Consider the following 126525-nt stretch of genomic DNA (forward strand, 5'->3'; position numbering starts at 1 on the left):
TGCCGGCTTTTATTTTGGCGGGGCCGGAAGTGGCCCGTGTCCCTGTGTTAAAGATGTCTGCTCCGGCGGCGGCGCCGAGCTCTGCTCCCGCTCTGGGTCCGAACTTCGCGGTGATCTGCTCGTTCCTCGAGCGGTACGGAGCCCTGCTGGACCTGCCGGAGCTCACCTTCCCGCAGCTGGAGCGGGATCTGCGGGACTCGTGCTCAGGTGGGCCGGACGGAGCCGTTAGCATGTAGCGGCTAGCGCTAGCCAGTTGTGTGTTATTGTGTCTTTTTTAACCTTTACGTTTCGTTAAATTTCACTCCGCCGCGTCCCGCAGCTGCGGGCCGCGGCGGGGACCCTCGCCCCGCACGTTGCGCTCCTCGCTCGGACGCGGAGCCGCGGATTTATCGAGCTTTTCTGCCACTTTTGTAGCTTTTGATTGGGTTATTTTCCCAGCAGCCTTTATCTAAACCCGCACAGTCCCGCACATTGTGCGGGGCTGAGAGCGTCTGCGGGGCGCGGGAGGTGCGGGGAGTCCCCGCTACGCACCGTGCACGGCGGGGATCAGTCCGTGGATGTGTCGGTGCGTTAAACGGACGCGCAAATGTGCACTTTATTCCCAGTTAAAACATTTTGTCATGTTGTGTTTCGAGCTGTCAATCACGCCGCATTTGCACCACTTCCGGTGGAGCCTTTCGAAATAAATGAAACGACTGTGCTTCAGAAATGTTGAGTCCCGGCTCTTCAGCCTGGGTTTGGAACCAGAACACCGTTTCCTCGCGTCTCCAAAACGTTCCCCCCCGTTTCCTTCAGCTCGGCTTCACGCGGGCGGGTTCCCGCGTGTCTCTGGGCTCGAGGACAGAGTCACGGCAGGCGTCGTCGCGTGTTTCCGGTGTTTGCAGTGGACTTGACAGGTTTCCACGCAGATTTGCGCATGCGCCGCCTCGACCCGATTGGTCCTGATGGACTTTTAATTCCGCCTCATGTGTTCAGGAGCAGCGCCACAACACCGCGCTCTGTAGTCCCGCTCCCGTGTGTGTGTGTGTGTGTGTGTGTGTGTGTGTGTGTGTGTGTGTGTGTGTGTGTGTGTGTGTGTGTGTGTGTGTGTGTGTGTGTGTGTGTGTGGCGTCTCCTTCACTAACGTCCTGAAAGCCGCTCCGCTGCAGTGTTCACAGCGACCAGGCTCTCCGTTCCTGATGCTGGGAGGGCCCGGTTCTCCTGTGTCTGGGTTCCTGGGTTCCTGGGCTCTGGGGTTCCTGGCCTCTGGGGTTCCTGGGTTCTGGGGTTCTGTCCCTCACGTGTCTCCTGTCTCCTGTCTCCAGTCCCGAAGCTGCTGGTGGATCTCCACGTCAAGCTGCTGAGGAAGATCGGCAAGTCGGTGTCTGCGGACCGATGGGAGAAGTACCTGGTCAAGGTAGCGTCCGGTCCGGTCCGGTTCTCACTTCCTGTCCGGGTTCTCGATGTGACGTTCCGCTTCCTGCTGGTCCTCTCAGGTGTGTCAGGAGCTCAGCTCCACCTGGGCCTGGGAGCTGGAGGAGAAGGGCTACCAGCAGATGACCCTGGAGAGCAAGACGGGGATCCTGAAGGTGAGAACACGGCAGAACCAGAACCAGAACCAGACAGAATGCTCTCACCGCAGGAGGCCGGCCTCCGGACGAGCTTTGGGTCCTCATGGTCCACTTAGAGCAGAACCCTGGAGTCCAGGACGACTCGGTCAGTACAGAGAAGGCTGAGAGGCTCTGGCAGCTCCAACACCAGGTTCGGTCCAGACCGGCCAGGGCCGGACCAGACCGGCCAGGGCCAGACCGGCCAGGGCCGGACCAGACCGGCCAGGGCCGGTCCAGACCAGTCCAGCCCGGCCAGGGCCAGACCAGACCGGCCAGGGCTGGTCCAGACCAGTCCAGCCCGGCCAGGGCCAGACCAGACCGGCCAGGGCCGGTCCAGACCGGTCCAGCCCGGCCAGGGCCAGACTAGGATGTCGAGATGAAGCGGTTTTCCGATTCCCCTGGTTCTGAAGCTCCAGGTGGGTGAACCGTAAGAACGGAGAAGCTGCGGTGTGCTGCTGGAACGGCCGAAGCGAGGTTCCAGCAGGAGGCCCCTGCGGCCGGGTGTGTGGAGATCAGGTACAGCGTTGACACGCTGGTCTAACACTGACTGGACTGGACTGGACTGGACTGGACTGGACTCTGTTCTCTGGTGGTCATGTAGTGAAACTATTAAAACTTTATCCCATTAAAACTGCTAAAAAGCTATTTGATGTTTAGTTTCTTGTGTTGCAGAAGTGTATTTAAAGGTGCATTAAGGAGTTTGCACTTTATATGCGAAACAGCGCCCCCTGCAGGCCTTGGGCGTAATGCAGCTTAGTGAAAAACTCGTCCCTGTGTCTCGCGTGCACGTTAGAGGGGGACTCCGTCTTCGCTCGTTTAGAAGCGCTCCAGTAAGATGTAAGTGTCTTCTCCCTGGTGGAGTCTGTGTGGAGCTGCAGTGCTAGAAGCCAGTCTGTTCTGACTTTCTGGAAGATCCTGCTCAGTTGTTGCTCACTAAGCATCTGGTGGAGTAATGGTGGATAAAATGAAACCTAACCAGCCGGAGCGTGCATTACGTCATTCCTTTCAAATTCTCCCCAAAAAACTCTGGAGCCGGACCGGCACTGTGACTTTCAAGTGACAGTTTAGCCTGTTAGAGGTTCTGGTAATGAATATGTCAGGGCACATTGGACACATCATTAAAAATGTGTAACATATTTATGGTGGAAAATAAGTATTTTTAAGGTTGTAAAACTCCTTAATGCACCTTTAAATTGTCCTTTTCTTTTAGGGTTTTACATGTTTAAATACATTTTATACGTTTTATATGTTTAACATTGGGGAAAAAAATGATCAAACTTGCAAATTAGTCTAGAAAAATCAATATAAAAAATCGTGATAAAATCGTGATCGTGATATTCATTTTAAAAAATTGTGATATGACATTTTTGCCATATCGCCCACCCCTAACCCAGACCTGGTCCAGACCAGTCCAGTCCAGACCGAGACTGTCATTTCCGTGGACCATCAGTCAGAAAGTGGGGATGCTGCTGGAAGGCTGGGTCTCTCTCAGACGTGAGGGCCTCTGCAGCTTCCTCCTCTTGATGTTCTGTTGTCTGTTGGATGGTTCTCGCTGTCCGTCCTGACCTGAAGCTCTGAGCGTCCTCTGTAGACCGACTGTCTCCGCCTCGTCCGCAGTACCTGTGCGAGTGTCAGTTTGACGACAACGTGAAGTTCAAGACGGCCATCAACGACGAGGACCCCGATAAGATGCGCGTGCAGCCCATCGGCCGGGACAAGGACGGCCTGATGTACTGGTTCCAGCTGGACCAGGACAACAACGTGCGCATGTACGTGGAGGAGCAGGACGACCTGGACGGATCCTCCTGGAAGTGCATCGTCAGGTAGGAGGCGCGAGCACCGCGTGGAAACAGGAAGTCTGCAGCTTTATTCTGAAGGCCTTTGTTTGGACCCCTCAGAGACAGAAACGAGCTGGCCGAGGTGGTGGCTCTGCTGAAGACCCAGATCGACCCGGAGCTGCTGAAGAGGGAGCTGGAGAAGAAAGCTCAGCAGGAGGAAGACAAGGACGGCGCCGAAGGTGGGCAGGCTTACTGCCTCCAGTTATTTATCGATGCTTCTGCCTTGAAATAGATGAAAAGCTACTTGACACCGTTTTATTGAGAAACGGCTCAATAAGCTACATATGAATTTATTAATGGAGGATAAAATACATTCAGCTCCTTCTGACTAGAGATGGTGAGAAGTTTTGTTTGGTTTTATCGCTCTCTGAAAAAAGTTTAATCAAGTTTTCAAACAAGTTAGAGGAGGAGGAAGATGCTCTATAATCTGATGTTGGAGGAGGAAGATGCTCTATAATCGGATGTTAGAGGAGGAAGATGCTCTATAATCGGATGTTAGAGGAGGAAGATGCTCTATAATCGGATGTTAGTGGAGGAAGATGCTCTATAATCGGATGTTAGAGGAGGAAGATGCTCTATAATCGGATGTTAGAGGAGGAAGATGCTCTATAATCTGATGCTAGAGGAGGAAGATGCTCTATAATCTGATGCTAGAGGAGGAAGATGCTCTATAATCTGATGCTAGAGGAGGAAGATGCTCTATAGTCTGATGCTAGAGGAGGAAGATGCTCTATAATTGGATGTTAGAGGAGGAAGATGCTCTATAATCGGATGTTAGAGGAGGAAGATGCTCTATAATTGGATGTTAGTGGAGGAAGATGCTCTATAATCGGATGTTAGAGGAGGAAGATGCTCTATAATCTGATGCTAGAGGAGGAAGATGCTCTATAATCTGATGCTAGAGGAGGAAGATGCTCTATAGTCTGATGCTAGAGGAGGAAGATGCTCTATAATCTGATGCTAGAGGAGGAAGATGCTCTATAATCGGATGTTGGAGGAGGAAGATGCTCTGTAGTCTGATGCTAGAGGAGGAAGATGCTCTATAATCTGACGCTAGAGGAGGAAGATGCTCTATAGTCTGATGCTAGAGGAGGAAGATGCTCTATAATCTGATGCTAGAGGAGGAAGATGCTCTATAATCGGATGTTAGAGGAGGAAGATGCTCTATAATCGGATGTTAGTGGAGGAAGATGCTTTATAATCTGATGTTAGAGGAGGAAGATGCTCTATAATCTGATGCTAGAGGAGGAAGATGCTCTATAATCGGATGTTAGTGGAGGAAGATGCTCTATAATCTGTTAGTGGAGGAAGATGCTCTATAATCTGATGTTAGTGGAGGAAGATGCTTTATAATCTGATGTTAGTGGAGGAAGATGCTTTATAATCTGATGTTAGTGGAGGAAGATGCTCTATAATCTGATGTTAGAGGAGGAAGATGCTCTGTAATCTGATGTTAGAGGAGGAAGGTGCTCTATAATCTGGATGTTGGTGGAGGAAGATGCTCTATAAATTGGTTGTTAGTGGAGGAAGATGCTCTATAGTCTGATGTCAGAGGAGGAAGATGCTCTATAATCTGGATGTTACTGGAATAAGATGCTCTATAATCTGGATGTTAGAGGAGGAAGATGCTCTATAATCTGGACGTTGGAGGTGGAAGATGCTCTATAATCTGGATGTTCGAGGAGGAAGATGCTCTATAATCTGATGTTAGAGGAGGAAGATGCTCTATAATCTGATGCTAGAGGAGGAAGATGCTCTATAATCTGGATGTTAGAGGAGGAAGATGCTCTATAATCTGGATGTTAGAGGAGGAAGATGCTCTATAAATTGGTTGTTAGTGGAGGAAGATGCTCTATAGTCTGATGTCAGAGGAGGAAGATGCTCTATAATCTGGATGTTACTGGAATAAGATGCTCTATAATCTGGATATTAGTGGAGGAAGATGCTCTATAATCTGGATGTTGGAGGTGGAAGATGCTCTATAATCTGGATGTTAGAGGAGGAAGATGCTCTATAATCTGGATGTTAGTGGAGGAAGATGCTCTATAATCTGGATGTTGGAGGTGGAAGATGCTCTATAATCTGGATGTTAGAGGAGGAAGATGCTCTATAATCTGATGTTAGAGGAGGAAGATGCTCTATAATCTGGATGTTTGAGGAGGAAGATGCTCTATAATCTGGATGTTAGAGGAGGAAGATGCTCTATAATCTGGATGTTAGAGGAGGAAGATGCTCTCTAATCTGGATGTTAGAGGAGGAAGATGCTCTCTAATCTGGATGTTGGTGGAGGAAGATGCTCTCTAATCTGGATGTTACTGGAATAAGATGCTCTCTAATCTGGATGGTATTGCATTGTTCTGGCTTCTCTTGACTGCAGATTCCTGCTTGGACTCATGAGATTTGTTATGGTGATCAGTGTGTTCATCTGTGGATCTTTGAACCTTGGTGAAATTATCGACTGGGGTTGAAAAAACCTTTTGAAGCAGACTAAAACACGTCAATACCTATAAATGTTTCTCTCTAAAAATCCAAACCTGGGTGTTCAGCAGGAAGCAGGTCCAGTTTAGCTGGTCTGGGTTCTGAACTGGGGATTGTGCTGAAAGCAGGAGTTCAATCAGCTGGTATTCTGCTCTTTATTTCCGCCGCAGGTGAAGCTAAAAAGACAGACGAAACCTCCGATGATGACAGCAAAGACTCCAGCAAGGCCGTCTGTCCAGTCTCACCAAAGACAGAGGACAAAGACAAAACGACAGCGAGTGACGGCCTGAAGACAGAAACGGAGACCTCTGAGGACAAATCTTCAACAGTAAACGGAGCCGTCGACAGCAAACCTGAGGCTGAAAGCATCGGCGCTAAAGCCCAGAGCATCAAAGAAGAACCCATGGAGGTGTCGGACTGTAAGACGAGTACCAGCGAAACAACCAAATCCTCCCTGTCACCATGTTTATCAGTGAAGACAGAAAAAGAGGCGGAGGAGGTGAAGAAGACAGAGGAGTTCCAGCCAAGCATGAAGAACGACCAGCAGGCCAAAATCCCCCTGAAGAAGAGAGGGATGAAGTTCACTGAGGACTTTGACAGAAACAGTGCCATCATCACACAAAACCCTTCAGCATGTGGCCTCAAGGAGGCGCCCAAAGCTCCGGAGCAGAACAGGGGCAGGAACGATCACATCAACGGAGACGTCCAGGCCACGTCGGACAAAGAGACGCTGAAAGACAGAGAGCACTCAATCCAGCCGGAAAAATGTAAAGACGTGGCTTCAGGCAAGGACAGAAAGGACCAAGTCTGCACAGAGACGAAGGAAACGCCCGGCCTGGAGGAGAAAGGGACGATAAAAGACAGAACACAGGCAGCCCAGTCTCATCAAGATGGCAGAGAAAAGGAGGGTGTGGCCAAGGACGAGGGCAAGGTGGCTGAGGTCAGGAAGGACGAGGGCAAGGCTGCCGGGGGCAGGAAGGACGAGGGCAGGAAGGACGAGGGCAGGAAGGACGAGGGCAAGGCTGCCGGGGGCAGGAAGGACGAGGGCAGGAAGGACGAGGGCAGGAAGGACGAGGGCAAGGCTGCCGGGGGCAGGAAGGACGAGGGCAGGAAGGACGAGGGCAGGAAGGACGAGGTCAGGAAGGACGAGGGCAAGGCTGCCGGGGGCAGGAAGGACGAGGTCAGGAAGGACGAGGGCAAGGCTGCCGGGGGCAGGAAGGACGAGGGCAGGAAGGACGAGGTCAGGAAGGACGAGGGCAAGGTGGCTGAGGGCAGGAAGGACGAGGTCAGGAAGGACGAGGGCAAGGCTGCCGGGGGCAGGAAGGACGAGGGCAAGGTGGCTGAGGGCAGGAAGGACGAGGGCAAGGCTGCCGGGGGCAGGAAGGACGAGGGCAGGAAGGACGAGGGCAAGGCTGCCGGGGGCAGGAAGGACGAGGGCAGGAAGGACGAGGTCAGGAAGGACGAGGGCAAGGCTGCCGGGGGCAGGAAGGACGAGGGCAAGGCTGCCGGGGGCAGGAAGGACGAGGGCAAGGCTGCCGGGGGCAAGGCGGCTGAGGTCAGGAGGGACGAGGGCAGAAAGGACGAGGGCAAGGCGGCTGAGGTCAGGAGGGACGAGGGCAGAAAGGACGAGGGCAAGGCGGCTGAGGTCAGGAGGGACGAGGGCAGAAAGGACGAGGGCAAGGCGGCTGAGGTCAGGAAGGACGAGGGCAGGAAGGACGAGGTCAGGAAGGACGAGGGCAAGGCGGCCGAGGGCAAGGCGGCTGAGGTCAGGAGGGACGAGGGCAGAAAGGACGAGGGCAAGGCGGCTGAGGTCAGGAGGGACGAGGGCAGAAAGGACGAGGGCAAGGCGGCTGAGGTCAGGAGGGACGAGGGCAGAAAGGACGAGGGCAAGGCGGCTGAGGTCAGGAAGGACGAGGGCAGGAAGGACAAGGTCAGGAAGGACGAGGGCAAGGCGGCCGAGGGCAGGAAGGACGAGGGCAAGGCTGCCGGGGGCAGGAAGGACGAGGTCAGGAAGGACGAGGGCAAGGCGGCCGAGGGCAGGAAGGACGAGGGCAAGGCAGCTGAGGGCAGGAAGGACGAGGTCAGGAAGGACGAGGGCAAGGCGGCTGAGGGCAGGAAGGACGAGGTCAGGAAGGACGAGGGCAAGGCGGCCGAGGGCAGGAAGGACGAGGGCAGGAAGGACGAGGGCAGGAAGGACGAGGTCAGGAAGGACGAGGGCAAGGCAGCTGAGGGCAGGAAGGACGAGGGCAAGGCGGCTGAGGGCAGGAAGGACGAGGTCAGGAAGGACGAGGGCAGGAAGGACGAGGGCAAGGCGGCTGAGGTCAGGAAGGACGAGGTCAGGAAGGACGAGGGCAGGAAGGACGAGGGCAAGGCGGCTGAGGGCAGGAAGGACGAGGTCAGGAAGGACGAGGGCAGGAAGGACGAGGGCAAGGCGGCTGAGGTCAGGAAGGACGAGGTCAGGAAGGACGAGGGCAGGAAGGACGAGGGCAGGAAGGACGAGGGCAAGGCGGCTGAGGTCAGGAAGGACAAGGTCTGCCCAGACCAGAAGAAAAGCCCAGACATGGGCATGAAAAGTTCAGACCCGAAGGCGAAAGTTCTGGCCATGGTGGAAAAAACTCCCACAGAGCAGCCCGGAAGAGAAAGAATGAAGATGGAAGCACACAAGTCTCCTCCACCAGCAGACGCAATGCCGCCACCTGAAGACATCAACAGTGTGGTGGAGACATCCTTAAATCATGAAGAGAAGAAAGAGTCCAAACCAGCAGCTGCAGAGCACCGTGATGGGACCTCCATAAAAGACAGAACAGCAACGTCCATCGAGTTCCAGACACTAAACGTAAACCGCCAACGCAAATCGAAAGATTCAGGAGAATCAGAGGAAACCCATGAAGACTCCCATATGGACACATCAGTGTCCAGTCAGACTCCAGAAGCAGAGACGTCAGAGAGCATCACAGACAAACCCACTAAACTGAGCCACCAGAAACACAAAGAGACGTCCCAGACTACGGCAGGGAAATCAGAGAAACCTGTAGTTTCAGAACAGTCAGGAGGATCTGCGGAGAAACTACCTGCAGGAGAAGATCCTCCGCAGAAATCCGTCCTCTGTCTAAACCCTGTGTCACAATCCGACGCTAAGGAAGCAGAAGAACCGTCGGTCAGTGAGGGGTCCCAGGAAAAAGAGGACGCCAAGGGAAGCACAGAACCTCCTGGTAAAGAGCTGGACCAATCCCAGGCAAGTAAGCCTGCAAAGATGGACATCCAGGACGCAGATGGAAGGACAGCTGTGGACTGTGGTGACAGCCCAGCTCTGCATGCTGGCAAGAAGAGAGACTCTACGTCCGAGCCGATGGAAGTAACGGAACTGGACGATAAATTCAACCGAACAGAGAACGACGGGTTGAAGTCTGTCCTTCAGATGAAGACCGGAGAGGTGTCTTCAGGGAGAGATGAAGCATCCAGTCCTGTGAAGAAGACAAATATCTCTGAAGAAAGCAAAAACACAGCTGAAAACCCAGAGACTGGCGACGAGAAAGTGTCCACTGACGAGAAGAGACAAATCAAAGATACTAAGAATGTCCCTGGCAAGGAGAGCAAAAAAGACAGAGAGGAGGACAAGAAAACCTTGTCCAAACCGCAAGACCCCCAATCCTCCAGCGAACCCGAGAAACACCCGAGCAAAGAAACAGACCCTCCCGCTGACGGAGGCGAGAAGACGGCGTCTCCGGTGAACCGGGACCTGGCCAACGGCGTGGAGGCTCTGATGGACATCCAGCTGGCTGACATTCGCCGGAAAAACAAATCTCTGGCGCACCGCCGGAAAGCCGAGCTGCAGCGAGAGGAGCGGCAGGGAGACTCGGAGTCGGACACCAACACGGGGATGTCCCTCCGGAGGTCGCCCAGGATCTCCAGGCCCACGCCCAAAGCCGTGGAGATCCAGGACAAGAAGGTGGAGAAGTCTGCCGCGACGCCGCCCAAGAGCAAGGACAAGGACGAGGAAGGGGACGATGACGAGGAAGAGGAGGATGAGGAGGAGGCGAAGGCCGTCCAGAAGAAGCCCAGAGAGAAGAAGGCGGTCCAGGAGGGACAACCCAAACCCAAGGTGAGACCGAACACGAGCTCGGGACGCCTGCAGTCCGGATCCGGCTGACGCTGCCCTCCCTCCGCTTTTCAGGGGAGGAAGAGGCGGAAGCTGCGCTGGTCCAACACCAGGACCCGCCGCAGGAAAAAAGACTCCGAGGACGAAGACGACAACAGCGACGAGGAGTCCAGCGAGGACGAGGAGAGCGAGGAGGAGGACGACGACAGCGACGAAGACTACAAGGTGGAGCGGTCCCGGAAGAGGCGCGGCAGGAACCGCGAGAGGCGGAGCTCCGACTCGTCCACGTCCAGCGACGACGACCTGCCGCCCAACGACGACCCCTGCAAGCACTGCGGCCTTCCAAACCACCCCGAGCTGGTGAGCACAGCTCCCCCTGCTGGTCACACCACAGAACTACAACCACCAGACAGAAGAGAGTGGATAGAACATGTTTGTTGGTTAGAAAAGTTTACAATTCCCTCCTTGAGGCCTCGTTTACTGTGACCTCAGGTGGAAATTGGAGCTTGGTGGTGTACTCAGTGGGGCTGAACGACATTTCTGGCAGATCTTGCAGTTTTGATTCACTTCCTGCATTGTGCTGAGTTTGTACCGTTGTCGTGGAGACGGCGTTGCTGGTTTACTTGTGGGTTTACTGTGAGAGTGGCTGTTCAACCGGTTCCTCTGCGTCTGTTTCTGCAGATCTTGCTGTGCGACTCCTGCGACAGCGGCTACCACACGGCGTGCCTGCGGCCCCCCCTCATGATCATCCCGTACGGGGAGTGGTTCTGCCCCCCCTGTCAGCACGTACGTACCCTGCGGTCGTTGGAGGGCGGGAGGACGGAGCGGCCGCCTCACCCCTCTCTCCCCCCCTGCAGAAGCAGCTCTGCGACAAGCTGGAGGAGCAGCTGCTGAACCTGGACACCGCTCTGAAGAAGAAGGAGCGGGCAGAGAGACGGTGAGGCGGCGTCCAGTCGGCCGGTGGCTGGGGGGCGGGGCTGGTGCCAGCGTCGGCTGGGGCGCGGGGCTGGTGGCAGCGTCGGCTGGTGGCAGCGTCGGCTGGGGGGCGGGGCTGGTGGCAGCGGCGGCTGGGGCGCGGGGCTGGTGGCAGCGTCGGTTGGTGGCAGCGTCGGCTGGGGGGCGGGGCTGGTGGCAGCGTCGGCTGGGGGGCGGGGCTGGTGGCAGCGTCGGCTGGGGGGCGGGGCTGGTGGCAGCGTCGGCTGGGGCGCGGGGCTGGTGGCAGCGTCGGCTGGGGCGCGGGGCTGGTGGCAGCGTCGGCTGGTGGCAGCGTCGGCTGGGGCGCGGGGCTGGTGGCAGCGTCGGCTGGGGCGCGGGGCTGGTGGCAGCGTCGGCTGGTGGCAGCGTCGGCTGGGGGGCGGGGCTGGTGGCAGCGTCGGCTGGTGGCAGCGTTGGCTGGGGGGCGGGGCTGGTGGCAGCGTCGGGGCTGGTGGCAGCGTCGGCTGGGGCGCGGGGCTGGTGGCAGCGTCGGCTGGTGGCAGCGTCGGCTGGGGCGCGGGGCTGGTGGCAGCGTCGGCTGGTGGCAGCGTCGGCTGGGGCGCGGGGCTGGTGGCAGCGTCGGCTGGGGCGCGGGGCTGGTGCCAGCGTCGGCTGGTGGCAGCGTCGGCTGGGGCGCGGGGCTGGTGGCAGCGTCGGGGCTGGTGGCAGCGTCGGCTGGGGCGCGGGGCTGGTGGCAGCGTCGGGGCTGGTGGCAGCGTCGGCTGGGGCGCGGGGCTGGTGCCAGCGTCGGCTGGTGGCAGCGTCGGCTGGGGGGCGGGGCTGGTGGCAGCGTCGGGGCTGGTGGCAGCGTCGGCTGGGGCGCGGGGCTGGTGGCAGCGTCGGCTGGTGGCAGCGTCGGCTGGGGGCGGGGCTGGTGGCAGCGTCGGCTGGGGCGCGGGGCTGGTGGGAAAACAAAGAGCTGCAACGCTGATTGGCGCCGAGTCGCACTCTTTATTCCAGACCCACACCAGCTCCAAATTCCAAAGGTGGATGTGGAGTGGGCGGGGCTGGCTCACGAGGCTAGGTTTTTTCCACTTCAGGGTACAAAATAAAAGTCATGTAAACACAGATCCAGCGTGGAACAGAGGTTTCTCTAAAGTGAAGTGGGGTGCAGACAGTATGGAGCAGCCTGGATTCACCGAGAGGTTTGAGGTTAACTTCAGGCTCGAAATTCAAAAATAAGAGCAGGCGTTTGAGGGTGGAGCGTTAGATATTTTGTTGATGTGAATTCTGGGATAGATTCCACTGATAGGAACATCCTCCTGACTAGTGTACCACATTTCTCCTTCCAAACTCCCCCCAAACAGCTGATCCCAGGTCAGCTGACCTGATAACGGGTCACATGCTGTGCCTTTATTTTGGAATAAATCAACCAAGCCGTGGACTCCTGAAGACCGGTCTGACACTTCACTGTGGTGCAGCTGATCCTGAACGGGTTGACGAAACCAGTCTCTGAATGCTCAAGTGATTATCCCTGGTCAGTCCACCAGGGGGCAGTGCAGAGCTTTGAGATTCTGGAGCAGGAGAGGCTGCAGGCGGGGCTGCCATCTGGTTTTCCTCTGGTGGTTTGAAGCGACCTGCCTGGGTCAGACTGAGGTGTCGGCAGAAGGAGCTGCTCCATATTCTGCTGGCAGCAAGTTCAAAGGTCAGGAGGAGACGGCTGGAACCACCTTCAGCAGATGCAGACGGATCAGCGCTCGGCAGGTCTCCGTGGAGGGAGAAACTTTAGAATCACTGTCTCTACCGGTCTGTACAGCTGTAAAGTCAGAAATCAGAGGCGTCCGCTGCTTTAAAGGAGACCTGACAGCAGCAGAAGCCCAGGCTTTGTGTCTTTGTGTCTTTGTGTCGTGATCTCGATGTGCCTCATCAGTAAAAGCGAAATGTTGGAGGAAGACGTGTTGAAGACCTGAATTCAATTTGACATGACCTCAGGTTTCCTTCATGCCGTCTGCAGGCGTCACTCAGAGCCGGTCTGGAGCCGGTCTGGAGCCGGTCTGGAGCCGGTCTGGAGCCGGTCTGGAGCCCCTCAGGAGCCCCTCAGGTCGTCTGGAGGTTTTTCTCCTGTACGGTCTGGTTGAAGTCCTGAGAAGCTCCAGCGGGATCAGTCTGGATGTTTAGGCTGTGCTCAGTCGTAGATGTTCTGGCATGTGGGTGAAGCTGGCGGTGATGCTCCACTCACCCCTGGTGGCTCGGACCGGTACTGCAGGACGGGCTGACGTCCCTGAAGTCAGAATGTTCCGGTCTGAAGGTCTCTGTGTCTCCTGTCCTGCAGGAAAGAGCGTCTGATCTACGTGGGAATCAGCCTGGAGAACATCATCACGCCGTCTGTAAGTGACGCCGCGTCCCGGTCCCGGTCCTGAATGAAGACGGCCGCTCGCCGGCGGGTCAGTGAACGCCTCTCTCCTCCTCACAGGTGGAGGTGGAGGAGGAGAAGCCCGAGGTCCTCATCAAGGAGAAGAAGGAGGCCAAGAGGAGCAAGAGCTGGGGCCGAAGGTCCACCAGGGCCAAGAAGACCATCAGCTACAGGTCAGAGGCTCCGCCCACCCTGCGCCTGCGCCCCCTGCTGAGAGCGGCGCAGCCTCACACCCGTCTTCTGCCTCCAGGTTCGACGAGTTCGACGAGGCCATCGAGGAGGCCATCGAGGAGGACATCAAAGAAGCAGAGGGAGGAGGTGAGACGGCGCCGCAGAACCCGCCAGAACATGAGGGACGCCGCATGACTCAGTCCCAGCTTCAGTCTGTCCACGTTCTAAAACTTCTACCTCTTCATGCATTTAGCAGGGGTGAGACGACCTGTGGGTTCAGGATCAGGAGACGAGACACGATTTCCACTTGACTTTAGAAAAACTAGAGTGACATAATAGGAAAAAGGCTTCTTTTAATTTTACAGTGTCGGAGCGATGCGGGTGCGTTTTGAAATCGTCCGTTACCGTCCACGGCCTCAGGACAGTCTTCAGCATGAATTCTTTAAACAAATAAAATGAAGTATTTCTTTTCAAGTGCAAGCACTGAATGCAGAACCTGAACCGGAGTCCTGCTCCTGTTAGCCGCTCTTCACTGCTGTTTTCAGACATTCACAAGGAAACCACTTCATTTCAGACACCATGCTGACCACTTTATCAGAGATTTTAGCAACACACACAAACACACACCTTAAAATGCTCCATCCACGGGGCTCGACGCAGTATTTTCATGCACTTCCTGGGGACGATGCTCAAGGTAAAGCACAATGCAAAATTTGTCATAAAAATGTATCTTTGAAATCTGGGTCAACAAACACCTTCGCGTATATGAAAACTCAGGCCCTGACAGGAACGGAGTCCGAGGTCAGGAAGGCGACGTCTGTCTGTCTAATGGAGATCATGAGACGTTCACGGACGAGCCAGTCTGCACGGCTCCTTCAGAGAGCCAGAAATCCCGGCTCACGCTAGCTAATGTAGTTCAAGGAATTGTTAGTCTGAGCTTTTCTGCTGGTGTCTTTTTGGCTAAAATGAACCTTATTCTTACATTTATCTTTATTATTATTAGTCTTGTGTTATATTGACTTAAGCATCTGTTATTATCTTTGTTAACATCTTTTACCTCATTTTTTTACTCTTCTTGCCGCTCTTCATATTTCTTACTCTCATGAGTATTACTTCTCCATAGTTTTGATATTTTGTGAATTTAAGCTGCAGAATCAATGTGACACATCAGAAAAAATGACTCTCTGTGGCACCGTTCATCAGTTTTACAACTTCAGGTCTTAAACAATTTAAAAACATCAGTTTTCACATAATGTGTCACACAGAAGAATAGCTGGAATTGCTAAAAATAGCAAAAAATTAAAACAAAGGAAAAAACAAGGAATGTTCCATCCTTCCATCCATCCGTCTTCCACCGCTTATCCAGGACCGGGTCGCAGCAGTCTCAGCAGAGATGCCCAGACTTCCTGTCCCCAGACTCTTCCTCCAGCTCCTCTGGGAGGATCCTGAGGCGTTCCCAGGCCAGCTGAGAGACATAGTCTCTCCAGAGTGTCCTGGTCTTCCCCGGGGTCTCCTCCCTGTGGGACATGTCCAGAACTCCTCCGCAGGGAGGTGCCAGGAGGCATCCTGAAGAGGAGCTGAGCCTCCTCAGCTGGTTCCTCTCGATGTGGAGGAGTAGCGGCTCTACTCCGAGCTCCTCCCCCTGGTGACTGAGCTCCTCCCCCTGTCTCTAAGGGAGTCCAGCCCCCCTACGGAGGAAACTCATTTTGGCCGCTTGTATCCAGGATCTTGTCCTTTCGGTCATGACCATAGATGAGGGTGGGAACGTAAACTGACCGGTAAATCCAGAGCTTCTCCTTTCAGCTCAGCTCCCTCTTCACCATAATGGAACGAAACGACTGATCACTGCAGCCGCTGCACCGATCCGCCTGTCGATCTCTCCTCCATCCGCCCCCCCACTGTGAACAAAACCCCAGGATACTTAAACTCCTCCACCTGGACCAGAGTCCCTCCACCGACCTGGAGGGGGCAGACCACCTTGTTCCGGTTGAGGACCATGGCCTCGGATTTGGAGGTGCTGATCCTCATTCCTGTCGCTTCACACTCGGCTGCCAACCGCCCCAGTGCATGATGGTCCGGGTTCGATGAAGTCAACAGGACAACATCATCTGCAAAAAGCAGAGATTAAATCCTGTGGTACCCGAACCGGACCCCCTCTGGCCCCTGGTCCCTGAACCAGACCCCGTCTGGCCCTTGGCTGCACCTAGAAATTCTGTCCATAAAGATTATAAACAGAACCGGTGACAGTTCAGCCCTGCCGGAGTCCAACATGCACCGGGAACAGGTCTGACTTACTGCCGGCAATGCGGACCAGACTCCTACTCCGGTCATACAGAGACCGGACGGCCCTTAACAAGGGGCCCCGGACTCGGTATTCCCGGAGCACCCCCCCACAAAACACCACTAGGGACGCTGTCGAACGCCTTCTCCAAGTCCACAAAACACATGTGGACTGGTTGGGCGAGCTCCCACGAGCCCTTGGGCCCCTATGGAGAGTCTAGAGCTGGTCCAGTGTTCCACGATCAGGACGAAAACCGCATTGTTCCTCCTAAATCCTCCTCCTCCCCAGACCCTGGCATAGACTTTCCCAGGGAGGCTGAGGAGTGTAATCCCCCTATAGTTGGAGCACATCCTCCGGCCCCCCTTTTTAAACAGGGGGACCACCACCCCGGTCTGCCAGTCCAGAGGCACCGTCCCCGACAGCCACGCGATGTTGCAGAGACGTGTCAACCAAGACAGTCCCTGCACATCCAGAGACTTAAGGTACTCAGGGTGAATCTCGTCCACCCCCGGTGCCTTGCCACCGAGGAGCTTACCAACCACCTCAGTGACTTCGGCTTGGGTGATGGACGAGTCCACTTCTGAGACCTCAGCCTCTGCTTCCTCCAGGGAAGACGTGGTGACGGGATTGAGGAGGTCCTGGAAGTCTTCCTTCCACCGTCCAACAATATCCCCAGTTGAGGACAGCAGCTCCTCCTCCACTGTAAACAGTGTTCGTGAAGACCTGCTTTCCCCTCCTGAGGCGCCGGACGGTTTGCCAGAATTTCTTCGAGGCCGACCGATCGTCCTCCTCCATGGCCTCCTGAACTCCTCCAGACCCGAGTTTTTGCCTCCACAACCACTCGGGCTGCAGTTCGCTTGGCCTGCCGGTACCTGTCAGCTGCTTCTGGAGTCCCATGAGCCACCAGGGCTCGATAGGACTCCTTCTTCAGCTGGACGGCAGCCCTTACTTCCGGTCTCCACCACCGGGTTCGGGGGTTCAACAACAGTTGAAATCCCTGCTGACAGAGGGTTCCACCAGACGTTCCCAGCAGACCCTCACAACACGTTTGGGTCTGCCAAGTCTGTCCGGTTTCCTCCTCCGCCAGCGAATCCAACTCACCACCAGGTGGAGATTGGTCGACAACTCTGCTCCTCTCTTCACCTGAGTGTCCAAAACACGAGGTCAGAGGTCAGATGACTCAACAACAAAGTCGATCATCGACCTCCGACCTAGGGTGTCCTGGTGCCAAGTGCACTTATGGACACCCCTGTGCTCGAACATGGTGTTTGTTCTGGACAAACTGTGACTAGCACAGAAGTCCAATAACAGAACACCACTCGGTTCAGATCAGAGAGGCCGTGCGATCCAATCACCCCCTTCCAGGTCTCACTTTCGCTGCCCACGTGAGCATTGAAGTCCCCCAGTAGAGCCATGGAGTCCCCCAGTAGAACCATGGAGTCCCCAGTTGGAGCACTGTCCAGCACCCCTCCCAGGGACTCCAAGAAGGCCGGGTACTCTGCACTGCTGTTTGGCCCATAAGCCGAGACCACAGTGAGGCACCTATCCCCGACCCGAAGGACCAGGGACACGACCTTCTGGTTCACTGGGGTGAACGACAACACCTGGCGCTGAGCTGGGGGGCTGTAAGCAAACACACACCAGCCCGCCGCCTCTCACCGCGGCAACGCCAGAGCAGTGGAGAGTTCCAGAGGAGGGTTCCAGAGCCGGTGGGGTGCGCACGTGTATTGTTGTTGTTATTGGTGTGTGTGTGTGTGTGTGTGTTGGAATCTAGTCGTGGGCCTGCCTGGACGGGTCGTCGAGCCGTATTCAGCCCGCGGGCTGCCAGTTGATGATCGCTGTAGTATTAGCATTAGCATGTTAGCGCTTTTGATCGGCACTGTTTTACGGCAAAATGAACACATGGCTTCCTCCACGTCACAGGGCTCCCTTAGCTGGGCTGAAAACTGAAATGCATCCACAGCGGTGCCCTGGTACCAGGACCTCCTCACCCTCCATGTTATTAGCCTAGCCTCGCTAACCATCCAGCCGAGACGAGAGGGAAACGGCAGGGTGAGGCTGCGATGCTGCATGCGCCTGCTGCAGCTGGCGCTCCACCATGACGTCAGATTCTGAGTTCTATGCAACTTTGTGGATAAAATAAATAATTCACGGTAATCACGAATATGTAAAAAATTCGCGATTAACGATTATTGTAACTAGAAAAAAATTGCAGTTCCTGAAGAAACTGCAAGTGTGAATGCTGAGCTGAAAATGCTAAACTGTAATGCAGAAGAAGCTCAATGAGCAAAGTTGAAAATACTACAAAAAGTTTAAAAAGTTTGAAAAAGGTTGAAAACACTGCAAAAACTTGAAAAAGTTTAAAAAAAACTTTGAAAACACTGCAAAAAGTTGGAAAGGGTTGAAAAAGTTTGAAAACACTGCAAAAACTTGAAAAAGTTAGAAAAAGTTTGAAAACACTGCAAAAACTTGAAAAACTTGAAAAAAAACTTTGAAAACACTGCAAAAAGTTGGAAAGGGTTGAAAAAGGTTGAAAACACTGCAAAAAGTTCAAAAAGTTAGAAAAAGGTTAAACACTGCAAAAAGTTGAGAAAGTTTGAAAAAGGTTGAAAACACTCCAAAAAGTTGAAAAAGTTTAAAAAAAACTTTGAAAACACTGCAAAAAGTTGAAAAAGGTTGAAAATAAACTTTGAAAACACTGCAAAAAGCTGAAAAAGGTTGAAAATACTACAAAAAGTTGAAAAAGTTAGAAACAGTTAGAAAACACTGAAGAAAGTTGAAAAAGTTTGAAAAAGGTTGAAAACACTGCAAAAACTTGAAAAAAGTTGATAGAGGTAGAAGGAGCAGTAGAGTCAGAGTCAGAGTAACAGAGGATCAATAGAGCTCCAGTCTTAATGGAAAAATCCAGACTAATCAAGCAGCAGCAGCACAACAGGTGTGTCTGTTGCTATGGAGACCAGCTGCACAGCAGCCATGACAGTGAATCAGCACTTTTTAATGCAGTGCGCATGGTTGAGAAAATATCATGTCTCGAGAACCCAGAGGTGAAATTGAAAAAGATTTCCACACAGTCAGATTCAGAAGCCTTTCATGAATGTAATGGTGCAGGAATCATGTCTGTAGGATCATCCATTCAGCCACACCGATTGTGCGAACACGAGTGAAGTTTTGGATTCAGGCGTCTCGAAAATGCATTGGAGCAGATGAGAGAAAATTCTGCACTCTCCTCAAACAAATGCCTCTGGAGAGAGAACCGTTTCAGATAGAGACAAAGTGACTCAATTTTACGGGTCACAAAAAAAATTCCTACGTTTTGAGGGGTTATTGTGCAGATTGAGCCAGAAATGTGGCCGTACGGACCAGAAAAGAATTTTTTTTTTGGTTAAAATTCAGAGCCTCCCGCACTCTAACTGCCACTCTCCCACTCTAGCTTTTCCAATACACACCCATTGTAAACTCCAAAAGCGACTGAAATTCTCTCCGTGCTTGAAGGCTCACAGTTTGAATTTGGTAAAAGATCTTGAGATGATGTTACATATCTGAATAGAGGACAAAAATGCCTAAAAGGACAAAAATGTTTTAAAAGTAAAATGACTTGTCTACGTGAAAGTATGACAAAGTTATAATGGTTCAAAGTTGAAGGAGTTGAAAGGTCAGTTGAAGGGTTTTCCCATTGACTTCAATGTTAAAAATAATTTTAAAAAGTTGAAATATTTCAAAAAGTTGAACAAAGTTGAAAAAGTTTAAAAAGGTTGAAGAAAGAGTTTAAAAAGTTGAATATTTTAAAAGTTGAATGGTTAAAATCGGTTAAGATTTGAGGAAGTTATAAGGTTTCAAAGTTTGACAAAATCTCCATCCGTTAACATGGGGCAAAAAGTTGCACAAAAGTTGAAATATTTCAAAAATTTTAAAAGATATTAAAAAGCTAGAACATAGCACCCATGTCCTTAAAAAGCTGCACAATTTGATATATGAATGGTTCAAATCGGACAAAATTTGTAGGAGGAGAAGCGTGCCAAAAAACGGCGGAAGAAGTCAGAGGAGGAATGTAATTGTGTGAATGCCTCAGCATTCACACAATGAATGCCTCAGCATTCACACAATAATTGTGACAGTCCTACTCGGTGGGTGGTGGGTCCACTGGAGGGCTGGCCCACACAGCCCCTTCGGACTGAGCCTGGCCGGGCCCCGTGGGCAAAGACCGGCTCACCAGGCGCTCGCTTGTGAGACCCAACCCCAGGCCTGGCTCCAGGGCGGGCCCCAGCTCCGCCATACCGGGCCACGTCACGGACCTGTATTGTAACCTTATCATAGGGGCTTTATGCCCCTGGCAGGGTCTCCCATGGCAAACAGGTCCTGGGTGATGGGCCAGACTAAGGCCAGGTCAACAGCCCCTCACAAGGAAAATTAAATATTACAATTGAAACTACAAAAAGCTGAAAATGTTTGCAGATTTTGATAAAACTGCTGAAAAATCTAATAAAATCCATATAAATTCAGGGTTTCCCTCAGTGCTTTATAGGCCTGGCGGGCCGCCAGGCTTTACTTGCCTTTACTTGCTTATTATTAACTGTAAGCAATCTAATCATTTTTCTTTAGTTTTTCATTCAAAAGTAGACGAGGTCAGACAGTCCAGCAGAGACCTCTTCAGCCTCTGAGTCCCTGTTTTTACACCTTGATCATGTTTGCACTTTTTTATTTTTGTTAATTTATTTTACCTTTAAATGTGAACAGCAATGCCTTGTTTCAAGATTCATTAGGATTTAACTTAATTGAAAACAATTGATATTTATTTTAATTGTATTTTTGTTTGTTAAAACTTTATTTAAGATTATGCCTTTTTGTAAGACTCTGCATTTAAGTAATGTTAATAAATCCTTACAATAACACAAAACTTTTTTTTTTTTTTTTTTTAACATAAACATGGTGGGCTTCTCCAGCAGTCCAACCACCAGGCTTAGCAAGTTTTCTGGGGGGAACCCTGAAATTGTGGCTGTGGTGCTTGGTGAATGCAGCCTCGGTTTTTAGTGGATACACACGTTTGTTAAAGGGTTTTTGTTTCCGTTTCAGTTGTTTTACCAATGTGGTGGAAGATGAAGAGAACGGATCTTTTGCCCATAAAGCTGGCTCATCTCTGAGCTCCGCTCATGTGGAAATTGCACATTTCCCTTTTTTAAATGGAAGTCTCTTTGAACTTTGGAGTCTTGCTGCTGTGTTTCTGGTCTGTTATCTCTATTTCCTCCTGCTCTGCTCTGGGTGGAAACGTTGACACTGCACGAGGGCAGCCAATCAGCTGCCATCCAGCTCAGGACAGACATCCGCCCATCAGTTTCACACCACATCATTGACTGTGTTTTGGCGAGGATGGGTCGGTGTTTTGTTGTCGATGTTTTGGCGAGGATGGGTCGGTGTTTTGATGTCGATGTTTTGGCGAGGATGGGTCGGTGTTTTGTTGTCGGTGCTTCGGTGAGGCTGTTCCGGTTGAAGGTGTGTCCAGTCAGCTCGGTGGACCGGCTGTTCTTCCAGTCTTGGGTCCAGCTGCTGTGAGTTGTCGGTTGTGGTTTCAGGAGCCGGTCGGGGTAAAGACATGGCCAACATCACGGGCCACAGAGGAAAGGACATGTCCACCATCCTGCAGGCGGAGGAAGGCAAAGAGAACGGCCGGCCGCCGCGGCCCAGCGCCGCCCAGCGCCGGAAGAAGAGGCGGCGGCTCAACGACCTGGACAGCGACAGCACGGTGGACGAGGAGGAGAGCGAGGACGAGTTCCGGCTCAGCGACAGGTCAGACCACCGGCCTCGCTGGCAGAGGGAGAGCCGGGGAAGCCACGGCTGAACACTGTGTGTGTGTGTGCGTGTGTGTGTGTGTGTGTATTTGTGCGTGTAGCTCCGAGGAAGAGTTTGTGGCCTCGGACAACGCCACGGAACCTGAGTCGGAGCAGGAGGACAGCGACGGCGGCAGCAGCGGGAAGCGACGGCGGTCGTCCCACTCCAGGAGGGCGGTGAAGTGCAGGAGGAGCTCCAGGAAGAGGAGGAGGCCCCGAGGATACTCCGACGACGAGGAGGACGAGACGGACGAGGACGACGACGACGAGGAAATCGGTAGGACGCACCGAAGAGCCGCCTGTTGGTTCACATGGGTCCAGAACGGAGAGGGATTGGTTCTGGTCAGGATCTGAGGCGGTAGTGACCCCCAGCTGGCTGCAGGTTACCACTACTCCATTTATAGTGTATACACACACACACACACACACACACACACACACACACACACACACACACACACACACACACACACAGTGAGACACACTTTCTGCTCCTGCTTTCTCTAGACCAGTGTTTTTTATTCCCTGCCAGTCATTTGTAATCGCTGGCTCTGTGTGGTGTGTGTGGTGTGTGTGTGTGTGTGTGTGTGTGTGTGTGTGTGTGTGTGTGTGTGTGTGTGTGTGTGTGTGTGTGTGTGTGTGTGTGTGTGTGTGTGTGTGTGTGTGTGTGTGTGTGTGTGTGTGTGTGTGCGCTGCAGTGACTGAAGGCTCCAGTGAGTTCAGCGACAGCGACCTGGATATGAGCCGCCGGCGGTCTCGGCGCAGCCATAAGAAGCAGGTGAACTACTGCGAGACCTCCGAGTCCGAGGGATCCCAGGCCGGGACCAACCGGGCCAGGATGAAGCCTGGGAGACTGCCGGACAGCTCGGAGAGCGACGGTAACACACACACACACACACACACACACACACACACACACACAGCTCGTTTCTGAATCCTTTTCTACTTTTCAGTTTAGAACGGTTGTGAATTTACACTCTCCGGCCACTTTATTAGGCACACCTGTCCAGCTGCTCGTTAACACAAATTTGAAATCGGCCAATCACAGGGCAGCAGCTGGGTGCATTCAGGCACATGGACCTGGTGAAGACGTTCTGCTGCAGTTCAAACCGAGCATCAGAACGGGGAGAACGGAGATCTGGGTGACTCTGAAGGTGGCAGGGTTGTTGGTCTGAGTGTTCCGGAAGCTGCTGATCTGCTGGGATTCTCTGGGGTTTACAGAGAACGGTCCGGAACAGAGAACACATCCAGTGAGCGGAAACGCCTTGTTGATGCCAGAGGTCAGAGGTCAGAGGAGAAAGTCCAGACTGGTTCCAGCTGGTAGAAAGGCAACAGGAACTCAAAGAACCACTCGTTACAACCGAGGTCTGCAGAGAGCATCTCTGAACGCAGAACCCATGGAGCCTGGAGGCAGACGGGCTCCAGCAGCAGAACCCCACACCGGGTTCCACTCCTGTCAGCTGAGACCAGGAACCTGAGGCTCTCCCAGACTGGACTGATGAGTCTGGATTCTGCTGGACTTTGGGAGGGTCGGGTCAGAATGTGGCGTCATGGATCCATCCAGCCTGGTGTCAGTGATTCAGGCTGGTGCTGGTGGTGCTGGGGGGTAATGGTGTGGGGGGTATTTTCCTGGCACTCTTTGGGCCCCATAGGCTGCTTTCAGACCTGCAGCATGTGGTCCGCTTGAAGCGGACTAGAGTCCCCAACTCCTGCAGGGTCGGTTCGTATGCGCTGGTGTGAAAGCGGACCAGTTAGTTTTGGTCCGGGACAAAGAACCGTACCGAGACCTCCTCCAGGAGGCGGTCCCGGTGCGGTCCCGGTGCGGTCCCGGTGCGGTCCCGGTGCGGTCTCGGCGCGGTCTCGGCGCGGTCCCGGCGCGGTCCCGGCGCGGTCCCGGCGCGGTCCCGGCGCGGTCCCGGCGCGGTCCCGGCGCGGTCCCGGTGCGGTCCCGGTGCGGTCTCGGTGCGGTCTCGGTGCGGTCCCGGTGCGGTCCGCTGCTGGTGTGAACGCTGACCGGCCTCGGTCCTGTCCACTCTGTTGTGGAGAAGGCTTTTTGGTCGGCGGAGGCTTCCGTAGCAAGCCGCACGGCGCATCACGTCACACATGCTGGCCAATCAGGGTTCAGTTCCGTCTCCCAAAACACACTACTGTGTGAACAGCGCCACCAAGGGGCAGGAGGGTCACAGTGGAGAGTTCATCTGCAAAAACAAGTGGTGTGAATGAACCGAACTCGTTGACAGCTGCAACGTTTATGAATAATTTATGTCCGAACCGAACCACTCTAGGACTAGTAGGTGTGAAAGCAGCCTGAGTACCAACCGAGCATGACTGCAACGCCACAGCCTGCCTGAGTCTTGTTGCGGACCATGTCCGTCCCTTTATGACCACAGTGGACCGTCTTCTGACGGCTGCTTCCAGTAGGAGAACGCGCCATGAATCATGTCAGACTGGGTTCTGGAACAGGACCATGAGTCCACTGGACTCTAACGGCCTCCAGTCACCAGATCTCCATCCAGTGGACCTCTGGGACGTGGTGGAGCGGGAGATCGGCATCGTGGATCTGCAGCGGCTGCATGATGCTGTCCTGTCCATGTGGACCAAACCCTCTGAGGAACGTTCCAGCACCTTGAGTCTAGACCACCAAGGATTAAGACAGTTCTGAAGGCAAAAGGGGTCCAACCCGGTACTAGCAAGGAGTGCCTAATAAAGGGGTCAGTGTGTGTATGTGGTAGAATCGGTAAGTCTCCATTTCCTGTCATGTGGGACGTGTTGAGCCCAGGTCTGGCCTCGTTCCGGATGCTCTTCAGTGAATCTGGCGTCTTCTTCCTCATCGGTGACCTGAGCCTCTTCTTCTTCTCCTCCAGCGAGTTTCTCCAAAGAGTCTTCAGAGGAGCGGCGGGAGCGGCGGCCCCAGAGGAGGGCCGACTCCTCGGAGGACGAGTCCCGGCAGCGCCGCAGACGCCTGGCGCTCAAACGGCGGCGAGCGTCTGAAGACGACGACTCGGACGACTCCTCGGACGATTCTTCGGAGGAAGACCGGCCCGTCCGCAAGAGGGTGAACCGCATCGACTCGGACGACGAGGAGGAGGAGGAGGAGCCCACGCCCCAGGAGGAGGAGAAACCCAAGGAGAGGGAGGAGTCAAAGGGAACCGCGCCGTCGGAGCCGCCGCCCATCAAGAGCCTGGAGGGCCTCGCCGGGCGGCCCGCGCCGGCCCCGCCTCTCGACCCGCCCAAGAACACGAGCGCCGCGGCGCCCAACGGGCTGGTGGGGACGGACGTGGCGGCGCCGGACGAGGACGAGGACGACCTGTTAGGAGTCACAGACCTGGTGGACTACGTCTGCAATAACGAGGACCTGTAGAAACGCTGGACTTTCTTTTTTGTGGTATTGTATTTTTATATTGCTTAACTTTATTATTCCCATCCTCCATCCTCGTCCCCCCCCCACCCCCTGTCCCCTCCTCCACCTCCCCGGTTCTGTCCTCACTGGTCCTGGTCACGCTCTCTGGCCATAAGAACTGGACTCTGTTGCCAGTCTGCACGCCGTTCCGTTAGCCCCCCTCTGACCGGGTCATCATCGGACCGCCCAGCTTCACTGCCAGACCCCCACCCCTCCCTCCCCTCCCACCACATCGTTCAGGTGTAAGTGTGAAGAAGCTTGAGACCATCATTCCAAGTCCAATCCGCCGCTGGAATTGTCTCGATGTTTTGACAGGGAGAACAGCGTGACCCTGTTAGGCGGCCCGTTGGCGCCGGGAGACCGATTGGTGCCAGGCGGGTGGCCGTTGGCGCCGGGGGGGCGGCCCGTTGGCGCCGCGTCAGCATGAATGATGAACTTCAACAACATTATGAACCGACGTGGCGAAGCGCTGCTGCAGTACCACGGTCTGCCACCAGGTGGTGCAGTGAGTGGCTTTAGATTGTTAATCCTAATGTAAATCTTCTCAGTGCTGCCCCCAGAGCTCTGAAGTGGTACTGCATCCAGCCGACACCCAGCCACTCTTCACTCTACATTTCGGCGTCTTGTCAGCAGAACGTTTGGTCTTCATTCCTGCTCCAGATGGAGAATCTGCTTTCGTTTCCTGTGGCTCGTCCACCGACACGGCGCCACGCGTCTGAAGCCTGGTTCAGCTTCACGCTGGAGGGTTTCTGCTGTGAATCTGACCCAGGCTGCGGCTTCGCTCCGTCGGTGATCAGTCATCATGAGCTCTAACCTTCACCTCTAAAGAAACCTCTAAAGCTCCTTGTTTCCCCATTTTAACCCGTCTGTGACACAAGAGCTTTAAATCTGAATTTAACAAGCTTCTGGCTGCACTTTAGTCTTTACTCCTCCTTTCTCCGTTTCTGGTCGATATCAGACGTTTGATAAGCTAACTCTTAACTGCTCACATTCTCGTGTTTCATCTGCGATTGATCTTCAAGTGATCAACTCTTCTCTACAACACACATTCTTAATGTCTGAAATCATGGAAATCTCAATGTTGGCACAAACATCCTAAAGTGTGACTCGGAAAAAATTTATCAGCTAAAACAACAATTTAAAAATTTAAAGAGAGAAGCTGGTTAAAAGTTATTCCTTTGTAAAAGGTCTCAGCTGCAATCATGGAAGAAGTTTGAGTGAAGAAGCAAAAGAACGACGACTTTCACATCAGAACAGTCGAGACATCAAGTTTCCCCAAAACCTCCAATATCGTGTGTGTGTGTGTGTGTGTGTGTGTGTGTGTGTGTGTGTGTGTGTGTGTGTGTGTGTGTGTGTGTGTGTGTGTGTGTGTGTGTGTGTGTGTGTGTGTGTGTGTGTGTGTGTGTGTGTGTGTGTGTGTGTGTGTGTGTGTGTGTGTGTGTGTGTGTGTGTGTGTGTGTGTGTGTGTGTGTGTGTGTGTGTGTGTGTGTGTGTGTGTGTTGCACAGCCTCACCTTCATGTTTTAGCTGTTGAAGGACAGATCTATATCTGAGCTCGGAGCAAACCAATGACTTCACTGACCTCTGACCTCTGCTGGAACCAGTCTGTGTGTATATATATGTGTAGTTTTTTGCTGTAATATATTTAGAGGCATTTTTAAAGAAGCAAAAAAAAAAAAAAAAATTCTGGGGAGAAAAATCTATGGGGCAATTCTTTGGGATTGCATGAGTTTGTAAAGGTTTTCTTTTTGTAGGGACAAAGTGGCTCAACGGGTGGCTTCCTCCTCGTCCCCAGAAGCGGGTCGAATCAAGGTGGACGAGACGGAGTGTGTGTGTGTTTGTAAAATATTCAGTAAAGGACTGTTGGCATGGTCTCCAGAGGTGTAGCTCCACACACTGAGGAGGAGGAGGGGGGGGGGCGATGAAGAGGCAGCCGGTGCCAATGACTGAAGTGTTAAGTTTCCTCTTTACCTCATGACGATGACCTGGGAGGAAGAGCGCCCGCCGCCGTGTACAGATCCTGTTAGCCTGGCCGTTGGTGTTTCGTCTGCTCCTTCCGTTTTTGTTAACTTTACTGTTGTTTCTTATTGATCTGATCTTGTACATTTGTCATAATAAAATGGGTTTGAAGCCTCACCGTCTCCACTCACTTCTCTTCTCTGAATTAATGGGTTATTAATGGGTTATTAATGGGTTCTGTGGTCTGAGACGTACGGGGGTCTTCACCCTTCATTGACCAGAGCCATTTCCCTGACTCCCCACCAAGTGGAGTTGGTCTGGAGCTGCAGAGCACATTTAACTTCAAAACCAGGCCAGTGCAGCTCTGAGGTGTTCATGTGTCACAAAAAGTAGATGTTATGATGAAGTTTGAGAATTTGGAAGCACTGAATGTTGCCTTCAGGCACTTTGAGGCTTCCTGCTGATGGAGCCCACTGTGGCTGTTAGCCTGTTAGCCACATTGTGGCTGTTAGCCTGTTAGTCACATGGTGGCTGTTAGCCTGTTAATCACATGGTGACTGTTAGCCACATGGTGGCTGTTAGCCTGTTAGCCACATGGTGGCTGTTAGCCTGTTAGTCACATGGTGGCTGTTAGCCTGTTAATCACATGGTGGCTGTTAGCCACATGGTGGCTGTTAGCCTGTTAATCACATGGTGGCTGTTAGCCACATGGTGGCTGTTAGCCTGTTAATCACATGGTGACTGTTAGCCACATTGTGGCTGTTAGCCTGTTAGTCACATGGTGGCTGTTAGCCTGTTAATCACATGGTGGCTGTTAGCCACATGGTGGCTGTTAGCCTGTTAATCACATGGTGACTGTTAGCCACATGGTGGCTGTTAGCCTGTTAGCCACATGGTGACTGTTAGCTACATGGTGGCTGTTAGCCTGTTAGCCACATGGTGGCTGTTAGCCTGTTAGCCACATGGTGGCTGTTAGCCTGTTAGCCACATGGTGGCTGTTAGCCTGTTAGCCACATGGTGGCTGTTAGCCTGTTAGCCACATGGTGGCTGTTAGCTTGGACACTGCCGGTGGAGGTGCTGCTAATGCGTTCTCTTTCCGCCTTTTTGGTACCTAGTTTGGCTGGTTAGCGACACGGCTAGTGTTAGCTTTGACCGCTGTCAGCGGAGGCACCACTTGTGCATTTTTCTCCCAGCTTAATAGATTTATATGTTTATCCACATTCTTTTAATGATAAACCGAATCCCTTTTTTGTTCCAGTAATCCATTCCCGCCTCGAGTCCCTGGACCTCATTCTTCTGTCGAGTTATTGCAATTATGGTTAATAAACCTGCCAAGTGATCACTGACTTCATTGATGGAAGACCATTTCTGCTTCATCTCCAGTCTCATTGGTGCAGATAATGGTGATGGAAGTGGCGCAGTTGAGTGTAATTCTGGTTGTTCTGGTGGTTTCTGGAAATGAAGTCAACCTGTACATTGTAGTCAGGAGTTTATCTGTCGCTTTACGCTGATATGGATTTAATATATCAATGCTGGAATCCACACACATGAAAACAACTTATTTCAAACAGCTGAATTTTTATAATTGCTCTCCATTCAAAACTGGAAAATATCAATATTGGTTAATGTTTTTTTGAAAAGGAAAAAAAAAAAATTTTTATTTGTATTTATTTCCTTATCTTATCACAGATATATTTTTATTGTGGCACCCGTGAGGCCCCATTAAAAGCATTCATTTCAAGTTTTTAAAAAAGATTTGACCTTAGAGCCACGCCCCCTCTGTGATGTAAGAGCACAGCCCCGCCCCCGTTTGGCCCTCCACGTGCAGCTGTAGTTGATGACAGTCCCAGTCTGTGTTGGCCCTCCAAGGATAAAGACTCAGCAAAGGTCAAACTCTTTGAACTTTGTGTTCAGTGCGGCTAAAGTGAGTTAAAACTTAAATTAAACCCACTTTTATGTTTGGAAGAAGTCTGGGGAAACATGCCTCGAAAACCCGCTAAACCTTGACAATCACCTTCGAAAGCAACAGAGCAAAACTCCACCGCTCTGACCAATGACCATGATGCTAATGATAACCCGAAGAGGCTAATGCTAGCGGGCCGTCAAATGCAGAGATAATGAATGCAATTCGCTCGCTGAAACAAGACCTCGACCATCAGTCAACCGAAATGCTGGAGGCTGTTAACAGCATCTGTTATCCCACTGGAGGAGAAGTGGAGAAACGGAGGAGAGAATATCACAAATGGAGGACGAAGTCACCGCTCTACAACAGAGAGTTAAACAACTGGAAGGAACAGCAGAGTTTTTGCTTAACAAAGTTCAAGAACAAGAAGACAGAGCAAGGCGCTCTAATCTGAGAGCGCTCGGTCTCCCCGAGGAAACTGAAGGCACCGACGTGTCCTTTTCTGGAAAACTGTCTCCCGAAGCTACTGGGCGACTCTGACGCCGCCCCGGGGGTCGAGCGGGTCGGTCAAGCTAACACGAGCCGGTCTGCAGCGCCCAGACCGACTGTTATCAGACGTCTGAATTCTAAAGACCGTGAAGACGGGGGATGTGCGCTATAACAACCAACAGATCAGCTTTTCCCGGACCTGTCCAGTGAAACCCGACAGCGACAGCGTCTGTTCGATGGAGTGAAAGCAAGATTCCGCGAACATCCGCTCTACCCAGCTCACCTGGTGATCAGCCATGACAGCAGGCGCCTCGTCTTCAGATCGAGGAGGATTTCCTCCGCAGCATTGAATCCACCGACAGGCTTCTCCATGAGAGTACTCCAGCTGCGAGAACCGATGAGGATAGTTTACACCCTGCAGGAATTCCTCTGTCCTCATCACTGCACTGAGTAGCGGAGAAACCAGGTACCTTCTGAACATACCTCCTTACATATAATGGAAGAACTGTGTTTCGGACATAGCTCTGGTTTTTTTCCCCTCTCCATTTATAATAGAGAGGCATCTAATTCGAACTTCCTCCCTGCAGAGAATGGATATACAAATAATTTTTTTGAAATGGTAAAAAAAAACAAAAAAAAAACATGTTTAAGCTTGAGAGATATCTTGAGAGATATACACCCTTCAAACCTTCTCAAACGGTTGTAAGTCATAAATACTGTGTCAACAGGTTAAAAGTTAGTCAATAAGAGTGGTCGGCTTTAATTGTTCTTTTTCCTTCCACTGGATTGACTTATTTAATTTTAAATTCACCTTTAATCTTCTTGCCAGTGAGCCTCATGAAGCTGTACCAGCTCCCCAGGTGAGGACGCCGGTGCTTCTCATTCTGTGGATCAAACCATGAGCATAACCAGAGTCATTTACTCTTTTTGTAATTTACATGTAATTTACATGTATTTCGTTTCTTTCGGGGAAGTGCACGAGGGTTTTGTGGGAGGGAATAAGATCCTGGTATGATCTCTGTCATTGCTAGTAATCCAATTACTGATTACTCATCAAAAAGGTAATGTAGTTACTTTACTGATTACTTCAATATCAAAGTAACTAAGTTACTTTAAAAGTAACTGAGGTACTTTTTACCAAATTCCTCCCTCTGCTGCCTCAACATAAGAATGACAGCTGGTTGTTTCAATAATACTTTATTGAAAGTGCAGCAACCTGAAACATGAACATGTTTTGTTGTTTCTGTTTCACTTTACGGTACAGAAACTGGTGTGTAACACGCTCCACCTGCAGGCTGGTCTGACACCATGAAACTGGAACTGTTTCAGAAAATCAGCTTTATGAGCGAGGCCGAGCGCAGGAACTGTAAACAGAGCCGTGCACGCCCGGAGAAGAGCCGCAGGCGTTTCCTCTGGAGAAGCCGTCCAGCAGGCAGGACGGTCTGGCGCATGCGAGTTTTTCAAAAAGCGAGTTACAGACGTTTGGCTTCGTCTTTTTGAGAAAATCCTGTATGACACCTTTAATAGATGTGACCCGGCGTTCTGTCCTCCCCTGGAAAACGTGACATGCGACGTCACCCCAGATGCCAGAGAAACATTTTCTCTTAGAAATCCACATGTTGTAATGACTCTTGAGTCAACAGTCAGTTGAATGTGCTGTTGCACCACTGTTCCTGAAGGCGGCGCTCTAAGATTAGACAGGTGGCTGAAGCCAGCCTGTTGTGTTGTGTTCAGGACTGTTGGAGAGAGCTGAGAGGAGCGTTTTGGCGTGGGTTACGGCCAGCAGCAGCCCTGTGTTGTTGATGGTCTGCATGGCCTCAGTAAAATAAAAATCTGTTTGGAACGACCCGGAGACGTCTGGGGCTTCGTGGATCGCAGAACGTTACAATATATTATGAAGCAATAACAAAATAGTAACACACTTTAATCTAGAAACTAACTTTAATCAGATTACCCAAGTCTAATGGTGATGACCGCGCTCCCCGACGGGGAGTGTCCTTCTTATCACCGATCAGCGTTGGCCTTCGTCCTGTCCCTCACTGGATTTTCGTGGAGTCTTCGGTCTCTCACACACCTTGAGCTCACACTCTTGTGTTCTTCTAAGACCTTCCCGTTGTTCTCCACATGATTTACAGCCACACCAGTCCTGGGCGGGCATTAGGGGGCCGGCCCGCCCACGGAGTCGGGTGTGCCCGCCCTGGACTGACAGCAAAGATTTCTGTTTTATTTGGGTTTTGTTTTTTCTGTCGGAGTAGCCATCTTCACTCAATCCCATCTATCTCAACATGTCACTCAATCATACCAATCCAACCGAACGAAGGCAACGCCCGAGCCAATTACAGGTAGTGGGGGGCGGGTCACTGAGTCAAAGTCATTGCAGAGTCAGATATTCATTGTCAGCACGGCTCATGCAAAACATGGATATTCGCAATTTTTTCCGGAGGTCAGGGGAAAGTAATGGCGAGCAGAAGGAAGCAGCACTGTGCAGCTCCTCAACCGCGGCTGCCGAAGTCAACACGCGCAATGATGTCGACGACATCCATGCTACCAGGATAGCTAGCTACAACAGCCAAGGAGGAGCGGCGCCTGTGGCAAGCCGTTTTAACATTTCATGCCCAGACTGGATATTCGTGAAAGATATCTGTATTTCAGTTCTTCCTAGTCAAAAAGAACGATAGAGGTATCAACAACTCTATTTCTCCTATCCGTAATTATCATTTCAGATATCCACAAATACATTCTTCCTAGGAGAAATGACGTCACTTTTGCCATTCATGTGTATGGGTTACGTCATTTCGCCTATCCATAACCCAGTTGTAGATATCCGCAATATGAGTTACGGATATCTGCAACTGAATTACAGATAGTCAAAATTCCAATTCGAGATATCTCCAACCCCTCCTCAGTTACAGATATCTACATGTTCTACTTCATAAGTGCTTAGCCCGCCAACGGGCTTCGCTAGCGGCACTCTCCTTGGCGCAGCCAATCAACTGAGACAACAAAAGCTCGACGCACCAATCCCCCGCCGCCCGATGGCGCAGCTCCACGCCCCCTGAGGGTATACCCCGAGCTGGAGGCAGCCATTCTCCCTTCTTCTTCCTCAGCATCACTTGAGACGTTAAGAAGCCACAAGTTTCTTCGGATCAAGACGGATGGACCGGCCGTGACCAGTCGCCATCGGGCGTGGGGCCTATCACCCTGCTCATCCAGCAAGATCTTCACGAGCGCTGCTTTGTCTGCCTCGGCTGACGGCATCACTGCCAGCGGCCTTCCTGCCTGCCAGCCTCGCTCTGCCGCTCGAGGTAACCCAGCGGCGAGCGGCCTTTATGGGCGCCGGCTCCCGCGCATGCGGCGGCGGCTCGCCTCCCCTCTTCCCGCGCTTGAATGACTGAACATACCAAGCTGGAGGGGCTCTCTCCCTCCCTTCTCTCGCTACGTGATAAAGCAGAGAACGGCGAGCGGAGCGCGCGCGAAGCAGCCCGGACGCACGGCGCTCTCGCCTGCTCCCTCCACGCGCTCGCCGCGCTGCTGCCGTGCGGGACGCAGCGGCGAGCTTGACCGCTGCCTCTCCCGCCGAGCGCGAGGCGCAAACGGAGCGCCGTCGAGGTCCTGCACGGCGCCTCGCAACGCTCCGAACTACTTTCCGCCGGCGTCCGCCTGTGTTAAGCACAGCGAGGCGTCAGAGCGGCGGAGCCACGCCGGCCGGGTCCCGCTGATGAGCGCCCCGCCCCGGTAGCATCGCCGCAGTCGGCGGCCCGAGAAACTTCGGGATCACGCCACCTCCACCGGGTTTGTCCCCAGCAAAGCGCTGGTTTGCAGCCCCGAAGCGGCCGCCCGCGCTCTTTCATGGGACGCCCCCTTCAGCCCTTTCGCCGGGGGTCCCCCGTCTCCCGAGGCCAGGAGGACGGGTGGACTGTCCCCTCAGGCCGTGGTACAGCTGCTCACGCTCCGCTTCGGACGTGGCGTGCTATGCTGGGGACCGCTTTCTCCCCGGCTGTCCAGATCACTGAGAAGCGGCTGTGCCCTGCAGTTCGCCTGTCGCCCGCCTCTCTTCAATGGGATTCTTCGTACGCTGCGGCCGTTCTCGAAGCAGGAGTGTCCTCGCTCCTCCGCCGGGGCGCGGTTACGGAGCTGGGCGCGGAGGAGGCGCATTCGGGCTTTTATTCTCCCTACTTCTTGGTTCCAAGAAGAGCGGAGTCATGAGACCCGCTCTGGACCAGCGGGTCCTGGACGCTCACATAACCACCAGGAGGTTCCACATGTTGTCGGTCAGACACCTCCTGGAGAGCTCCTGGGGTTCTTGGTGAACCGGGACAAGAGCGCGCTCACCCCAGCTCAGCACATGGCTTACAAATGCGCCTCACAGAGAAACCTCGGTTTCCCACGGCCGCTACATTTGTGTAAATGAGCGTTCGCAGCTCATCTAAGCAGGCTATAAGCGCATTTTTTGTGTCCGGCGACAGCAACTGTTCAGTTCGTTCTGCATTACTTCGACAGCTTTGGACAGCACGACGCTCTCTCTCCCCGCAGACGCCCTGACTGAGGGCTCGTTCTACCCCGTGGCATTTCTGTACAACATTGTTTAACACTGCCGCCATGGAAAAGCTTCATTTGCCATAAGCTTCCTGTTTTTTCTGGCGTTGGGAAGTTACGCATTTCTGGATATCTAAAATAGAGCAACGTCATTCCGACACGTCATAGTAACGTTTAAGATATCTTTAACTTACATTTCGCCTAGTGGAAACTGAATTACAGATATCTGTAATTGTCATTTAGGACATGTGATGCGTTTCATGACGTTTCATGACGTTTCAGTGACGTCATTAGAGATATCTAAATCTCAGTTTCGACTAGGCCAAACTGAGATTTAGATATCTCTATCAGTCCTTTCGGATAGTCAAAACTACATTATAGATACCTTTAATGAAAATTCCGGATGTCCAAAATTCATTACGCCGAGTCAGGATGGAGTTGTGGATATCCGCAGTCTTAGTTCCGGATAGTGCAATCTAGGCATTAAATGTTAAAACGGCTTGCCGTAGGCGCCATCGAGCAGGAACCTGCGGTCTGTGAGTAACGAGGACGACGTTAATAATAATGGAGTCGAGGAGGACGTTCACCGACACCGCAACATCGCGGCCAAAAGGGACGGCGTCAACATGCCACTGCAGCCCAGTGACCTCGGAATAGAAAAGCCCCACAGACCACTTCTGCAGCGCTTTCCTCTGCGCCTTTTCTCGGGGAAAAAACAATCATTTTGTGCCATTTGGTATCAAAACTTTCCCTGGTTAGAGTATTCTGTTCAGGCAGATGCTGCATACTGCTACCCATGCTGAATGTTTCGGGGGCCCAGACCAACTGATGCAACTTTCAGTGCAACTGGTTTCCATGACTGGAAGCATGCAGTGGAAACTGGAAAGGGACTGAACAAACACGCTGCCTCAAAAGAACACCTGACTTGTGAGGCCGTGTGGAGAGACAAGGAAAGACGTCTTCAAACAAATAAGGAAATCTCAACATTAATTAACACTGGACAGCTACAGCGCGACAGATATTACCTGTCTGCAATTATTGATGTGGTGGAGTTCCTTGCTGTGAACCATTTACCATTTAGAGGTGACCATGATGCAGTCAGTGGAATGAACGAGGATGGATGTCGGTTATTTTTGTCTCTTTTTGAGTTTTCATTAAGGAAAGATGAAGAATTAGCAAAGATTGCAAAAACTATTCCTCGCAATGCAACATACACAAGTCATGACATTCAAAATGACTTAATAGATGTAATGAGTGCTTTAGTGAGAGAACATATAGAGGGAGAAGTTGGTGAATCCTTCTACACATTAAAAGCAGATGGAATCAGAGACCCAACAGGGAGAGAGAATATCTCCATCGTTCTCCGCTTCGTGAATGACCTGTGTGAAGCCTCCTAACAACAGCCACTGCTGACCAGGGAGATGCAGCTACACCGACTGACGCAATCATCAGAGAACTGACCACAGCTGGACTGAGCCTCCAGAAAATCATCAGTCAGGTGTATGATGGTGCCTCTCTTATGTCGGGTAAACATGGAGGGGTGCAGAAGCTGTAGCAGCAGAAAGTAGACAGAGAGATGCCATATGTCCATGTTATAACCATCAGCTGCATTTGGTGGACACCCATGCCCTGTCTGTTGAAGAAGCAGTGATGGACTTCTTCAGTGTGTGTAACATGCTGTACAAGTTCTGCAGAAGACCAACCGGTGCCATTCTCTACAAAGGAGAGACACTGAAGCGCCTTTTGGACCAGCGTTGGAGTGGACATTTTGCAACAGGTATGTTGTTTAGGACTGATTAAGCTGGTGCTGTTTGTTTGCAACTGCATGCTGTGTCCACCCCCCACCCCTCCTACACCCCCCACCACCCCCCCCACCCCCCCTACCCCCCCACCCCCCCTACCCCCCCGCAGATACTCATGATTTATTTTCTCTGTTTTGCAGTCTCCGTCATTTTGAAATCACTACATGACCTGTCCACACTGCTCCAACACATCACCAGCAACAGGGCATTTGAAGCAGATCTGCGCATTACAGCAACAGGATTGCTGCGGAGCATGTCTGACCCAGCTTCAAGGTCATTGCTGAGATGGTGCACAAGATCCTTGCATATCTTGACCCCCCAAACAAGATGTTGCAGTCTGAAGACATGGATCTACTAACAGGTGAAGGAAGGTTTTATGTAGTTTAAATCTGGAAAATGAAACATATGTAGCTACTTCTTATCAAAATGACATTGTTTTCTAATAATAATAATATTAAAAGTAGGGTCTGCATATTTAATTTTCAGGATAATCCTTCAGACTCTTTTGAACTTTATTTGCAAAGAACCTTTCTTAAAGGAAGTGCAGGTCAAAGTGCTTCACAACAGAACATTTCACGTGCCAAGTGCTTCACAATGAGCATAAAACTTGTTAAAAGGGGGTGAATTTAAATAAAGTTCATAGAAAGGCTCACATGCACTCATTGCTCATAATGATTGAAAACATTATCATTGAAAGACTTGAATGAAAATCGCAGATTATAAATTAAACACACAGCTTCAGTTCTATTTCTGGGTCACTAATACAAGTATAAGATTGGAAGAGATGCAGCGACGCGTTTTCAGGAGAGTCCTTATGTCTGTGATTGTAAAGATAGTTTTCATTGAAGTATCATCAATAACTCACATGTAATGAGTAACTAATCTGACTTTTACATTAAGATCTGTAATAATAAGGTAGAGATGTCTGTTGTTGAATAATACAATAGCATCAAAAAGAACGTTTATGATAAGTGATGTCTTTTCTGCTGATGATTAGGGAAATCTCTGTCCATGATGAAGCAGTGAGAACAATGTTCAGCCATAATATTATGAAGTCCAAAAGTTCCAGAATGTTTGTCATTTTTAAGATCAATAATATCTATTAAAATTATTGCGGCTTCAATATTTTTATTTCTTACATGACATTATTGTGTGTAATAGAAAAGGATGGTGTAAAACTTAAAAAATACAATTCCTCCGCTATTTTAAAGATTTATGAATGATTAATCATTATTTTTTCAGTTGCTTTGGCTTTTTAAACATTCTGAAAAGGTTTTTTTCATTCAAATTTGGTGGAAGTCCTCGCTACAAGGGAATTCTTGGTCCACTACAGATTATAAAGAGTACCTATTGGCCCAAATACAGGACGATGTTTTTTCCAAAAATTGTATTCTCCAAAATGGAGTCATACTATAATCTAGGACTAGATTGTCGTTACACATCTGCACCGCTAGATGGAGCCAAAGTACCGGTGACAGGATACCAATGGAGCATCACAGCATCTGATGAAAAATGGAGGGAGGTGACCATCTGGAATTCAGGGGCTCAAATAGTCAACAAGTGAGCAAACAACAGAGGCGAAGTTTTGATGCCAACTTTAAAGTGATGGTTCAACGCAGCAGAGTCAACAAACCACTGCCAAGCCGCCAAGATGTATTAGACTGAATTTCTAATGCTCATGAAGTTGAACATAACTTGAATTTGATGGTTATAAAGTTATTTAATTCATTACTGCAGTTACTGAACCTCTGAGGCTACCTATTTGTTGCTTATTCACTGAGTCACAGCCTCAGATTTTGAGAAAGAGAATAAAGTTTTTTATTTAACACTGCAGTAGTATTTCTTGAGCTTAAATCACATGAAATGTTATGTCTGTTGTGAGTTTTCCTACAATAATTGTACAATGAAAAGTTGTTTAATGAGTAGCCTTATTGTCTTCAACATATTTTTATTTTCACAAAATGATATTTGAAAAATAGGGGTCGTCTTATAATCACAGTCGTCTTGTATTCGGGCCGATACGGTATGTAAGGTTGAAGAACATTTCAAAATCACAAACGTAATTTGGGTAGGTAATCACTTACAGTATCTTTGTTAAAATCAATCTCTCCAGATTGACTTGGGCATCCTCTTAGAAAAAAATGATAATGTGTGTATGCTGCACAATATTTTAGAACTTGTTGCTGAATTTGTCTTGTTTGATGTCTCTGTCTTGTCCTGCAGTAATGCACTTTAAATTCTGTTGTGATCTGTTCAGTAACAATTAGCCGGTTTGTCTTTTGTTTCAGGCATCCAGCTGATTAGCAGTGCACGCACCTGTCTTGAGAATATCCGCACTGAGACGGAATTCCAAGCAATCCTTGGTCATTGTGACGGCGTCGGAACAAGGCCATCAAAGAGGAGACGCACACAAACCTCTGCTCTTGCTGACTGTGTGGTTGAAGAAATCAGCTCACAGGTCAGTCATGATGAAACGGAGCGACGCAGGATTTACTACAGTTGCATTGACTCAGTTTGTGGGGAGATGAAAACTCGATTTGGGAAAAACAATTGTGACCTGCTGGAGGCACTCAATGCCCCGGATCCTGGACAAGCCACATTCTTAGAAGTCACCAAGGTGAAGCCTTTACTTGACCTGACCAAGACACCTGCTGTGGACTCTGAATTCGAGGCTCGAAACTTCCTCAGGGCACAAATGGAAGACTGTTCTCCACCAGATGGGACAAAATGGACAATGAAGCAGGTGATTAAGACGAAACGAAAGTTGAGAAAGTTTATTATTAAATTCAAAAATCTCAAAAAACTACAAGGCTCCTTTTTAAATGATTTAATAGCCTGGCATAGTCAATTTGGGACCTTTTAAAATAATCTGAGATGTTTCAGTATTAAGCTGTCAAACAAAGCCCACATCTGACATGATTTGGTTCAATGAAATGAGCATTTATTTGATTGTTCTGCATGATGTTGGTTGCGTACATATTTTAATGTATAGGAAATCCTAACGGTTATATTAATAATGATTTCAACCTTATTTCTTAATCCTTACAGATTGTGAAACAGTACCAGAGGCCCCTGGAGGCAATGCCCACCGTTCTCACGGCATTCAAACATGGACTTACTTTTGGGGCCAGCACCACACTCTGTGAAAATTCATTTTCCACTCTTAAAAATGTCTTCACAGAGCAGCGCCAAGCTGTGCTTCATCAGCGCAACGGCAGTCTCATCCAGTTGGCATTTCAGAAGGACTTGACCAAGAAATTTAGGAATGAGTGGAAGGAGAGGGTTTTGAGAAGGTTTCACACAGTTCACAAACGCCGTCCGTGTCCCGCCCTGTGCCCCTGCAGCCACGTGGGGGCGCTCAGGTCCTGCTTTGTGTTGGTCTGCCCTCTTGTTCTCCTGCCTGGTCTTCTGTCTCGTTACTCCCTAATGTGCCTCACTGCCCTGCCCTGTGTTTAAGTCCTGCTCTCCTGGTGTGTCTTGCCGCCTCCTTGTTCGTCTGTCCGTGTCCGTCCGTGTCCGTCCGTGTCCGTCCGTGTCCCTGCCTGCACCTCAGCGTTGTTACAGCCTTTTTGAGTTTCCCGAGTTCCGGAAATAAAGACCCTTTCAACTCTGCCTGCTGCCTGCGCCTGGGTCCTTCCACCCCGCACCGTGACAGTCTGCCACTCTTCTAGTGTGGTTTTAGCTTTAACTGGCCTTCACTGTTTTCTACTTGCAGGCTGAAGGGCCACACCGCATTGTTCTCCTGCTCCCCGGCTGCTGTAGCTAACCCTCTAGAGCGATGTAAAAAAATCGATTCAATCAATTAATTCAAATTATTTTCTGCAGAAGATCTACAAAATGAAGATTTAAGACTTTTTTTCTTGACTTAGTCCATTTGTAAGTTGTGGCAATTGTTGAAAAGAAATTCAATATTCATGATGCTTTGCCTTGCAAGGTTTAGACAAGCACTTTAATTGGCTTGTATTTGTGTCAGTAGATTAAATATTGTTCAGAGAGTTTCATGCTAATACCGTTAAAGTAGCTCAGCCTTTTAGTGTTTAACCTGCCTACATTTATACAACATAACTTTTATGATACAGATTGACTGTAAGAGAGAAATATTTAGACAACATAAAGGCAAACTTGATTTGTTACATTTTTATGTCACTATGTTTTTGTTTATTTTTAGAGAGGGAAAAATCGATTAAAATCGTAACTCGAGTGTTGTTGGAAAAAATCGAGGATTTTGCTTTCTTATCACCTCAGCTCCCATTGCTGTTCTTCATCTTTTAAGTGTTATAAATAAACATCGCACTACACTACTGGTTTCCGTTTGTTGTTTTACACACACACACACACACACACACACACACACACACACACACACACACAAATATATATATATACATGTATGTATGTATGGATGGATGAACTGCCTGTTTTTAGTGAGAAAATGATGTCAGAACTGTAGGAGTGCCCACAGAGCCACTGTTCAGCCTGAGGCAGATAGGTTCCAGAAAATTATGCCCCCCTTGAAAAAATGCAGTGCCCCCCTCTAATTTGTTTCTGCAGCCGGGTCTGAGCCATACAACGTGGATCTAGCATTAAGAAACCTCACGACTGTCTTTCAGCCGTTGCCAGATGCTAATCAACAAATGTCTTCTTTCTGAACTCTGCTGAGACAAATGACAGTCATTGCACCAACCACAGCCTCCAGCTTGGCAGGAGAACATTTATCACTGAAACACCAAATGCCTGATCAGACTCGGACTCAGACCCAGACTCCCTGAATCAAACACAAAAACATGCAGGTTTACTGCAGAGGAGGAAGAGACGAGCTACACAACCAGGACGCTCTGATGGGCTCATGGGTTCATGAGGCCTCATTTGTCCATCGCTCGGACCAGGTGATCTCTTCACTGGTTGGTCCTGAAGGCTCCAGGTATTCTGGCGTCCCTCAGGAGCTGCCTGGCCTGGAGCAGGTTCCCAACGTTCTCCCTGAGCATTCTGACCAGCCACAGGGGTGACGGGGAGTCTGTGCTATTGAGGGCTGAGATCGGAGACACATCAGGACGTTTCATCTGGACAAAAGATTTCAGGCTCTTCCTGAGGACACAGTGGCAGTGCCCTCTTGTGGACACAGCTGCAAACAGCACCTTTGTGGATTCAGAAGGATCAGTCCGCTGGGAGCAGATTCTGTGGAATCTGAGGAGTTGAGATTTGACTCATCCAGCAAAGGTGTAGCTTGGATGAAAACCGGTTTTATACAAGAGGGCTTGGGTGTCGGTGGGCTCAAAGAAAAATGGAATATCCCATCAGAGAGTGTGGGGAGAGATTTTCCATTTGGATGTGGATGCTGTGACTGTTGGGAGTGTCCAAGAGGACTTTAAACTCCCGCTCTGAATGGCACCACACTCCCCAGATGTCTGCGGGGCCCAGGTCTCCAGCCATTAACATGTTGGTGTGAGCGGGGGCAAACTCCTCCCCCATTGCCATTCCACTCACCTGCAGGCAAAAGTCAGCACTGAGCTGAAAGACATTTCTGGTCAGGTTCATGTCCAGCAGCTTCAACAGGCATTGGCCAGGTCTGGTCTTATCCGGGGAAATCATATCATCAGATAGAATGAGATTAGGGTTAGAGTTAGGGTTAGGGTTAGGGTTAGGGTTAGGGGCTAGACATGAATGGGAGTCAATGGAAGGTCCCCACAAGGATAGAAATACAAACCTGTGTGTGTGTGTGTGTGTGTGTGTGTGTGTGTGTGTGTGTGTGTGTGTGTGTGTGTGTGTGTGTGTGTGTGTGTGTGTTGGTGGTGAAGGTGTGTTACTGTATTGTGTCTTGATAACTGGAGGGCTGGCTTCCTTCTTTCACGTGGTTCTGTGTTTCACGCTGTAAAGCCCTGTGCTGTGTGTTTTCTCTTTGTAAGTTGAAACTAGGTTAGGATCAACAAACCAAACTGTTAAATGACCTGTAAACATTTGATTCAGCTGAGATCCAGGACGCGACAGTGAAGTGTTACACACTCTGTTACAGACGCAGAGGAAAGAACTCGCCTGTACTGTGACTGTACTGTGGTGTTGCTGTATGTGGCTGAGAACAGCACAGTCAAATCACTCAGAACATGCAAATCCCGCTGAAGAGCTGAGAGCGGCCGGCGCTCTGAGCGGCGTCAGAACCTGCTAACGGCACAGGAAGCTTCCATGGGGAGGAGCAAGCTGGGTGTGTCTGAGCAGAGCTCTCAGCCGTGAACCCGGCCTGTGCTGGGCCCTCACGTGTTCAGACCCGCCGTCCGGCGCCACAGCCTCCGTGCAGCTCACCTCTTTCCTTTTGTTCAACCAACCAAAGTCAAAACATGCTGAGGAACGTCCTTAAAGTCAACAGAGCTCTGAATCAGTGCGACCGCAATGAGAGTGGAGGGGAGCGATCGCTGCCTTGCCCGTGGGACTGCCCGGCTCGCCTCACATTTCCATGCTGCAGCTCACAGGTTGGCGCTTTGCATACAGTTAGAGCTCCAGTCTGGAGAGCTGCAACACAGTACAGTCCCAGGGAACAGTCACACACAGTCATTATACACACTGTGTTTACAATTCCTGAAGGTTTATATGAAATTTAAACAAAATCAATTATATAACTTTTGGTAATCATTCAACCAAATAAGCAAGAAACCCTTGAGAAACATTGCAGAGCTGGAAAGAAAGCCTGATTTTTCTGGAGTAGTAACAGACACACTGTCTTGTAAGTCACTCACAAATGGTGTTAAATCAAAATGAGGAGAATCGTTGCAAAGACAAATAAGTATCTTTAGGCACACACCATTACACATCATTCTGTCACTAGTGGACATGAGAAGGCACTAAAGAAACACATAAACGTACAGAGAGCTGACAAGCCAAAGACTGTAAGGGTGATCTAAAAAACTGAGATTCATGCAAAGAAGCGGAAGATTCCTCAGTGTCCAAAGGTTGTCGGAATAACAGAAAATGAATGTTGCTCCGAAGGAGTCCCGTCACCAAAACAGCACCAGAACAGTCAGAACTACCATCGCCTCACAGTGCAGAGGGACAGAAACACTGACCTGCTGGGAAACAAGAGAGAGGACATCGAGGATGACCGCAACAGGAGCAACAGAGGCAACAGGAGCAACAGAGGCAACAGAGGCAACAGAAGCAACTGCAACAGAAACAACAGCAACAGAAGCAACAGAAACAACAGAAGCAACAGCAACAGCAGAAACAACAACAGCCTTACAGCCAGGTTACCGAGTTAGCCAGCCCTGTCTTGGAGTTACCTGTGCTCTGGCCCTTCCTGGGTGGTAACTCCTTTCAGCTGGGCTCCTCTACCTGAGTCCTGGAGCTGGAGGGTTCTGCAGGATCTACTGGAGTCCTGGGAGCTGGAGGGTTCTGCAGGATCTACTGGAGTCCTAGGAGCTGGAGGACCTTAGCTGTTCCTAGCACTGCGCTCCTCTGTTGCCTATTGCACAAAAGAGGATTCAGATATCCAGGATCAATGACTGATCCAGGCTCAGCCAATCCTAAACAAGAGACTTCAGGCTTACCTGGTGGCACAACAGACCAATCCAGGATGAGAACAGCAGGTGAAACTGATCCAGGATCAGCGCGCATGCGCCTCCTTAAAGGGGAACGGTCGTTTTTACAATCTGGACCTTATTTCACATTCATAACAACAACATTTACGCACCCGTTTGACTTTCATGTGATTTGCAGTTGGTTCGGAGGTAATCAGATCCTCCCATATCCATATAACGGCAGCGGGCGGGGCACCGACATGCAGCCGTTACAGACGCTCTTTTCTCTTATGTTTGTTGTGGGGTGGTAGATACATGTACATTTATTAAGTCAGCATCACTTAGCGCTATTGGGAAGTCTGTAAACCGTCCAGATTGAGCAACTCTCCGGGAGCTCTGAAGTGATGATGTCATCACACTGCGCCGTGGCGCACATTCATTCTGTGTGTTTACATGGAAGTAGCGTCTCTGCTCTGCAGTCAGACCACGGCATCTCCATCGGCTTTTTTAGTCAGTCAGAGTTTATTTTCAGCTGGTTGTAACTTTGGTACAATGGTTCCAGTGTGCATATATCCTGCTGTGAAAGTAAAATGACCAGCTGGACGTCACTGAGCTCACAGGCTCCCACTGCGTGACCAGGATTTATTGAAGCTATGGCTAATAGCGCTCAACACGGACCCCAGCATCAAAGTTCAAACTTTACCACATTTGGATTATCGGGTGTGGAGTGCCCACTTCACATCGGAGGACTTCTTCCCAGTTCAGGAATGAAATGAAGGCCAGAAGATCCAGAGAATGAACCTCAAAAAGAATGCCATTCCAGCGGCTGCAGGAGGAGGACAGGTTGAGGTAACAAGACGCTAATAATATTCATTTTTTTCTTTCCTAATGTCTCGAGGCTGGATGTTTACTGTTTAGTTCATTTGAGCAACAACAAAGGATGATACAAGTATATCTGTCAATGACAAGAGTTGTACATAAACAGTAAAATATTCTGTACACTGTTGCTCAAAAGGAGCAGGAACAAGTTTATAACATTCTAGCCAACTCTAGACATTAGTAAAGAAAAAAATGAATAGCGTTAGCATCACGTTACCTCGACCTGCTCTCCTCCTGCAGCCGCTGGATGGCATTCTTTTTGAGGTTCATTCTCTGGATCTTCTGGCCTTCATTTCTTTCCTGAACTGGGAAGAAGTCCTCCGATGTGAAGTGGGCACTACACACCCGATAATCCAAACGTCGTGAAGTTTGAACTTTGATGCTGGGGTCCATGTTGAGCGCTATTAGCCATAGCTTCAATAAATCCCGTCACGAAGTGGGAGCCTGTGAGCTCAATGACGTCCAGCTGGTCATTTCACTTTCACAGCCAGGACATATGCACATCTGATTATCTCTGAACCAACTGCAAATCACACGAAAGTCAAACGGGTGAGTAAATGTTGTGACGAATGTGAAATAAGGTCCAGATTGTAAAAACGACCGTTCCCCTTTAAGGAGACCATCGATCACAGAATCACAGAATCATGGATTCATCATGACAGCCAGTGTCGTGTCATTAGGCCTGTTTTAATGGGCTGAACAACCCCCCCCCCCCCCCCCCCCCCCCCCACCCCCCCCTCACTAAAACCTTCTGAAGCCCCCCGACACAATCTGGGGCTATTTAAAAAAAAAACAAATAAACTTTTTTATATATATATATATATTTTTTTTTTATATATAATTTTTGTTTTTTTTAAATAAAGCCGTTGGAATATGACTTTAAATGAATATTCATATAATCACTCATTATTTACTTAAATATTATTAATATCTGTCAGTTTCCACTTGCTTCATAGCGTCAGCTCGCACCCTTCCGTGAACCCATTCCACTTGTTCATATACAGAACGACCACCACACGAAGCATGGACGAGCCAGTCCAGTCCGGGTTGTCCTTGTGACTTTACATGCAGCCGGTGCCTGCAGGCTGCAGCGACCTGCGTTGCCAGGTTGGGCGGGTTGTCGTCCTCTCTCTCTCTCCTGGCTGAGCCAGGCTTTGCTCTGCAGCAGGTTAACCCTTCAGTGGAAGTTACCGTGGTGAATCAGCGGCGAGCAGTGAGCCAGCAGTCCTGAAGATCCTCCAGTACAGAAGCTCCAGCCTGGCAGCACAGGCTTCATGTGTGTCTCTGGAGCCTGTACCTGTACCTGTAACTAAACCTGTACCTGCCCCTAAACCTGTACCTGTACCTAAACCTGTACCTGTAACTGTACCTAAACCTGTACCTGCCCCTAAACCTGTACCTGTACCTGTACCTAAACCTGTACCTGTAACTGTACCTAAACCTGTACCTGTACCTGTAACTGTACCTAAACCTGTACCTGCCCCTAAACCTGTACCTGTACCTAAACCTGTACCTGTAACTGTACCTAAACCTGTACCTGTACCTAAACCTGTACCTGTACCTGTAACTGTACCTAAACCTGTACCTGCACCTAAACCTGTACCTGTACCTGTACCTGTACCTAAACCTGTACCTGTAACTGTACCTAAACCTGTACCTGTACCTAAACCTGTACCTGTAACTGTACCTAAACCTGTACCTGTACCTAAACCTGTACCTGTACCTAAACCTGTACCTAAACCTGTACCTGTACCTAAACCTGTACCTGTACCTAAACCTGTACTTGTACCTAAACCTGTACCTGTAACTGTACCTAAACCTGTACCTGTAACTGTACCTAAACCTGTACCTGTAACTGTACCTAAACCTGTACCTGTACCTAAACCTGTACCTGTACCTGTACCTAAACCTGTACCTGTACCTGGACCTAAACCTGTACCTGGACCTAAACCTGTACCTGTACCTGTACCTAAACCTGTAACTGTACCTAAACCTGTACCTGTACCTAAACCTGTACCTGTACCTGCACCTAAACCTGTACCTGTAACTGTACCTGAACCTGTGCCTGAACCTGTACTGGACCTGGACCTGGACCTGTACCTGAACCTGTCCTGGACCTGGACCTGGACCTGTACCTGAACCTGTACTGGACCTGGACCTGTAGCTGAACCTGTACCAGCTGTCCTTCTTGGACTGACCTCTGCTGCCATTTGCATGATGGGGTTGACTCCTGCTCTGGGTTTGTATTTGCACAGGGCAGTAAAATCAGATGCCCGCTGCTGGTTTTCCTCTTCGGCAGCCGTACTGTGCAGACGGTCAGAGGAGATGTGCAGTTCACTGTTTACTTTGCAGTCAGCCCAGAAGATTATAGCAACGATAACAATCAGAATTGTTTTAGCTGACGTAGAATTCTGGATTTATCACTATAATTACATTTCAAAGCTCTAGCATTTACTGAACCACAACAATAAAGAAAGACCAGAAATGAATTATTAACAAGTATAATAAAAATAATATAATGAAATAATAACAATAAGAGAATAAATATGCACTCCGGAAAAGTTAGCAACATGCAAAAAACACTAACACGGCCAAAAACAAAACCTAAAACACTCCTTTCGAAAAGTTTTTGAAAAACGGAGTCTTAAGAAGAGCCTTGAATCCTGGATGGCCTCCAGCTGTGACAGAGCTCCGTCACCCGGTCTGACTGAACTGGAACTTGAGTGGCTGTCTGTCTTTGAAGTTTCCTTCTGCTCCACGTCTGACGCCTTGAAGCCAGAATGTCTCCGGCGCTCCGCCTTTCTTCTCTGCTCTGCCATCTGTTCAATCACTCGCTCATTGATCCACTCACCTTTGCTGCAGCTGCACTCAGCATAGTTGTGTTCATGGTGCTTCCACTGACACAGTAATGTTTGATGATCGCTAGAATCCAAAATCAAAATCACGATGAGAAATTGAGGAATGGGCCAGCGCTATCAGAGGTTCGGGGTTTAGAGGCATGAATGAATCTCAAAGCCTCCTTTCTGTGGGATACCATCGCCTTCAGTTCATAAAACCATCGCTGGCCTGCCAGTGGCATCTTTCAGACGGTGAATGTTAGTGTGTGTTTTTCAGGGCTCAGTAATCCCTCCAAACAACTGCAACAGAAAGTCCTGGCAGACAGAGAAAAGGCTGATTTACCTAGCAGTTAAGGCTGTGGCTCCATTGTGCTGGCTCCTGTTACCCAGACCGGCCCTTTGTCTGGGGCCAGGGCTTGGTCCACGGCCAACATTTGCATGCTAAGGAGTCACTTGAATTTGTAGCTCCCCGGATTCTCACTACCTGACATGCAAAACCAGTGGAAGACCAGTTAAAATGGCGCAGGCGCACCGCCAGCACAGGTGTATCCCTCTTCCTGCGCCGGAGCATCACACTGCAGCACTCCTGCAGAGCTTGACGGAAACCAATGCTGTGATTTTTCTGGATCTTCTGGATCTCTGAAGCTCCTCCTTCAGGACTGAGGTCTGCTTCTGAGCGCAGTAATGTCCTTGGTGTGAGGGCTGAAGGGACATTTGCACCAAATCTACATTTAAAGCAGTGTCCAGACGTCTGGGGGAGGATCTGTGGGTCCATCAGGCTGAGAGACAGCGCCAACCAGACTGGAGGGATGCCGAGGGCTTTCCTGGTGAAGAAGAAACCAGGCCCGTGTGGCGCATGGCAGTGGAAGGAACCAGAACACCACCAGTGGACAGAAGGTACCACACAGACCTACACAGAGACAGACAGACAGACAGGCAGGCAGGCGGATGGACGAGCACACACAGAGAGAGAGAGACAGTCGGACAGAAGGCGCTCTAGATAGAAGGGTTTGTTGTGTTTGTTGGTCAACACTTGATTTTTGTGCTTTAAGTTGTGTTTGTGCAGGCAGAGCTGGCCTAGAGGTCAGAGAAACGTCTTTGGGTCATAGCTTAGAATAATCCCCGTGGCTCCCTGACCCTTGACCCTCAGCAGACCCCTGCAGTAGCCCGCTGCTCCTGGAGACTGGATGGGTAAATGTGGGACCAGTAAACCAAATACTCTTCCATTCCGTCCCACTCAGCAATCTTTTTGTTTTATTTTTTTATTTTTTCTTTTGTCTGAGTAAGCAGCATAAGTGTAAACCTCTGAAATAATATTAATGGATTTAAAAACAAGAAAACTCTGAACATCCCAAAACCTTTTCTTGGTTGTTTTTGACCCATTGAATCTGTTCATGAACTAAAAATGGCATCTTTACTTTTTTCAGGTGAAAATAAAATTCCCTACAGCTCTGATGCTGATCAGTCGGCCGCTGTTTCCCAGGCAGCATGTGAGTCAGAACCGGGACCAGGATTAATGATGCCAGTCCCAGTGGCGGGATCAGGAGGATCAGGAGGACCAGGAGGATCAGGAGGACCAGCAGGAGCAGGAGGAGCAGGAGGATCAGGAGGATCAGGAGGACCAGGAGGACCAGGAGGAGCAGGAGGATCAGCAGGACCAGGAGGACCAGGAGGACCGGGAGGAGCAGGAGGAGCAGGAGGAGCAGGCATCCCAGCTAAACCAGGCTGGTCCACCATGATGCTCCGGGGCTCCTTCTACCACCCCGGCACACTGGCACTGGTCAGTGGAGTCAAGGTCAGACCTCCTTTATGTGACCTTCGTAGGAGAGAGTTCCTTCATTCAACTCAATCATCAGTTTGATCCTCAGGGCCCAGTATTTCAAACATAATCCAGCAGGATTAATCCTGGATGGGAGTAAACCCAGATCTGATCCAAAACCGGGTACTTCAAACAGCATTTAATCTTGATAATTTAAATCCAGATTTGGAAGTCCAGTCCTGCCTTTAATCCACATTTGAGCCTGTGTTGGGTATTTCAAAACTTCAGTCCCAAATCTGGATCAGTTTTATCCTGAAAACCAGCATTTAGTTAATCCTCCTCAGGGTCGGATCAGAGTCTGATCCAGGTATCAGTTCCACAGAGACTCATCCACAGAGAGCTGTTACTTGCATTTCTTGCAATCATTAGTATAAAAAGATATTTTTGATAAATCAAACCTCTTCATGTAGCTTTTTTTATTGAACCAAAGAAAAATCCCAATTTCACAAATGTCAGAAAAGTAATTCAAACAACAAAAATGTCCTCAACCCAAAATTGTAACACTGAACTTAAAGTTTTCACACTTCTTCTCCATTTGCTTTTCCAGTAACTGTATTTTTAACTTGCTGTGTTCTTGCTGTCAGCTGTCAGCTGTTAGCAGTTAGCTGTTAGCTGTTAGCAGGTAGCAGTCAGCTGTTAGCAGTTAGCTGTTAGCTGTTAGCAGGTAGCAGTCAGCTGTTAGCAGTTAGCTGTTAGCAGTTAGCTGTTAGCAGGTAGCAGTCAGCTGTTAGCAGTTAGCTGTTAGCTGTTAGCAGGTAGCAGTTAGCAGTTAGCTGTTAGCAGGTAGCAGTTAGCTGTTAGCTGTTAGCTGTTAGCAGGTAGCAGTCAGCTGTTAGCAGTTAGCTGTGCTCCCTCTGCATGTTGTTAAGTGGTGAAATGTCCTCGTCTTCCTGTGTTTGACGACCCAGTGTCTGGTCAAACAGTCAGAGCTCACATAAACATGCTGGTTACCATGGAGACGAGGACAGTCCCAGAGTGGAGTTCCACAGGGCTGTGCTGAACATCTTCTGTAATGTGTTGTATCTCCTTCTATTGTACTCTGCTGCATTGTGTTGTGTTATTGTATTGTATCGTATTGTATTGCATTGTGTTGCATTGCATTGTGTTGTGTTGTGTTGTGTTGTGTTGTGTTGTGTTGTTTTGTGTTGTGTTGTGTTGTTTTGTGTTGTGTTGTGTTGTTTTGTGTTGTTTTGTGTTGTGTTGTGTTGTGTTGTGTTGTGTTATGTTGCGTTGTGTTGTGTTGTGTTGTGTTGTGTTGTGTTGTGTTGTGTTGTTTTGTGTTGTGTTGTGTTGTGTTGTGTTGTTTTGTGTTGTGTTGTGTTGTGTTGTGTTGTGTTGTGTTGTGTTGTGTTGCGTTGTGTTGTGTTGTGTTGTGTTGTGTTGTGTTGCATTGTGTTGTCGTAGGCTATTGTGTTGTTGTGTTGTATCGTTGTATTGTGTTCAAATTCAAGTTCAAATTCAAAAAACTTTATTTGTTCCCAAGGGGCAGTTCAGAGCACGCAGAGCAGTCAGTGCAGTGATGCATAACAAAATATGTACAAAAATTAAAAATTAAATAATTTAAAATGACAAATATCTTAAAGCAACACTGAAGAACTTTCAGTTTTCGATGATTTTGGCGGCGCCAGTGGACAAAAGCGGTAGTGTTTTGCCTGAAGGAATACTACAGTTCCCATGAGGACTAGCGCGTGACGTCGTAAAATGCTGCTCCAGTGGCGTGCTGTCGGACTGAACTCGCCTACATTTGTTTCCAGTGGCTGTGTGAAGGATGGATAACGACGAGGTAATGAATCTAATGGTGGCTAAACAATGTTCTATCATGATGTGACGCATGCCGTAAAGCAGTCCGCACATTTGGAGTTTTTTAGTGTGCAGGGTTCCTACCACCCTCCTCACAGCTGCTCAGTCCAAGTGAAAGCAACACTGACGCCCTCAGCCTGTGACAGAGGGGTCATTCAACGAGTTGTAAGTCGATGTATCATCACAAAAGATATTAAAATGTTTTATTAAGGTTGAAAAGTTCCTTGGTGTCGCTTTAATATCATACTAGTACGATACTATATAATATACAAATACTGTTGGCAATCCTAGAGTGCAATAAGGCAGAGAGGTAGGTACGGTAATGAGTATAATATGTCAGTGCAGATATACAATTTCAAAGTGCACAGTGGCAGAGATCAAGCGGCCATGTTGAGTCGCCATATAGAAACGTCTGGGGGGGTTATGAGTCGAGGAGTAGGACTGCCTCGGGTACGAAGGAAGCCCTTCTCCTCTGTCCTGCATGCGGGGCAGCGAAGCCGTCGGCCAGAAGGAGCCACTCGAATGCAGAGAAGAGAGCATGTGAGGATCACTGATGATCCGGTGATCCAGTCTGCACGTCAAATGTTCAGACACTGCAGGCAGGCTTCTGAGGGGCGGTCCTACGGTTCTAGAGCAGACAGGGACAGTCCTCTGCAGACGGGTTCTGTTCTGGAGGCTGATGGAGTAGAACCAACAGGTGATGGAGACGGTGAGGCTCTCTCTATGAAGGGGCAGTAGAATGTCTGGAGAATGTTCTGACTCACTCCAGAAGAGCTGAGCTTCCTGAGGAGACGCTGTCTCTGGTGACATTTCCTGATAACCTCTGTGTTTGAGCAGAATTTCAGCTGTCTGTGGAAGACGGTACCCAGATATTTGTCCTCCTCCACCTGCTCAACAGGCAGCCATGGATGGTGGTGACAGCTGTAGCAGCGCCACCTGCCTGTGTCTGCCTGTCAGCAGAGACAGGAGGACGGAGACGTCCTGTCAGCAGAGACAGGAGGACGGACACATCCTGTCAGCAGAGACAGGAGAGACAGGAGGACTGAGACGTCCTGTCAGCAGAGACAGGAGAGACAGGAGGACGGAGACGTCCTGTCAGCAGAGACAGGAGGACGGAGACGTCCTGTCAGCAGAGACAGGAGAGACAGGAGGACGGAGACGTCCTGTCAGCAGAGACAGCAGAGACAGGAGGACTGAGACGTCCTGTCAGCAGAGACAGGAGGACGGAGACGTCCTGTCAGCAGAGACAGCAGAGACAGGAGGACTGAGACGTCCTGTCAGCAGAGACAGGAGGACTGAGACGTCCTGTCAGCAGAGACAGGAGGACGGAGACGTCCTGTCAGCAGAGACAGGAGAGACAGGAGGACGGAGACGTCCTGTCAGCAGAGACAGCAGAGACAGGAGGACTGAGACGTCCTGTCAGCAGAGACAGGAGGACGGAGACGTCCTGTCAGCAGAGACAGCAGAGACAGGAGGACGGAGACGTCCTGTCAGCAGAGACATGTCTGTGACCTGTGGGTGAAGAAGTCCAGGATCCACAGGATGAGCTGATCCTCCAGGTGGAGGCGGGGGAGAGTTTGTGAGCAGGATGTGAGGCTGGAGGGTTTAATGCTGAGGAGAAGTCAGCGAACAGGAGTCTTGCTGAAGTGTTTGGGTTCCAGCTGACGGTGTAGAGAGTCCAGAATGAATACTTTAGCATCATCAACACCTCTGCTGGGACGATATGCAAATTGGAGAGGGTCAGTCAGTGAGTTAGTTACTGCGATGACATGCTGTTTCACGATTCTCTGCAGGCCTTCATCACGAGGGCGGTGAGGGCCACAGGTCAGAGGTCATTGAGTACTTTGGTTGCACTCTTCTTGGGGATGGGGATGACTGTGGAGTGTTTCCACAGCTGAGGAACTGTGCAGCTGTCCAGGGAGTTCTGGAAGAGAGTCTGAAACACACCTCCCAGCTGTTCTGCAGTGTCTGAGCACTCGACCACTGATGTTGCAGGCAGTGGGTTGAAGTGTCGTCCTGATCTCTTCCAGCTGTGCGGTGTTGTCTCTTTTGAACCTGGTGTAGAGAGAGTTGAGGCAGAGATGTAGGGCTGCTCCGTCCACATGGTGGTGCTTGTGTAGTTGCTGGCAGTAGCAGTGTTCACAGCGGCCATGGTCTTCCAGCCCTGCCAGCTGAGCGGAGGTTCCCCTGTGTGAATTGTTCTTCAACTTTGGTTTTATACTTCAGCTTGGCTGCTTTTATGGCCCGCTTCACTTCCCTATTGACCTCCTTCTTCTCTAGTTCTGAACCAGTGAAAAAGACCCGTTTCTTTTTATTCAGAATTTCTTTGAGCTCCTTGGTGACCCGTGGTTTATTGTTGGGGAACATTGCGACGGTTCTGGAGGGGATACTGCTGTCACACAGGAAGAGATGTAGGAAGAGATGGCGTCAACCTGCTCACTGATGCTACTGGAGGGGGTTACAAGGTCATTCCAGTCTGTGCACTCAGAGCAGCCTTGTAGGGAAGAATACTGTCTTTGGTCCACTGCTTGATGTTACGGGTGATCTTATTGGCTGTCCGTATGATGGGAATGTATGCTGGAGCGAGTAGAAGCGTACTGTGGTCAGCAGAGCAGCAGACCTGTATGCATCTGGGACTGACCCGGAGCGTCTGTCCAGCGTCTTCCAGGCCTGAGCTGCATGTTATACACTGCTGGAAGCCCTTCAGGGCTTTCCCCGGGGGGCAGTGGCTGAACTCACCGAGGACGAACTCTGGTGAGTCGGGGGAGATGCGTTCCAGATCGTCCAGCGAGTTCATGATGTGTTCAGCGGCAGCACGTTGTGTTGCATCGTTGTATTACGTTGTATTGTGTTGTGTTGTGTTGTTGTGTTGTGTTGTTGTGTTGTGTTATGTTGTTGTGTTGTTGTATTGTGCTGTGTTGTTGTATTGTGTTGTGTTGTATTGTGCTGTGTTGTGTTGTTGTTGTGTTGTATTGTGTTGTTGTATTGTGCTGTGTTGTGTTGTGTTGTGTTGTGTTTTGTTGTTGTGTTGTGTTGTGTTGTTTTGTGTTGTTGTATTGTGCTGTGTTGTTGTATTGTGCTGTGTTGTTGTGTTGTGTTGTTGTGTTGTGTTGTGTTGTGTTGTTTTGTGTTGTTGTATTGTGCTGTGTTGTTGTATTGTGCTGTGTTGTTGTGTTGTGCTGTGTTGTTGTGTTGTGTTGTGTTGTTGTGTTGTGTTGTGTTGTTTTGTGTTGTTGTATTGTGCTGTGTTGTTGTATTGTGCTGTGTTGTTGTATTGTGTTGTGTTGTTGTATTGTGTTGTGTTGTATTGTGCTGTGTTGTGTTGTGTTGTGTTGTGTTGTTGTATTGTGTTGTGTTGTGTTGTTTTGTGTTGTTGTGTTGTTTTGTGTTGTTGTATTGTGTTGTGTTGTTGTGTTGCGTCGACCCTGCCGACCCAGCAGCTTCCAGCAGGACTAACGGTGCTTCCCGTCCGTCCCGTGTCCCTCCAGTCTCGTCCCCGGCCGTCCCCGGCCTCCGGGGACTTCGTGTGCGCGGCGTGCCACAAGGTGTTCCCGCTGCAGCGCATGCTGACGCGCCACCTCAAGTGCCACAGCCTGGTGAAGAGACACCCCTGTCGCTTCTGCGGCAAGGGCTTCAACGACACCTTCGACCTCAAGAGACACATGAGGACACACACAGGTCAGGACACAGCCCGCGGGAACGCCGTCCACAGTCCAGTCCTCCACAGTCCAGAGTCCACAGTCCAGTCCTCCACAGTCCACAGTCCACAGTCCACAGTCCAGTCCTCTACACTCCACAGTCCAGTCCTCCACAGTCCAGAGTCCACAGTCCAGTCCTCCACAGTCCACAGTCCAGTCCTCCACAGTCCAGAGTCCACAGTCCAGTCCTCTACAGTCCACAGTCCAGTCCTCCACAGTCCACAGTCCAGTCCTCCACAGTCCACAGTCCAGTCCTCTACAGTCCACAGTCCAGTCCTCTACAGTCCACAGTCCAGTCCTCCACAGTCCACAGTCCAGTCCTCCACAGTCCACAGTCCAGTCCTCTACAGTCCACAGTCCAGTCCTCTACAGTCCACAGTCCAGTCCTCCACAGTCCACAGTCCAGTCCTCTACAGTCCACAGTCCACAGTCCACAGTCCAGTCCTCTACAGTCCACAGTCCAGTCCTCCACAGTCCACAGTCCAGTCCTCCACAGTCCACAGTCCAGTCCTCCACAGTCCACAGTCCAGTCCTCTACAGTCCACAGTCCACAGTCCAGTCCTCTACAGTCCACAGTCCAGTCCTCCACAGTCCACAGTCCAGTAATCCACTGTTCACAGTCCAGTCCTCCAGAGTCCAGAGTCCAGTCCGCCAGAGTCCAGTCCATGTTAGTCCAGTCCACCAGAGTCCAGTCCATGTTAGTCCAGTCCACCAGAGTCCAGGCCTGGCAGTAGCTGCTGTCCCTCTTGTTGACACAGCACTATGGTTTCGGCCCGTCCATGCTTCACATGTCCGCGTTTCCGCGTCCGCCTTGGAAGGTCCGCGCTCCACCGATGCGGACGCGCTTTCTCCCATTTGGAGCTCAGCTGCGCGTCTCATGCAGGCGCGGTGATCCACGCAGCCTGGAGAAGCTTTTCCGGCTCTACAGACTGTTTATCTGCTCCTTATTACGGTTTATTTCGAGAAAATTAAGCACATACATTGTCAGTACATTATCATTAAATATTAAAGTTTATTTAGCCTTTTTTTTCTGTTTCTGAATCGCGGGGCGGCGCCGGAGCGATTAGTTACTTTTTCACTTCTGTCTGCAGACCTTCTCCTCCCTCCAGACAGTCTCTCTCTCTTTCCACCAGTTTTTCACTCTTTCGGTGTCTTTAAGTGGAGCCATCAGGCTGGAGCTCCGTCTACTTTCACTTTTACTGTCATGTTTTGTTTGCTATGGCGCTCTGGCGCAGGCGCACACTTCCGCGACCTGCGCGCAACGCGCAACGCGGTCTCAATTTCTGGCTGCTGCGCGGACGTCCGCGCGGACCCTGGTGGACAGGAATTCATGACGTTTTTTACGTCACGCGGACCAACGCGCAACGCGCACCCACGCGGACATGTGAAGCTGGACGGGCCTTTAGTTGACGGCTGAACGCTGCTCCAGAGGAAAGAGCAGAGTGTGATCAGTCCTGACTGTGGGTGTCTGCTGTGCCTGGGAGGTCAGAGGTCGGGTCTGAGCCCGTTGCCCTGAGGCGTGACGTGCTTCCTGTCCTCCTGCTGCAGGTATCCGGCCGTATAAGTGTGACCTGTGTGAGAAGGCCTTCACCCAGCGCTGCTCCCTGGAGTCCCACATGAGGAAGATCCACGGCGTTCACCAGCAGTACGCCTACCGCCAGCGCCGCTCCAAGATCTTCGTGTGCGAGGACTGCGGCTACACGTCCAGCCGGCCCGACGAGTACTTCCTGCACGTGAGGCAGCGCCACCCCGGCAGTCCCGCCCTGCGCCGGTACTACCGCCGCCAGGCCGGCGACGGCGGCGGCGGCTTCCCGCCGGCGGAGCAGAAGCTCAACCCGTACCTGCTGTACTCCAGTCCTGCTTTCTACATGTAGACCCGCCTCCCTCCCTGACCGACTGGAACACTTTTCAAAAGCATTTACCAGTGATGCTAAAGAGGCTGCCGGTTCCAAGCTCCCGCTGGAATGGAGGGAAATGTTGTGTTTAATCACTGCTCAGTCACAGCCTGACTTCTGGAGTGAGTTGTGTTGTTTTGGGTTGTGTACCGCTATGTGTGAACAGTCTCACACATGCAGTTTGCAGACATTTTAAACCAATAAGCTGCTTTTAAACAGCTTCACTCTGTAAGATTATTGTAAACCTCAACTGAAACATTAAAGCAATCAAATAAAAGCTGAAGCGTCTTGCCTCTGTCAGGGTGTTACCTTTTCCTCTGCGACGGTGTAGAAAAACTATGTAGCCCCAGAGACCAGAGCCAGCGGTCAAACAGTGTAGCTGGAACTGTTCAGAGCAACAGCGAGTGTCCGGGTGTGGCTGTGGAGAGCCTCTGCCTCTGCCTCCTGCTGGGTGGAACGTCGTGTCTGGGGAGATCTCGTCAACTCCCCTCAGGGGTGGCGGCTTGCTCAGCTTCTTCCAGACCGATCGTGAAGCAGCGCAGCCGACCAGATCCGGTGTCTGCTGAGCGCCTGAAGGCATCAGGAAACAGCGGAACATCCGTCTCTCTCAGAAGGATGATCAGACGACAGAAATACAGAAGGACGCAGTAGAACTTCACATCGTTTAGACTGAGGTTCTGGGAAGCAATGTCCCATCATCCTTTGCATGGCTCTCTCCGCTCTTCGCTCTCAAATAGAAACTCACACCAAGAGCAGAGAATTCCTCTTTCCATGGCGGTAATGAAGAGGAGGAAGTAAAACCCCAGATGAAGAGGAGTGAGGGAGAGCATGAAGCAGGCCTCCGTTCTCTGGTCTTCACCGAGCGAGGTTCTCCTTCCTTCTCCAGTGTTCTGTTCGCCTCAGCTGCTTCTGCATCTGGATGCTGAACACTGGGGTTCTCGCTGAGGGAGGGGCTTCTTCCTGAACGTGAGGGTCTTCTGTTCGCTGTATGAATCAAGCTAATGAAGGCTAATTAAGAAGAAACGCTCGGATTGCCAGCAGCTAACATCTGCAACATCTGGAACCAGGTGAGTGTCACCTGGAACGGTGGGTGCAGTAAAGACATAAACAATATGTGGAGCCTTTCTATCTCTAAATCTGTAGCAGAATCACAACAAATCTTGGTTTTTCATCTTGTCTGCTTCAGAATGTATGCTAACAGCTATTTTATCACTCATCACAACTATTAGCTTACTCAGCAACATTCACATGACAAAGGAGAACCACACACTCTCAACATTAACCATGAGAACATGGAGAATCACACGGACAGAACACCAAACTGAACTGTTACTGTGGTCAACTCCAGTCCAGGAGAATCAGGACTGGGACCAGGACCAGGACAAGGAGAATCTGGACCAGGACCAGGACCAGGACCAGGAGAATCTGGACCTGGACCAGGACCAGGAGAATCTGGACTGGGACCAGGACCAGGACCAGGAGAGTCTGGACAGAGAGTCATGGCGCTCTGGAGGAAGCCATTGCTGTGATTGCTGTGAGCCTGTTTCCTGTGTCCATGTGCAGGAGCAGGAGCAGTGCTTCCTCGGTCTACATGAACCCTGCACACTTTCAGAAAGTCTCATTTTCCATGAGACTTCTACCTTGAGAATTGTTCTCAAAAAGTTGCATTTTCATCTGCTCCGAGCACCATTGCCGTGCCGTGGTTGGTGCAGGAGTGAAGCGAGCAGTGAGCCAGACGAGGCTCACTGCAGGACAGCAGCGACACTCCGCTCCGTTACCTCCATGTCTTCAAATGATGCCACTAAACTTTCATTAACAGCTAGCATAACGGAGGCTGTTTGGGGTGGTACTTGTCCTCCTTTTGCTCCTCCTGTCTCTGCACATGAAGGGGGTCAGCTCTTCTCCAGCAAAGGCAGCAGTCACTCCCAAAAACAACACCTTCGTCTGCATAAGTGGAGACTGTTTTCCCCAAACAGGCACTGAGTGAAGAATCACTCAGAAAAGGAGACAGCAGGTTTACTGTTCTGCACCAGCATGCAAACTGCAGCATTTTATTGTATTTAAAGAATACATGCCACAGACATATAGGAATACATGCCACAGACATGTAAAGCGTAGACTGGTGGCATTAACACACATCAAGTTACATACTGCATTTGAACTTACTGTTCTTCCCTGGGTCATCCGCTCGGCTTGACGATACTCGGCTGTGGTCATAGGGTCCTTTGCGTCGGCCGCCCGTGCAGCTCCCGTGCGGTACCTGCCAGCAGCTCCTTCCTAGACTTGTACAGACTTCGGTCTGCTGGAGGGGTAGAGGCAGCAGCCATAACTCCGAGGAAGGTTGCTTTCCGTAGCTTGGAGGCATCCTCCTCCTGCCCTCAGCCGAGTATCGTCAAGCCAAGCGGATGACCCTGCAGCAGGCTCAGAGGGGAAGTTTCGCCCGGGAGAACCACCTGCTGGTCCTGAGGAGCAGCCAAGCCTTAACCCTGTCTCCAGAGTTCGATGAGCAAGGAGAGCTCATCCGGGTTGGTGGGCGTGAAGCCGTGCAGCGCCACCAGCACAACTGCGCTGACTGCCGGCGGTGGAGGGCAAAACCTACAGTGCCGAAGATGGCCGACCTGCCCACTGCCCGTCTGCGTTCATTCAAGCCTGCGTTCCACTCAACGGAATGGACAGTTTGCCCATACGTCCTTCGATGGGGCGGCCGGCCAGATCGCTGCCTCGCCCTGAGAGCATGGCACCAGACATATCTGCTGACGTTCAGGTGGAGAAGCGAATCTACTCCTGGCCAGTTGCCAGGCTGGTTGTTCCTCCTGCAGTCCCTTCCGGAGAAGAGGACGATTCTGCTCTAGTGCCTTCTGCCTAACTTGGACTTTGTTGCCCTTATTTGTTGTTCAAATGTCCTGCGTACATTTGGGGGTGGCTGTAGAAAAGGCCACAAAGTTTGTTTATAGTTTGCATCTGTCTGGAGAAAATGTATTCAGTTGCCACGGGGTTATAGGTCACAGAGGTGTTTAAGTCACGCCGCCACGCCCCCCTTACCTGTAGTTCAGCGCCGACACGACAGAGCAGCAGTGCACGGGCAGAAGAGATCAATCCTGAAGTTTGTGTGCGTCAGTGAAAAGTAAGTTCACTCATCCCCCGTTACCGCCGTCGGTTCATGATCCGTGATTTCTGTTATTGTATGCGCGTTTGATTGTTTGGCGAGTCGGCATCGGAGCCAGGAAGTTGGGTTGGCGCCGGGTGTATCTTGGCTCCGGGTGGGGAAGTCGGGTTAGCGCCGGGCGGGCATGTTGTGGCTAACTAGTAGCACGGCGCGGACGGGCCGCCATTCCCTGCCATCTGTTAGTTGGCTGCTGACGGTGATCCGCTCGCAAGTTCAGATGTTGCATAGCTGGTAGAACCCGGGCATGATTGCTTCCTGATTGTTACTTGTACAGAGCGATTCAGTTTCTCCGTGGATAAACATCAAGTTACAGCATCCACTGCACTACAGGAAATACAATGAAAAATAAAGCGGCGCTCATGATTACACGGGCACGGTGCTTTAATGTGAAGGGCACCGGAAGTCACACATCGCCGTTAGCCCGTAGCTTGACAGTCATCCACGGAGATACTGAACCCACATCCTTTGTCTGACTGACTTGACTTTTTGATCACTTATGGAGTCAGTAGTGATGGACTAGCTGTTAGGAGCTGTTAGGCTGATATCTCAGGTTAAATTGCCTCACTTTTACAAATGGCAGCTATTGTTAAACTGAACAGGAACTTTCCAAGAAAGAAAGTTTAGAAGCTTTATTGTCATTGCAAGAGGGTACAAAGAAATTCAGTTTGGCGACACTTCTTGTGGCAGCTACGATGTTGACATAAATATTACAATAAATAGCATGAGTGCAGTTAAAATTTATACAGCATGGCCTGTGTCCCCAGCAGTGAGTGGTCCCTTTACTGGACTGGGACGTGGTGATGGGTGTCCTCTGCGTTTTTTTGGGGGGAGACATGGTCTCGTCACTGCAATGGGGAAGAAGCTGAGTCTCAGCCTACTGGATAGGTCCTCATGACTCTGAGCCAGAGGAAAATGTACAAAAATACACAGCACTGAAATTACATGAAGTAAGAAGCCAATTTCAACTCAACCAAACACAAATTACATGCTAGCATTTTGTATTTGAGAAATAGAGCATCAGTGACACCAGTTTGATTTTACTGCTTTCAAACCGAGATCAGCACATCACTCCCTTAACCTGCATGTTTCCGGCCTTTGTTGAGGGGTTAGCAGCCTTCATCACTGCTGCTCAATCACCTTCATTAAACTACTTTGTGGTCTTCATCAACATTTTGTGTCCTACTACAAGAATAGCAAGACAATGCATAGAACTGTACAACACAAGTGCAAACTACACCCAAGCTCAAGAGAATCACGTCCATTGTGACAACTAAACGCACCAATATGGTCTAAAATGCCACGAGACAGTAAGTGTAGCACGATATCTGTCACTCACAAGTCAGACATTCTCATTGTCACAACAAATAAATACTCTGAGTTCAGCGAATCCATGTAAAGTGAAGACTGTAAACAGACAACACAGGGTCAAAGATGTCCTCTTCATTAACTCCCAGCGCTGCCCCTGAGTCCAACCTGCCTTTAGATTCAATTCAAATCCTTTCTAAATTACGTCTCCCACACTTAAGACATCCACAGCTGCTGCTTCAGTCCTTCTATTTCTGTTGACGGGGGCTTGTGGGATCTTTCAGAGGACAGGGAGTTGGAGTGAAGGACGAGTCCTTGGTCCTGCTCGGTCGGCTGGTTCAGGACAGCTCAGTGAAGCAGAGCCGGTCCCAGGCCTGCAGCTCCCTCCCCTCTGCACACACCAGCAGGTAGGACTGGCTCCTCACCTGGGGAAGGTAGACCTGCATGACAGGAAACAGATCTCAAACATCCGATCTGAAAAGCTTCTATGGAGGAAAAGAGCTGAAATGTGAGCGTTTCACTTCTATTTACCAAAGTAGACATTGTGGGACTGCTACAAGTTCACATTTTAGTAGTATATTAATTAGCATAATTGAATAAACACTCAAAAGACCCTCAGTGAGTGTATAGGTATTTCAGATATTCATTCAGTCACACATGATGGTCTAAGACACACACTGAATGAAATACTGTAAGGAAACTCATAATCTCAGCAAATCAAACAACAGAAACAATGTTTGATCCCCTTGAAGTCCTACCGGCTGCTGCCGTGTCCTCTTAATTAGCAGGTTTCATGATTGTCATCCCTTTTGGCGTGAATGCTGCCCAGAGCCAGACAGCTACAGCTTGTTCTTCTTCATAGCTGAGATGTGTGATCTACTCAACCACAGAGCTATCCTGCTCCTTCCACATCAAATCACATCTGTTTATCCTTCACAATCTAAACTTTAATGCCAGTGGTCTCCAGTCCAGGTTCTGCAGGACCTCAGTCCCGGATACTTCAGATGTCCCGGCACATGAAGGTCCAATTAGGAGCCTCCCATCATGACCCTTAGAGACGCTCCAGGACCAGGACTGGAGACCAATAAGACACTCATACACGTGTTTGTGTCAGAGTTGTTATGAAATATGGAAATGTTTGCAGATAAATGAAGTATTTATCAGAATTTGGGACTCACCCTGTGGAACAGAAGCAGGTGTCGGTGAAGAGAAATCACCAGCGGGTAGTGACACGCTGTGGACACGTTCTCCCTCTGAAACACATGAAGGCCACAGCAGTGAACCTGCAGCAGCTGCAGGGACACACTGAGGCCGGCCCTGAGTGCACATGCTAACAGAACTGCCCAGTAGAACAGGTTACATGCTGTTTAAAAGTGTATTTTCAAGCAAAGAGGAAAATACGCTTACATCCCCTGGTGTATCCACACAGTGGGGGGGCAGAACAAGGGATGCTGGGTAGAGACCCAGCTCTGTGGCTGGAGGAGAGAGAGGACAGTCAGAAGCCATGATGTGCAGGCGTTCAGCTCTGAGGTGAGAGATCTGCCAGGCAGCCGTATAATGCAGAATAACAGAACCAAAGGAAAACACGGTGGTCGATGAGACCGCGGCGAAAGAAGAGACGGCGTTAAAGTGAAAGCTTTGACTTAGGTTGAATGAAGCAAGGCACTGGCTGTGGTTGGTCCGTTCACTGTTAGTGCAACCTCATGTCTCAGAAACCGTGTTTCAGTGGACTTAAACCATGAGAGTAAAGGTCTTCATTTAAATAGGTCGAGCTATAGATCCTGATCAGGTTCTGACTCCTGTCCATCTTCCCTCTCAACAGAGGCCATGTCTCACAGCTGGAGTCAAAGTGTTGTTGTGTGTTCTGTACTGTCACCATGTGATGCTTGACGAAGCAGCTCAGAGGGAAGTGTATCTGTCAGAGCTGAACGGGAGGATCAGGAGAGACTCTGACGCACTTGACGGACTCTGAACCGGGAGAACATGTCTTTGTGCTTCAATATCTGAAGGAACACAGGCTTGCTAAGAGTATTCATACTAATATTGTTGTGCTTCACTGATACAGAAATCCAAGCTCCTCCTGTTAGCATGAACATTTACAACCACATTCTGACTGAGCGCTCCAGCAGACGCTTCATATTCAGGCTATTCTTATTCTCTTATTGACACAGACTGGAAAACAAACGCTCTGGATGTGTGGTGGATGTTTGAATGAAGCCATGCTGCTGATATATAGGCGTCTTCTTTACAGAAGCGTGCAGTGATGTTTCAGTCATGGCCAGCAGTAACAAAATACCCCCCCCCTCCAATGTATTGCACACACATGTCCCACAACACATACGTGCCAGGCCTGGGGCTGGCGCTCACAAGCAAGCGCCTGGTGGCCGGGCCTTCGCCCATGGGGCTCAGCCCGAAGGGGCGACGTGGGCCAGCCCTCCAGTGGACCCACCACCCGTCGAGGGAACCATAGGGGCCGGGTGCAGTGTGGATTGGGTGGCAGCCGACGGCAGGGTGCCCGGCGACCCGATCCTCCGACACAGAGACTGGCTCTAGGGACATGGAATGTCTCCTCACTGGGGGGGAGGAGCCTGAGCTTGTGAGGGAGGTTAGTGGTACCTCCACACAACCTGGACTCTGGAACCCTCCTCTGGAGAAGGGCTGGACTCTCCACTGCTCTGGCGTTGCCGTGGTGAGAGGTGGCGGGCTGGTGTGGGTTTGCTTATAGCCCCACACCTCAGTGCCAGGTGTTGGAGTTCACCCCAGTGAACCAGAGGGTCTCTGGTCCTTCAGGACTGTTGTCTCGGCTTATGGGCCGAACAGCAGTGCAGAGTACCCGGCCTTCTTGGAGTCCCTGGGAGGGGTGCTGGACAGTGCTCCGACTGGGGACTCCATGGTTCTACTGGGCGACTTCAAGGCCCACGTGGGCAGCGACAGTGAGACCTGGAGGGGGGTGATTGGATCGCACGGCCTCCCTGATCTGAACCCGGTGGTGTTCTGTTATTGGACTTCTGTGCTAGTCACAGTTTGTCCAGAACTAACACCATGTTCGAGCACAGGGGGGTCCATAAGTGCACTTGGCACCAGGACACCCTAGTGGTCACCATGGTCCATGGTACCATAAGAAGCTGTCTGTTACCGACCAAGTCCATTTTTCACGACTCCTCCGTATACGATACCTGGCACCATGTCCCGAATATGATAGGGAAGGTCTTCAACAGAGCTGTTTTCTGATTGGTCCGTGACAACCACTACTGTTTACCAAGTTCACCATCTTCAAAAAGTTTGTCGGCAGACAACAAACTGTTAACCACCAAACTTCTTCCAAAAAGTCTACCCAGCACTGCTCCTCTCCATCACTGCAGAGGAGACTCAACAGGGACTGGATGGCACCATTAGAATTGAAAAAACTTCCCGCATCATCTTGGAGTGGCTCCTCTCCCATGGCTTCAGACCACCGGTCAACGCCTCGCAAAATGTAAGAGACTGCAGAGAAATTACAGAAAAATAAAGGACGACACGGTCTGGACAGTGCCGCAGCCCGGCTCCAATCTGGCGGAGGGCGATGGTAAGTTCTACAACTCTGTACTGTCCAAGCACCAGGCTTACCCTCCAGACCCTCCAGCAGGGCCGGACGCTACGCACTCGGCCGCTAGCGGGCAAAGCCTCCTTCGGTATGGGCGGTGCAAGTGGGGGGGGCGGAATGGGAGGGGTGGCACAGTGACGTGACAAGTCCAGTCGTCTTGATTCTGCATTTTCTGGTCGGAATGTTGTTCACAGCGATTTGAATGCAGAAATACTCAGAAATGCAATTTTGAGCCTACTTTTGTCAACACATGTCCTGTAGCATCAGAAAAAGTCTACATGAACTTCATGAAAAACATGATTTTCATTAAAGTGGGTCTTTAAACACAGCCATCACTAAATACAGCTTTATTAAACAATCCTCCTGTCATCAACCAACTCTCCTTTTCAGCTGGACTCATGTTGACAAGCATGTCGTCTCTGCACAATTTGTAGTCTAAAAGACTAGTTTGAAGCTATAAATCTCATCTTCCATCATAACCATTTTGTCTGTCAGAAACATTTCTGAATGAAAGTAATGAGCAGATCTATGCTTCATATAGTTTTAACAGGGTTCAGACACTTTTCATCTCTGATTTTCAATGACTTTTCCAGGACTTCATATCTTGTTACTGAATTTTCATGACCAGAACACAGCTTCACGCTTCACTGACATCTTTATTCCAGTATTGAAACATGGAGTGCTGAGTAGATCTCCTCAGATCTCCTCAGATCTTCAGAGCTGCTCCACTCCTCCCTGATGTCTCCTCCTCATCATCTCCACTCCTCTTCTTCTTTTCTTGAAAGCGTCTCTTCTGCTGCCGGGAGCCTTCGTTAAAACTCAGCCCGTCTCTTCTTTGCAAAGAAGTAAAAAGAAAGAATACGAGTCCCTCAACGTCCTCATGTTTGTTCTGCAAATTCTCCCGCGTTTGCTGGCGCTTCATGACGTCACATCCTGCGTCGTAATGTGGCCGTTCATCACCCCGCCTACATTATAACCATAACCCTGCCCCATGGCAACGCCACACTGGTCTGTGCCTGGTACGCTTTTACCGACCTGACCCGACCTGACCCTACCCGACCCGACCTGACCCGACCCGACCCGTACCAACCCAACCTGACCCGACCCGTACCGACCCGACCTGTACCGACCCAACCTGACCCGACCCGACCCGTACCGATACGTGCTGCGCAGTGGAAACCAGGCTTTAGTGTCTCCAGATAACCTCACATTTGATGCTTAAATATTCATAAAATCACAATGGAAGTGGTACTGAGTGTTGATATGATTGCACTTCGACCTGGATGAGGTTGAACCACAGCGGGTGATGGTGCGAGGACCAAACACTGGATGATGCCTTGCCTGAATCCTTGAAGGCTCGCCAGTCCTCAATCTCCTTCCTCAGTCGCTTCATTTCTTTTTCCAACTCACAATATCTTTGTTCTGCTTCATTTACCTGTCTTAAAGACAAAAAAGAAATGAACATCACCTTCAAAATAAAGCTGTAACAGTACAGAGATGAACTTCCTCTCAGCCCATCCTGTAGTGGCTCCACCATGTACTGAGTGTTCACAGCTATATCTTCTAATGAAGTGACAGTAGTTCACATTGAGGTGTAGAGCCCCCCCCCACCGATGTGTTTATCTTATCACAGGCTGAAAAAACACGGTGGGAAGGTATGTGACCCTTCAGTTTAAAAGCTGGGCTCAATCTGAGTCCTGCTGCCTGCACATCTCACAAAGAAACCAGAATAAATACAAAATCCAGAACAGAGATGGCTGACCCCACCAGCAGAGAATCACCGGTCTCCAAGATGGTGTTGGCTCATACCTCTGCAGGTTAACATCTGGCCTCCCCTGGTCTCCCTGCTCCTCCTCCTCCTCCTCCTCCTCCGTGGTGGTGGTGTGTGTCGACATGGCTGGACCCTCCTCCAGGGACACTGGGTGCTCCAATAGGACAGGCAGAGAGTCAGGTCGCTGCCACAGCTGACCCTGGATCAGTACAATACAATAATTACAATAATTCCTTGTTATCGGGGGGCCCCAATACTTGCCTAAAAAGTCTCCAACTTGTTCAAAATGCTGCAGCAAGAGTTCTCAGAAGAACCAGTAGGGGAGATCATATCACCCCAACATCAGCTCCCCTTCACTGCTTCCTGTTAAATCTAGAATAGAATTCAAAATCCTCCTCTTAACCTATAAAGCCCTGAACAACCAGGAACCATCAGATCTTAAACAGCTGTTAGTCCCAGACTGTCCCAGGAGAACGCTTCCTTCTCAGAGTGCTGGTCTGCTGGAGGTTCTAGGTTCTCTAAGTAGAACAGGAGGTGGAGCCTTTAGCTATCAGGCTCCTGTTCTGTGGAACCAGCTCCCAGAGTCTGTAAGGGAGGCTGACTCAGTCTCTGCTTTAAGACCAGGATGAAGACCTTTCTGTTCAATAATGTTTACAGCTAGGGGTCACGCCTGCTCTCTCTCTCTCTCTCTCTCTCTCTCTCTCTCTCTCTCTCTCTCTCTCTCTCTCTCTACTATTATGCTATTATGTAATTGTTCTGTAAGGTGATGTTGGGAAAATGAGTCGTGGATTTATTGTATAAATCTGTGAACCTGTGTCCACTTCAGTGGAAATAAAATTATTCCCCCCCCCCCCCCCCCCCGCCCCCCCCTCTCTCTCTACTGTGGGAGACTAAAAAGTCAGAACACCAGAACCCTGGACCAAGAGGCTGTCTCTTAGGTGGACTAGAGCCGTGATTGAGGGATCGCAGACTGAACATCAATCAGCTGATCCATTGAGACAGCCTGGATCCAGTGGGTTCAGTTCTAATTGGGCATCAAACAAAACAGCTGCTCCACTGATTAATGGAGGAACCTGGACCCAGTGGGTGTAAGGTTTACCGAACCCCGGGTTCTACCATGTGGAACCGGCTCCCAGTTGTGCTCCTTGTCTCGTTTCAATGTAATTTCATTGTACTACTGTAATTTCATTGTATTCCTACATGCCATTGATGATGGTTCCTCTTGTAGCCTCTGTACCCTGTGTTTATATATGAACTGTATGTAGATACAAGAACCTGTCTGTCCTGTCTCCTTCTCTTTCTGTCCCCTCACCCAACCGGGACAGCAGAAAGCCGCCACCTCTGAGCCTGGTTCTGCAGGGTTCTCCTCCTCTGAGCCTGGTTCTGCAAAGGTTTCTTCCTGTTAAAAGGGAGTTTTTCCTTTCCACAGTCGCTTATGCTTGCTCATGTGGATCTGTTGGGTTTCTCTGTAAAAGTGTCTCGAAACCACCATGTTGTAATTGGCACTTCATAAATAAAGCTGAATTGAATTGAATTGAATTCCAGACGAGAGTGTGGTTTGGAACACCCAGTGACCCGGGAACAGCCACACCCTGAAGACACACTCACCAGCTCCTCTGCTGCATAGTGAGAGTCGCACTCCACGAGCCTCGTGTGGTCGATCTGCATCATGATGTCCTCACTGCGGTCGACGGCGCCCGTCTGGCTGCACAAAGATTGGACATTTTTTCAAAGACTTAGAAGACCTGCATGTACAGACTAACTGGAGCTGTTAACACACCATCTGGCCAATGTTTACCTGGTAGCAGTATAAGAGTATCCTACAAAAGCTAAGTGTACTCCAATGGGAGCTCTGTCCATCACGTCAGACAGCGTTTCCTGCAAGAGACACCAGATAGCAGTTTTGACACCAATGTCCCCGTCACAGGATGAGCCGGGACATGACAGTACGATATGGTGTGACGTTTCATCTCTGACTGACAACAAAACGTTCCCCGACCCAACAACTTCTTGCTATCCCTGCACTGAGGGACCTAGTGCATCGTGTTTTAAAATCAGGGTCTCCAGCACTGCGTCTGCTGATCGGTGATCGCCACTCTCACCATAAACCCTCTGTTGTCGTCCGCAGACCCCGTCGGCACACACTGGTGGGTTTTTTCATTCTTATTTTTCTTTGTTTTATGTTGGGGTCTGCACAGCACCTGGTCTTCAAACACTACCGTCCATGAAGGCCCTTTCACACCGCCAAACGATTTCTTTGTTTTTTAATTGAAAAACAATTCGGAACGCACGTTCACCGGCGAAAATCCCAGTGGTGCGTCAGACGCGTTTTTGCGGCGCGTCGGGGCGTTCTGGCATCGGCGGAGCGTTTTTGCCGCCAACGCTGAAGTTGGAAAATCTGAACTTTTGATGCAGCGTTTTTGCGGCAAACCAATCAGAGAGAGACTCTATGGTGACGTAGGTCAGGGAGCGCAGAACGGAAGAGATGCACTACAGCCACAGACTCCCCGCATCAACGCACCGCGTGTCCTCGGGGGCCCGGCGTTGTTCAGCGTCGGACCTCAAAATTGACCCGCTTTCAACTTCTTGCTTTTTTTTCGTTTTTTGGCGGTGTGGACGCGGCTTTACAGGAGATTCAGCTGGAGATGCCAGAGATGTAAGCCCCACCTCACAGAGATACTTCATTTTGGTGGAACAAAGCTTCGTTTACATCAGACAGTCTCATTTATCTGTTGCCACTTTTGTGAGGAAAAAGCATCAGCGTGGTGAGCAGTGGAGCTGAGGGTGGGCTGTGACAGAGCTGACCACCAGCTGTGGCTTGTTGCTTCAGCTCCTGCTGCAGTGGTCAGAACCTTCAGGTCAGCGTGAAGTGATCTGGCCTCCTCTGCCTACATCTTCAACCTGAAAGCGGACTTCCGTCAGACCAGTGGCGTCAGTGACAGGCTGTGAAGACGACTGTGGGAGGAATTTGGCCGTCAGCAGCAAAAAGGCAGCTGGAAGTCCTCTTCAGATCGGCATTGACAGTTTGCTGCACATTATGGCCAACCACATTTAGCTACAGACTCTGCAGCTGCTCAAAAGAAGCAGAATACACTCACATGGAGTTCTTCTAATCTGGACAGTTTGACAGTCCACTTTTCAGTTTACATAGTGTATTTGTGAACCTTCACTTTAAAGAGAGATCCCACATAACTGAAGTAAAAAAATAAAAAATTCCACCCAGAAAACTACAGGCAGCGTGCAGTGGTGTGTCTTTTCTGTATAAATACTACCATCTCACTGAGACAGTCGTCCAGGATGTCAAAGTTGGATGTGTCAGCTGGATTAGAGACATCAGGCCTGAAGGGAGCCGGGAATTTGTGCAGCGAGGCCCAGTCCAGTCCACAGAAGAAGAGATGGCTCCTGAAGTCGCTCAGGCCTTTCTTTCCCAGACGGACCTCTCTCTCACAGATGAGTCCCGTGATGAAGGAATGGGCCTTCTCTGAAATCTTTGGACCAGAGGGAGGAAGCTCAAAATGATCCTGAGGATTACAACACAGAACACTGGTTTGAGAACTTTGCAGGGCCTTTTTTTTTTAAACTCCATTACCTTGAAAAAAGTCACTACTATTTCACTTGTTCAAGTTGAGAGAAAACCTCTGCACTTTCCTCTTGTTTGTGACTTCCACAGTCACGGTAAGATCTCTTCAAAACATGTTTTCTTGATCACCAAATTCATTAAAATCTGAATTTTAAAATCAGACACTTTGGACGGGTGTCTGAAGTATTCAGACACTCGTCCAAAGTGGCAGTCTGTAAAGGACATAGGAAGACAGTGGAAAAGTTAGTTGCATCTACTCATCCATCCACTCACCTATCCATCCTTCCATTCATCCACCCACCCATCCCTCCATCTATCCATCCACCCATCCACCCATCCATCCCTCCATCCATCCATCCATCCACCCATCCATCCATCTATCCCTCCATCCATCCATTCATCCATCCACCCATCCATCCATCTATCCCTCCATCCATCCATCCATCTATCCATCCCTCCATCCATCCACCCATGCATCCATCCATCCATCTATCCCTCCATCCATCCACCCATCCACCCATCCATCCCTCCATCCATCCATCCATCCACCCATCCATCCACCCACCCACCCATCCATCCACCCACCCATGCATCCATCCATCCATCCATCCATCCATCCATCCCTCCATCCATCCATCCACCCACCCATGCATCCATCCATCCATCCATCCATCCATCCCTCCATCCATCCATCCATCCCTCCACCCACCCATGCATCCATCCATCCATCCATCCATCCATCCATCCATCCACTCACCTATCCACCCATTCATCCATCCATCTATCCATGCATCATCCTAGCTTGTCTTTCCGTTTTATCGGTTGTGTTGGTACATTTCTCAGACCAGACTTGAAATTCTCCAAACTACTAGTTTAATCTTCACAGTGTTTTTCTTGTGCACATCTACAAAGTAGCTTCTTATTTCTTGAATCGGGCTGGTCCATCCATGTAAATGAAGATGTGCAGTTATGCAATCATGTGCTTCAGACTGATCTATTTCAGAAACTAATTTAAAGATTTTATGTTTTGAAAATGGAACTGAAGTCATCATTCAGTATAGAGATTCATATTTGTGGTCAAATGTAATTACTTTGTTGAGAGCAACTTGCTCCATTCAAAAATACCCACTGTGAGCCAATGGTGCCCCATCTGGCATTATTTACATGGCCACAAGGAGGCGTGGATGTTGAAAATGTAACTCTCTTGGTCATATTTAGGGTTGAAGTCATGACCATTTTGATGGATTCCTAAGGGACTGAAAGCCGGTGGTGCAGGTGCTGTCTGAATTATGGGTGCTACCGTCTCTAAACTATGGGTGCTACTGTCTGAACAATGGATGCTGCTGTCTGAACTATGGGTGCTGCTGTCTGAACTATGGATGCTGCTGTCTGAACTATGGGTGCTGCTGTCTCTGAACTATGGGTGCTGCTGTGTCTGAACTATGGGTGCTGCTGTGTCTGAACTATGGGTGCTACCGTCTGAACTATGGGTGCTGCTGTCTGAACTATGGATGCTGCTGTATCTGAACTATGGGTGCTGCTGTCTCTGAACTATGGGTGCTGCTGTCTGAACTCTGGGTGCTGCTGTCTCTGAACTATGGGTGCTGCTGTCTGAACTCTGGGTGCTGCTGTTTCTGAACTATGGGTGCTGCTGTTTCTGAACTATGGGTGCTGCTGTCTCTAAACTATGGGTGCTGCTGTCTGAACTATGGGTGCTGCTGTCTGAACTATGGGTGCTGCTGTCTCTGAACTATAGGTGCTGCTGTCTCTGAACTATGGGTGCTGCTGTCTGAACTATGGGTGCTGCTGTCTCTGAACTATGGGTGCTGCTGTCTGAACCATGGGTGCTGCTGTCTGAACTATGGGTGTTGCTGTCTCTGAACTGTGGGTGCTGCTGTCTCTAAGCTATGAGTGTTGCTGTGTCTGAACTATGGGTGCTGCTGTGTCTGAACTATGGGTGCTGCTGTCTAAACTATGGGTGCTGCTGTCTGAACTATGGGTGCTGCTGTCTGAACTATGGGTGCTGCTGTCTGAACCATGGGTGCTGCTGTCTGAACTATGGGTGTTGCTGTCTCTGAACTGTGGGTGCTGCTGTCTCTAAGCTATGAGTGTTGCTGTGTCTGAACTATGGGTGCTGCTGTGTCTGAACTATGGGTGCTGCTGTCTAAACTATGGGTGCTGCTGTCTGAACTATGGGTGCTGCTGTCTGAACTATGGGTGCTGCTGTCTGAACCATGGGTGCTGCTGTCTCTGAACTATGGGTGCTGCTGTCTGAACTCTGGGTGCTGCTGTTTCTGAACTATGGGTGCTGCTGTTTCTGAACTATGGGTGCTGCTGTCTCTAAACTATGGGTGCTGCTCTCTGAACTATGGGTGCTGCTGTCTGAACTATGGGTGCTGCTGTCTCTGAACTATAGGTGCTGCTGTCTCTGAACTATGGGTGCTGCTGTCTGAACTATGGGTGCTGCTGTCTCTGAACTATGGGTGCTGCTGTCTGAACCATGGGTGCTGCTGTCTGAACTATGGGTGCTGCTGTCTCTGAACTATCGGTGCTGCTGTCTGAACCATGGGTGCTGCTGTCTGAACTATGGGTGTTGCTGTCTCTGAACTGTGGGTGCCGCTGTCTCTAAGCTATGAGTGTTGCTGTGTCTGAACTATGGGTGCTGCTGTGTCTGAACTATGGGTGCTGCTGTCTGAACTATGGGTGCTGCTGTGTCTGAACTATGGGTGCTGCTGTCGAAACTATGGGTGCTGCTGTCTGAACTATGGGTGCTGCTGTCTGAACTATGGGTGCTGCTGTCTGAACTATGGATGCTGCTGTCTGAACTATGGGTGCTGCTGTCTCTGAACTATGGGTGCTGCTGTGTCTGAACTATGGGTGCTGCTGTGTCTGAACTATGGGTGCTACCGTCTGAACTATGGGTGCTGCTGTCTGAACTATGGATGCTGCTGTATCTGAACTATGGGTGCTGCTGTCTCTGAACTATGGGTGCTGCTGTCTGAACTCTGGGTGCTGCTGTCTCTGAACTATGGGTGCTGCTGTCTGAACTCTGGGTGCTGCTGTTTCTGAACTATGGGTGCTGCTGTTTCTGAACTATGGGTGCTGCTGTCTCTAAACTATGGGTGCTGCTGTCTGAACTATGGGTGCTGCTGTCTGAACTATGGGTGCTGCTGTCTCTGAACTATAGGTGCTGCTGTCTCTGAACTATGGGTGCTGCTGTCTGAACTATGGGTGCTGCTGTCTCTGAACTATGGGTGCTGCTGTCTGAACCATGGGTGCTGCTGTCTGAACTATGGGTGCTGCTGTCTGAACCATGGGTGCTGCTGTCTGAACTATGGGTGTTGCTGTCTCTGAACTGTGGGTGCTGCTGTCTCTAAGCTATGAGTGTTGCTGTGTCTGAACTATGGGTGCTGCTGTGTCTGAACTATGGGTGCTGCTGTCTCTGAACTATGGGTGCTGCTGTGTCTGAACTATGGGTGCTGCTGTGTCTGAACTATGGGTGCTGCTGTGTCTGAACTATGGGTGCTGCTGTCTCTGAACTATGGGTGCTGCTGCCTGAACTATGGGTGCTGCTGTCTGAACTATGGGTGCTGCTGTCTGAACCATGGGTGCTGCTGTCTCTGAACTATGGGTGCTGCTGTCTGAACTCTGGGTGCTGCTGTTTCTGAACTATGGGTGCTGCTGTTTCTGAACTATGGGTGCTGCTGTCTCTAAACTATGGGTGCTGCTCTCTGAACTATGGGTGCTGCTGTCTGAACTATGGGTGCTGCTGTCTCTGAACTATAGGTGCTGCTGTCTCTGAACTATGGGTGCTGCTGTCTGAACTATGGGTGCTGCTGTCTCTGAACTATGGGTGCTGCTGTCTGAACCATGGGTGCTGCTGTCTGAACTATGGGTGCTGCTGTCTCTGAACTATGGGTGCTGCTGTCTGAACCATGGGTGCTGCTGTCTGAACCATGGGTGCTGCTGTCTCTGAACTATGGGTGCTGCTGTCTGAACCATGGGTGCTGCTGTCTCTGAACCATGGGTGCTGCTGTCTGAACTATGGGTGCTGCTGTCTGAACTATGGGTGCTGCTGTCTGAACTATGGGTGCTGCTGTCTGAACCATGGGTGCTGCTGTCTGAACTATGGGTGCTGCTGTCTCTGAACTATGGGTGCTGCTGCCTGAACTATGGGTGCTGCTGTCTCTGAACTATGGGTGCTGCTGTCTCCGAACTATGGGTGCTGCTGTCTCTGAACTATGGGTGCTGCTGTGTCTGAACTATGCGTGCTACTGTCTGAGCTATGGGTGCTGCTGTCTCTGAACTATGGGTGCTGCTGTCTGAACTATGGCTGCTGCTGTCTGAACTATGCGTGCTACTGTCTGAACTATGCGTGCTACTGTCTGAACCATGGGTGCTGCTGTCTCTGAACCATGGGTGCTGCTGTCTGAACTATGGGTGCTGCTGTCTGAACTATGGGTGCTGCTGTCTCTGAACTATGGGTGCTGCTGTCTCTGAACTATGGGTGCTGCTGTCTGAACTATGGGTGCTGCTGTCTGAACTATGGGTGCTGCTGTCTGAACCATGGGTGCTGCTGTCTGAACTATGGGTGCTGCTGTCTCTGAACTATGGGTGCTGCTGCCTGAACTATGGGTGCTGCTGTCTCTGAACTATGGGTGCTGCTGTCTGAACTATGGGTGCTGCTGTCTGAACTATGGGTGCTGCTGTCTGAACCATGGGTGCTGCTGTCTGAACTATGGGTGCTGCTGTCTCTGAACTATGGGTGCTGCTGCCTGAACTATGGGTGCTGCTGTCTCTGAACTATGGGTGCTGCTGTCTCTGAACTATGGGTGCTGCTGTCTCTGAACTATGCGTGCTACTGTCTGAACTATGCGTGCTACTGTCTGAACTATGGGTGCTGCTGTCTCTGAACTATGGGTGCTGCTGTCTCTGAACTATGGGTGCTGCTGTCTCTGAACTATGCGTGCTACTGTCTGAACTATGCGTGCTACTGTCTGAACCATGGGTGCTGCTGTCTCTGAACTATGGGTGCTGCTGTCTGAACTATGGGTGCTGCTGTCTCTGAACTATGCGTGCTACTGTCTGAACTATGGGTGCCGCTGTCTCTGAACTATGGGTGCTGCTGTCTCTGAACAATGGGTTCTACTGCCTGAACTATGGGTGCTGCTGTCTCTGAACTATGGGTGCTGCTGTGTCTGAACTATGGGTGCTGCTGTGTCTGAACTATGGGTGCTGCTGTGTCCCCTGAGATGATCTAAACATGTAGAACCACAGGGAGGAACCTGGAGTTACGTCAGAACAGGACTAGAACCAGTGACAGGAACCTGGACTGACTTGAGACCAGAACAATAAACCAGGCTTCAGAACCTCCTATTTCCACCTGTAAAGTCTATAAAATCAGGAACATGTTGACTCAGAGTGATGCTGAATATTATTCCCTTGTTTGTTCCTCCAGAGCAGATTATTGTGGTTCTCTATTATCGCTCTATAATGAGAACCAAGAAATAATGCAAAAATACTGCAGTAGAGTTCTAACAAGAACTAGAGAAGAGAGCAGATCATTGTAATATTAGCTTCTGTTAAATCGAGGATTTAAAATCCTTCTTAACAACCAGGCTCCACCAAGTCTTGAAAAACTGTCCCATACTGCCCCAGGAGAGCACATGGTTCTCAGAGTGCTGAAATACTGGAGGTTCCTAGGTTCTCTAAAAGTAGAACAGGAGTCTGGTTCTACAGAAAGTCTCCTCTGAGCCTGGTTCTGCAGAAAGTCTCCTCTGAGCCTAGTTCTGCAGGGTCCTTCCTGTGAAAGCTGAGCCCCCAGTCACTGAGTCTTGCTCCAGTCGACATGCTGGTTCTCTGCCAGGTGTTCTGTGTTCTGCAGAGGAAGCTGGTCATGTATGGTGAATGTGAGACGTCTTAGAGTCACATTTTCTCTCTGATGTTCTTGCAGGTGTTGAGCGGTGTGTGGCTCATCCTGTGCAGAAACTCTGCTGCTTCTTGCTGCTGCGCAGCTGAACCTGACCGCTGGCTGCCTTCGGGGGGCGCTGTACCTTGAAGTGAATGATCTTGGCATAGGTTTCAGAGATGGACTCTGCGTAGAAGGGCGTCATCCCAAACAGCATCTCATAGGCGCAGATCCCCAGAGCCCACCAGTCACACTCAGTGCCGTAGCCTCCGCTGTCCTCCACGGCCCTCAGGATCTCTGGGGACAAATAGTCCGGGGTCCCGACCGCCAGCGAGGAACGCACCTGCGGGTCAGCGGAACAACGTCACCTTCTTCAAGGCACAGCTTCCTTTTGAGCTTAAGTTTAGTGAAACGTGTGAGGACGTTGTCCAAGAGTGAACTTTCACCGTCCCGTCCTCCAGGAGCCTGAGACACGAGCCAAAGTCCCCGAGTCTCACGTGTCCCTCCGCTGTCAGCAGCACGTTGTCAGGCTTGATGTCTCTGTTCAAACGTAAAAGATAAAGAAACATCAGAGGAATCGTCCGCAAACAAATAAAGCCCAGTTGAACTGAAGTCAAAGCTCAGGTGAGCAGCATCAATCAGTGTATCTAGAAGAAAGATCAGCGGCTTCAGGCCTGAACTGGACTGAGACATGAAGACGTGTCCATAATCCATTTGGAGAAATCAGAACTACGACAGGTGAAAGAAAAAAACACACTGGTAGCATCGAATCACACGAGGGAGTTCCAGAAAAACACTGATGAGAAAAGACATGCTGGGCCTGATGAGTGAGCCCTGCTTTAATCTCATGAGGACAGACACCAGTCGTCTCATGAGGACGGGCTCCAGTCGTCTCATGAGGACGGGCTACAGTCATCTCATGAGGACAGACACCAGTCGTCTCATGAGGACGGGCTCCAGTCGTCTCATGAGGACGGGCTCCAGTCGTCTCATGAGGACGGGCTCCAGTCATCTCATGAGGACAGACACCAGTCGTCTCATGAGGACAGACACCAGTCGTCTCATGAGGACAGACACCAGTCGTCTCATGAGGACAGACTCCTGTGGTCTCATGAGGACGGGCTCCAGTCGTCTCATGAGGACAGACTCCTGTGGTCTCATGAGGACGGGCTCCAGTCGTCTCATGAGGACGGGCTACAGTCATCTCATGAGGACAGACTCCTGTGGTCTCATGGGAACGGACTCCTGTTGTCTCATGAGGACAGTGTTCATTTTCACATGAATTTTTCATTTGATTTTAGTCGTAGTCACTCACCAAAGACTAGATTTAGTTAAAGTCACATTTTATTTTTTTAGTTTTGTTTCGTTTTAGTTCAAATTTAGTCTGTGGAAATTAGTTTTAGTCTGAATTTTAGTCTTGATGCAATTTGACAGTTTTGTTTTACTGTAGTATGATAGATGGATGGATGGATAGATAGATAGATAGCGAGATAGATAGATAGGTAGGTAGCTAGCTTTATTGTCCCAGTGGGAAATTTGTCGTGGGCAAAGTGCTACATCAACATACATATAAAAACAACACAACATAAAACCACAGTAGCAGAAGTGCAAAAAGATATTTGTCACAGCTGTAAAAACTCCATTGTAGGCATATGTTTAATTATGTTTAGATATTTAAATTTAGAATGTATCATATAACTCTTGTATCATAAATATGAAGATCTAAGGCTTGTTAGAAAAAAATTAAATACATAAACTTGAGATTCTTTCTGTAAATTCTTACAACAAATGACAACCTGCAAGAAAAAAGCTCCAATCATAATGACCAGCAGGTGGCGGTAATGCAGCCAACGGGATGCAAGCTGCCGTAAAACATCACAGAAGAAGAAGATGAGCAGCACAACAACAAACACGGCACTGAGTGACAGTGCTGCGGTGCTGCAGCTCTGTACAGAGCCGGACCGGAGCCGGACCGGAGCCGGACCGGAGCCGGACTGGAGCCGGACCGGAGCCGGACTGGAGCCGGACCGGAGCCGGGGAGCCCGTCGTGAGGATGGTTGTAACCCAGTGTGTCCGGCGGCCAGCGTCAGCTTTTTTGTCACATTTTTTACTCGTCAGTTCATGATGTTCAGAGATTACTTGTCATTACTTGTCAGTACTTGTTAAATTTACGTTCTCGTCACAAATTAGTCACGGAATAAAGGGTCGCCAACGAATTGTTTTCGTTGAAGTTTTTGTTGACAAAATTAACACTGCACAAGGACGAGGTTCTGTCCTGCAGTGGTCTGAGGTCGGATCCCAGACCGAAGGCTCTGGCAGTGCTGGGCTAGGAATTAGTTACTCTGTGTGTACTACTGTGTGACGACTAGTCCTTGATTATAGTACGACCCCATTTTGGAGAATACAGTTTCTGGAAAACAATATCGTCTCACACTGGGGCCAATACGGTACTTTACTTGACTTGACCGTAGACCCTTCGACAAACGTCCCAGTCAGATCGTCACTGATCCTGTGGTTTAATGTAGAGCTGTAGGAGAAGAGTCTCATCCGGGAAGTATGAGGGAAACACACCCCGAAAAGTGTGCTTTACTTTACATTCATGTGAAACAAAATGAAACGGCCAAGAAGAAACACATAAAGCTCTGATGATTTTACCCTATAACTTTAAACACAAATGAACTTAAAGCCATTAAAGGAAAAAATACAACAAATGAAGCAGACAGAAAATGCTCAGCTGTTAAAGGAGGATAAAACTAGAGATGGTAAAACAGAAGAACAGGACCGGAACCCGATCTGTCTGGATCAGGGGGCAGGTGATCAGTGGGGATCAGTATTGATCAGCAGGGACCAGTATTGATCAGTGGGGATCAGTATTAATCAGTGAGGATTAAAAAGGAGAGAATGGCAGCCTGTGGTCAGCTGGTGTTTCAAATGAAAGCTTGTCCTGGTGTGAGTGTGTCCCCTCATCCTCTCAGCTCCCAGCGGAATGTCTCCATCAGCTCTTCATCAGACTGATACTCAGAAGAGAAACTTGGACAGACCAACATGCTATCATCTGGGAGAAGTTTGATCACCACAAAGATAAATCTAATCTTTGCCCAGGATTGTTTTGTGATACGACACACATTTGTACGGCACATAATCCTATCTAATGAGCCAACATTTGTCCAGACAGGCAGTACGCAGCTGTTAAAGTTAGCCTGATGCTCTTATTCAGAAAAATGGCACCGTTTCTTCCCATTCAGATTTTTCCATTTTCCTGGAAATGACAGCTGGTGTTTAAAGACGAGGGTGTTTACCTGTGTACGTAGCCTAGTCTGTGAATAGAATCAATGGCCATGACCATCTCAGCCAGGTAGAACTGAGCCATGTCCTCTGGGATCCGGTCTCCAAACTTACTGAGCAAAGTCAGCAGGTCTCCACCTACATAATAATCCATCACCAGGTACTGCGGAGAGGCAGGGTGGACAGTGGAGGTCAGGTAAATACAGCAGGACTTCAAGGTGGTGAACCTCACACACACACCAGATAATTGTCGTCCTGAAAGGCATAGTGTAGCTCCGTGATCCAGCGTCTGTCTCCTCTCAGCAACACTTCCCTCTCCTCCTGGTAACATGCCGTCTGGAAGAAGACACCAACAGCTGAGGACAAACTGAGTAGGAACCACACCAAGACCTAAGGACAAACCGATTGGGAAAGACACCACCAACTGAGGACAAATCAAGTGGGAAAGACACCTAGAACTAAGGACAAACCGGATACAAAAGACGCCAAGAACTGAGGACAAACTGAGTCAGAAGACGGGGAGTCAGAGAGATTACATTGATTTTTAAAAGGAGCAAAAGTATGTTCTTTGGCATTGTGCCGTGTGTGTGTGTGTGTGTGTGTGTGTGTGTGTGTGTGTGTGTGTGTGTGTGTGGTTACCTCCCCTCGTCTCAGCATGTCCCACTTGTTCATGATCTTCAGAGCATACACTTGCTTGGTGCTCCTCATCCTCGCGACAGCCACCTGCAGCAGAGCAGAGCCGATCCTCCAGATCAGGCCACCACAGCATCTCGTAAATTCTTTAAATGCAGTGTTTTTTTTTAACCAAAGACGGCATTTTTTATTAAAATGTTCAGAGGAAACATTTGTGTCCCTGAAAAGAAACAATATTTTCTCGATGAGGGATCGACAGAACACTGTGGGGGTTGTGGTTCAGCAGAACTGACTTCTCTTCCTCCTGCTTAATGACCTGGACTCATTTACCACTGAGGATGTGCTTCAACAAGATTTCAAGAGGCTACAGTCGGTGTTTCCAGATACTGACGTCACACTGAGGTTGAGTCGATGTTTCCAGATGTTGATGTCACACTAAGGCTACAGTCGGTTTCCAGATGTTGATGTCACAATGAGGCTACAGTCGGTGTTTCCAGATGTTGACTTCACACTAAGGCTACAGTCGGTGTTTCCAGATGTTGACTTCACACTAAGGCTACAGTCTGTGTTTCCAGATGTTGACTTCACACTAAGGCTACAGTCTGTGTTTCCAGATGTTGACTTCACACTAAGGCTACAGTCTGTGTTTCCAGATGTTGACGTCACATTGAGGTTGAGTCAATGTTTCCAGATGTTGACGTCACACTGAGGTTGAGTCAATGTTTCCAGATGTTGACGTCACACTGAGGTTGAGTCAATGTTTCCAGATGTTGACGTCACACTGAGGTTGAGTCAATGTTTCCAGATGTTGACATCACACTGAGGTTGAGTCAATGTTTCCAGATGTTGACGTCACACTGAGGTTGAGTCAATGTTTCCAGATGTTGACATCACACTGAGGTTGAGTCAATGTTTCCAGATGTTGACGTCACACTGAGGTTGAGTCAATGTTTCCAGATGTTGACATCACACTGAGGTTGAGTCAATGTTTCCAGATGTTGACGTCACACTGAGGCGACAGTCGATGTTTCCAGATGTTGACGTCACACTGAGGTTGAGTCGATGTTTCCAGATGTTGATGTCACACTAAGGCTACAGTCGGTTTCCAGATGTTGATGTCACACTGAGGCGACAGTCGATGTTTCCAGATGTTGACGTCACAATGAGGCTACAGTCGGTGTTTCCAGATGTTGACGTCACACTGAGGCTACGGTCGGTGTTTCCAGATGTTGACATCACACTGAGGCTAGAGTCAATGTTTCCAGATACTGACGTCACACTGAGACGCCAGTCGATGTTTCCAGATGTTGATGTCACAATGAGGCTACAGTCTGTTTCCAGATGTTGACGTCACAACGAGGCTACAGTTGGTGTTTCCAGATGTTGACGTCACACTGAGGCTACAGTCGGTGTTTTAGATGTTGATTTCACAATGAGGCAACAGTTGATGTTTCCAGATGTTGATGTCACACTGAGGCAACAGTGGATGTTTCCAGATGTTGACGTCACACTGAGGCTACAGTCGGTGTTTTAGATGTTGATTTCACAATGAGGCAACAGTTGATGTTTCCAGATGTTGATGTCACACTGAGGCAACAGTTGATGTTTCCAGATGTTGATGTCACACTGAGGCTACAGTCAGTGTTTCCAGATGTTGACATCATATTGAGGCTACATTCAATGTTTCCAGATGTTGATGTCACAATGAGGCTACAGTTGGTGTTTCCAGATGTTGACGTCACACTGAAGCTGCAGTCAATGTTTCCAGATGTTGACTTTACACTGAGGCTACAGTCGGTGTTTCCAGATGTTGACGTCACACTGAGACTACAGTCAATGTTTCCAGATGTTGACTTTACACTGAGGCTACAGTCGGTGTTTCCAGATGTTGACGTCACACTGAGGCTACAATTGGTGTTTCCAGATGTTGACGTCACACTGAAGCTGCAGTCAATGTTTCCAGATGTTGACTTTACACTGAGGCTACAGTCGGTGTTTCCAGATGTTGACGTCACACTGAGGCTACAATTGGTGTTTCCAGATGTTGACATCACACTGAGGCTAAAGTTGGTGTTTCCAGATGATGATGTCATACTAAGGCTACAGTCTTTGTTTCCAGATGTTGACTTCTCACTGAGGCTACAGTCGGTGTTTCGAGGTGTGGACTTCACACTGAGACTACAGTGGATGTTTCCAGATGTTGACGTCACACTGGGGCTACAGTCGGTGTTTTAGATATTCACGTCACAATGAGGCTACAGTCGGGGTTTCCAGATGTTGACGTCACACTGAGACTACAGTCAATGTTTCCAGATGTTGACTTCACACTGAGGCTACAGTCGGAGTTTTACATGTTGACTTCACACTGAGGTTACAGTCGATGTTTCCAGATGTTGACGTCACACTGAGGCTACATTCGATGTTTCCAGATGTTGACGTCACACTGAGACGACAGTCAATGTTTCCAGATGTTGACATCACACCGAGGCTACCGTCGATGTTTCTATATGTTGACGTCACACTGAGGCTACAGTCGGTGTTTTAGATGTTGACATCACAGTGAGACTACAGTCGGTGTTTCCGGATGTTGACTTCACACTGAGGCTACAGTCTGTGTTTCCAGATGTTGATGTCACACTGAGACTACAGTGGATGTTTTTACAGATGTTGGCGTCACACTGGGGCTACAGTCGGTATTTTCGATGTTCACGTCACAATGAGGCTACAGTCGGGGTTTCCAGATGTTGACTTAACACTGAGGCTACAGTCAGTTTTGAGATGTTGACTTCACAATGAGGCTACAGTCGGTTTTTCCAGATGTTGACGTCACACCGAGGCTCGAGTCAATGTTTCCAGATGTTGACTTCACACTGAGGCTACAGTCGATGTTTCCAGATGTTGACGTCACACTGAGGCGACAGTCGGTGTTTATAGATGCTGACGTCACAATGAGGCTACAGTCGATGTTTCCAGATGTTGACGTCACACTGAGGCTACAGTCAGTGTTTTAGATGTTGACTTCACAATAAGACAACAGTTGGTGTTTCTAGATGTTGACGTCACACTGAGGCTACAGTCGATGTTTCTAGATGTTGACGTCACACTGAGGCTACAGTCGATGTTTCTAGATGTTGACGTCACACTGAGGCTACAGTCGATGTTTCTAGATGTTGACGTCACATTGAGGCGACAGTCGATGTTTCCAGACTTCAGCGTCAGTTTCGGGGGTGATGGGGGGACGCGTCCTCCCCACTTTTTTCCAGATGTGTTTTTTTCTCCACCACACACAAATCCTTCACGTGTAGCCACGTTGTAACCCCGGTTATATTTTATTTATAGAACATTCCGACGCTCATGAACGCACCATCCGCTAGCAGAGACGCAAACAGACTTACATGAGGATTAAAAAAGAAAAAAAAAAAATTGCCGCTGCTGAAAATGTGCGTCTGAGCTGAGTGGAAGGTCCGACCCAGAGACCTGTGGTGAGTTTGAAAACTTGGTTGTTCGTTTCACCCTGTGATTATCCCAGGTTATAAACATATGCAAGAGGTGGTAGTTTGTTTTGAAAAGTGGATATGTCCTGAAGAACTTTACTCTCAACATGCTGACAGCAACATTTTGAGGCTGTGTGGCCTCATTCTGATAGAACCTCAGCTAAAGTTCATCATCAATGACAGACTGATCATCCCCGTGTTGCTTTTGATTAAATAGAAATGCGAGTCTTATTGGAAGATGTGAATAGGTGAAGGATGAAATTAAATTTTTAACTGTTAATTTAACTGTAACGAGGAAGAATGCATCAAAGATGCTTTAATTCATTCAGGAAACACAATGTATTTTAAGATAGGTTTAAATGTTCACACTTTAGTGCAGACTTTTCTTATATTTAGAGAGAGAGATGACTGCCCCGTGGTTCACAGCTCACTGGACATTTACCAGTGAACATAGAAAACAGAGCTAAACAGACTCACTGTCTTTTGTCCCCAACAGAACTGCAGCTGTGAGGACTGGAAGTCCTACAGGTCCCGATTTCTAGGCTACAAGGTAACATCTGCATTTTTAAAAGTGCCTAAAAACATTGTCCTGCCAATGTAGACATTACATATGTCCTTCTTGTCCGTCCTCCCAGCTTGTCTTTATGGACATGGCAGACAGTCACACTGCTGGGCCTCTTCTGGGACATCGTGGAGCAGAGCCTCGTTTTCTGACGCTGCAGAGCCTGAGGCTTCTCTCTGCTTCTCTAGAAGACACTGGACCACCTGCAAGAACCGGACCAGGGTCTCCACTGGAACCTCCAACAAGAACCAGGGTCTCCTGACCAAATAAGTACACATTGTACTTCAATTGTAACTAGTAATCTGTAACCTGGGAGATAACCTCACTAACTGTGCTTTTATTCTTTCTTTCTGTATTCACCGGCCTCCCCTCTTCACTCTCTGTTCTGCAGTTCTGCTGAACTCTGCTCCTGGACAAGTAAAATAATGGAAAACACTCCTGACTGGTGGCTCTCTGTGTCTGACACACCTCGGATGTTCAGTAAAGTTTGTTCTTGTGTCGATGGTCCAGTTAATATTTTAATATATTTCTTTGATGGTGGCAGAGCAGAGACATGTCAGTAGTGGAGATCTGGTGCATTACGTAGATCAGTCTACAGTCATATGACGATGTCTGATGGAGATTCTGCGGATAACAGACCGTCTCCTCTGATGTCGGTTGCTTTTCTTTTTGACATGTTGATTTGTGATCAGGTCTTACCTCAGATTGTATTAATGAAAGAAGGAAACAGAGTGAGTACGCAGGTTGTACAGGAGGCAGTAAACACAGCACAGCAGAATCAAACCTTCCATGAAACACCAGAGCAGAAGAGGAAGAGGTCATGACCTGATGATCCACTCATGGCAGAGTTTTGCTCCAATCATTAAAGCTAATATTAATGGTAATAAATGTCTCCAGCCTCCCAACAACAAAGGTCAGACAATAAGGCTTCATGTTGTTGTTCTTCCTCTGCTGATCCACCAGGTTTTTGTGCAACGTTGACAGAGTCATCACACTGGTCTTTGTGGTGTTTCTGTTGTGGCTGCCTGACTGTGTTTTTGTAATTGTTCCATTTACTCCCAGAGTTCCTTCGTGTTAAAATGTTCGATTTGAGTGGAAATGGCAGGTTAGGCTTGAAGTCAAGATTTTTCCAGTCACAGATATAATGTGTTCCAGTAACAGCCTGTGTTCTAATGTAACTCCAGCGATCCTCCAGTGACCCGAGGTTTATTCTCTTATTCTGGAAATGCTTGAACCTCGTTCCTATTTGTGACGAATAGAGTTCAGTGGTTTGTTTCTGTGTTGTCTCTGAGCTGTAAATCCACTTGACAAGTAACTGATGTATCTGACATGGAGCTGATTTCAACATGAAACCAACATTGTTGGGTTTGTAAGTCAGATAAAGTTTCAGGACAGAGGATTTTATTCAAAACTTGCCAAATGCCTACAATATGAAATAATTCTCAGCATCTTAAGGCAGCCATACCAAAGTAAAATCAGTTCTAGTCATCATGTCAAGCACCTCTCTAAAGCAGTGGTGACTGCTCATTAGGGGCAGGTGGAGCACAGCGCCACCAGGAGTCACCATCAAGGACTGCAGGTAAACTGTTATGAATTCTTTAAGATTATCTGAAATATCTGCTGCTTCAGGAAGATCAGGAAGATCAGACCCTTCCTGACCCAACAGGCCCCCCAGCTCCTGGTTCAGGCTCTCATGGTGTCACGCATCGACTACTGCAGCTCTCTCCTGGCGGGTCTCCCTGCAGGTCCAGTCAAACCTCTACAGAGGACCCAGAATGCAGCAGGTCTGGTCTTCAACCAGCCCAGCAGAGCTCATGTCACTCCTCTGTTCATCTCCCTTCATTGGCTTCCAGTTTCAGCCAGAATCAAATTCAAATCTCTCCTCCTGGCTTACAGAACACTTACAAGAACGGCTCCGGCCGACCTGGACTCCCTGATCCAGGTCTCCTCTCTGCCTGGAGCTTCCAGTCCAGCTCGGCTCTGAACCTCCAGCCAGACTCTTCTCCTCTGTTGTTCCCAGATGGAGGAACGAACTTCCTAACTCGGTGCGTTCCGCCGAGTCTCTTTTTACTTTCAAGAGACAATTGAAGACTCAATCATTCAGAGAACACCTAGGGTCTTAGTCCGACCCCATGTTTGGGGAAGAATAGGTCAGGTGGTCTAAAACCCAGAACTTATGTACCACTGACTAAGTTGACATAATTAAAAAAAAAAAAAAAAAAAAAAAAAGGGGGGGGGGGTAGTGGCTCCTCTTCTGCAACCGGATGGCAGCTCCCTTGACCAATCGCACTGGAAGCAATTGAAGCATTTAATTAATCTGATGGTTTCTTTCTTATGTCTGTATTCTTGCTTGTGTTGAACACTTTGGACAAAAGCGTCTGCTGAATGAAATTGTAGAATTGTAGAACTGAAATGAGACCGACCAATTTTTTTTTGTCAAGTGGGGCTCAGACTGCAGCGTCATCTCCAAACTGAGAGCTGATTGGCTGCCGCCGGTGTAGGCGGGTCCTGATTAGTGATTGACAGGGAGATGTGAGAGTTCGACACTGCTAAAGCTAAAGCTAAAGCTAAAGCTAAAGCTAAAGCTAGCAGTCGGAAATCAAAATGAATGAAGGTGATTGAAAAGTTTATCCTGAAGAACCGCCGAGCGTCTTTCTTTTAAAGTGAGTCCTCAGCTTTGGTGAGTGAAAGCATACTGTCAGTCTTTTTAGATGTGAGTGTGTGTGTGTGTGCGCACGCACTCACACTCACACACACACACACGCACGCTCACACGCACGCACGCTCACACACACACACACACACACACACACACACACACACACACACACACACACACACACACACACACACACACACACACACACAGCTCCAAAGTCACTTTTTGCCTGTAGTTGTCCCCCCCACTTTTCACTTTTCAAAACAAACTGACGCCCTTGTTTCTAGATGCCGACACTGACGCTGACTGATCCAGGAAACATCACAGAGAGCATAACTGAGGTTTGTAATAGCTATTTTTTCTTTTTTTCAAAATGTGTTTAATATGAGCTAACGGGACATTTTGTCCTCTTAAAGCTCATCCGGAGTTTTGAAAGAGGTTTTTTTTTAATCCAACATCTCAAGGTTCCCTCCCTCTGCGTTCGTGAGCGACCAAGCCACGCCCCTTTAATTGTGCTTGCGCATTACCTGTCGGGTGAAAATGAGAGCCTCTGAGTCCTACAGCATCCTCCATGTTCAGCCGTTTACGGTGGATGTTCAGCAGACAGTGGATATATCCGAGGTGAGTCTCTCTGGCTGCTCCACACGTTGATTGACAGCATGACAAAGCGGAAGCTCGAAATCTATTGGCTGAAGCTGACCGGCGCTTTTTTGGATAACATGGGGGTCTATGAGACGAAGGCGGGGCTCATAAATACATTTTTATATTGCTTTATGCTGATATTATATTGTAGTATGAACCAGACTGACACATTGAAGCTCTGCTGAAAAATGATTCATACGTTGCAAACGAACGGAAACTCCGGACACCAGCTTTAAACCAAGAACAGTGACGTTAGCTAATCAGAGCGACTCTGGGTTGGGCTTCGGGTCCCTAAATGACTGGCAGGTCTGAACACTCGGGAAACTTTATGGATTCATGGCAGGAGGAACTTTGTCACTTTGTCACCACTTTTCTGTGGTGGAGGATAAAAATAAGACAGCATTATGTGTGACCGGCTGCAGTGTTGTCTTTCTGTCAATGAATCCTGAAAAGCCCTCATCAGAAGATTTCCCTTCAAACTGTTTGACAGATGCTTTGGATCGTATCACAGTGAAAACCGTGTCCGCAGCGGTCTGTGATCTCCAGTAACCTGAATTAAAACATGTGCCACATGCTGTCACTGACAAACTTTCCATTAAAGTGTCTTCTTAATGAAATTCCTTCTGTACAGATGAAAGAGTCATCTTCAGTTTTCAGGCAGAAGGCTGGCTGACCTCTTCCTCACCTCGCTGAAGGTTCCTCGACCAATCACCTTCAGGACGTCGAAGTCTTCTCTCTTGATGCGTGTCCTCTTGACCTGGCTCACCAGAGGCTCCGCTGTGGACCAGGAAGAGAGACAGTAACAGGAAACGCTCTGGTGATGGTGGACTGGAAGCCAGAGGCTTCAGGCATGACGTGTGAAGTGGTGACTGATGGGATGTCATCTGGTTTAGGCCCTGGTCGAGACAGTTTTTGTTTTTTTTTAATTCAGGGTAAGTTAGTATAGAATAGTTAATTTATTGGATGTTATATCTGTCCCCAGGACGTATGGAAGTTATTTGCTTCCACTTCGCCACACTGTCTCCAACAGGTTGAAATAAGGCTGTGTTCTTTAACAGCGATCATGAAAAGAAGCTGGTTCAGTCACCATGCAGGTCTTTTGAAAGGATGAGGACGGTTCATCAGTGACTCAGTGTGTTTAACAGCACAGTGTTTCATAAAAGAGAGATTCTGAACATGAAGGAGGGAAAGAAGGTTTAAACTGTATCTCTCACACGCAGAAGGCCTCTTTTATCTGAATACTGGACCTCTATCACTTTCACCATCTGAAGAGGAATTTTTAACAGCGGTTGAACATTTTTGTTTCAAGCAGTATCTGTAGGTCGTCTTGGTTTGATTTCAGTGTCCCGGAGCTGAAAGGTCAGAGGAGTGAATGGCTGAGCTCCACTCCTCTGATTGAAGCTGCCTTCCTGCTGATCAGCTTCATGTCACACGGTTCTAGATCAGCTCAAGGCGCAGTTCTTCATTCAGAAAAATATTCCATCATCAAACACAACAAAATAAAATGAATTAAATGGGAGTGAGAAGAGAGAGGAGAGGGTGTACAAAGATACAGCAGATAAAAAATGTTGCCGGTGTTGACGGAAAACCTGAAGAATGAAGTGAGGGGCGTCCGGCTGAGGAGCATCACTCAGCGTCCTGATGGCGCTGGGATTCAGGCCGTCTCTGTTTCCACTGATGTGAAGCATCAGCAGCAGGCAGGCGTCCAGGGGGGGTCTGATCCTGGAGAACCTGCTCATTCATTTAGGACTCTTACAGGTTAAATGACCTGCGACCCGTATGACGGAGCCTTCCTTCTTCCCGCACTTCACAACCGGCTCCTTTGTTTTTGCGGCGTTAAGGAGCCGGTTGTTCCGTTTTTTCAGATGTGTTCCCAAACAACAGCCTCCTCCTGTAAACTGAGGCTGCATAGCTCACTTCTCCGTCTTCTCGCTGTTTCCCATACATGGAGTTCCTCTTCTGCAGAGCAGCTGTCTGAATCCCAGTCACTGCGAGCAGCTAAGAATAGCTGCCATCATTTATGAATCGAGGCGGATTTTCCACTCCTTTATTTCTACACACTCTTTATCTTTTGCGTTGAACCTACAGGAATGTGTGGTATACAGCACCCTGAACGACGCTCACAGCTGTCTGCAGTTCTGAAACGATTAGATCTGCTGTTTCCAGCAGTACTGTTTCTCTGAAGTGGACATTTGGACAAACTGCATGGATCCAGGACACACAGCTGAGACGTCATCTCTGCTTCACTAGAGTCACAATCTTCTTAAAGTTACTGGCTCAGAACTTTGATGACTTTTTAAAAGTGTGTTTGTTGGTGCAGAACCACAGCAGTATTTCCTGTTCGGAGGTAGGTAGATCCGTTTTACTCCACGCTAAAGATAAAAACACAGGAAGCAGAGATAGATGCCTAAAAGCTGTAACAGAAATCCAGAGGAAGCAGATAATTCAGCTCACTGCAGTGACTGTCAGTCCTCAGCTGACCGTGCTTCCTGTGGCAGCGGGACTTGAGGAAACTGAACCAGTGATCAGTCGGCTGCACGGGTTCCTCCTCCACAGCTGAGAATCAGGCTGGTCTCACTGAGCGGAGTGTGTGAAGTCCACCACCCCTCTGGCTCCGTCAGCACAAACTGCCCTGCTCCAGGCCGAGGTCGAAGACTGCTACAACGGAACATTCACGTTCCACGAACCCCTGGCCTCAGAACACAGCGAGCACGTCACCACCAAAGTCCCGCATGTTTCTGGATTCCTCCATGAAACTGTCAGGTGAGGCTGAGGGTGCACACACTGGTCAGAGGCATGCTGGGAGTCTTCCGGCATGAAGTCCACCTGAAGTCCCACAGGCTCTCAGGCTGACATGATCAATCGTTGCCTGACCCTTCAAAGCATCTTGTGTTCGGGAGGGGGACGTGCTGGGACCTGATCCCAGAACCCCTGCTCTAGTTCCACTGCATGCAGCCAGATGAGAGCCACAGACACTGTCTGACACAGCTGAGACAACCCGTCCTCAGTCCTCTGGACCCAGAGAAGGGACACTGTGTGGGCTCTAAAACTGAGACATGTTTACGTTTCACCGGGCCTGTGCTCTGTATGAGCAGCACTTCAGGGCATGCGCCTGCCCACTCTCTTCCTGGCTAGATATTCCTTCAGTGGAAATAGTTTGTGGCTCCAGTTTCATTTTGATAACTATTGCAGCGACAACTGTGCACTTTATTTTCATAGTTTCTACTGAGTTTGTGAATATGAGCTGTAGTTTTTTCAGTGTGATGCACATTCAGCTCTTAATAATTAAACATAAAACAAAATAGAAACGTGCCAGGATCAGGAGTAAAGCTAAATAACCCACACTGAAAGACTGTGACACATGGTCCCACTTTTCAAAGACAAAAAGCACATTTTGCAGCATAAGCTCAAAATTCATGGTCCAAAATAAACCCATCAATATCTTGCCACCTTTACAAGTGTGCATACATTCGCTGAACAAATGGAGAACAGTGTCAGCTTGAGAGTCTCAGAAGGCACAGCTCAAATCTCCACCAGAATCCACTTTTCAAAGGAAAGACTTGAGGCCGTGTCCAGAGAAGACAGTAAATGAAGCATCATACCTGGTCAGATTGGCTCCAAATAAAATCAGATTTCTGGAATGTAAGCCCCGCCCCCTTCCTTCCTGAAACAACTTCCTGTTTGGAGGAGCTTTTGAAGTGAGTCCACCAGAATACAATTTTATAGTCTTAAAGGGCAACTCCGGTTTTTTGACACCTGGACCTTATTTCTAGGTGTGTCATGCTCATATACTCACTCAGACAGACACGGTGCAGCTCGGAGTCCTTCAGAAGTTATTTAGATCCAACCGATGTAGCTGCACTTAGCGGGGGCCACGGCAGGGGAGCTTCAGCGCGGGACATCATCTCTGCAAAGTCGCTCATTTCGGCTGTATTTTTTCCTCCATCGGCGCTGGGTTGCCTTTCGGTCGGAAGGGGGGCCTCCGGCGGTGTCCCGCGGCCCGGCTCGGAGCGCGCATCCGCCGGGGAGCGGAGGTACGCTTCCTCCCGGCGAGGAGAGACGTCCAGCGGCCCAGCGGCGGCGCGCGAGCCGTGCGTCTTCGCCGGTGTCCGGAGCCTCCGTGGAGCAGCTGAGGGCCGTTTTCCAACTCGGCCCCTGGAAGTCAGACGCCGGGGCGCCGTGACAGCCGAGGCCGACTCAAAGTGCCTCTCTGCTGGGGAGAGGAGCTCCGCAACGTTCCCATCTGAGCTAATTGTGGCTAAGTTAGAGAGAACTGTCAGCTCTTCAGATGACCCACCTGAAGACAGTAGACGAGCTGACTTTATGATAACACTGGCGATGGATGAAGAAATAGAGCCGAAATGAGCGACTTTGCAGAGATGATGTCCCGCGCTGAAGCTCCCCTGCCGTGGCCCCCGCTAAATGCGGCTACATCGGTTGGATCTAAATAACTTCTGAAGGACTCCGAGCTGCACCAGGTCTGTCTGAGTGAGTATATGAGCATGACACACCGAGAAATAAGGTCCAGGTGTCAAAAAACCGAAGTTGCCCTTTAAGTCCTCAAAGTTAGAATTTCAGGTCAGTGTCTGCTGTAGAGCTCAAACGCCAAGAGAAGAGCAGCAGAGGTCAAAGGTCATAACAGGCTTCATGTTCCAGTGAGGCCTCAAATACTTAAGAGATTTTTAAAGAAGAGTCTGACAACAATCTTGTTCCAGGTCTGGTTCTGCAGGGTTCTCCTCCTCTGACCCTGGTTCTGCAGGTTCTCCTCCTCTGACCCTGGTTCTGCAGGGTTCTCCTCCTCTGAGCCTGGTTCTGCAGGTTCTCCTCTGAGCCTGGTTCTGCAGGTTCTCCTCTGAGCCTGGTTCTGCAGGTTCTCCTCAGTGTCTCCCTGCTCGTGTGGATCTGCTGGTTCTCTCTCTGGGAATGACTGTGTTGTAGTTTGCTCTTTAGAAATGAACTGAATTGGATTTGATGTGATCGAACAACAACGTGCTGCATAACTGTGAAGTGAAGGAAAATGAAAAGTGACACACACACACACACACACACACACACACACACACACACACACACACACACACACACACACACACACACACACACACACACACACACACACAATGCACAGCTTTATGTGGCGCCTTTCATTCAATGCACACAGGGTCACTGAGGTCACTGCAGCGACATGTTTCATGGGTTCAGTCTTGCTGACGTCCAGCTGGACATGGAGCCTCTGCTGCCCCCCCCCCCCGTGGTCTCCCACCTCCCTGAACCCCCTCCACCCTGACGGAGCGGTGGGTCTCTCTGACGCTGCGGCCGCCCACAGCAGTGTGTGTTGGTGTGTGTGTGTTCCATGCACAGCTCTGCTTTCTCTCACTATGAAGAGACGAGGAGGACTGACGGCTTCAGTCTGCAGACTGTCCCAGACACTTCAGAAATCTGAATCACTTTCATTCTTGATTGCAGCCTGTGGCGCTCTGGCAGGTGCAACATCTGTAATCTGCAGCCAGCAGCCCCCCCCCCCCCCCGGATCAGCTCCACCTTACTAGCGTTCTCTGCTCGGTCCTGTGTTCCTCCTCAGTGGCAGCAGTACAGGTTCTCTGTTCTTCCCACTGGCCGATCCGGGTTCCCTCCTCAGAATCACCGGTAGAGCCGATGACTCACCTGCTGTCAAACTGTTTCAACCGAGCGAACGCTGTCGAGTGTGGAAATCCACATGGAATCTCGTTAAAAATACCTGCTGTCATTAGATCATTCCACCCAAGAGAATCCCGTCCCTTCAGCAGCTCTGCTGAGCACAGCGTGGGTCGGTGGTTCCACTCTATCAGTGCGGCAGCAGCAGAGAGCGCCACCACCAGGCAGCAGGGCTCAAACACCAGCTCCTCACAGAGAGCCGTGACGCCGGCGCTCCACTGCAGCCACCGGGCCGAGGAAGGCTGTCCCTTCGCTCAGTGTCACCTGTCGTCCCGCCACCTTGATCCAGATAAGAACACCGAAAGGAACAACCACTCACAACAAATGACGGATTCCGTTTTGAAGTTTAAACCACAGATACGATTGACCACTCATCCACAGAGCTGCTTCGACATTGTGGTTCTGCCAGACCACCTGCTGTGGTTAAATCTGGACTGTCCTGTCACTGCGGACACATGATAGCTACACCAGCCTGCTGCACAATGCAAGGTCAGAGTGAGAAATGAGGCGTCATCAGTCCGTCACAGGAGAGCCGCTCTCAGAACCACCAGAACACAGCAGCCGCTGATCCAGAGCCGGACACCTGGCTGCGTGAAAACCAGGAGACACAGAGCGAGTCTCGTAACGCTACTCTGTGCAGTCCTGTCCTGTCCTCATGAAGTAACGCTACTCTGTGCAGTCCTGTCCTGTCCTCATGAAGTAACGCTACTCTGTGCAGTCCTGTCCTGTCCTCATGAAGCAAGGCTACTCTGTGTAGTCCTGTCCTGTCCTCGTGAAGTAAGGTTACTCTGTGTAGTCCTGTCCTCATGAAGCAAGGCTACTCTGTGTAGTCCTGTCCTGTCCTCATGAAGTAAAGTTACTCAGTGTGGTCAGAGTTACTCTGAGAAACAATAGGATTCACTTTGTGTTGCAGTTGTTGGACTTGTTGAAAACGGAGTTTGGAGTATAAAAGAGCCAGGGTACAGCCTGCAGGGACCAGAGCCAGGTTACAGCCTGCAGGGACCAGAGCCAGGTTACAGCCTGCAGGGACCAGGACCAGGTTACAGCCTGCAGGGACCAGAGCCAGGTTACAGCCTGCAGGGACCAGGGCCAGGTTACAGCCTGCAGGGACCAGAGCCAGGTTACAGCCTGCAGGGACCAGAGCCAGGTTACAGCCTGCAGGGACCAGAGCCAGGTTACAGCCTGCAGGGACCAGGGCCAGGTTACAGCCTGCAGGGACCAGGGCCAGGTTACAGCCTGCAGGGACCAGGGCCAGGTTACAGCCTGCAGGGACCAGAGCCAGGTTACAGCCTGCAGGGACCAGATTTGGTCCCAGCCCTTCAGGACTCTGTCTCTTTGACCGAAGGGATCAAATGTTAGTCTAAAGCTGAACAGGCTAAAGAAGAATGGAGGCAGACAGACTCACCCCACTGCAGGAAGCGAGAGACGTAATTCTCAGTGGCCAAGGGTGAAGAGTAGAACTCCTGATAGACACCAACCAGGAGGTCCAGCAGAGTCTGAAGGCCAACAGGTCCTGTGGTCTGGGGGCCCTCGGCCAGGTGGGGGGCACCGAGGCCAGGGCCCGTCGACATGTTGCCGGGTCCTGCTTAGCGGGGCGACGCCCTGGTGTTCATGATTCCGTCAGATGTTCTGCTTCCTCGGAGTTCGCTCTCACTGGGGCACATTAACAGTCCCGACCAGCCCCTGCTTTCTTTTTGGACGGACCCCACCCCCCCAGTCTGGAGCTGGACCGCGGCCTAACCCCGCCCCCGGCCCTCCTGGTCTACCTTTCTGCTGTGTCCAGGAGAGTGTGTATTCAGGCCTCTCTTTCAGATTTGGTGCTCCATATTAGTCTTTTCTTGCTGCGCTGCTCTGCTGTCAGACTCGCTCTGCTCTTCTTTGTTTGTCTCTAAATGTCAGCCCTCCCCTGGGCGGCCGTGGCGGAGCGTCTGTCAGGCCCGCGGCGTCTCCGGCTCTGACTCCAGGCCTTTTTTGGTGCTGGGGTCGCTCTCTGTCTCTCCCCTTTCACTCTGGTCAGAGCACTGAAACGTTTCTACGACTGCCAAACACTCAAACAGTTCCTCTCAGCCTCGTCTGTCCGTCACGTTTCCTCTTCATTATCGCTGCTTATTTGCTTAACTTCTTTTTTGCCGTTGTTGTCTGTGGTAAATGGGAACCGCTGATCTGAATCAGTGCTGTTAAACTCCATGGCCGTTTCACTGTGAAACTACTCCTCTCACCAGCTCACTGCTTCTGAAAGACTGCCTCTCCTTAGTTGTCCATCCATCCGTTTGTTGCCTCTGTCCTGTGTTTTGCCTGCAGATCTCCACCTCCACAACCTGGCTTTTCACGTCAACCTCGCTCTTCCAGTTCTTTGGAATACCTTACTACTGTTTGTATTTCAAAGAATCGGTAATCACAGCTGCCTCAAAACCATAGTTTCAATGTTTTGTCTCAAGAACCAAACTGGAGATGATCTTCTGCAGCTCAGCTTTTCTGCTGAAACTGCTAACAATAAAGTGCAGAAAATTCAAGTGTTTGACACCGTGAGCTGCAAACAATACCTAAAACCAAAAAAGGTCATAAACTGAGGAATTAAAGGAACATTTTGCTAAGCTCCAGAAAGTATTCTGTTGAAGCATTTAATTATTATGTTTGTGGTACATTTTCAACTGAAGGGTCTGAACAGATTTACTGTTGAATGCAGGTCTGAAACAGAAAATCCTTCTCACACACACAGTGACACATTCGCCAGGGAAAAGTCAACCGTTCACAGTCTGCTTGGTGTCCATGGAAAACATTCAGGCTTGGTTTGGATCCATCTGAGCTGTGAACGTTAACAACCACAACACAGAGAGAGGCCACACACCAGAACACACCACAAGCTCCTGCACAAAACACTCCAACACAGCAGATACACCCCTGCATGACTGTGCACACACTACTACAAAACAGTACACACGACTACACATCACTACACAACAGTGCACAGCAGAACACACCAGCACACAACCGCACACCACAACGAAATAGTGTGCAACAGACACACTGACAGCAGCTGCTACTGCTGAGAGAGGCTGGCTTTGGCCTCCTGCAGGGGGCGCTGTGGACCCCCCAGCACACCTACAGGAGGAGATGTGGACCCCCCAGGACCAGCTGCTCCCCTACAAAGCCATTTCACACAGTCCTCCTCCAGCTGGACAGGACTCAGACCCTGGCACTCTGACTAAGCCCCTTCCTCTGGAACTGGGTTCTGGACTTCCTTGCCCACTGAGCCCAGACCATCAGGATCCAAGACGTCTTCCTCTCCCCCAGGGCTGAGTGGAACCCTCCCATTCACCATGCTAGTGTAACAAGCTGCATTTGAGGAAGGGCAGACACCTCGGTCCTCCTTCCACTGGACGGGGGAGCGATATGCACGCTCTGGAGGGGGTCTCCAGCTTCAGGTACCAGGGTGTACACCTCAGCCGGAGTCAGGGACTCGGCTCCAGCAGGAGCCTGAGGCCTTGAATTCTGGGTGTGTGGTGCAGAATGTCCTCTGCTCCTGCATCCCGCTGTGGCAGCAGCTGCTGGAGAGGAAAGACCTGCAGAGGCTGCTGAAGGCTGGAGAAGACCAGCCCAGCAGGGACTGGACAAGGACAGAACCCACCCAGAACACACACTGCTCAGATCCACCAGGCCGAGGAACAGGACCACTAGACTGTGGAACAGGACCACTAGACTGAGGAACAGCACCACTAGACTGAGGAACAGGACCACTAGACTGAGGAACAGCACCACTAGACTGAGGAACAGCACCACTAGACTGAGGAACAGCACCACTACATTGAGGAACAGGACCACTAGACTGAGGAATAGGACCACTAGACTGAGGAACAGCACCACTACATTGAGGAACAGGACCACTAGACTGAGGAACAGGACCACTAGACTGAGGAACAGCACCACTAGACTGAGGAACAGCACCACTAGACTGAGGAACAGGACCACTAGACTGAGGAACAGGACCACTAGACTGAGGAACAGCACCACTACATTGAGGAACAGGACCACTAGACTGAGGAACAGCACCACTACATTGAGGAACAGGACCACTAGACTGAGGAACAGGACCACTAGACTGAGGAACAGCACCACTAGACTGAGGAACAGCACCACTAGACTGAGGAACAGGACCACTAGACTGAGGAACAGGACCACTAGACTGAGGAACAGCACCACTACATTGAGGAACAGGACCACTAGACTGAGGAACAGCACCACTACATTGAGGAACAGGACCACTAGACTGAGGAATAGGACCACTAGACTGAGGAACAGGACCACTAGACTGAGGAACAGCACCACTAGACTGAGGAACAGCACCACTACATTGAGGAACAGGACCACTAGACTGAGGAACAGGACCACTAGACTGAGGAACAGCACCACTACATTGAGGAACAGGACCACTAGACTGAGGAACAGGACCACTAGACTGAGGAACAGGACCACCAGACTGAGGAACAGGACCACTAGACTGAGGAACAGGACCACTAGACTGAGGAACAGGACCACCAGACTGAGGAACAGGACCACCAGACTGAGGAACAGGACCACTAGACTGAGGAACAGGACCACTAGACTGAGGAACAGGACCACCAGACTGAGGAACAGGACCACTAGACTGAGGAACAGGACCACCAGACTGAGGAACAGGACCACTAGACTGAGGAACAGGACCACTAGACTGAGGAACAGGACCACCAGACTGAGGAACAGGACCACTAGACTGAGGAACAGGACCACTAGACTGAGGAACAGGACCACTAGACTGAGGAACAGGACCACTACATTGAGGAACAGGACCACTAGACTGAGGAACAGGACCACTAGACTGAGGAACAGGACCACTACATTGAGGAACAGGACCACTAGACTGAGGAACAGCAGGAGCAGAGGACTGTGGTGGTTTCTTCCCAGAACTCTGCTGGTTTCCCGTCAGTCTGGAGGCTTCCCTCTCTGTCCAGCCGGCGCTGAAGGGTTTCTCTGCTGACGGTCTACCTACTGTGTGCATCTGGAGCTGACTGAGCCTATTTTACATCTTTTTTACATCATTTTTATTGCATTTTATCTGACTGACTACTTTCTTTTGCTGTTCTTGACTTGTTGATGTTTTGGTTGACCATTCTCTGAGTACAGAAAACCGATGTCTCCACCTTTATGGGTTTATGTTTCTGTCCCTCTCTCTGTTTCCATCCATGTCTCTTTTTCTGTTTCTGTTTGTGTTTTTGTCTCTGTCTCTCTCCTTGTCTCTTTCTGTATCTGTCTCTGTCTTTGTCTCTGTCCAAGCCTGCCTCAGGGAGAGGATCAGTGATGCCAGATTGGGCGGGTCTCTGGAGTATGCTCTGTGCTGATGACATGTTCTTTATTACAGTTTTATGGTTTAAACGTGAGTTTCTAAGAGTTTTAGAAGTGATTTTTGCAATGAAGACATTCTATGAAGGACTCTGTGTATTTATTCTTTTCTCATGTGGCATTCTTTTTAGCAGGTTGACTCTCATCCTCCGTTCTTTCCTCCCACTGAAAGTCCTTTAGCGGTATTTGCTTTGCTGCTGTTTGTGGACTTAAAGCTTGTATCGAGGATTTTCCATGGAGAGAGAAATCCAGTGACTGTTAGTTCTTTTTGAAATGCTGCGCATGCGTGACCCACACCCCTCCTCCCCTGCTCTCTCCGGAGGAACGCCTCCTCCTTACGCAGAAAGTAGCATGTAGCATGTAGCATCATAGCGCTAACACATAGCTACCAACGTGTCCTTTTGAACAACACAAAACACAGCGAATAAGAGTAAAACCCTGTCCCTGGTCTTGGTGGATCAGAGGAGGACGGGGAGGTTTGTGTGGAGCTGCAGGACTGGAGCCAATGCTGGAGTTCACAGCTGATCTGTGTGGCTGCAGCCTGCAGGCGTAACCCCCCCCCCCCCCCCCCCCCCCCAACCCTCTGGACTTTTTCATACAAGTCGTGTTTTAAGATTAAAACATACATTGTTTGTGGCAATTGTCTCAAGTCTACAGGTGGAAAGGTAAACTGAACTGGAACTGAAACTGTTGATAGCAGCAGCAGAGCCTAGCGGGGTGGAGCGGGGTGGGGGAGGGGGGACGAAAAGGACGTAGGAGCATGAGAGCTATGCTACAAATATAGAGAGGTTGATTGACACGTTACAAAACCAATAGATAAGGAGGATACCTCGTTATTGATTGGCTAAAGTAATGTTGATTTTACAACATCCAGAGTTGATTAATTTTTATTTTCTTTGTTTTGATCACGATAAAAACAAGGCTGCTACAGCTTAGTAGCGCCATTTTTTAGCTTTAATTTATTTTTGTTAGTAATAAAGATGTTCTATACAACCTTTAAACGATGCATGAAAATACTGCGATAAAGGAAACACTGGGAGGAAGTGTGGATGGAAGTGAAGCACTTTTCAAAGTAAACTCCATCCTGACTAATGCAAATTCAAAAACATGTCCAAAATTCCAACTTTTTTTTCAGAACTTTATTTTGAATTTTCAATTTATAGATAACGGAGTAGCAGTGGACAGGCAACCAACACCACATCTCACCCCAAGGCCTTTCTCCAAAGAAATTTGGGTTGACTCTCACCTGGCAAATATGGGATGTAGCCTCAAGGAATTTTGTCCAGAAATCCAGAAGTCCAGAACTGTGTCCCAGTGCAGCAGGGCTATGGTGGCGCCGAGGCACTGTGGGTCCATGCCAGGATATAGTTTAGCCAGTTTCTCAGTTGAGAGAAGTCACCAGTGAAAACCTTCGACCTGAATCAGGCCATGTCTTACGCAGAGCAGGGATGTTGTATGTATGCGTTCTATGGTGTGTTTCCAAGTTTCATCTCAGATTATGACGCCGAGGCCAATTTCTCCCATCCCAATTTCATTTTCTGCCAAGACACATGGGCCCTCATTTATCAAACGGTCGTACGGCGGTATATTTGGCGTACGCCCATCGTACGACCGTAAGACGGATTTGGCATTTGTCAATATGACCGTGATCGTACGGAAAGATGAAATCTCATGACAGGTCTGACATCGTGTATGCAAATCTCAGTCAGTGTGGATTTGCGGTGCAGTGCAGAGAAACCTAGCAGAGCGTGACAGTAGTTATAAAGCACATCTCAAACACACCATAAATCACAAGCAGCACATAATCAGTACAGATTAAAAAGTAAAAGAATAAAAAATAAAATAGTGCCCTTACAGAATATCCCATAATATTCTCCCTTGTGGGATTAATAAGGGATTTTTCCATCCTGCCACGGAGATGAGCGCAGTTTTAACAGTGCGAAAAGATGCACACGCTGCTGCAGAGCAGCTTCAGACCCAGCAGGGGGTGCTGCTGTTCAGCCCGAAAAGATGTGACTTGGATTGAGTCCCGGGTCCTGCTCGGTCCGGGGTCCTGCTCGGTCCGGGGTCCTGCTCGGTCCGGGGTCCTACTCGGTCCGGGGTCCTGCTCGGTCCGGGGTCCTGCTCGGTCCGGGGTCCTGCTCGGTCCGGGGTCCTGCTCGGTCCGGGGTCCTACTCGGTCCGGGGTCCTGCTCGGTCCGGGGTCCTGCTCGGCACCGGGTCCGGTGCTGGGCGCGTGTCTCGGTGGGACCGTCCCCGCTGTGGGGAGGAGACCGGGCCGCGGAGCCGCTGCTGTCTGGTTCTGAGACGTAATTAAACTAAACAATAAAACTCTGAGCTGTGTAACGTGACTCTGCCTCATTATTTGAAATATCAGGGTTAAATTAACGGACCTAAAATCTGCTCAGACCTCAGTCGGTGTCGTTCGTCCAGGCAACGCTGCTCACCGCTGCAGTGATCGTCCTCCAGACGGCGCTTTTCTGTTCTCTTTTAATTCCAGTTTTAATTCTTTCAAAGAGTTCATCATGATTTACCTCCACCTCAGACCTGAGAGGATCCATTTCCAGCTCCAAAAAGTTTTTTTTTTTTCACCAAAATCGCTCCTTTTCCATGTTTGACCTCACTGGGTGGGGCTTCATGAATATTTCATGGTGTAACATTGTTAATGACAATCAGATTCAGCTGCGGCATTTATCAACACCCAATCATTCGAACGCTGAGATCGGTGAGGTACGGAAGTTTCAGTCATGCCGCGAGAACCCCGTCGTACGATGAGCTCACCGCTCAGATATACACCCGTTTGAAAGATGGATTGATAAATAAGGGCACATCAGACTCCACCCATTTCCTCAAGTGAGTCCACCTGTAGAGTTGGTGAAATGGGTGGAGTCTAGTGTCCTCTTGCTTGGTTGGAACAAATACCAGCAGCCACAGCGGCTCATTCTGGACTGGGTTGAGGACCACTGGCATACAATGATTGTTCGATTCATAATCAGAATCAGAATATTTATTGCCATTGTCATTAAACAACAAAATTACGTTTGGAGCATCCATATAGCAGAATTGGTAAAGTGCAAAAACCCCACAACAAAACCCAGTCCAAACTAAGACATAACCGTTGGGGAAGAAAGGTCATAACTGCAACTATGCAGTTATGTTCAGATTTATAATTGGTGGATATGGTTATTGTCCGTGGGGGGGGGGGGGGGGGGGGGGGGGGGGGGGGGGGCGCAGAGCTGAGCAGCCTCACAGCCTGTGGGTACAGACTATTGGCCAGTCTTGTGGTTCGGGTCTGTCTGGACCTGAACCTCCTCCCTGAGGGCAGCAGGTGGAGGAGGGGGGGAGCAGGATGGTGCTGGTCCACCATGACGTTGCACTCTCCTCAAGCAGCAGGTGGAGGAGGTGGTGCTGATTTCCGGAAGAGTCGTTCCGATGATTTTCTCCACAGCATTCACCACCCTCTGGAGAGCCTGGTGGTCGGCCTCAGTGCAGCTGGAGAACCACACTGAGAGAACATTAGTCAGCACGCTGTTGATGGCACAGTTGTTAAAGTTCACCATCAGAGGTCTGGGGTGCGAGTGCTGCTCAGCTTCCTCAGGTCATAGAGGCGTTGTTGTGCCTTGCCCACCACGGTGGCACCGTGGTCCGTGGTTACTCCCAGGAATTTAAACTCCTCCCCCTCTCCACCACATCACTGCCTATAAAGAGCGGTTGGTGGTTGATGCGTCTTTTCCTGCGGAAATCCAGCACAATGTCCTTGGTCTTCTTGGTGTTTAGAGCCGGGTTATTGTCGAGACACCAGGACTCCAGGTGTTGCTCCTCTCTCCTGTAGTTCGTCTCATCGTTGTTGGAAATAAGTCCGAGCACCATGGTGTCATCGGCAAACTTGATGATGTGATTGGTCACTGAGGAGGCGGAGCAGTCATGGGTGTATCGGGTGTAGAGCAGAGAGCTCAGAACACCCCTGAGGGGCCCCGGCGTTAATGACAAGGGTGGAGGAGGTGTTCTTGCCCATTCTAGCCCTCTGTCTGCGGTTAGTTAGAAAGTCCACAATCCAGTTGCACAGGGTGTTATTGAGTCCCAGTTGGAGGAGTTCAGACCAGAGTTTGTACGGACGGACGGATGGTGTTAAAAGCCGAATCGAAGTCCACAAAGAGGAGCCGTGCACAGGTGTTTTCATGCTCGAGGTGCTCCAGAAGTGCGTGTTGCACCATGAAAATGGCGTCCGCTGTTTACCGGTTCTCTTTGTATGCAAATTGGTGTGGGTGCAGTGATGGCGGCAAAGAGGCTTTGTGTTAATGTGTTAATGACCAGGCTCTCCAGGCATCTGGCAGGGATGGAGGTGCGAGCTACGGGTCTGTAGCCGTTCAGACAGGTGACGTTGGACTGTTTTGGGAGAGGGATGATTGTGAAGGGCTTGAAACAGGCGGGCCCTTTAAATGCATCCCAGTCTGTGTGGTAAAAACAGTCCTGGAGCATAGAGACAGCGTCCTCTGGCCACGTTCTCACTGTTTTCTCTGAGATCCCAGCGCTCTTGAACTTAGGTGTATACATAGGGTGTAGCAGAAGCAAGAGGTGGTCTGACAGACCCAGGTGGGGATGAACCTGGGCTCTGTATGCATCTGCTACATTAGTGTACACCTGGTCCAAAGTTCTATCTCCTCTGGTAGCACACTGCACATTTCGATGGAATTTGTGAAGCACTGATTTTAAGTCCGCGTGATTAAAGTCCCCTGCTGCAACAAAAACTGTTACTGATGCTGCTGCTCACTTGAGCTAACGCTAGCTTAGCATTAGAGTCCGGGGAGATGCATATGGCACAGATGTAAACACAGGAGAGTTCACGTGGAAGATAGAATGGACGACACTTTAACAGTAGCAGTTCTGCCTCTGGACTACAGTTTATCCACCACCGTGACATTCGTGCACCAGGAGTTGTTGATATCGATGCACAGTCCCCCGCCGATCTTCTTACCAGAGTCGAAAGTCCTGTCGGCTCGGTAGGCGATGCAGCCAGCTAGCTCGATAGCCACATCTGGAATTGAGCTATCCAGCCAGGTCTCGGTGAAAATGAAACATGAAGAATGATTTAAAGTCCTCCGGTAGCCATCTGTCGTATCTCGTCCAGCTTGTGACGGACTGACCTTGCATGGGAGAGAAAGATGGTCAGGAGTGGTGGTCTGAAGGGCCCCCCCTTGCCTCTCTACTGCCTCCGCTCACAGCGTTTCCTCCTGTGGCTTGCTGCTGTCCTCGGAGGTGGTCGGACGATCTCCGGGGGGATCAGATGCTTCGCAGACAGCTGATAATCTCCATCCAGGTGTAAAAGTTTGCTACTGCTGTGCCTAAACGTGCACAAACTGTGCGAAATAATGCACAGCACCGCCAACAAAGTGCAAAAGTAGGAGCTCCGGGCCGTTGTGACTATGCGCGCCGCCATCTTGCTTTTGCCTTTAATAATAATTCCTATCGACACCTTCCTGTTGCATTCTTAAGGTTCTGGCTAACGGCTTGATTGCCAGATCAAATAAGAATGAAGAAAGGCAGCAGCCTGTCGTGTCCCTCTGTGCAATGTAAAATTATTAGTGTAACCCTTATCATCCCTCATTATTATAACAGGGTGGCTACGAGTTCTTTATGGGATCCCTGATGTTTTTAGATAAATCACCCCAACTATGAACTTGTGAACTTGTGTGCAACCAACTTGTATTTTAAAGCAACACTAAGGAACTTTCAGTTTTCGTTGATTTTGGCGGCGCCAGTGGACAAAGCGGTAGTGTTTTGCCTGAACGAATACTACAGTTCCCATGAGGCCTAGCGCGTGGCGTGGTAAAATGCTGCTCCCGGTGGCGTGCTGTCGGACTGAACTCGCCTACATTTGTTTCCAGTGGCTGTTGAGATTGATTGAGATTGAGAAAACTTTATTGATCCTGCAGGGCAATTCATTTGCAGCAAACCTTGACGCAATTCACCAACACAACAAAGTCATTCGTTGTGTGTCAGTACCAACAATTCAGAAAATGTAAGGCTCAAGACCAAAAATATTATTACACAATATTAAAGAGATCAATATATCACATAGTCCTCCCTACTTAAGGAATACAGTCCCTTCAGAGTTTAACAGTTTAGTAGCGGAGGGAACAAAAGAGTTGGAGAAGCGGTTTGTTTTCTGAGAAGGTACATAAAAACGACACCCAGAAGGCATCAGCCAGAACTCTGAGGACAGAGCATGGAGAGGCTGACCCAGGATACATTTAGCCTCTTTATCACCTGCTCCTCCCAGAGAGAAGACGAGTTCCTTTGTTTAACTCCAGTGGTTTTACACCACGTTTTGACAATGCTCTGGAGTTTGTTTTTCTCTTTCACAGACAAGCCATTGAACCAACAAATATATGAAAAAGTCAAAAGGCTTTCTATAAAACAGCAGTAAAAGTTGCAGAGAATCCCTTTGTTTATGTTAAAAGAGTTCAGTTTCCTTAAGAGACAGATTCTCTGCTGACCACGTTTAACAATGGACTCTGTGTTTATGTCAAACCGTAACTTGTCATCAATCCAAGTGCCAAGGTATTTATACTTATCCACCACTTCAACCACCTCGCCATGGATGACACTGTCACCATGGGAGGATGTGGCGCGTCTAAAATCAATAACCATGTCTTTGGTTTTTGAAACAATTAAATCAAGGTGGTTACTGTCGCACCAACTGACAAACGCTGACAGCGCAGGGCCGTGGTTCATTTCAGGTCCTGAAAGTAAGGACACCAGAGCTGTGTCATCTGAAAACTGAACCAAGAATCTATTTTCTTGAGTGGACCTGCAGCTGTCTGTGTACAATATGAACAGGAGGGGTGACAGGACAGCCCTGTGGAGATCCTGTGTTAGAGACAGACGCTGGGGACATCAGACCATTGACAAAAACTTGTTGGACTCTGTGAGAAAATTTAAAATCAATAAAAGAAGCTGGTCAGGCAAGTTAAAAACCGTGGCGAGTCTTTCAATTAGGATGTGGGGCTGCATCTTATTAAAAGCAGAAGAAAAATCTGCAAATAAAAGTCTAACATGAGCCCCAGCATTTTCAAGGTGCTTGTACACGATGATGAGTAAAGAAAGCTTAGCGTCCTCCACACCCCTGTTTTGCTGGCAGGCAAACTGGACTGGATCGAGTTTCCCCTCTGTTAAAGCTAAAATCTCACGCTTTAAAATTTTTTCAAACGTTTTCATCACCAGTGATGTAAGTGCCACAGGTCTGAACTCACTCAATTCTTTAGAAGTGCTTGATTTAGGAATTGGGATTACAGTTGAAGTCTTCCACAAAGTGGGAATCTGACCAAGGTCTACACAGTTTTGAAACAGTCGATTGAAAACAGTACTCAGCTCAGTGGCACAGTGGTGAAAGGTGCGCCCACAGATGGCATCAGGGCCCCTTGCGTTCCGTATCTTTACTTTTTGAGCAAGGCAGTCACCTGATTTGGTTCAATCACAATGCCAGACCTTGGTTTGAGAGACTCTCTGCGAGCAGAAACATTTTCCAACATATCTGCCCTCTCAAACCTGCAGAAAAACAAATTAAAAGCATTTGGAAGCTCAGAATCAGACACGCCTTTAACTGTAACAGATTTCCTGTCCTCTTTTTCGTGACTGATGGAGGCCATACTTTTAAAGCCTTGCCAGGCTGCTCTAAGGTCACCACTGCTGTACCTTGCTTCAATTTTGTCTTTATATTTCAGTTTAGCTTTCCTGATCTCACCCCGCACCTCTCTAGAGACTGCTTTCCTCTCAAGAGGGTCCCCACCAGAGGAGTAAACCACTTTCTTTTTGTTGATGATTGACTTAAGCTCTTTGTTTACCCATGGTCTGTTATTTGGATAAATAACGACCTTCTTAGATGGAACAAGGGAGTCAACACAGAAAGTAATATATGAAGATACAGTGTCACATAACTCGTTCACGTCATCAGAAGTATTAAAAAAACAATCCCAATCAGTACACTCAAAGCAGGCTTGAAGTGTGGAGATGCTGTCCTCTGACCAGCACTTCACTGATTTCTCCACGCGGGGTAGTCTCCTGAAAGCAGGAGTATAGCGGGGCATGAGGTACACACAGTTATGATAGGATGGTCCCAAAGGAGGGAGTGGCAGTGATTTGTATGCTCCACTCACTGAACCAAAACACAAATCCAACGTCGTATTTCTCTGTGTTGTGGCACAAGTGACACACTGCTCGTATGTTTTAAGAGTTCCATCAAGACGACAGTGATTAAAGTCACCCAGAATGAATTTTGGAGCATCTGGGGAAATAGCGTCGAGTCGGTGCGTGATGTCATCAATCAGCTGTGCGGCGTCCGCACGCGGATGAATATAAATAATAGTAAAAAACAGCTGTTGGAGCTCTCGCGGCAAATAGAAGGGACGGAGAGCTATAGATAATAATTCAATGTCTGGGGTACATATCCTCTCTCGAACAACAACAGTATTACAGTACCTCTTATTAATGCTGCAGCAAACTCTGTGTGAAGGCTGTGTGAAGGACGGATAGCGACGAGGTCATGAATCTAACGGTGGCTAAACAATGTTCTATCATGATGTGACGCATGCCGTAAAGCAGTCCGCACATGTGGAACTTTTTAGTGAGCAGGGTTCCTACCACCCTCCTCACAGCTGCTCAGTCCAAGTGGAAGCAATACTGACGCCCTCAGGCCGTGACAGAGGGTCATTCAACTAGCTGTAAGTCGATGTATCATCACAAAAGATATAAAAACGTTTTATTAAGGTTGAAAATTTCCTTAGTGTCGGTTTAAAATAACTGAGGCAGACACATGCGTTTTAGAGATACTTTAGTTAGAAAAATGAATTAGGGAATAGGAATGTGTTTTATGGAATGAGGTTTAGGGGGAAGGAATAGAATAACAGGACAACTGTTTGCATCAAACAATGAAATAAATGTAGCACAAATAAATGGCCCTATACAGAGGCAAACACCGTCACTTGTGACTTTTAACAACACTGTTTCGGTCAATCAGTCATGTAACCTTCAAATTAGAAAATATGTACCCTCAATGAAGTAAACCCAATCAAGCAGATACAATCATGAACTTAATACCTTCAGATTATTTAAACGTAGAAATGTAAACCTTCAACTGTGTTCACCTTTAAATGATCAAATATCAACAATGAATTTAGTACCTTAAATCAAACACCCAAATACCTTGATTTAATAACCTAAGTCGGCATCTAAATGAAAACAGCAAACAAAGCCCACCCTGCGCTGCAGGCCTGTTCCGTTGTAGTCCACCAGATGGCGTCCGTGGCAAAGGGAAAAGCTTACTCACAGTCAGACGATCTCCTTGTTGTAAAGTTCCAAGCTCCACACAAATCCACCGGAATGCACAAAGTTGTCCAAAGTAATCCACAGTCTCAGTGCAGAAGAAAAAATGGTCCTGGTAATCCTCTCTGATCACAAAGTCACATTTCTCCACTCAAACAGCGGCTGGCTGGGTTAGCAACACACTGTACTGCAGGCGCAGCTAGCTTAGCGGGCTAACTGCTACTTCACTGCAGAGCGACACTGCCCAGGCTTGTTGACTGGTGTGGCCGTTCCACAGACTTTTCTCACAGTCACTCCAGCGATGTTTCACCCCGATAACTATAAAAATGTCTCGGATCGTCTGTCACGTTCCGTTCTCAAGGTTCTTTCATTCATTCAATGTGCTTGGAGCTGCATACCTCGCGCTCTCTTCTGATCACATGACCCATTCTCTCCCTGCTCATTCGCTCTCCCATGACGGCAGGTATCAACACACCTCCCGCTACAAAATAAATCTCATAAATTAATAAAATAAAACCCAGAGAAAAGTACAATACTTTCAGTAAACAAAACGCTCTTAAAAGTAAATGGTAAAAAAATGTAGACTCAGGTAAACAATATACTGTATTGAAACTTAACCATTTCTCTTCACAATGCAATATACCAGTACCTATCACAAAATAAGAACTTCTTTTATCAATCCCAAAATAATAAACAGGGTTACCGGGCTACATTAGACCTGTTAGGATTCGTGCATACTGAGGCTACTGGCAATGCTTATATTATTTTTAACTCATGAGGTAAATGTTGGGCCAAATCCAAATTTGGGAAGTACTGAGAAGAGATGATTCCACTCGACCCTATGGAAGGCCTTCTCCCTGTCAAGGGAGAGCTCGACTTCAGGCTTGTCCGACGAGTGGGAAGAGTTTAGTATATTGAATAGCTTTCATGTATTGCCTTCCAGGAATGAAACCAGTATGGTTGGTAACAATGATTTTAGGTAAAACCGTTTCCACTCGATGTGCTAACACTGGCGATTATTTTGTGATTGCAGCATAAGAGGCAGATTGCACGATACGACCCACAATCCAAAGCATCCTTATCTTTCTTCAATAAGACTGATATGGATGCTGGGTCATGGTATAAGGCAGTTTCCCTTTGGAGATAAGTTCCTGAAGAAAACAAAAAAAGGTGCCAGTTTAGTGGAAAGTTATTTCAAATGGTCCAGTCTTCTGTATCAGTTTGGGGTAGCTCAAATCCTGCAAGAAAGGAATGGATTTCAGCGGAGTTGGTGGAAGCTTCTGACTTCTATAAGTTGGTACCATACAGGTACTGGTCATTAAAAGTTTGGGGATGTGTGGGGCTTGGATTTGGTGAGATGCAAATTATCGACGTTGATGTCTTACGGCGTGTTTCCACCGGATGCGACGCGTATTTTTCGGGTGATGAGATTTCATACAAAGTCAAGTAATGACGTGATTGTCGCTCAATCTCGAGCGGCGAGCGGCGGACAGCGAGCGATGATGTGCCCGGGTGGCCGGCGGTGAGCGTTTCCAGCGAAAACTCAGCACGCCTGTCGACTTGCACTGCCACTCGCCGCCGCCCGCTGCTCGCTGCCCGCCACCCGCCCCCCGCCACTCGCCACCCGAAGCCCGAAGTCCACCACTTCATCGCTCCAAGCTTGCCGCTCGAGTTGAAATAATTGAACTTTTCAAGCGAATTCGCGCCAGGACAGCCTATCAGCGTGGAGGTCTGCAGGACGTTCTGTGTTGCATAATTGTACCAGCGTGACGCGTCGCGCGAATGAATTCACACACCAGCGATAAAACTTGTGCGTCCAGCGAGTTTGTTGTGCGAATGCAGTCGCGTTTAACGCATCCGGTGGAAACACACCGTTACAGTCATTTCTGGGTCATTTCACAAAGAAACCCAGCAGATCCACATGAGCAAGCACAGGCGCCCGTGGAAAGGAAAAACTCCCTTTAAAAAGAAGAACCCTGCAGAACCAGGCTCAGAGGAGGAGAACCCTGCAGAACCAGGCTCAGAGGAGGAGAACCCTGCAGAACCAGACCCAGGGGAGGAGAACCCTGCAGAACCAGGCTCAGAGGAGGAGAACCCTGCAGAACCAGGCTCAGAGGAGAACCCTGCAGAACCAGGCTCAGAGGAGGAGAACCCTGCAGAACCAGGCTCAGAGGAGGAGAACCCTGCAGAACCAGGCTCAGAGGAGGAGAACCCTGCAGAACCAGACCCAGGGGAGGAGAACCCTGCAGAACCAGGCTCAGAGGAGGAGAACCCTGCAGAACCAGACCCAGAGGAGGAGAACCCTGCAGAACCAGGCCCAGGGGAGGAGAACCCTGCAGAACCACGGCTCAGAGGTGGAGGTTTCCCCAGTCTCCCCAGACCTGGTTCCAGTCCTGGTTCCAGTCCTGGTCCTGGTCCTGGTCCTGGTCCCGGTCCCGGTCCCCCAGTCCCGGTTCCAGTTCCAGTTCCAGTCCCAGTGGCGACATGGATGATGTAGGTTGAGGATCCAGTCAGCCATATTGATCCTAACTCTCTGGCTCCCCCCGATGGATGAATCCAGAAATGAACTGTGAGGGGATGAACAGAAAGACCTTCAGGACGTCTCTGGAAGAGGACTGTGGAAGTCAAACTTCTGACAGAATAAAGGGTTCTGTCCTCCCTGAGTGGAGTGACCAGTCCTGCTGCTCTGTAGGGAATCTGCCACACTCGGTATTCCCCCTGATCTCAACAGACACTTTTTCCTGATATCTTTGTAATCTGCCAAAAATAGCCTGCGTGATCAAGCTTTGTGCAAAGTGTGCAGAACGACTCCCAGAGTAGAACGAAGTGTGAGGCGGCGTGGCGCCGGGCGCACCTGCTAATCTGTGAGTGAGCCCCGTGCCGCTGCACGCTCACATGTTACATAAAGGTTTAGCTTCTAATTGAGGATGACACTAAGCCGAGCAGCTTAGGAGGCAGGTTTGCACGTCTGTCAGGGCCCAGTGGTGTGTGCGTCACCAAGCAGGACACTGGGGACAATGAAGGGAGGGGGGAGACGGCGGGAGGGTGGGCTGGTCTGATGGAGGAGAAGATGCTAAACCTGTGACAGAAGGCCAGAAAGTGACGGGAGGCACATCGGACTGGTCCTCTGCTGTTTCTGCAGGCCTGTTGGAATATCTTGTGTGTGTTCCGTGGAGATGAGCTGCATTCCTGCTTCACACAGGTGAGAACTCTCAGAAGCTTCCCCTCCGTTAGTCACCTGGACGGGCTCCTCGCCACGCCGGCTGCTTCATTTCAATCGAGACTGCAGCTAATTCCTCTCAGTAGCTGTTTCACCGTATCAAAGCCCCAAAAAACAGTTGTGTCAGTTCCAAAGGGAAAGTTCTCTCTGTTCACAAACCGAGGGCTGGGAGGAAAGGCAATGATTGAATAGAAGTAGTTGAGTTGGTTCAGTGAATGCTGGAACGCTGCTAAAGTTCACAGAAATCGGCCCTTCGGAGTGGAGAGGATTCATACGCTCCACTTTTCTAATAGGACAGGGATATTGTCTTAACCCGGAGAGGCCTCCTGCTGATCCAGCCCTGACGTCATTAAGTTCTTACCTGCAGATTAACAGAGGGCAACACAAACTCTTCCTCTCTTATCGGCTCAGGTCCGAGTGGAAAATGTTTCTGTGAAGGCCAGTGAATCTAAACGTGAAGCCAGTCTAAGCATCACAGACGTGTTTGTGTTTGTGTCGGATCCTCCCGTCTCAGATACCGGACCACAAATCTGACAGAAACATCCGTCACCATCAGAACTCCGTCCACGTCAAGAAGGAACTGTCAGTAAACATCAGCGTTTCATCGTTTCTGCTGCTGCCTGTTCTATATTCACTGTGTGTGTGTGTGTGTGTGTGTGTGTGTGTGTGTGTGTGTGTGTGTGTGTGTGCAGTATGAACACAGTTCTCAGCCCAGCAGAGTCTCAGATGGAGGAGAGTCCTGCTCAGAGAAGAGGCAGCAGAGCCTATCAGGTCTGTTCACTCTGAATATTCTCCTTTGTTTGCTGAATAAATCGGTTTTGAAGTCGTGTTTGAATCACAGAGATCACATTTGACCCATTTTAGTGTCTGCGTGATTGAAGATCTTCAATTTTTTTAAGGGGAAGGATTAAGAATCTCTGGGGACAAATGTTCCTCTGTCATCATTTCACAATCTTTTAATCCTAACTTGGTCTAAAAATAGGCAGTGATTTCCTCTCATTCAGACCTTTAAATTAACGTCTTCATGTGGTTTAATCTGAACCGAGCTGTGTTTCACCCACCCGGCCTGTCGTCCGCTTATTCTGCACATTCAGATCTCTATTTTGCAAAGATTTGTATGTGTATGTATGCATGTATGGTAGGTGTTAGGTGTGTGTGTGTGTGTGTGTGTGTGTGTGTGTGTGTGTGTGTGTGTGTGTGTGTGTGTGTGTGTGTGTGTGTGTGTGAGAGAGACTGAATGATTTTTCAGTTTTTCAGCTAGGTTTGTGTCTTGGTGTGTGGATCAGAGCCAGGTGTCCGTGAGTGGACTCATCCAGTTAGAGGAGGTTTCACTCATTAGTCATCAGCATGAGGCAGTGACAGAGCCTGATGCATTCTGGGTCACCAGCAGTCAACACTGATGATCAGCAGATGATCAGATCAGATTAGATCAGATCTCATCCTGGTTGGGATGAAGTGCCTGTGCCAACAGCAGGACAGAGACGCTCTGTGGGGTCCAGTCTAGAGACCAGGACAGAGACCCTCTGTGGGGTCCAGCCTAGAGACCAGGACAGAGACCCTCTGTGGGGTCCAGTCTAGAGACCAGGACAGAGACCCTCTGTGGGGTCCAGCCTAGAGACCAGGACAGAGACCCTCTGTGGGGTCCAGCCTAGAGACCAGGACAGAGACCCTCTGTGGGGTCCAGTCTAGAGACCAGGACAGAGACCCTCTGTGGGGTCCAGCCTAGAGACCAGGACAGAGACCCTCTGTGGGGTCCAGCCTAGAGACCAGGACAGAGACCCTCTGTCAGGGGAAACTGGTCCCTCTGGGGACGGATTCAGAATCCTCCCTGTCCCTGATGGTGCTGAAGGAGAAGCAGCCAGTGTGGGATCAGAACCCTGCTGCCAGAGTCCTTCAGGTCCTGAGGTCCGGCGCGTCCTGGAGTGGTCTTGTCTTGCCGTTAGTGGTGGACCTGCTGTCCTGACCTGGTGTCCCGGCTCATCTGCTTCCTGGTGCAGATCTTCCCTGAAACCGACCTGAGCGAAGAGTCGGACTACCCCGAGGACTTCCAGTACAGGAGGGAGCGTCTTCCCTCCATCGTGGTGGAGCCCACGGAGCTCAGCGAGCAGGAGAGCGGCGAGCTGAGCTGGCCGCCCGGCGGCCCGGCGGGCCGCGGCGTGGAGGACGAGGAGGAGGACAGCAGCTCCGTCCACACAGAGGGCTCTGTGGACGGAGAGCGGCAGGACGACATGGATGAAGGGTGAGACCCCCCAGACCCCAGACCCCCAGAACCCCCGGACCCCCTGCAGCCCCTGCCAGGACTCTCGGTGTGACCCACCTGGCTCTGCCTTACGCGTGGGTTTTTTTTCCCTTAAACTCGCCTGGCAGGCTCAGTTTTGGATCCTAGTGTTCCTGCCAGTCCCTTTTGGGTCCAGTTCAAATTCAACCAACTGAGAGGTCTGAGACATTTACAGGTCCACACACACACACACACACACACACACACGCACACACACACACACACACACACACACACACACACCAAACATAATAAACAAGCACAGGCTCAGATCTCATTATCGACCGATATATAAATATGAGCGAACAGCCATTTTGCTCCTCTGATAGACGTGGTCGTGGATGTGGGGAGGGTCAGGAGAGGAGAGAAGGTTTTATTTAGTGTTGCGGATTGTTTGATCAGTAAGTGTAGCCTCAGCCCATGCACAATTTGTCTTTTAGTATAGATAGGCCGGGGCCTGGAAGTAGCCTATCGTAGAGCAGAAGGGCAAAAGCTCACTGGATCTTGATTTCCAGTATGAGTACAGACTGTGAAAGCGGGGCCTCACCATCCTTCTGACTTTTTGGGTTTTTAAGCAGGAGGTGTCAGAGAAGTTCCCACAGGGAGAACCGGCTCGTGGCGGCCCAGCGTTCATAGCGACGTGGCTTTTTGATCCTTGGATGTCGGCTCTTCCTGTCATTGTGAAGCAGAATTCACCAGGCGTTGGATGGTTCTCCACTAATAGGGAACGGGGGTGGGGTCAGACCGTCGTGAGACAGGTTAGTTTTACCCTGCTGATGATGTGTTGTTGCAATAGTAAGCGGCATAGAGCTCCTCCACCCGGTCCTCTCGGGTGCAGCGTCTGGTTTGTCCCCCGTCTCTTTGGGCGCTGAAGGGACAGATTGTCCCAGCAGTTCAGAGGTTGGTCCACAGCTGGTCCAGTGGTTGAATATTGGAAATGGGAATGAAGACTGTTGCGCCAACACATCGTCAGCAGGGTGAAGGTGACTCGTCTCACGGCGCTCTGTCGTTTCTGTCGTTGCAGGTCTGTCATGCGGAAGTCCTCCATCGGCCCGTCTCAGAGCCAGCTGTCCCTCTTCCGCCTGACCCCCCCGGCCTCCCCCACCCCTCCGGAGGCTGCCCCGCCCTGCCTGAGGAGCTGAACCACCTCGCCCCCCTGCTGTGTGAAGACCCTTGTGATGTGTTAACCCAGAAAAAATCACCGTCAGAATGAAAGGAACACCTTGAGCTTGAAGAGGGTAAAATAAACCCTGAGGACAGAGGAAGTCTTGATTGGCATTCTCCAAATAAGAGCTTAGCGGAATCAAACTTTGGCGTGTCTGAGGTCTTGACAGATGGCATTACTGCTGTTAAATAATGTCTCTGTGATAGCCCTGGTCCTGTAGGGAGCGGCGGCCATGCAGCTGTCGGTCCAGACACCCTGTAAATACTAGCTCTCCCTCCCCAGCAGAGCCACGGCAGCCCCCTGCTCCGATCCAACTCTCCAGCATTTCATTGGTTTTCACAGACCGTGACACAAGAAAACATTGGAGAGGCTGTTTGTTAATCTCAAGCTGAAATGCCTACAATGCTAAATCTCTCTGATGGCCTGATTTACACTGAGTGGATCTACAACAAACAGCTAAGGAGGGCGGGACCGGAAGATAATCCTCAGCAGAACCAAATGAGACCAGTCTCACAACCGTTCCACTCAATGAGAAACCGAAATCCTGTTCCAGGCACTCCTTCTACCTTTAATGAGCACATCCTGAAAGTTAGTCTGCAAAACTGTCATTGTTGTTCAGACATTTGAAGGTTTTGGCGCCGCCGGCCTGGAGCAGCAGCTGCTCACCTGTGAGCGGTGACAGAAGGAAACGCTCCAGAGATGATGGGACATGGATTCAAGCCTGGCTTGGCTTCGGAAACGGCAACAAAAGAGTCTCAAGTTTGCAGAGCTGCTTTATTAGCAACAGTTGTCTTCCAGCTGTAAGAAACTAAAGTCTGACTTCCGAATTGTGTCATGGATCACCAAAGATTAGAAGTGGTTTTTCACTGAACCACTGGAATGTGTTGAATTCTGCCCTTTATGCCCATCCTTTTGCACTTTGGTTGAAATATGTGGTTTTGATGGAGAAGAATAATTTGGGAAACGGTTAGGAAACAGTGAAGTGAAAGATTCAGCCAAACCTGATTGAATTTATTGAAATGGGGTCTTCCTTTCATTCAGCTGATCAGGAACATGCAAACTTCACACCAAACACTCCAGACTCAGATCCAGGGCCATGCTGCTGTGAGGTGAGGGTGCAGACCACTTCACCACCAGGTCACAGGTATGAACACGTCCCCCCTCATACAACAAGAGGACCCAACACAAAACAAACCCGTCTCTAATGAAGTCAGTGAGGTGAGAAATGAAAGCATTCTGAATCCGTGGTATCACGCCCCGTGGTGTACTCAGTGACTGCTAACCCCTCCTCGGTCTGAATGTCGTTTTACATCAATAAAGTTGATTCATTCTCGTTGAGTTTACTGTTTCTGTATTTTAGACAACGTGTCTGTGGCGTCGCCACACACGACCAGGCTGGGAAGGAGCCAATCAGGCCTTCATTTCAATGAGCCTGAGCAGGACTGCAGAGCCTGAAGCAGGCCGGAGGGTCGAAGTCCAGTCAGCACCACCAAGCGTGAGACTGCAACAACTGGCCTTCAGGGGGCAGCAGAGGACAATGAGGACGCAGAAGTCCATCTTGAAAATCATTTACACAAACTACATGGTATACTGGTAAAAACGACAAATGAAGCTGTGATTGACAAAAAATACATTTTACAACTTTGGTCAAACAAGGAACAAAATGTAACAAATTTCTGAAATACTGGAAATATTGAAATGAGTAATTCATGACAGCATTCGAACTTATACAATTAGTAATACTTCATGATATAAAAGTCCTCCATAGTACTGGGGTGATAAAAAAGCTTATTGTTGACTGTAGACGACTTCGGCAGGCTGGGAGAAGCAGGACTCCTTTACATGAAACTCATTACTCTCCTTTCTCATAAGACCTTCCAGGAAAAGGTTTTGCTGTTATTGTTGTGGGCAAAAATCCCTGATTATGTGGCACATTTTCTTCAAAATGCGATGGAATATGTGTGAGATATACAAGTCCAAAAGTATAATGACAGTGCACAGGAGACGCATTCCACCCAGCAGAGCTTTCAGGTCAGGAGAAACCGAGCCGTCTCCGATGCTTCAGAGGACGGCTGGGCTGCAGCTCATGTGTGTTCCTGTTGTTGTTAGATCGGCTGAAAACACACAATGATACCGGGAGCGGGGGAAGACGTATTAGTAACAGAAATACTTTCTTCCTTGACAAAACCAGCCGGGGCCAGTGACATGCAGCCATTTGGGATTAGACCATGTGATGTGTCAGGATTATTGCTGTGGTAAAGGCACTGTAAACAACAGGGTTTGAGAAGGTTTTCACCACATGGCGACATAAGAAGGCTCAGAGTCATCCACTGCATAGAAAAGATGGGCGGAGCTAACATGGCATCCCCCATAGCGTTCTGAAATCATGTTTTAAAGCTTCCAGCAGGACGTCGCATACTGAACATTTGAAACGGGATGTAAATGTGATTGGTTATGCCTGTCACATGACTGCATCACTGTGATTGGCTGATTTATGCAAAACTTTAACTCCTAAAATCAAATCAACAGATGACTGACATGAAAATCAGAGTGTGCTCGAGGCGACACAGTTGTAGAAACCAGTGATGAAACCAGAACATGTTCTGAAACCAGACTATATAATACACTGCAAAAAAGGATAACCTAAATACAAGATATCAACACTAAATTAAAGAAAAATACTCTTAAAACTAGTGAAATTATCTGTCCATGCAGCAAGTGAATTTTACTTAAAACAAGATCTTGATATAAGAATATTGAACCAAGAAATAAGTCTCTGTATCTGAAATTTATCTTAAATCAAGTGAGATGAGACATTTTGACTGATAACAAGACTTTTGAACTTAGTAAGATTTTGAATTTTTGCAGTTTTTGCAGTGTATATACTATATACTGTAGAAGAATATACTTATTCGCACTCTGAAAATCAGATGTTCTGAATGGCTTCCAATGGGACTTGGGCTCTTTTTGAAAACAACTGCTGACTTCTCTCCACCAGTGGAGGGTGGAGGTTTCCTGCTCCGAATGTTTCTGACGGCGTTGTGGGACCAGGGAAGGTCACATGACCACTGTTGTTGGTCATCTCTAACTCGGGATTGTTTGAACCTACCTGGTGTCAGATCTGTTTCCTTTAGGAATCCACCCATCCATCCATTCATCCATCCATCCATCCATCCATCCATCCATCCATCCATCCATCCATCCATTCATCTATCTATCTATCTATCTATCCATCCATCTGCCCAACCATTAAATAAAATCCATCATCCATCCATCCATTCTTCCATCCCCCCCCCACCCCCCCCTTCCCCCCCTCCCACCCCCCCCCCCACCCCCCCCCCCCCCCCCCCCCCCCCCCCCCCCCCCCCCCCCCCCACTCTCCACCGCAACTATAAATAATAGCATTTGTTTATAAAACTGTTCCAGGTTCACCTCTGCAGAACAGCCTTGTTAACATTAAAGAAAACAAAAGAAAGAGATATAGTTCAACTTACAAGAGTGACTTTATTAACAGTGTTTATTAGTCTGTAAAAGATTTTAAGTGCATCCATTTGCCTGAAATTCCAAAAATAATAATACCCTTGTTTAAACTGTGAACATTTTGACAGACTTATTGCTCCATTTGCTGCTGGAAAATAAAATTAAACAAAACCAATAAATAATAACAAATTCAAATTCACTTCAGCAACATTAACTCAGGAGCACAATATATAAAACACTTTAACCTACAAAACAAAAACCAATAAAACAATTTGTGCTGATTTTTTTCCTTTTTTATCAAAATGAGGACGCCAGGACTAATGGCCACAACGAGGTTCTGCAGAGCACAGCTTCTCAGGAGGTTTGATGCTGCAGCTCTCAGCTGCTGCTCAGTGATCAGCTGGGACCTGGACCTGGTCTTCAGTGCAGGATCCTGCAGCTCTCAGCTGCTGCTCAGTGATCAGCTGGGACCTGGACCTGGTCTTCAGTGCAGGATCCTGCAGCTCTCAGCTGCTGCTCAGTGATCAGCTGGGACCTGGACCTGGTCTTCAGTGCAGCAGCAGCAGAGAATCCAGACTCACAAAGGTCAGATGCTGCTAAAGGAAGCAGAACCACAGCCCTCTGCTCTGAGAGTGGGTCCTGCCTCTCTACTCTCAGGATTCTCTCTTGACTCACTGTCTTCGTCTCTCTCTGTCTTTCTTTTCATCCCTGTGAAGAATGCCTTCTTGTGTCTCAGGGTTTGTTTACTGCTTCACATCGCAGCTCGCTGCAAAAAAAAAAAACCTACACTGCTGCACACTCTGACAATGAGAGCGCCACTGCCACCTACCGGAGAGGACGTGCAATTACACATTTTTTTTAGTACGGCAGAAAGAAAAAAGCATGTTCCCAGGGTCACCCCCCCCCCAGCATCGCACTGCGCCCCACAGTTTGACAAGCACTGCATTAACCCATCTATTCATTTAAATCCATCCACCCATCTATCCTGTATGTTGCTGGGTCTGCAGGTCCTGGGTTTAACTCTGCCCTGCTCTCTTGAGCAGTCCCTCACAGGACAGATTCCCTGCATTCACAGTGACGACACGCAGGCAGGAGAGGTAATGGCGGTCCGCTGAGACGCTGCTGTGGGGCGTGAGAACGAACAGACGTCTGGCTCTGAACGCTTTCTGCTTCACGCAGCATCAGAATGAAAAGAAGGGAGAGCTGGGAGACAGAAACTACTCAACAATGTACAGAACCTAGGCCGTAGGAAGAATTCGTCTTCCATGATGGCTTTCTGAGAATTTTGTTTCCAGATATGTAAAGTGTGGAGAAAAAAAAATCTGTGGGATGTTTGGATGAATCAGAAAGATTCGAAACGAAACAAAGCAAATGAGTTTCCACTGCAGCGGAGCTGTGAATGAAAGGAGCTCTGTGTCCGGTGTCAGCCTAATGAAAGCCAGATGTGAGCAGCAGGCCCTCCTCCTCCCTCTCTGAGCCCCTCTGTTCTCCTGCTCCTCCGCCGTGGCCTCGCTCCCCCGCGCGCTGAGGCAGAGCAGGAAGTAGCGAGGCGCCTGAAGGAGGCATGCTTCCTCTAACCACTAACAGATGGAGAGACGGAGAGAGAATGAAGAATGTTGCAGCCGACTGACAGCAGCCTGGAAAATGTTGGTGAAGCTCGAAGGCGGCGTGAGACGGTGAGAACCGCTCTGAAGCTCCTCCCACACCAGACCAGCTCTGGATCCAGGGAGCTGTATTGAGACCGTGTGGAACATGTCCTCGCAGAAATCCACATTAAGAGATGAAGAAAGTCCAACAAAGATGTAGTTTCTCAGCTTTGAGCGGATAACAGACCGGATGTTTTCTCTGGCTTTCATTTAATACAACAGGAACACAAGAAATAACCACTTCTCCAACTCAATCAGCAAAACAGGAATAAGCCTGAAGTCCTCTGCTCAACAACAGAACATCTACTAAACCCTGGTTTGAATAAATCCAGCGTTAATCCCGCCTCTGTGAGGCGTTTACAGAGCACTGGGAAAGATGAACTCCATCAGATCCTGTATGTTGTCAGGATCATGTGGTTCTACGTTCATCAGTTTTCTCTCTGAAGGAACTCTGGACAGTTTCCCTGGTTACTGCTGAGACACTTGATGAAGTGTTGTTACTTTGATTTTAAGTTTATATTTGTAGGAAAAACGTGAAAGCTGTGAATATTCTATAAATTATTATAAATTCATTACAAATGTTGACTTACTGTAACTGACTGACAGGTTTTGAAAATGTTTTGGCTAAATTTTGTTTCTTATTTCCATCTCTTCTGATTCTGATCTTTTCTGATAATTTTTTCTTTGAGCATTGAACGTTCCTCATCATCTCAGTGACACAGTCAGCATTCCACATCTTTATGACAGCATACATCTGCTTATTTCAGGTGACCTGATGAAGCCGAGGGCGTGGATGTTGTGGATTGAGGAAGGAGTGGTGCTGGGACCATTCAGCAGCATCGTGAGCGGGTTGGCTGTGCTTTTTGGCCAGCTTCTACAAGCTTAAAGGAATACTCTGAAGATGTAGGACCCACTCCCTATCCCTATCATTTACAAAGTGAGATACACACACACACACACACACACACACACACACACACACACACACACACACACACACACACACACACACCTAACACCTACCATCTACTGATGGAACAATTATAAATTTTTCCATCTCAAAATAAAATTTCCCTTTGTTTTGTTTTGTTTTGTTTTGTTTTGTTTTGTTTTGCTTTGTTTTGTTTTTTTACAAATCTTTGACTTATCCAAGACTCTGATACCATTTAAAAGTATCCCTCCACCCAGATCATTTATTAAATAGAAAATCAGTCATTTTCAGTTATTTTGAACAACTAAAACAGCAGGCAATAGATCCTTTAAGTGTATAAGTGTATGCATTTTTTGCACACAGTATATTTTTGACTTTGGAAGAATTTTAAATCCATACTTTGACAGTCACCATACAATTAAACTTTCCAGCCAAAAGTCATTCAGTAAAAAATATGGCCAAAAAACAAGTGCAACTCACTCAATGGACAACAATGTCCAGAGGGCTAATCTAACATAAAAGATCACCTGATATTAACACTTGGTTGTTGATTTACAGATATACTTCCTGGGTATCGATCCAGAAACTGGCTCGAAGACAAAGAGGAAGCGTGGAGGGATCAACGCACATCTCAGCACTCTAATGCACAAACTGGTAGATTTCGATTGGCAGGCAATGTAGACGGAAGTAGAAGGTAGAATGTTTTGTTTGTTTTTGTTGTTGTTGTTGTTTTTTTTACAACTCGGGAGTGTCCTGTTTTGACCTGTGGATTCCATTTTGGCAAATTGGCCCATTGCTATAATCCCTACAGTCATACCAGTAAGTTTGTTACCTTAATTGTCGGTACAAGCTATTTTTGATCAGTGGAGCAGAGCTATGAGAACATTCCGTTATTGTCTCATACGTTGTTGTTGGATTGTGTATTTAATTAGTTTGATGAGGGAAACCAAGTTCCATTAACCTCTGTAGCGTAGCTCTGAGCAGCTCACGTCTCTGCTCCACCTATCTAAAAAAAATAGCTTGTACCGACAATTAAAGAAAATGGACCTACTTATGATGACTGTTGGGGTTATGGCAATGGGCCAGTTGGCCAAAATGTTGAGCTGTTCCTTTAAAACATGCCTTAATTGTAGTGGTTATACTGTAGTAGTTTTGTTAATTTGTTAATTTTTAAAAGCTGCTTGTAAAGGGTGTCCTTTTAATCATGCCCCCTTGATTCCATTTGCAGCCATTTTGATTTTATCTAAGGGCCAAAAAAATTGTATTACCTGTGAGTGGTTTACTGTTGCACATTTTATACATTTTATAAAGGAGCTTGTGTGCTTGTTCTGAATTTGTTGGAAGCATGTTTGCCCAGGAAAATTTCCTGTTAAATGTAATATTGCACTTGGCACTTATCGTAATATTAATTATCGCAAGCGTGATTAAAAAGTGAAAAAAAGGTCATAATTTTGGTCTGTTTTCTTTTATGGGATTAAAGTGAGAGGGTGCAGTACAGCTACAAATGTGCTCTGCTGAAATGCAAACAAACAAAAAAAGTTAGAATTTCTCAAGACTGGCAATAAAACAGCATAATACCTCCGAAGTAAAATAAATAAAACAAAATGGGAAAAAATATTTTTCCATAAAATATTGTTGCCAAGATCGCTCCCAATGTTAATTTGGCTGGAAAAGGATTTTCTTGGCCACAAAAAGGCATAACTTGATCTGGACCATTACAACTAGTTTTGTTTGTCTTATTTTTTGTGATATTTTAAGTGTTTAAGTTTAAGTTTCATAGTTTAAGTGTTTTATCTCATTTTTAGGGAGTTTCTGTTTTGTCATTTTTGAGGGTTTTGAGTCATTTTTTAGTTTTTCTTCTTTTTTAGAGGATTTTTGTGTAATTTTTAGAGAGCTTCTTTTGGTCATTTTTAGAGGATTTTGGTTTTTTTTTTTTTTTTTTTTCAGAGAGTTTTGCAGCAGTGAAGAGGAAACCCTTTTGGCAGAAACACCTTCAGTGCATATGACAGTGTTCTGGGCTCCAAGCAGCTGCATAGTCTGCTTATAGGCTGGGCCGACCCTGCATGTAGATACTGGCTGATTTTTAATTTAAAGCTCGGGTCGGCAATCTTGGAAAACTAGCATGTAGCACAAATGTAGCATCTCCCAAGGCTCCGCCCAGCTCCCACCCCATTGGAGGAGCTCCAGTTGGCGAACGCACTGGATGCAGAAGCGCCACGCGCAGGGAGTTTGTGATCGCCTCCAATGTAATGAACCTTTCTGACTGCCGCACACAACGCTCATAGGAGCGCAGCGCGCCGCTCCGCTTCCTTCTATTTTTCACACGAGCCGCGAGCGCCGAGAGCGCCTTGGCAACGCGCTCTGAACCAGGGCCAGTGCACGCCATTGGAATGTACGCGCAGGGGGCTGGTAGAATGGCGAAGGGATTTGATTGGTTCCGCGCCTTACGATTGGTCGGAGTTTTTACTGTCCTGTGGCCGCTACAGTGGTCAGATTTTTTCCGCACCTTTCTCTGTACACATAATGTATTGACTTCTCCCAGGGGGCAGGGAGCATTTCACCCAGTATGACAAGAAGTGCTTTTGGACAACATCGTCTACCCGAGCTTTAAGCAGCATCAAACAACAAAGTTAAAACTTAAAACCCTAAGTGCGATGCTGAAGCTTCACATTACATTACATTGAAAAATATTTCAAAACAAATCTCATTCAATACAATCAATTTTAAAGAAATACACTTGCCTTGCATCAGTAGATGGCAGACACTGGAGCTCTGCAGAAGATGTAGAGGGACAGTAAAGTTCCACTGGTACTGGCTCCAGGGTCATCATCGTCTCACCCTCCTTATACTGTTATACTGGCGCACAAACTGTTGAAACTTGACTTGCTTCTTGAATGAACCATCAAAGAGGAAGGCGGCCACGGCTTCTGTTAGTCCACAATCCACCGTCTCTCCATCCACATCATTTTCTGCGGAGTACAGGCACGATGAATCATTCATGCCGCGCGCACACACTCACACACACACACAAACATTCAGATGAAGCACGCATAAGGGTCTGTAAAGTCAATGTCTTGTATCACGTGCGCTCCTCGTTTTCTGACGAGGCTCCCACCGAGAAGAGTGGTGACGGAGCAGTAGCGGGGCTTCGCTGTCGAGATGCGGGGAGCTGTGCTCCGCTCCGCACGCCACGGGCACGAGCGGGCCCGCGCACCGAACCAGCCAAGCTTACAGCAAAAACATAAAAAGATGTAACTTACCTAAGAAGCAGAGATAATGGAACCATGCCGCCCGCCTTGTATATAGAAATCCGTGTAAAGGAACCGAGTGACACACATGATAGGCTGCCGTCTCCCAGTAAAAGGGCTCGGTTAACGAGGTGTTTTCCGTTAACATGTTAGCTAACCCTGGCTAGCGCCACTAGCACCAAGTCAGCTAATGTTAGGTTCTACGTCGTGATATGTTTAGACCGCCTACGGGCTTCGCTATTTGTACTCTTCAGGCACCAGCCAATCCACTGAGACAAAAACTGAAACCTGAGCACCAATCCTAGCCGAATATTGGCACAGCACCTCGCCCCTCCCCGAGGGTACATTACCAAGTGCTCGACGGCGATACTCCCTTCTTCTTCCTCAACCCTTGAGACTTACAGAAGCCTTCAAGACCTTCGTGATCAAGACACCGGATCAAGATGGACAAGTCGGCCTGCGACGGATCGCCATCGGGCGTCGGGCCTTTTTCACCTGCCGCTCTTATGGCACCGCTCTTATGGGGCAAGATCTTCACGAGCGCTGCTTCATCTGCCTTGCCTGGCAGCATCACTGCCAGCGGCCTTCCTGCCTGCCTGCCTCGCTCTGCCGCTCGAGGTAACCCAGCGGCGAGTGGCCTTAACGGCGCCGTCTCACCGGCTCCCGCACATGCGGCAGCGGCGTCTAAGGAGCCCACGCAACGCGACCGCGCCTTCTCCACCTTCTCGTGAAACAGGTTTGTTTGCCCAACTCATGATGTGTTGTTGCTCCTGCCTGAGCCCCCCATGAGCCTGTACAGCACCTCGCGGGGCTCTTCACCTCCACCGCTCTACGCACCGGCCTCACGCTTCCGTCGTAGCCTCCGTAGCGTGACTTAGCACCCGGGCTAGCAACCCAGTCACGGACTCGGTCCCGGACTGTGGTGCTGTGTCCCACCGTGCCACCGTTCCAGGTCTACGTGCGGCGTGTCTGGGATGCCCCCGCTCACCGCCACGAGGACGGTGAGGGGCTACCATTAGCACGGCTGTTGTGATACATTGCTAAGGAGCAGCTGTCCTCCCCTCTTCCAGCGCTTGTATGCAGTCGCGGTCGGTGGCGAGGGGCGCTGGTGGCGGGAGCGCTTGTTTTGTTCATCTACACTGCCAGTGGCGGGCGGTGCGGTGTTAGTTCACTTCCACATTGACGGGAGCGCTCGTTTCCACACCTGCGCATTCAAGGCGCATTTCAAACAACACAACAGGTAGGCTACGACTATTTTTAATAAACTGGTTTATTCAACACTGCCCGCCTGGAATGCGCAGGTATGGAAAGGAGCGCTTCGGGCCTTTGCAGTGGCCGGGCCTAAACTCTCTGCCTCTGGAGTTATGCTCCATCATGGACCTGCCCCTGTTCAAGGCCAGGCTAAAGACTCATTTGTTTAGGTCAGTCTTTGACTGTTGAGGTTTCAATTTATGTAATGAAGTGACATATTTCATATATTTTGTTTTGTTTTTACTCATGATCAGCACTTTGATCAGCCTGGGTAAAGTGCTATACAAATAAAATTTGATTGATTGATTGATTGATTGATCCCGCCCCGGGCACGCCAGGATCTCCTTTTCTGGATGGATCCTGCTCTCCTATGGGGAGTCCCCCTGGGCTGCGTGTTGCACGGATGCGCTGGTGAAGCGGTTTCTGCGCGGGGTGTGTCGGCATGTGGTCTCCCCGTGGGACCTCCACACTGTGTTGGAGGGTCTTAAGGGACCCCCCTTCGAGCCTTTGGCGGAGGACTGCTTTCTCTCCTTTAAGGCTGCCATCTTGTTGGCACTAGCATCCGCCAAGAGAGCTGGGGATCTCTGGGCCTTGTCGGTCCACCCATCCTGCATGGTGTTCAGCCGGGATGGGGGCCTCTGGCCGAACCTGGCTTTTCATCCCAAGGTGATCACTTCGGACTTCTGGTCGCGATCCGGATCAGAACGCTCTGGGGACGACCCACGGCTGCGGTTGCTGTGCCCGGTTAGGGCGTTGCGTTACTACGTTGAGCGCACAGCTAGCTTCCACACTTTTGGAGTGGAGCCCCGCTGACCTCTCAGCGTCTCGCCCACTGGGTGGGGGGCGCTATTGCAGCTGCCTACAAAGCACAGAATCTCTCGCCGCCGGCAGTGATTCGTTCCACACGGAGTATGGCTGGGTCTGCGGCGCTGTGCAGAGGGGTCACGGTGGGGACCTCTGCCAGGCTGCCTCCTGGGCCTCCGCGTCCACTTAGTGCGCTCATATCTGATGGATATGTGCACAGACTCTGTGGCCATGTCGCTTTGCAGCGAGAACGGGAGTTCTGTTGCTTGGTCCCTGTAGCCCAGCTGCCGCGTTCCAAGTGGGGACCAGGGTTTTTCCCGCCCACCATTCTGGCTCTGCTGTGGCTGGCGGATGTTGTGGCCTTGTCGGTGCTTAGGGGGAACAGGAGTTCTGCCGCTTGCCGTGTCAGTCCTTCTGGCCCGGCTGTCGCGTCTCGAGTGGGGTCGCAGACCAGGGTTTTTCCCCGCCTGCCACTGTGGCTTCGCCCCGGTTGGCTTGGCGATGCTTCTGCACTTTTGGGCAGCGCCTCGGTCAGGCTGCCTGCCCCATTTTCTCCTGGAAGTTGTTTCGGCCATTCTGACGTACGGTTTGTTTACTTCCGCCTTTCTTGCGCACCAATCCTGTCAGTTCGCCAGCTGTACATTCATCCCTACGGCCTCAGCCTTGGTTTGTACCAATAGCAAAGCCCGTAGGCGGGCTAAGCATATCACGATGTAGAATAAGTAGTTAGGGACTGAGCCTGGTCTCTATTGTTATTCGTCCGTTTCTTCTTAGATATTATTCTTACGTGTCCCACCTCTTTGACACCAAATTTGACCCCCTAAACATGCACGAAAACTCACCAAATTTGGCACGCACATCATGACGGCGAAAAATTTTATAAAATTGAAAAATTAACCCAATCTGCTCTCTAGCGTGTCTCTAGCGTCTAGTGTTTAAAATTTCATAATATACGTACGTTTTCATGGGTATGAAAAGGTGTGCACTCTGCATCTTTTTTTTCTCTCAGTTATAATGGAGCCGGATGGGGAAAAATCTCGCGTTTCTCACAAACTGAGGCCTCTACGGTCCAAACTAAAAGTCTGACTGCTCTGAAAGCCTCACCAACTGAAAGACAACGAAATGTCCAATCAAACGTGATATTTTTTGTTCAATTTTAACAAACGGGACTGGAACAAGGCACAGTTGTGTCCCAAACAGAAACTTTTGTTTACTCCTCTCTCCCACTCTAACTCACATTACCATATATGGGCATACAGTGCAGTTACACAGCTGACAGCAGCTGTCAATCAAACTCTGACACTCAGTGCCTTCATTCAGTGACTCTCAAAAGCAGATGGGAGAAGCTAACAGCTCCATGTCAGTGGATGGGAGATGCTAACAACTGCATGTTAGTGGG

At 49.3% G+C, this 126525-nt stretch overlaps 4 protein-coding genes across 11 annotated transcripts; 3 read left to right on the plus strand and 1 right to left on the minus strand.

The window, feature by feature from the left end:
- The first annotated feature begins 46 nt into the window (after nt 1-46).
- Nucleotides 47-26709, plus strand: rsf1b.1 (remodeling and spacing factor 1b, tandem duplicate 1). Of its 6 annotated transcripts, none has more exons than XM_030100970.1 (17): nt 47-207; nt 1305-1396; nt 1476-1568; nt 3207-3412; nt 3488-3606; nt 6076-7856; nt 7887-10007; nt 10080-10364; nt 10686-10790; nt 10862-10941; nt 13252-13306; nt 13393-13505; nt 13583-13650; nt 21352-21565; nt 21669-21883; nt 22305-22484; nt 24471-26709. In XM_030100970.1, exons 1-17 carry the CDS (start codon nt 54-56, stop codon nt 24965-24967), a joined length of 6378 nt encoding a protein of 2125 aa, XP_029956830.1. In that variant the 5' UTR covers nt 47-53; the 3' UTR covers nt 24968-26709. The 6 variants fall into 6 exon arrangements, with proteins under 6 accessions (XP_029956830.1, XP_029956833.1, XP_029956829.1 ...); XM_030100973.1 differs by having other exon boundaries at nt 6076-7760; nt 7806-10007; XM_030100969.1 differs by having other exon boundaries at nt 6076-7625; nt 7656-10007.
- Nucleotides 26710-47563: 20854 nt separating this feature from the next.
- On the plus strand, nt 47564-56364 carry LOC115395631 (putative transcription factor ovo-like protein 3). Of its 2 annotated transcripts, none has more exons than XM_030101250.1 (4): nt 47564-47809; nt 48340-48707; nt 54020-54209; nt 55778-56364. In XM_030101250.1, the coding sequence occupies exons 1-4, from the start codon at nt 47722-47724 to the stop codon at nt 56101-56103; spliced, it is 972 nt and encodes a 323-aa protein (XP_029957110.1). In that variant the 5' UTR covers nt 47564-47721; the 3' UTR covers nt 56104-56364. The 2 variants fall into 2 exon arrangements, with proteins under 2 accessions (XP_029957110.1, XP_029957111.1); XM_030101251.1 differs by having other exon boundaries at nt 48340-48692.
- Nucleotides 56365-59936: 3572 nt separating this feature from the next.
- On the minus strand, nt 59937-94082 carry dmpk (DM1 protein kinase). Of its 2 annotated transcripts, none has more exons than XM_030100922.1 (15): nt 93812-94082; nt 87398-87489; nt 79362-79445; nt 78963-79058; nt 78737-78885; nt 75884-75977; nt 75583-75780; nt 69222-69470; nt 67748-67827; nt 67558-67654; nt 65988-66148; nt 65520-65617; nt 62003-62070; nt 61774-61848; nt 59937-61035 (listed from the first exon to the last, which is right to left on the minus strand). In XM_030100922.1, exons 1-15 carry the CDS (start codon nt 93975-93977, stop codon nt 60934-60936), a joined length of 1809 nt encoding a protein of 602 aa, XP_029956782.1. In that variant the 5' UTR covers nt 93978-94082; the 3' UTR covers nt 59937-60933. The 2 variants fall into 2 exon arrangements, with proteins under 2 accessions (XP_029956782.1, XP_029956781.1); XM_030100921.1 differs by having other exon boundaries at nt 78963-79112.
- A 16934-nt stretch (nt 94083-111016) lies between these two features.
- Nucleotides 111017-113743, plus strand: LOC115395020 (protein LBH-like). The gene is made up of 3 exons (XM_030100355.1): nt 111017-111094; nt 112321-112562; nt 113626-113743. Exons 1-3 carry the CDS (start codon nt 111017-111019, stop codon nt 113741-113743), a joined length of 438 nt encoding a protein of 145 aa, XP_029956215.1.
- Nucleotides 113744-126525: the final 12782 nt, after the last annotated feature.

This window comes from Salarias fasciatus, chromosome 10 (assembly GCF_902148845.1).
Source record: "Salarias fasciatus chromosome 10, fSalaFa1.1, whole genome shotgun sequence".
NCBI lineage: Eukaryota > Metazoa > Chordata > Actinopteri > Blenniiformes > Blenniidae > Salarias > Salarias fasciatus.

Excerpts from the sequence above, each read along its gene's own strand:
- dmpk (XM_030100921.1), bottom strand. The coding sequence starts at position 93,977 with ATGTCGACGGGCCCTGGCCTCGGTGCCCCCCACCTGGCCGAGGGCCCC. Across the intron at positions 75,781-75,883 it reads GGCTCCTGGAGGACGGGACG|GTGCGTTCCTCGCTGGCGGT; the intron begins GTGAAAGTTCAC and ends GCTGACCCGCAG. Across the intron at positions 69,471-75,582 it reads CCAAGATCATTCACTTCAAG|GATCATTTTGAGCTTCCTCC; the intron begins GTACAGCGCCCC and ends TGTAATCCTCAG.
- rsf1b.1 (XM_030100968.1), top strand. The coding sequence starts at position 54 with ATGTCTGCTCCGGCGGCGGCGCCGAGCTCTGCTCCCGCTCTGGGTCCG. Across the intron at positions 10,942-13,251 it reads AAGGAGCGGGCAGAGAGACG|GAAAGAGCGTCTGATCTACG; the intron begins GTGAGGCGGCGT and ends CCTGTCCTGCAG. Across the intron at positions 21,884-22,304 it reads CGACGACGACGAGGAAATCG|TGACTGAAGGCTCCAGTGAG; the intron begins GTAGGACGCACC and ends TGTGCGCTGCAG.
- LOC115395020 (XM_030100355.1), top strand. The coding sequence starts at position 111,017 with ATGAACACAGTTCTCAGCCCAGCAGAGTCTCAGATGGAGGAGAGTCCT. Across the intron at positions 111,095-112,320 it reads GAGGCAGCAGAGCCTATCAG|ATCTTCCCTGAAACCGACCT; the intron begins GTCTGTTCACTC and ends TTCCTGGTGCAG. Across the intron at positions 112,563-113,625 it reads CAGGACGACATGGATGAAGG|GTCTGTCATGCGGAAGTCCT; the intron begins GTGAGACCCCCC and ends CTGTCGTTGCAG.
- LOC115395631 (XM_030101250.1), top strand. The coding sequence starts at position 47,722 with ATGCCGAGGGCTTTCCTGGTGAAGAAGAAACCAGGCCCGTGTGGCGCA. Across the intron at positions 47,810-48,339 it reads ACACCACCAGTGGACAGAAG|GTGAAAATAAAATTCCCTAC; the intron begins GTACCACACAGA and ends TACTTTTTTCAG. Across the intron at positions 54,210-55,777 it reads ACACATGAGGACACACACAG|GTATCCGGCCGTATAAGTGT; the intron begins GTCAGGACACAG and ends CTCCTGCTGCAG.